This window comes from Elephas maximus, chromosome 8, assembly GCF_024166365.1.
Source record: "Elephas maximus indicus isolate mEleMax1 chromosome 8, mEleMax1 primary haplotype, whole genome shotgun sequence".
In the NCBI taxonomy this organism is placed as follows: domain Eukaryota; kingdom Metazoa; phylum Chordata; class Mammalia; order Proboscidea; family Elephantidae; genus Elephas; species Elephas maximus.
This window is the reverse complement of record NC_064826.1, coordinates 68,050,940-68,195,118: the sequence shown is the minus strand read 5'-3', so window position 1 is coordinate 68,195,118 and position 144,179 is coordinate 68,050,940.

Here is a 144,179-nt window from a genome sequence, read left to right as displayed (position 1 = left end):
TCTGATTCATAGTGACCCTCTAGTACAGAGTAGAACTGCTCCAAAGGGTTTCCAAGAAACAGCTGGTAGATTCAAACTGCAGACCTTTTGGTTAGCAGCCAAGCTCTTAACCACTGCACCACCAGGGCTCCTTTAATAATGATAGCAGATATTTACTGAGTGTTTAAAATATGAGCTTTAAATCCATCTGCCTTAAACCTCTGTTGACACTTGTGGTTGAGGTAGATACTATTATTATCACCATTCTGGTGAGGATGCTGAACTTTAGAGAGATTAAATAACTTGAAGGTATGTTTAAGTTCACACTGCTAATATCTGGCAGAACTGAGACTTGAACCCCAGTACATATGATACCAAAATCTACTTTAACTGTCACTCAAGGCTGTAAACTCCATGAGAGTGGAAAGCATGTCTGCTTCTGTTTTAGAATTATACACAGAGCTTTGTGCCTACTAGGCATTTGGTGACTATTTGTTGAATGAATGAAAAAAAATGAACTAAAAAAACTATTTCTTACATTTAATGTTAATCATGCTTATTCTCATTTGTTTTATCATGAGGGAAGAAGAATAATTTATAAATATTTTTTTGTTAGGGTGTGTGATATTAGCTTAAAACTTGGTTTAGTTTGTGATCTAGTTTTAATGCTGGTATTTAATTTCCCCCTAAGTAATTGCTCGACCACTAGAGTGAGCCGTCATAGATATTAGTGTTTTTATTAGTCTTGGAGTCTAGGATTCACGTAAACATAGCATAGCAATTTAAATTAAATTAAATGCTAGCTTTTTCTTTTACATGCTAATTGGCAAAGAAGAAAATCCTACACTTTGTTAGGAGTGAAAGAAAAAGAGCTTTATTGAGGAATAATACTGTCAAGTTGGGCAGCGCTAAGTAAAAATACAAAGCCCTCCACTGTTCAAGTGTAGAGAGGTGTTTATATACATAGAGAATGAAGGAAAGATAGGGGGTTAATGATTGATTATAGATAAGATCAGCTTCACCTTGAAGTACTTCGAAATGTAAAGGTCAGCCACTTAATCAGGAGGGAGTGAGTTACTACCTAGGTGAGTGGTGCCAGTCAGTTCAGTTATACATGATTGCAGTCATGAACACATCTTCCCTGGGAACAAATTATCTACGTCTTGACACGTTCTTCCCACGAACAAATGGCTTACATCCTGACCTTTTGCTTTGCTGGAATGCATGTCAATCCCATCTTTCTTATGTCTGACATAAGTGTCACCATTTTGAAACTTTTCCATTTGCATAAAAAATTAAATCTTTACTAAGTTGGCTATACATATATACTAAAGAAAACTGTCATTTAAAATATACAATATTAGGGAAGGTAAACAAAATTAAACAGTGATACAATTAGCTGTCTTTCTTATGCATCCATAACTATGACCAGTCACTGATGAACATAACGCTGGATTGTAGTTCTGCAGCCAGGCTTGACCCTGATTTCTGTACCCTGAGTCTAATGATCATTCAGAGTTTTCAGTGTGCTGCTTTGGAGCTTCTGGGGAACTTGGTAGATCTTACTCCATCACAAGATTGCCTCCCTGGAAATGAGCCCTAATTATCCTGCCTCTAGGAGTCTTAATAAGTCCTTTAGGTGCTGTCATTTCCGACTCTTAGTGAACCTATGTACAACAGAATGAAACACTGCTGGGTCCTGTGCCATCCTCACAATTATTGTTATGCTTGAGCCCAATGTTGCAACCACTGTGTCAAACCAACTTGTTGAGGGTCATTCTCTTTTTCTCTGACCCTCTGCTTTACCAAGCATCATGTCCTTCTCCAGGAACTGGTCCTTCCCGATAACATGTCCAAAGTATGTGCATCAAAATCTCGGTATCCGCGCCTCCAATGAGCATTCTGGCTGTACTTCTTTCGAGACAGACTTGTTCATTCTTCTGGCAGTCCATGGTATATTCAATATTCTTTGCCAACACCAGAATTCAAAGGCATCAATTCTTAGGCCTTCTTTATGCATTGTCCAGCTTTCACATGCATATGAGGTGATTAAAAACACCATGGCTTGAGTCAGGCACATCTTAGTTCTCAAGGTGACATCTTTGCTTTTTAACACTGTAAATCTCTTGCAGCAGATTTGCCCAGTGCAATGCACTGATTTCTTGACTGTTGCTCCATGAGAATTGATTGTGGATCCAAGTAAAATGAAATCCTTGACGACTTCAATCTTTTCTTCATTTATCATGATGTTGCTTATTGGTCCAGTTGTGAGGATTTTTCTTTTGTCTTCTTTATGTCGAGGTGTAATCCATACTAAAGGCTGTGATCTTTGACCTTCATCACTAAGGGCTTCAAGTCCTCTTTACTTTCAGCAAGCAAGGTTGTGTCATCTGCATAACACAGGTCATTAATGAGTCTTCCTCCAATCCTAATGCTGTGTTCTCCCTCATACAGTCCAGCTTCTTGAATTATTTGCTAAGCGTACAGATTGAATAGTGTGGTGAAAGGATACAACCCTGACACACACCTTTCCTGACTTTAAACCACAAAGTATCCCCTTGCTCTGTTCGTACAACTGCCTCTTGGTCTAAGTATAGGTTCCTCATGAGCACAATTAAGTGTTCTGGAATTCCCATTCTTTACAATGTTATGGTCCACACAGTTGAATACCTTTGCATAGTCAATAAAACATAGGTAATCATCTTTCTGGTATTCTCTATGTTTAGCCGTGATCCGTCTGACATCAGCAATGATATCCCTTGTTCCACGTCCTCTTCTGAATCCAGCTTGAATTTCTGGCAGTTCTCTGTCGATATGCTGTTGCAACTGCTTTTGAATGGTGTTCAGAATTTTACTTGTGTGTGATATTCATAATACTGTTTGGTAATTTCTGCATTCTGTTGGATCGCCTTTCTTTGGAATGGAAACAAATATGGAACTCTTCCAGTTAGTTAGCCAGGTAGCTGTCTTCCAAATTTCTTGGCATAGACAAGTGAGCACGTACAGGCTCTGCCTCTGTTTGTTGAAACATCTCAGTTGGTATTCTGTCAATTCCTGAAGGCTTGTTTTTCACCAGTGCTTTCAGTGCAGCTTGGATCTATTCCTTGATTGCCATCGGTTCTTGATCATGTGCTACCTCCTGAACTGGTTGAACACCCACCAATTCTTTTTGGTACAGTGACTCTTTGTATTCCTTCCATCTTCTTTTGATGCTTTCTGTGTGGTTTAGTATTTCCCCCTAAGAATCCTTCAGTATTGCAATTCAGGGTTTGAATTTTTCTTCAATTCTTTCAGCTTGAGAAATGCTGAGTGCGTTCTTCCCTTTCAGTTTTCTATCTCCAGGTCCTTGCACATTTTATTATAATACTTCCCTATGGCCAAGAAGAAAAGGAGGAAAATTTTGCAGCTGTTAGAATTCCTGGTTTTAATGAAAGCCTTGCTATTTTCTTTAATTTTTTTTTTTCCAGTTAGTACCTTTCTTGCCAGTCTACTTCAAAGTCTGAAGCAATCTTATTTTGCTTTACTTAGGTGTCTTTTGCAATAATAGTTACATAGACGTTTTACCTTTAATCACGGAAATTGAAAATCATGTTCCCCTTAATGATGATTCTATCAGGATTCCTATTTGGCATTAAACCTCCAGAAGATTCAACCGATTCCTGAAAGAATTCAAATTATAATCCAAGGCTATCAGGGTTGAAATTAAAGCACATGTAAACAGTATCCAATGCTTTAAAACAGCTATGCAGTGGTATCTTCACAGGTCTCTGTGAATACTTTTCTACATTATTAAATCACCCTGCATCCTTCTCCAGGCCACACAATCCTAGATTTTTGGCTTTTTTTCATAGGATTTAGTTCCTAATCCTTTCTCTGAAGCATCACTTGATTGCCATTTTCTCTAATAATTTGAAGACTCTAGAATAGAACATTTTATACCAGTCAAATAGAACCAATGTTTAATGCAATGGGAATTTTATTCTTTACAACTCCACAATTCTACTGATCCCAGATGAAGCTTACTAGAAAGATTCTCGTAAAAAACTTAAACAGGACCATAGCATTGTCATGTCTATATAAACTGAAATATAACCATTCTTTCTTCTTCTCTCCTGTTCTCCCCCCTTCCCTCCCCTGCATCTACCTTTTCATTCCCCTCCTGCCCCTCATTCCCTGCCATCCTAACCAGGGTCCCTGTGGTCCTGAGGGAGCACCAGGAGAGAGGGGCTTGCCCGGAGAAGGATTTCCAGGACCAAATGTAACAATGCCTGCTATAGTAGGAGAGAGCTTTGTCCTGCTTGCTCATGAATTAAAAATTTTAAAAATGTGTCCCAGCCAATTATCAGAAGTCAAGTATTTTTGAGACCATTTCTCCTTAACATGCAAATGCAGTAAAATTTGCAATTATAAGTAAGTTAACCAGTTATATAAATTTGCAATTATAAATAATTGACAAACTTCTACTTCATGTAATTACCATGTAGGAAATTAGAAAAATCTCTTAGTTTGTACTCATTAAAGCCACAGTGATAAATAGTATCTCCCTGTCCAGATATTAAGTTATTGAGTGTAGTTATGGTAAAGTTTCACTTCCAATTTTGTTTTGTGAAACAGATGAGAATCAAAGTCTTATAAACCAGTTTAGAACAGTATTGCCATCAATATAATAAGAAATGAAATTACGGTGGAAGGGGAAACTGGAATTTCCTATAAGGAGCAGAATGTTAGGAAAAGACCTACCTTTACCTGGCAATTGAGGATTTAAACTTTTCCACTGCTTCCCACATATAATTCCTGGAGCTAAAGTTTTTGTAGACCAAGGGTTGGCAAACTTTTACTGGAAAGGGCTAGATAGTAATTATTTTAGGCTTTGTGAGCCATATGGTATCTGTTGCAGCCACTCTGGTGTTGTAGCGTGAAAAAAATCAACAATACTTAAACAAATGCATGTAGCTGTGTCCCAGTATAACTTTATTTACAAAAAAAAAAAAAATGGTGGGCTGGATTTGGCTCATGGATCGTAGTTTGTTGACCCCTGGTCTAGACTGTTTACCTACAATCTATAACATATTTGCCAAAGATCACACAGGAGATGATTTTCCAAGAGACTTTGGCTGTACGAACAAAATTTCAGAGTAAGTAAATATAATTTTTGGAGCCCTTCTTCCTTCTTTTCTAAAGCATTTCCCTCAAACTCACACTAGCACATGAATACACACACTGCCCAGAGAACCACATGCTGCTTTCTAAGTGTCTCAGACATCCCACTTCAGCCGTTCAGTTAGGTTACTTAGATCTAACCTTCTCAGTATGGCCTCACATTCTAAAATTGCATCTTATTTCTTCTCAGCCTCCTCAACCATAATTAGTAGTCAGTTACCTCTGAGAAACCTCCTGAATATCAATTAGAGGAAAAGCAATTAGCCACAACAAATAATTCATACTAAGTTGTGAGTGACTGTTAGGTTAGTTTTTGAAAGAGACCCTTGTTAACTAATATAAATTTTAATTTGTCATAATAAATGGAAATAATATGCCCTTGACTAACCAAAAGAAACTGTTAGAAGACAGAATCCAGCAATATGGCATTATATTTCAGAAAGCTCTGCTATAAATTGTGTCCGATTTTTTTTCCAAAGAGCCAGAATTACTCCTTTTTTCTCTTCATAATTTGTGCTTTTTTTAATGATAAAGAAACAAACACATTCCAGGGCATGTTTTAGTGACAAAGTCACATATTTTGATATTATATAAAGCATGACATAGTGATACTCTCTTAATCATAACAACCCGAGAACATAGCACTGCACTCAATCTCATCAAAGACAGAACACATTACAGTTAATTCTGAGCTTTAACATCCTGTTAATCAGAATCCTTCATTCTCCAACCAGCTGGACCTATGGGAGTTTGCTGTATGTACCACTTGTTGCTGCTGTGCAATTATTATCAGGAATAAATGAGTAAATTATGGCTATTCAAAGATACATAGGTGTATTTTCTAATTTCCTAGGTTTCTTGCACATGTTCTTTGATTTTACTCTTGGTTTGAATAAGCTCATGAAATGAATGCCATTTTTGATTGATTACATGGCGATATGACTTCACTGACGTTGCATTGAGACCAGAGCTATTCATGTAGGTCGTGCTGCTACTGTAGAAGCATATCCAAGAGAGTTTTTCAGAGACTCTTCAAAACCTAAATTTTCAATGAAAGTTTATAAATTCAGATATGAACATTTAATAAGTAATCTAATTCTAAATCTAATTCTAGCAAGTATTAATTCACATTCTAATACAACACACAAATTTTAATTGTGTGATAGACCCAGTTTCAGCAATATTGAGGAAAAGGAGGATTGAGTCAGTTAGTTTTTATACATAATTAAGTAGCTTCCCTATGTCCAGATATTTCTGGTGAGATTGGGAATTGAGCTCTTTTCCAATTTCTATTATGCTACCTATGTATTCAGCTTAGACAGACTACTTCCTGTTTAAAAGTGTCGACTAAGTTTTTGAAATTTACAAATCTCAGAGTCAGTTAGAATTACCCATTTGCAGTAAACCATGAATTTGGATACCTGATTAAAAAAAAAAATCAATTTAAAGCACATTTCTTAGTAATTATAATGTAAACTTTTAAAATCCTGATTTTTATTAGCACACTGATATCCCTTCCATGTACTTTCAGGGTGAAAAATGTTCTGAAGGTCTAATTGGCGCACGAGGATTACAAAACCCGTCAATCAAAGGGGACAAGGCACTGCATATAGGGTATAAAAAAATCAATGAAAATATTTTTACCATTGCTCTTTATGTATGTACCTTTAGAATCATATGCAAAATAACAACAATGCCACACAGGTATCCAGTTGATTATAAATCCAGAGCATATGTGTCATGGATTGAAATTTTTCCCCCCAAAATATATGTCAACTTGGTTAGGCCAGGATTCCCAGTATTGTGTGGTTGTCCCCCATTTCATGATTTTCCTATGTGTTATAAATCATAATCTCTGCCTGTGGTTAATGAGGATTAGGGTGGGATGTGACATCATTGCTCAGGTCACATCCCTGATCCAATGTAAAGAGAGATTCCCTAGGGTGTGGCTTGCACCACCTTTTATCTTATAAGAGATAAAAGGAAAGGGAAGCAAGCAGAGAGTTGGGGACCTCATACTAACAAGAAGGCAGTGCCAGGAGCAGAACGTGTCCTTTGGACCTGAGTTTCCTGTGCAGAGAAGCTCCTACACCAAGGGAAGATGGATGACACAGACCTTCCTCCAGAGCCAACAGAGAGAGAAAGACTTCCCCTGGAGCTGACACACTGAATTTGGACTTGTAGCCTACTACACCGTGAAAGAATAAATTTCTCTTTGTTGAAGCCATCCTCTTGTGGTATTTCTGTTATAGCAGCACTAGATGACTAAGACAATATGCTCGGTATATTATTATGCAGAATAAATTATGATCTGGGAAATCCCACCTTATACATTTGTAGTAATGGCTCACTTATTTGGGTTCTGACTTCCAGTAACCTCAACCATCATCAAAGCAGCTTTAAAGCCTGACAATAGCAAAAAAGACCTTTTCTTAGTAAAGAAAATAGTTGTTACAAAACATACTGACATGACAGAAGCACAAATTTATCCATAGGCTCTCACTCGGAAATATTGCCTTAAAATGGGTTTAAAATAAGGGACCATTTTAAGAAAACTAGTGTTGAAGTCCTCCAGAAAGGACCAGCAGGAAGCCACCTATAGTTGAACAAAGTTGGGTTTATTGACTCATTCCAGTGAGTTAGATTATATACCATGCAGTGACTTAGTAAGAGAATGTAAGATAAAACTTTTCATAGAATTTGGGATTGTCTTAGGGGATTTGGAAGAAAATTCAAGGAAGCAGGAGTTGACTGTAGATTGGATGCAATGAGGGGTGGGGTTAATTTTATGATTGAATTTTTAAATTAATCTTACCTAATCCTTTTTTTTTAATCCATTGCCATCCAGTCAATTCCAACTCAGAGCAACCCTACAGGACAAAGTACAACTGTCCCATATGGTTTACAAGGAGCAGCTGGTGGATTCAGACTGCTGACCTTTTGGTTAACAGCCTGAGCTCTTAACCACTATGCCACCAGGGCCATGAACCTTACCTAGTAGGTGGGAAAAACGATGTCAGGCTTAAGTTGTAATTGTTAAAAATTTGCAGCCATATTCTCCAGGATAGGGGGATGTTGTTGTCCTTGTTAGCTGCTGTCAAGTTGGCATCCCAACTCATGATGACCCATGCACAAAGGAATGAAATGCAGCCTGGTCCTGCACCACCCCCATGATCGCTGCTGATAGGATGGACCTTTGTGATCCATAGGGTTTTCATTGCCTGATTTTTGGAAGTGGATGTCCAGGCCTTTCTTTCTAGTCTGTCTTAGTGTGGAAGCTGAAATCTGCTGAGCATCATAGCAAAACACAAGCCTCCACTGACAGATGGATTTTGGCTATGCATGTGGTGGCTGTCCATGAGCTGCAATGGTTGAGAATCGAACCTGGGCCTCCCACATGGAAGGCAAGCATTCTAACGCTGAACCACCAGTTCCCCATATAGGGTGATGTCTGATAGTGTTTTGAGTTTGGACAATGTTTCTTGTTTTTATCTGTACTCAGATGTGTTTATAGACTGGTCTTGCTTTTGTCTTGGTCATCAAGATCATAGAGTGGCCGCATCTCTCGTTGGTGTTCTGTGAAATTGTTTACATTCACCAGGAGAGCACCATAGCCTAGCTGCCAGTGCCAATTCATAGCCATGGTTCTTCTACCACTTGCTCTCATGCTCAACCATTCCAGTCACACTGTCTCCTCCATGTTTCTGGAACATACTAGGCATCGTCCTGGCACTGGCTATTTCCTCTGCCTGGAATGCTCTTCTTCCAGGTTTCTGCCTGATTCATTCCCTCTCATCAGTGAGGCCATCCCTGGCCACCTTATCAAAAATTGCAACTGCTTCCCTACTTCCCTGACTTACTTTTCTCCTTAGCACTCATTAAGTACTTATTCAACACACTCTGTATCTAACCTATTTCTCTTGTTTATTGTCTTCTGTTTCTTCCACTAGAATGCAAGCTCTTTGAGGATGGAGATTTTTGGCTGTTTTGGTCACAGTTGCTTCTCCAGTGTTTGGGACAGTTCTTGACGCATCATGAGCACTCAACAAATATTTGTTGGAAGACATGAAGAATGAATGAATGATATTTCTCTTCTAAGGGATATTATCACTTTGTTTGCCAGATTTCTTTCAGGCGAGGAGGTGGAGCCCTTTAATTCTGCTACATTTCCCTTAAATAATTTCTTAGTTTTTAAAATGCATTCTTAATAAGACTTGGAGGGAGAAGATATTTAAAAAGTTTAAAACATATTTTTTCAATTTCTTTTTCAAATCTTGGCTTTCTTGTATCCTATGAACTTTGTACTTTTATATATTTCTATTATGATCATAAGAGGAAATGTATCACTGTAACAACCACTCGGGAGTTTTTGGCTTTCATGAGAATAATTATTGATAAATATAAACTGATGCAAGTGCACACAAATTTAGACGTAAGTAGTAAAAATGTGATTCTTTATTGTAGGCAAATTTAAACTATAAACTGTTAAAAAAAATAACATTTTATAACTTTCTATCCCAAGGTTTTTACAGTAGTGTCCTTGGAGAACTTTTTTTTTTAATTAATCTTCTGTGATTAACACTTAAATTAAAAAAAAAAAAATTTTTTTTAACACTTAAATTACTTAAGCATAAATAGATGTTTCATTATAGTTCATTTATTATTTATAATACTCATAGATATTAAGAGAAAGAAATGGGCAGGAACCAGAAGTGTTGTGTTTACAAACCACTTCAAAAGTCTATTTTCTTATGTAAATTAAACATACCCTAGGTTGTTTGCCCAATTAATTTTCTTGGAGAACTTTTTTTCGTAGTGTATTTACACATGTATTTATACATGGGTGCCACAAACAGTTAAGCACCCAGCTACTAGGGAGAAGGTTGGTGGTTCGAACCCACTCAGAGCACCTTGAAAGATAGGCCTGGCGATCTGCTTCTGAAAGGCCACAGCCTTATGAACAGTTCTGCTTTGTACACGTGAGGTTTCCATGAGCCAGAATCGACTCAATGGCAACTAACAACAAATAGATGTTTTTAAACAAGCCTAACTCCAAATACCAAAGTATGAAATAATGAGGTTTTAATATATTGCTGTATTTCAGATTTATTTTCTATGCAGAGGGATTTAGAACCTGTGGGACGCCAGGAACCAGTGGAACTGGGAGTCAAGGTGATCAGGTAACCAATGCTGCATCTTTTCCTTTCAATATAGAACGTTTTAGGCAAATCCTTGTATTCACTGGAGACCAAACCAAACCAATTGCCACCAAGTCAATTCTGACTCATAGTGACTCTGTAGGACACAGTAGAACTGTCCCATGGAATTTCCAAGGAACGCCTGGTGGATTTGAACTGCCAACCTTTTGGTTAGCAGTCATAGCAATACACCACCAGGGCTTCCAGTCCTACAAATATCTATGAGTATATTTGACCATCAAGTTGCAATGTAAGTCCACAAGTGAATGTAGGGAAGGATAAGATGGTTTCATGAGAGGATTTTATTTTTTACAACGTCCAAGGACTTAAAGAATAGTGTTTGTGGTACTATGACTTTTAAAATTAAAACCTAATTAACAGAGGAAGACTTTTGAAGTAATATTTTATAATTCTCTTTGGGAGCAATAGTTTTTTTTTTAACCTGTTGGTCTCTGTGTGTTTTCTTCTTGGAGCTTTGTGGATGATTAAATCCCACTCTATTCAAATGCCAGTAGAGCAGTATTCCTTTTTAGCCACATACCGGAAACCCTGGTGGTGTAGCGGTTAAGAGTTATGGCTGCTAACCAAAAAAGGTCAGTAGTTTGAATCTACCAGGTGCTCCTTGAAAACCCCATGGGGCAGTTCTACTCTGTGCTATAGGGTTGCTATGAGTCAGAATCAACTTGAAGGCAGTGGGTTTGGTTTTTTGGGTTAGCCATGTACCAGGCGCAGTGGTTAAGCATTTGGCTGCTAACCAAAGGTCAGTGGTTCAAACGCACCAGCTGCTCCATGGGAGAGAGATGTGGCAGCCTGCTTCTATAAGGATTCTATAAGGATTTATAGCCTTGAAAACCCTGTGGGGCAGTTATACTCTGTCCTTATAGGGTCACTATGAGTTAAAATTGACTCGATGGCAATTGGTTTTTGGATTTAGCCATGCACCAACCTAAAAAAAGGTGTTAAACTTACAACAAAAACCAAAATCAGAAATACTACTTAATTTAAAGGGTACCCTTCCTGAATGGAAGCAAACCACAGATAGGGTTTATAAATGATACCTTGGCCCTCTTGGTCAGAAGAAAGAAAAATATCTGAGGATGTCTCTACATTCATGGCTGGAACTGCTTCCAAGCACTTCTTTCAATAACTTTTGGAAAAGCTGGGCGATTATGTTAGATCTAAGTAATGTGAGATAATAAAAACAGCACTATGCACTGTTGTTTACCATACACTTCTGTACATAATCTCATTTAATCAAAGGGAGCAAGAAATCTAGATTTGTGCTGAACATCTTCCTGAGTAGAAAATGACAAGTCAGTTTGATTAAAATTCATGATTAAGAATTAAATTATTCTGTTGCCTAGAAATAAACACTGCTACACTCATGTGTTTAGGTAGTGAGGGAAGGGAGGTATAAAAAAAAAAATAGAAAATTCCAAACAAATCTCATTGTTGACCTTAAATTTGAGTTCATTATAATCGTATACTAATTGATTAGTTCATTTGTTCTTAATTCAACCAATAGCAAAATTGGATATTATTCCTTTTTTCCAATTATCTGCCCCCTCCAGCATAGGTCCTAGTATAATAGCTGAGGAAGATGAAGGTGAAGGAGAAGTCAAGATAAACCTGTAAATAAATACTTAGATAGCAATTAAGAGCTGAATGTTTTGACTACTCAAGGATCATGTTTGACTGTGCCACCAGGGCATTTTCAAGCTTTGTAGTTTGTTTGCTGGTTTCAACAAGGCTGGTGTTCTAATACTAGAAGGCATCAAGTCCTGGGAATTATGGTGTTCCTGGTGCTGTTACCATCATGGGAGGTGAAAATGAGGATCAAAGAAAGCCAAATCTTCCTAGATGGGCTGTGAATTCTGACCTCCTGCCTGCAGCCTTTAGGCTGGTTCTTGCTGGAGATTGTTGTTCCTCAGCTTAAAAAAAAAAAAAAACAAAAAAAAAAACAACTTTTTAACTGCATTTTCTTGCTCCTTTCTTTTCCAAGAGAAAAAAATTCTCTTTTGAGATAGAAGTGACCATATAGAGCTGACCCCTAATGGATGGGACATTGAATGGAAAATATTATTTGTAAACCGTACTGAACAACAAAATAATTTGTTTACACCTTTGAGATAAATTATTTAAATTTTATTTAAATTTAACTTTTGGTTATGTAGTTACTCATTTTTCTTCTTATCTTTAACATCTTTATCCATTGAATTCCTGTTATATTTAGATTTCTCTATTGCTCATACAGAAGTTTCCTATTCATCTGCTTATAAGGGAACTTCTGTTTTTAGCAACCTGACCTGCAGATTTTTGTTATATATTTGGAGCCTTGGCCATTTCAAATCTTTTGTAAAATAAAATGGAATATAAATAACCACATCTACACACGGCTGCATTCCCTTGATTTTTTAATTCCCTGTCTCATTACATACTACTTGTGGATATCTGTAAAAGTCAGAAAGGATTCCTTCTCTTAACTGTTCAGTATTTTATAGTGTGGCAACCTTAAAAAAACCTTAGCTTTCCTAAATTGTTTGGGCCACTTGACCAACCAAAGAAAAGTGAATAAACTTTGTGATTTAAAAATGAACAAGCAGATGTATCATCTAACTAGAGAAAAAGGATAACATTTGTAATAAAATGATTATGTACCCATAACTGGAAACCCTGGTGGTGTAGCGGTTAAGTGCTACAGCTGCTAACCAAAATGTCAGCAGTTCGAACCCACCAGCCAGTCCTTGGAAACTCTATGGGGCGGTTCTACTCTGTCCTATAGGGTCACTATGAGTTGGAAACAATTTGAGTGCAATGTTTTTTGTTTTTTGGATATCTATAACTGTTATTTGAACAACCATGGCTTGTGAGATGTAAACAAAAGAGAATTTTAATTTTTTCTCTCATCATCCCTTTACATTTTTTTCAGTGTAGGCAGTTTTTTGTTTGACTGTTTTTTGTCACTAAAAAATTTCTAGCAGGCTTCAGGGTGCTTTTAGGTAATAGAAAGGTGTAGGGTCACTGTGGGAGTCCCTGGTTGGCTCAAGCAGTTCATCAGTGGGCTAGTAACCAAATACTGCCAGTTGGAACCCATTCCGAAGTGCCTCCGAAGAAAGGCCTGGTGATCTACTTCTGAAAGATCACAGCCACTGAAAACCCTATGACGTGCAGTGCTACTCCACATACGTGGAGTTGCCATGAGTTGGAATCTACTTAAAGGCAACTGGTTTGGTTTTTTGGTTAAGGTCACTCTACATTGCAAATCACAGTTTCAATTCTGTAATATAAATATCTAGTTACTAAAGTATGTGCCCTATAGTGTCAGTATGACTTGGAATCAATTGGTTTGACAGCAGTGGGTTTGGGTTTTAGATTCTACTTTTGCTGCTCTAGTCTCTTTCTGGAAACCCTGGTGGCATAGTGGTTAAAAGCTATGGCTGCTAACCAAAAGGTTGGCAGTTCAAATCCATCAGGTGCTCCTCGGAAACTCTACGGGACAGTTCTCCTCTGTCCTTTAGGGTCGCTATGAGTCAGAACTGACTTGATGGCAATGGGCTTTTTTTTTTTTTTTTTTTAAGTCAATGTGTTAATCTTCCTTTTAATCTTCATTCTTCTAGTAGGAGCTGCAGGGACAACCTGCAGGGGTTCAGGAAAGGGGGCATGTTTCTCATCCCTCGCAGGCTGCATCAGCCATGAGAGGAGGAGGGCATGAAGATTCTTTCTTGGTTGGTGCTATTGTCAGAGAGGAGCCCTGGTGGCACAGGGGTTAAGCGCTCGACTGCTAACCAAAAGGTTAGCAGTTTAAACCCACCAGCTGCTCTCTGGGAGAAAGATGTGACAGTCTGCTTCTGTAAAGACTACAGGTTTGGAAACTCTATGGGGCTGTTCTACTCTGTCCTGTAGGGTCGCTTTGAGTTGGAATCGACTTCATGGCAATGGGCTATTGTCAGATCTGTGGGCCCTCTAGCATGGCAGATATTTGAAGCTGATGCTCTTCCATGTGGGGCTCCCCCATTGGCCCCTCTGACTGCACCTTTTTGGACATGGGTGAAGGACTCTTCCTCCAGCTCCCTTTGCACTCAGCTTCTACTTTTCTGAAGGTTTATACTACACCTGAAAGTCCCTGAGTGGTGCAAATGGTTTATTCTCGGTGGCGTAGTGGCTAAGACTTGGCTGCTAACCAAAAGGTCGGCAGTTCGAATCCACTAGCCACTCCTTAGAAACCCTATGGGGCAGTTCTACTGTGTCCCGTAGGGTCTCTATGAGTTGGAATTGACTAGAAGGCAATGGGTTTGGATTTTGGTTTTACTGACCTAAAGGTTGGCAGTTCAAACCTAACAAGTGGTACCACAGAAGAAAGGTCTGGCGGTCTGCTTCTGTAAAGATTACAACCAAGAAAACCCTATGGAGCAGTTCTACCCTGTAACATATGGGGTTGTCAGGAGTCAGAATCTGCAGCTACAAGTTTTTTGTTTTTTTTCTAATTCTGCACCCACTCTCTCAGATAGAGTTCCATTACCCTGTCAGGTTCTCTTGGGCAGGATTCAAAAGAATTCCAGGATGTTTCTGTCTTACACCTAGAATACATCTGGTGCGCCGAAAAGTCTCACGTGGGCTTTGTGCTGACAAACTCTGGGTGTAGAGGCTGATCCCTCCCTAGCACTTTCTTGGCTACCAAGGCCATTTTAGTTTTCTCAGGCCTGAGTCAGGCACCAGTCCCAAGTGGCTTCACTGAAGTTCCCTTTTTAGACTACAGTGATGAGAGAGGCAACCCAAGCTCATTGTTATGGATTGAATTGTGTCCCCAGAAAATGTGTTGTAAATTGTAACACCTATACCTGTGGTTATAATCCCATTTAGGAATGGATTCTTTGTTATGTTAATGAGGCAGGATTAGTGTAGCATGTGTCTTAAATCAATCTCTTTTGAGATATAAAGGAGATTAAGCAAGCAAATGAGCAAGCAAAGACAGGGGAAGATAAATGCCATGCCACATGAAGATCACCAAGGAGCCAAGGAATAAAGACCTCCCCCAGAGCCGACAGAGAGAAAAACCCTTCCCCTAGAGCCTTTACCCTGAATTTGTGCTTCTAGCTGCCTAAACTGTGAGAAAATACATTTCTGTTACAGCAGTGCTAGATAACTAAGACACTCATCCCATTTGCTTCCAAGAAAATTCTTTATAAAAGTACTTTCTCCAAAGAAAAACTCTGTAAATCCTATCTCCTGCCCCCTTTTTATACTTGCAGTGTGGGTGAAAGACTCAAGAGCCATCCAACTGGTTCTTGTTAGAATATTCTTCATTGTGGCACCTGCAGGCTATCGCTTGTTAGAGCCCAGGTTAAACCTCCTGGTACATGTCTATTGATACTGCTAGGATATAGGTTTGTCTGCATGTTACAGAGATGGGAAATGGATTAACAGTATGGAATTTTATTTTTTTCTTGCTTAAACTCCAAGCTGGAGTGGCAGTCTTGTTCACCGGTGTCATGGGGAGCTCAGGCGTCTTGCTGTACCAAGGGTGCTTTCCTCATCTGCATGATCCAGGATAGCTTCTCGCCGTGCCTTTATTCCAGCCAGTGCAGAGAGGGAGAAGGAGAAAGAGAAGGCCTACCTCTTCCTTTAGCTTGAACAGAAATTGCACACAGCACTTCCATTCACATCCCACTGTCCAGAACCTGGTCCACATGGCCACGTATGGCTGCGGTAGGGACTGGGCAAAGTCATATTTATTCTAGGCAGCCATCCAGGCTAGGTAACATTTCTATTACTATGGAAGAAGGGGAGAATGCATATTATGGTTGGACTAGCAGCCTCTATCACTCCATCAAACAGATACTTATTGTGTATGAGTAGCCTATTATGGTGTGTGAACTAAACTTCCATTTCAGAGGAAGTAAAACTACTCTTACCACAAATCTCTTCTTAATTTCACTAACACTATTTCTTTTTATTTTAAATCCAAGGGAATCAAAAGTGACATTGGTCCACTTGGTTTGAAAGGGCTCCCAGGACAGGGATTGCTTGGTCCCAAAGTGATTTTCTAAATGAGAACAGAGTTGTTGTGTCTATAGTTTGGTTGCTGTTTTCTGGACAGTGGCCAGTGTGTTTGGAAAACAGCAGCTGAAATAAGTTAAAAAATCAGAGATCTCTACTTAATGTAAAATGTTACTGATCTTTATAAAAGATTAGGAAATGCAATATGTCTTTTTTAGACTTTAAGATGCTTTTACTTACATAATCTTTATTCACTATTTTTTGTTACTTTTACTTTTGAGACCCTATTCTATCAACTCAAACAGTAATATCAGTAGGTATTAGCGTCTGTATGCCTTTCTGAGAGAATTTTCACTCTATTTCACTCTCACTAGCACCTCCACGATAGGTCCAACTACTAAAACATTTGGCTAAAGATACGGAGTCAAAAATGACCTAAGAAATAAAATTTTTGTGTGGACTTGGGAATCAAATGGTCTCCTTCCTTGGAACTATTACCCCTCTGGGAAGAGGTATGGTACTTATTATTTAACTGTTGTCATTGTTAGTTGTTGAGTCGACTCTGACTCAAGGAGACCTTCTCTATAACAGAACGAAATAGTGCCCGGTTCTGTGCCATCCTCACAAATGTTGGTATGTTTGAAGCCATTGTTGCAGCTGTGATTTAACTAGCTGTCCTTAAAGTTACTCCAAAGAATCATTAACCATTGTTAAAAAAACATACTCCTCTAGAGCTGCGCATATGAGAAGCAGCTCAATAGAATACAGTTACCGTCTTTGTGATTTTTGATTTGGGGCTCACAATTGAAAGCTCCAGTTGTTCTCTCTGGTTATGTCGTTCTTGATCAGCAGTCACCATGGCTTCTTATGTCTCAGCTTCAGTTGTTCTGAAATATGACTGCCTGTCTTTTCTAGGTGTCTTCCACAGACAGGGTTTCCTTAAAATCAATATTGAATATGCTACATGGACAATATTTTAAGTCAGACCAGTCCATATGTTTATTTCCATATGTATCCTTATGGGTTATGCATTCCACATGTATATTTATTTTACAAATTTGGCGTTTTCACTTGAGGTGATTTCAGGTCAATAGAAAGAAGACTAATTTTGCGTGTGTGTATGTGTGTATAAAGCACATGAAACGTGAATGAATTAAACACATGAAATTTACTTTCCTCTCCCTTTGTTGTTATAAGACAGTTCTGAAGATCAAAGACAGGAATATATTATTTTTCTTTTGTTGATACATTGAAATACTCTTTCCTTACTAGGAAGAAGTTGACCAGATGGGACCTACAGGCCCTAGAAGACAGTTGGGAATTGGAGTCCAAAGGTAAGTAGGTTATGTTTTTCAGAGCATTTAGATCATTTACATAATATTATGTAAAGCTTAACTTACATCCAAATGCAATACAGATCACTCCTCCCAGAGGAGAAAAGTTATTCAGAAAAGTGTCTGATGCCCAACATAATTCTTATTGTTTAAAAAGAACCAAAAATCTTAGTTTATTTCATTGATTCTTGTTTGTTAATTTAAGCAATTTGTTTTTAACTGCTTTGTCATTGAGTAATTTTTGTATCAAAGTATTATTAGCTTCGTAAAACAACTTGAGGAGACTGCCCCTTTTTTCCTGTTTTTCAGAACCATTTGTATAAGATAGGAAAAATATCTTCCTTAAAGGTTTAAAGGTTTGGTAAAGACTGTAAAATCAACTAGGCCTGGGATCTTGGAGGGAGGGGAAGTTAAAGACTTTTAAATAGTGATTCAATTTATTTAATAGTATTAATTTATTGAGTTGTCCATTTTTTTAAAGTCGTTTATGCAATTTACACTTTTCTTGAAGATTGTCCATTTCATTAATATTTTCCAATATATTGCTTGAAATTATCACAGAAATTTTCTATGACTTTTAAAATATGTGATATCTATAATTATGTCTCCCTTTCATTCCTAACGCTGTCTGCGCCTTTTCTTTTTTACTGTTAATCATTCCTGCTAGAGGTTTATTTGTTTCTATTAATTTTTTAAATTGAAGTGTCACCTTTTAATTTTGTCGAACTTTTAATTTTTTGTTTTTTAAGTTTAATATTTTTTGCTCTTGTCTTTATTATTTTCTTCCACTTATTTTTAGGTTTACTGTGCTTTCTTTAAGAAAAAAGATTTTTTTTTTTAGTTGAGCATGATATTCAAGTGTTTTCAATATTTTTTGTTCTTGATGAATGTATATAAGGCTATAAATTTACCTCCAAATTCTACTTTAGAAACAATTTCCAAGTTATAGTAAGTAGTACTTTCACTGCTGTTTAATTCTAAATATTTTATTATATCCATTGTGATCTTCTCTTTAATACAATGAGTTATTTAGAAATGACTTTTAAGTTTCCAAATACTTTTTAAACTTTATTTTTCATTTATTTCTAAAGTAATTAAGTGTGCTAAAAACTGCTCTCCATAATTATAATTCCTTTAAATTTGTTTGTGAATTTATATTTGGCCAATTTTTAAAAAATTTCTTTTGTACTTGAAAGAAGTATATTCCTTACTTATTGGGTGCAGCTTTCTAGAGATACCTATTAGATTTTTTTTTTAAGTCTTCTATGTTCATAATAAATGTTCGATCCATCAGTTATTGATAGAGGCATGCGAAAATATTGCACCATGATTAGATTTTTAATTTGCTTTTCACAATTTCATTAAATTTTGATTTATATATTGTAAAATATATAAATTAGACCTCCTCTAACTTCACAATTTATATATTGTAAAATATGTAAGTTAGACCTCCTCTAACTTCACAAGGGGGGAGAATCAAGATCCACATCAGCCCAAGGCTGATTCCTATAAGGCAGAGGTCAGACATACCTCCTCTCTCCAACCTTCTTACCAATTCTGACACCAGCCACCCCGCCCATGGCGATCTCTAGTTCTCTGCTGGGTTTGATAATTCATTCCAATGGCGACATAGAACTCACAGACAATATTCTTGATCATAGGGTTTTTTAGGGAAGTAACAGGTTACAATTCAGGATTAGGAACAACTCAGAATGCAGTTCTTTGGTCAGGACAGCTTTTCAGCAGTGCCCATAGGCAGGCCTCTCCCTCAGTACCTGGGCCACTCAGCCTGGACTCTGTCCTGTTTGGTCAAGTGTTACAAAATTCTTCAGCTCCACCAATTAGTACTCAGAGGCACCCTATTCCACCCAGATGGCTCCTGCCTAAAGGAACTCAGCTCTCTTGCTCAGTGGGTTGGTATGCGCACTGTAACCACCTTGCTCTGTGGGCCGGGAAGCCTAACACTCTGTCTTGCACCAGTTTCCTGCTTCTGCTGCTGCTGTTTCTCTGCCACTGCTTCTCATTGTCTTGTGCTGTCTAAGGTGTTACAGCTCTCTCTCTCTGTCTCCTGGATCTAGGAGGTCCTCAGGGACCCTGGGTTCAAAAGACACACTCCACTCCTGGCTCTACTTTCTTGGTGGTAGTAAGGTCCCCCTCTGCTCTCAGATTGGCTCTTTTTTAAGCCTAATGGGATGGCAAAACTGACCAATCCCCTCGTTAGGATTCCATACACCTTATTTGCAGTGGTCCCACCCCTGCAGGGTTCCACACACCTTATTTGCATTATTAGTAAGCTGTCCAATCCCCTTGATGTGCCACAAGCACCTTATCTGTGTAGTCCCACCCAGTCACTGTGTGGGAGTCAGAAAGACTCTTGCTAGGAAGGTCATATTAAGTAATTATATTAGGTAATTCACCATACCACATATATTTTGAACTTATGTTAGTGCATACAAGTTCATGGTTTATATTTCTTCTTTGTTCATCATCTATTTTCTTGTGTGTAATATCCTTGTTTATCATGATCAATGCATTTTTGCCGTAAATGTTATTTGAACTGATAGCTGCCCCATTACAACAGGTTGCTTTTTGGATTAGGGCTTCCTTCATATAGCTTTTTTTCATATATATCTATTTGTCTATATATACCTAGGATTATAGTTCCCAAGAAGGCATACTTGAACAGGTAGTGATTTTTTTTTTTTAAACTTTTGATTTTTAAATAATTATAGACTCACAGGAAGTTGCAAAAATAGTATAAAGAATCTATGTACTCCTCTTCAAATTTCTCCAATGGTGACGTCTTATACAGCTGTAGTACAATGTTGAATTGACATCAGTACATTTATGTTTACTAGAGTACAAGTTTTATTCTGTTTGCACAATTTTTTTAAGTGTACATGCATTTGTATGTGTATGTGAGTATAATTCTATGCAATTTTATCTCTTGTACAGATTCATGTAACACTATCATGATCAAGATACATAGTGCTTTATCTCCACAAAAGAACTGTCTTGTGCTATCTTCTCTGTATTCACACCCACTCACACTCACCCTCTCCTCCCTCCCTGTCCCTGGGTACCTGCTAATCTGCTCTCCGTCTCTACAATTTTATCATTTCAAGAATGCTATAAAATAGATTCATACAGTATGTAGCCATCTGAGATTGACTTTTTTCAGTAGCGTAACGCACTTGAGGTTCATTTTCTCTTGTAAACAGGATATAGTTGGATTTTTTAAATCTGGTTTTTAAGTGTGTTTTAATAGGCAATCTTAGCTTATATTTACATTGATTATTGATATAGTTATGCTTGTTTTTACAATCCTGGTTATGTTTTCTGCATTTCTTTATTACTTTTTTTCATTTCTTCTTTCTGTTAGATTTGTTCCCTTTTTTCCTCTGCTTTTTGCGGAGACTGTGTTTTAAAAATACATACATAATTATGCATTTCCTAGCAATGCTTTAAATTATTCAGTATTTCTCACTTACACAAGGCTCTTATTGTTTTTAAACTACACATTGAACAAGTCCCTTTCTTGTTACTGTTTAGAGTTCTAATAAAACTTATTTATAAAAAACAAAAAATCAGTTCTTTAAAAAAAGGCTAAATGTGTTGACTAATTTTTAATCATTTTTTGTCTTAGTTACCTACTGCTGCTATAACAGAAATATCACAAATAGATGGCCTTAACAAACAGAAATTTATTTTCTCACAGTTTAGGAGGCTATAAGTCTGAATGCCATCATTACTCCATCCATGTCATTAAGGTCAACTCTAAGGAGGCAGCTCTTCCCCAGTCGTCTTTTGAGTGTCTTTCAACCTGGGGTGCTCATCTTCCAGCACTATATAAGACAATCTTCTGCTGCTATTCATAAGCTTTTCACTGGCTAATTCTTTTGAGAAGCTAACTGCAAGACCTTCATTTACTGATGTGGCACAACTCAAAATGAGAAGAAACAGCTGCAAACATCCATTAATAATCAGAACCTGGAATGTATAAAGTATGAATCTAGGAAAATTGGAAATCATCAAAAATGAAATGGAACACATAAGCATTGATATCCTAGGCATTAGTGAGCTGAAATGGACTGGTATTAGCCATTTTGAATTGGACAATCATATAGTCTCCTATGCCAGGAATGACAACTTGAACAGGAATGGTGTTGCATTCATCATCAAAAAGAACATTTCAAGATCTATCCTGAAGTACAATGCTGTCAGTGATAGAATAATATACATACACCTACAAGGAAGACCAGTTAATATGACTATTATTCAAATTTACATACAAGCCACTAAGGCCAAAGATGAAGAAACTGAAAATTTTATCAGCTGCTATAGTATGAAATTGATTGAACATGCAATCAGGATGCATTGATAATTACTGGTGATTGGAATGCGAAAGTCAGAAACAAAGGAGGATCGGTAGTTGGAAAATATGGCCTTGGTGATAGTAACAATGCCAGAGATTGAATGATAGAATTTTGCAAGACCAACAACTTCTTCATTGCAAATACTTTCTTTCACCAACATAAATGGTGACTATATACATGGATCTCGCCAGATGGAACACACAGGAATCAAATCGACTACATCTCTGGAAAGAGATGATGGAAAAGCTCAATATCATCAGTCAGAACAAGGCCAGGGGCCAACTGTGGAACAGACCATCAATTGCTCATATGCAAGTTCAAGCTGAAACTGAAGAAAATCAGGGCAAATCGATGAGAGCCAAAATATGACCTTGAGTATATCCCACCTGAATTTAGAGACCATCTGAAGAATAGATTTGATGCATTGAACACTAGTGACCGAAGACCAGACGAGTTGTGGAATGACATCGAGGACATAATACATGAAGAAAGCAAGAGGTCACTGAAGAGACAGGAGAGAAAGAAAAGACCAAGAAGGATGTCAGAGGAAATGCTGAAACTTGCTCATGAACGTCAAGCACCTAAGCAAAAGGAAGAATTGGGAGGCGGAGCCAAGATGGCGGACTAGGCAGACGCTACCTCGGATCCCTCTTACAACAAAGACACGGAAAAACAAGTGAATCGATCACATACATAACAATCTACGAACCCTGAACAACAAACACAGATTTAGAGACGGAGAACGAACTAATACGGGGAAGCAGCGATTGTTTCCAGAGCCTGGAGCCAGCATACCAGTCAGGTACGGCACAAGCACAGAGACCTGCTCCACCCCCCTGAACTAACCCCGGGAGGGGGACTAGCCGGTTCCACGGGCGGCGTGGGACGCAGCCGTTAGGAGAAGTCCCCGGGAGGCAGTGACTGATCTTGGAGCAGAAAGAGCAGCATCCGAGCCGGGGAACCGTCCCACAGGGATTCGGACTGCACGCAGGCGGCTTCATTAACATCTGAATAGCCTGAGCCAGAGGGAGAACTCTGATAGGGATCTGACTGCAGTTTTTTTTTAGCGGATTTTCTGGAAAAACTAGTTTCCCAGTGATGGCTCGGAGACAACAATCCATATCAAACCACTTAAAGAAGCAGACCGTGACAGCTTCTCCAACTCCCCAAACAAAAGAATCAAAATCTTTCCCAAATGAAGATACAATTTTGGAACTATCAGATACAGAATATAAAAAACTAATTTACAGAATGCTTAATGATATCACAAATGAAATTAGGATATCTGTAGAAAAAGCCAAGGAACACACTGATAAAACTGTTGAAGAACTCAAAAAGATTATTCAAGAACATACTGGAAAAATTAATAAGTTGCAAGAATCCATAGAGAGACAACATGTAGAAATCCAAAAGATTAACAATAAAATAACAGAATTAGACAACACACTAGGAAGTCAGAGGAGCAGACTCGAGCAATTAGAATGCAGCCTGGGACATCTGGAGGACCAGGGAATCAACACCAACATAGCTGAAAAAAAATCAGATAAAAGAATTAAAAAAAATGAAGAAACCCTAAGAATTATGTGGGACTCTATCAAGAAGGATAACCTGCGGGTGATTGGAGTTCCAGAACAGGGAGGGGGGACAGAAAACACAGAGAAAATAGTTGAAGAACTTCTGACAGAAAACTTCCCTGACATCATGAAAGACGAAAGGATATCTATCCAAGATGCTCATCGAACCCCATTTAAGATTGATCCAAAAAGAAAAACACCAAGACATATTATCATCAAACTCACCAAAACCAAAGATAAACAGAAAATTTTAAAAGCAGCCAGGGAGAAAAGAAAGGTTTCCTTCAAGGGAGAATCAATAAGAATATGTTCTGACTACTCAGCAGAAACCATGCAGGCAAGAAGGGAATGGGACGACATATACAGAACACTGAAGGAGAAAAACTGCCAACCAAGGATCATATATCCAGCAAAACTCTCTCTGAAATATGAAGGCGAAATTAAGATATTTACAGACAAACACAAGTTTAGAGAATTTGCAAAAACCAAACCAAAGCTACAAGAAATACTAAAGGATATTGTTTGGTCAGAGAACCAATAATATCAGATATCAGCACAACACAAGGTCACAAAACAGAACGTCCTGATATCAACTCAAATAGGGAAATCACAAAAACAAACAAATTAAGATTAATTAAAAAAAAAATACACATAATAGGGAATCATGGAAGTCAATAGGTAAAAGATCACAATAATCAAAAAGAGGGACTAAATACAGGAGGCATTGAACTGCCATATGGAGAGTGATACAAGGCGATATAGAACAATACAAGTTAGGTTTTTACTTAGAAAAATAGGGGTATATAATGAGGTAACCACAAAAAGGTATAACAACTCTATAACTCAAGACAAAAACCAAGAAAAACGTAACGACTCAACTAACATAAAGTCAAACACTATGAAAGTGAGGATCTCACAATTTACTAAGAAAAACGCCTCAGCACAAAAAAGTATGTGGAAAAATGAAATTGTCAACAACACACATAAAAAGGCATCAAAATGACAGCACTAAAAACTTATTTATCTATAATTACCCTGAATGTAAATGGACTAAATGCACCAATAAAGAGACAGAGAGTCACAGACTGGATAAAGAAACACGATCCATCTATATGCTGCCTTCAAGAGACACACCTTAGACTTAGAGACACAAACAAACTAAAACTCAAAGGATGGAAAAAAGTATATCAAGCAAACAATAAGCAAAAAAGAAGAGGAGTAGCAATATTAATTTCTGACAAAATAGACTTTAGACTTAAATCCACCACAAAGGATAAAGAAGGACACTATATAATGATAAAAGGGACAATTGATCAGGAAGACATAACCATATTAAATATTTACGCACCCAATGACAGGGCTGCAAGATATATAAATCAAATTTTAACAGAACTGAAAAGCGAGATAGATACCTCCACAATTATAGTAGGAGACTTCAACACACCCCTTTCGGAGAAGGACAGGACATCCAGTAAGAAGCTCAACAGAGACACGGAAGATCTAATTACAACAATCAACCAACTTGACCTCATTGACTTATACAGAACTCTCCACCCAACTGCTGCAAAATATACTTTTTTTTCTAGCGCACATGGAACATTCTCTAGAATAGACCACATATTAGGTCATAAAACAAACCTTTGCAGAGTCCAAAACATCGAAATATTACAAAGCATCTTCTCAGACCACAAGGCAATAAAACTAGAGATCAATAACAGAAGAACGAGGGAAAAGAAATCAAATACTTGGAAAATGAACAATACCCTCCTGAAAAAAGACTGGGTTATAGAAGACATCAAGGAGGGAATAAGGAAATTCATAGAAAGCAACGAGAATGAAAATACTTCCTATCAAAACCTCTGGGACACAGCAAAAGCAGTGCTCAGAGGTCAATTTATATCAATAAATGCACACATACAAAAAGAAGAAAGAGCCAAAATCAGAGAACTGTCCCTACAACTTGAACAAATAGAAAGTGAGCAACAAAAGAATCCATCAGGCACCAGAAGAAAACAAATAATAAAAATTAGAGCTGAACTAAATGAATTAGAGAACAGAAAAACAATTGAAAGAATTAACAAAGCCAAAAGCTGGTTCTTTGAAAAAATTAACAAAATTGATAAACCATTGGCTAGACTGACTAAAGAAATACAGGAAAGGAAACAAATAACCCGAATAAGAAATGAGAAGGACCACATCACAACAGAACCAAATGAAATTAAAAGAATCATTTCAGATTATCATGAAAAATTGTACTCTAACAAATTTGAAAACCTAGAAGAAATGGATGAATTCCTTGAAAAACACTACCTACCTAAACTAACACATTCAGAAGCAGAACAACTAAATAGACCCATAACAAAAAAAGAGATTGAAACGGTAATCAAAAAACTCCCAACAAAAAAAAGTCCTGGCCCGGACGGCTTCACTGCAGAGTTCTACCAAATTTTCAGAGAAGAGTTAACACCACTACTACTAAAGGTATTTCAAAGCATAGAAAATGACGGAATACTACCCAACTCATTCTATGAAGCCACCATCTCCCTGATACCAAAACCAGGTAAAGACATTACAAAAAAAGAAAATTATAGACCTATATCCCTCATGAACATTGATGCAAAAATCCTCAACAAAATTCTAGCCAATAGAATCCAACAACACATCAAAAAAATAATTCACCCTGATCAAGTGGGATTTATACCAGGTATGCAAGGCTGGTTTAATATCAGAAAAACCATTAATGTAATCCATCACATAAATAAAACAAAAGACAAAAACCACATGATCTTATCAATTGATGCAGAAAAGGCATTTGACAAAGTCCAACACCCATTTATGATAAAAACTCTTACCAAAATAGGAATTGAAGGAAAATTCCTCAACATAATAAAGGGCATCTATGCAAAGCCAACAGCCAATATCACTCTAAATGGAGAGAACCTGAAAGCATTTCCCTTGAGAACGGGAACCAGACAAGGATGCCCTTTATCACCGCTCTTATTCAACATCGTGTTGGAAGTCTTAGCCAGGGCAATCAGGCTAGACAAAGAAATAAAAGGTATTCGGATTGGCAAGGAAGAAGTAAAGTTATCACTATTTGCAGATGACATGATTATATACACAGAAAACCCTAAGGAATCCTCCAGAAAACTACTGAAACTAATAGAAGAGTTTGGCAGAGTCTCAGGTTATAAAATAAACATACAAAAATCACTTGGATTCCTCTACATCAACAAAAAGAACACCGAAGAGGAAATAACCAAATCAATACCATTCACGGTAGCCCCCAAGAAGATAAGATACTTAGGAATAAATCTTACCAAGGATGTAAAAGACCTATACAAAGAAAACTACAAAGCTCTACTACAAGAAATTCAAAAGGACATACTTAAGTGGAAAAACATACCTTGCTCATGGATAGGAAGACTTAACATAGTAAAAATGTCTATTCTACCAAAAGCCATCTATACATTTAACGCACTTCCGATCCAAATTCCAATGTCATATTTTAAGGGGATAGAGAAACAAATCACCAATTTCATATGGAAGGGAAAGAAGCCCCGGATAAGCAAAGCACTACTGAAAAAGAAGAAGAAAGTGGGAGGCCTCACCTTACCTGACTTCAGAACCTATTATACAGCCACAGTAGTCAAAACAGCCTGGTATTGGTACAACAACAGACACATAGACCAATGGAACAGAATTGAGAACCCAGACATAGATCCATCCACGTATGAGCAGCTGATATTTGACAAAGGACCAGTGTCAATTAACTGGGGAAAAGACAGCCTTTTTAACAAATGGTGCTGGCATAACTGGATATCCATTTGCAAAAAAATGAAACAGGACCCATACCTCACACCATGCACAAAAACTAACTCCAAGTGGATCAAAGACCTAAACATAAAGACTAAAACGATAAAGATCATGGAAGAAAAAATTGGGACAACCCTAGGAGCCCTAATACAAGGTATAAACAGAATACAAAACATTACAAAAAATGATGAAGAGAAACCCGATAACTGGGAGCTCCTAAAAATCAAACACCTATGCTCATCTAAAGACTTCACCAAAAGAGTAAAAAGACCACCTACAGATTGGGAAAGAATTTTCAGCTATGACATCTCCGACCAGCGCCTGATCTCTAAAATCTACATGATTCTGTCAAAACTCAACCACAAAAAGACAAACAACCCAATCAAGAAGTGGGCAAAGGATATGAACACACATTTCTCTAAAGAAGATATTCAGGCAGCCAACAGATACATGAGAAAATGCTCTCGATCATTAGCCATTAGAGAAATGCAAATTAAAACTACGATGAGATTCCACCTCACACCAGCAAGGCTGGCATTAATCCAAAAAACACAAAATAATAAATGTTGGAGAGGCTGCGGAGAGATTGGAACTCTCATACACTGCTGGTGGGAATGTAAAATGGTACAACCACTTTGGAAATCTATCTGGCGTTATCTTAAACAGTTAGAAATAGAACTACCATACAACCCAGAAATCCCACTCCTCGGAATATACCCTAGAGATACAAGAGCCTTCATACAAACAGATATATGCACACCCATGTTTATTGCAGCTCTGTTTACAATAGCAAAAAGCTGGAAGCAACCAAGGTGTCCATCAACGGATGAATGGGTAAATAAATTGTGGTATATTCACACAATGGAATACTACGCATCGATAAAGAACAGTGACGAATCTCTGAAACATTTTATAACATGGAGGAACCTGGAAGGCATTATGCTGAGCGAAATGAGTCAGAGGCAAAAGGACAAATATTGTATAAGACCACTATTATAAGATCTTGAGAAATAGTAAACCTGAGAAGAACACATACTTTTGTGGTTACGAGGGGGGGAGGGAGGGAGGGTGGGAGAGGGTTTTTTTATTGATTAATCAGTAGATAAGAACTGCTTTAGGTGAAGGGAAAGACAACACTCAATACATGGAAGGTCAGCTCAATTGGACTGGACCAAAAGCAAAGAAGTTTCCGGGATAAAATGAATGCTTCAAAGCTCAGCGGAGCAAGCGCGGGGGTCTGGGGAACATGGTTTGCAGGGACTTCTAAGTCAATTGGCAAAATAATTCTATTATGAAATCATTCTGCATCCCACTTTGAAATGTGGCGTCTGGGGTCTTAAATGCTAACAAGCAGCCATCTAAGATGCAGCAATTGGTCTCAACCCACCTGGAGCAAAGGAAAATGAAGAACACCAAGCCCACATGACAACTAAGAGCCCAAGAGACAGAAAGGGCCACATGAACCAGAGACCTACATCATCCTGAGACCAGAAGAACTAGTTGGTGCCCGGCCACAATCGATGACTGCCCTGACAGGGAGCTCAGCAGAGGACCCCTGAGGGAGCAGGAGAGCAGTGGGATGCAGACCCCAAATTCTCATAAGAAGACCAAACTTAATGGTCTGACTGAGACTGGAGGAATCCCGGCGGTCATGCTCTCCAGACCTTCTGTTGACACAGGACAGGAACCATCCCTGAAGACAACTCATCAGACATGAAAGGGACTGGTCAGCGGGTGGGAGAGAGACGCTGATGAAGAGTGAGCTAATTATATCAGGTGTACACTTGAGATTGTGTTGGCAACTCTTGTCTGGAGGGGGGATGGGAGGATAGAGAGAGAGGGAAGCCGGCAAAATTGTCAAGAAAGGAGAGACTGAAAGGGCTGACTCAAGACGGGGAGAGTAAGTGGGAGTAGGGAGTGAGATGTATGTAAACTTATATGTGACAGACTGATTGGATTTGTAAACGTTCACTTGAAGCTTAATAAAAGTTATTATAAAAAAAAAAAAAAAAGGAAGAATTGATGAAGTAAAAGAACTGAACAGAAGATTTCAAAGGGCGTCTTGGAAGACAAAGTAAAGTATTATAATGACATGTGCAAAGAGCTGGAGACAGAAAACCAAAAGGGAAGAACACGCTTGGTATTTCTCAAGCTGAAAGAACTGAAGAAAAAATTCAAGCCTTGAGTAGCAATAGTGAAGGATTCTATGGGAAAAATATTAAATGATGCAGGAAGCATCAAAAGAAGATGGAAGGAATACACAGAATCATTATACCAAAAGGAATTAGTTGACATTCAGCCATTTCAAGAGGTGGCATATGATCAGGAGCTGATGGTACTGAAGAAAGAGATCCAAGCTGCACTGAAGGCACTGGCAAAAAACAAGGCTCCAGGAATTGACGGAATATCAATTGAGATGTTTCAACAAACGGATGCAGCACTGGAGATGCTCACTCGTCTATGCCAAGAAATATGGAAGACAGCTTCCTGGACAACTAACTGGAAGAGATCCGTATTTACGCCTATTCCCAAGAAAGGTGATCCAACCGAATGTGGAAATTATAGAGCAATATCAATATCACACACAAGCAAAATTTTGCTGAAGATCATTCAAAAACAGCTGCAGCAGTATATTGACAGGGAACTGCCAGAAATTCAGGCCGGTTTCAGAAGAGGACATGGAACTAGGGATATCATTGCTGAAGACTCATTGACAGCCTGTGTTATGCAGATGACACAACCTTGATTGCTGAAAGTGAAAAGGACTTGAAGCACTTACTAATGAAGATCAGAGACCACAGTCTTCAGTATGGATTGCACCTCAACATAAAGAAAACAAAAATCCTCACAACTGGACCAATGATCAACATCATGATAAATGGAGAAAAGACTGAAGTTGTCAGGGATTTCATGTTACTTGGATCCACAATCAATATCTGTGGAAGCAGCAGTCAAGAAATCAAATGATGCATTGCATTGGGCAAATGTGCTGCAAAGAACCTCTTCTAAGTATTGAAAAGTAAAGATGTCACCTTGAACACTAAGGTGTGCCTGACCCAAGCCATGGTATTGTCAATCGCATCATATGCATGTGAAAGCAGGACAATGAATAAGGAAGACGGAAGAAGAATTGACGCCTTTGAATTGTGTTGTTGGTGAAGAATATTGAATACACCATTGACTGCCAAAAGAATGAAAAAAATCTGTCTTGGAAGAAGTACAACCAGAATGCTCCTTAGAAGCAAGGTTGGCGAGACTATGTCTTACATACTTTGGACATGTTGTCAGGAGGGATCAGTCCCTGGAGAGGGACATCATGCTTGGCAAAGTATAGGGTCAGTGGAAAAGAGGAAGACCCTCAACAAGGTGGATTGACACAGTGGCTGCAACAATAAGCTCAAGCATGACAAGGATTGTGAAGATGGCGCAGGTCTGAGTGGTCTTTCGTTCTGTTGTGCCTGGGGTCGCTGTGAGTCGGAACTGACTCGACGGCACCTAGCAACAACAACAGAGTCTGAATTCAGGGTGCCAGCTCTAGGGGAAGGCTTTCTCTTTCTGTCTCCTCTGGAGGAAGGTCCTTGTCTCTTCAGCTTCTGCTTCCTGATTCTTTGGAGATCTCCGTGTGTCTTAGCATCTATCTTACTCCATTTCTCCTCTGCTTGCTTGCTTGTTTAATCTCTTTTATATCTCAAAATAGATTGGCTCAGGACACACCCAACATTAATCCTGCCTCATTAACATAACAAAGACAACCCATTCCCAAATGGGATTATAAACACAGGCACAGAGGTCAGGACTTAAAGCACATATTTTGGGGGGATGTGATTCAATACATAACACCCGTGATTCTAGTATTACATGTCTTCCATCTGGGTTCACTTCTTTTCTTCCTGAAGATCATCATTTGTAGTTCCCTTAATGAAGACCTACAGGTAATCAACTCTGTTTTTGTAAGTCTAAAAATGCCTTTCCTTTTAGAATAATAATTTAGCTGAGTATTCTAGGTTGACAGTTACTTTTCTTCAGCACTTTAAAGGTTTTACTTGATTGGTTGGTAATAATAAATGCTAGCTGTTATTCTTATTAATTTTATTACAGAAAAGAATGATGAGGAATTTGCCTATGATAATGAAGTTAAATGGTCGAAATGGGATTTGAACTAGATTTATCTGACTCCAGGGTCTCTGTTGTTATTTTAATATGACTCTATAAAGCATATAATAAAGGGAAACCAATTGAAAAAAGCTGATTTTTCATAGATAAAATACTTATGAAAATATGTTTATTTAAGCCAAGTTAAAGAAAACTGCTAACTGGCTATTATTATGACATACAAATAGGAATTTTTGACGAAAAATAAAAACCAAAACCCACTGCTGTCAAGTCAATCCTGACTCACAGTGATCCAATAGGGCTTCTAAGGCTGTAAAACTCTACAAGAAGCAGACTGCCACATCTTTCTCCCACAGACCCACTGGTGGTTTTGAACTGCTGACCTTTCAGTTAGCAGTCCAATGCTTTACCCACTGTGTCAACGGGGCTGCATAAAAATAGGTGATGAATTAAAATATATATATATATACATTAAAAAGTTATGGATTTTTCATCTTATAAAATATATTTCACCAAAAGATTAAATTTAAATGTCCAGTGTTCCTAATAAATAAAAAGTCCTTTTATTTGCCAAATTTAATAGTGTAAGTATGTCTTTTAAATGCAGTAAATATACTTTTATGCTGTTTCAGAATGGTGTTTTCTCTGAACATTTTAAAAGACTTATCATTCCTAACCACAAATTAAATTGGAAGTAAGTAGAATTATTGACTATTAGACATGGAAACAATGTTAGGGGCTCAATTTTCCAATTCACTTATAATCTAAAACTGAGATCCAAGAGGTAACTAACCCAAGATTAAATAGTTTAATTACTGTTAATTATTAATCAAATTTCTCAGATCAGAGACTTTTTTAAAACACCATACCCAAATCCGTTGCTGTCGAGTTGATTCCAACTTATAGCAACACTATAAGATACATCCAATTGCAAGTACCTCAGAATGGAGGTGCATGGAATATAAAAGTCAGGGAAATGTAATCTTTCTTGATCCACTAGGGGGAGCCAGGCTTAATAGGACTCCCAGGGCAGCCAGGAGTACCAGGAGGAGATGGAACTACTGGGAAGAGGTAACATTATGTTTTTCATTATTACTGGAGTAAAAACTATTGAACCAAATTGATCTCTTGGTTCTTCAGGAACTCATATTAAGCCATCCAGAGAAATTTGGTCTCTTTAAGGGAAAACAAACAAAAAACAACAACAAAAAAAGCCCACAATTCTAAATTTCCCTTTTCACTTACCCCAGACAGAAAGAGCACCAATTCAAAGTCTGAGATAGTGTCTCAAGGCCTCTGTCTTCTCTCTGTGTTTTGGTAATGGCATTTTCCAGTGACCTGGTTCCTTCAGAATTCCTAGAAAGCACTTTCCCCCGCAGGAGAGCTTGTAAATGGGCTCAGGAAGTAAGACCATTGTAAAGATTTCCTGAGATATTTTGAGTTGACATTTGAAATACTAATTTTTCACTATAAGCAGTGAAAAACAGCGGATGGAAAAGCTGAAGGTCTCTCTTGTTAAAAAAGAAACTCGCCAAGTGTGAATGAAGAGCCAAAGGAAAATGAGCTTATTGCTTTGGAAACTGGCTGAGAAATTGGAAAAAACTCATGCTTTTTCAAGATATTTCAGATCCTCTGAGTGAAACTGGAGTGTGATGTTAATTTATTGAAGCTGGTAATTTCCAAATTAATTTTGAGCCTAGAGTGAAGGTCTGGTCTTGTTTTGAGGGTCTGAACCCAATCTACTGGGAATAAGAGGGGACAATGTGAATTTATACACACTGTCTAAAGGGGGGCAGTTAAGACATCAGTGTCATTTCCTCTAGGGAGAAGCTGGACTTCCAGGAGCAAGAGGCCCAGAAGGAGTGCCTGGAAAAGGACAACCTGGCCCCAAGGTATAGAATTGACACAGCATTGGGGGAAGCAGCTTGCCTTTTTCTGGGGCCAACTTTGGAAAAATTTGATTGTTATTCTTGCTATGTCAAATGTGTGTTTATATCAGGCTTAAAATCCTGGATACTGGCTTGTGAGCTTTTGGAAGACAGCAAGTGTGTATTATTCATTTTTACTTTCCTAACGTCTGTCACAATAGCTGGCATAGTGGAAGAGTTCAACACATGTTTTCTCAATAAGTGGTTAGACTGACATTTAAAAAACACATAGGAAAGAAAAAGAAGCCTGGAGATACATCACTGAGGCTTGAAAGACCATAAATTTTATCCCGTATTTGTAGAATTTCACAGAATAATAAGAATATCCCTTTTAAAATGTTACTGCAATTTCGCGAGTTAGAGCCGCCTGCTGCAAATAGCCAATTCTTGAGACGGGGTAGCAAGAGCTTTATTAGATATACTGGTATATGGAGACAGAGGGGAATGATCTCCTCCTAAAGTCCTCTGTCTCCCCAGACTACCGATAGGTTTGGGTTTTTAAGGAAAAAGGGGCCATAAGTTTTAGGGACTTGTGGAATGTGCGCTCTCTTTCTTCTGTTTGGTTTTGGTGGTCGTATCTCAAACATGTTGATCTCTTCCTGCCATTATCCCATCAGCTCAGGGGGTAGCTGGTGCCATCCTTCCTGTTATTTGACAGGCTTAGATCAGTATCACTTGTTTTCCACAGTCTTAGAGTAAACATTGGTTAACAATTAAACTTTTGGGGAGCTAACTTCAGGATCTTACTTGGAGGCAGGGATGGGCTAGGGGAGGGAAAGGAGAGAAAGAAGAAGGAAGAAAAATTGGCTTATGTACTGTTCAAGAAGATATGGCTGAGCAGCCTGTTTCAAAAATGCCCGTTTCACTTTCCCAATTGGCATAAATTTATTTTACATACTACAGAAATGCTAGTTGAGAACATCTTCATATGCCAAGATGAGACAATCCAAATTCGTCAATAAGACCAGTGGTGACATAACCTATAACCAAATGTTCCTGCAATTTTTCTGTATAGTCATCAATGCCCATATAACAATTCTGATAGAATATATGTAAGTAAAGTGAAAAACAGAGTTTGTATACTCATTCAAGTTCTATTTATAATTCTATTAAAATAATCATTGATACCTTAACAAGTCTGTATCTTATGAAAATATTGGTTAAAACTGAGTTCTTAATCTTAAAAAATCTTAAATGTGACAATATGAAATTTAAATATATTTGTAGAATTTCCAACGTTTTTATTTATTGAATCACCAGACCATAGGATCCTTCCCTCCCCCCTCAATGGAAAATAGTCAGTGTTGATAATTAGATTTGTGAGAATGAATCACCTCTGAGATAGAGAGCTGAGGTCTGAACCCAAGTTGTGAGGCAGGTGGAGAAAGGACATCCAAAGTATCAGTAAGATAAACAGACTTGTACCATGTTAAGGAAACCAAGGAGAAAGAGTTTCAAGATTAAAGTGATGAATGATGGCAAACGGCACCAGCAGAGCAGGGAGAATGTGCATTGGAAAGAGGGAGTACTGGATTTGTGGCTTTGAGTTACTTGCTAGTTTAAGGAAGGCTACTGGAGAAAAGTGGCAGGATTTATGCTACATCACATAGGCCAGGCATGCCATGGTTCAACGTTGGCATTTTTTACATCTAGTTGCATTATGGGGTGATTCAGGTCAGTAAGCTAAATTTGGAGGTGAATGGAAGAAAATAGATAGGTGTGGATGAGTTCTGTCACTATTGGCAAATTTCAGGAGATAGCATGTGATTGGGAACTGACGGTACTGGAGGAAGAAGGCCAAGCTGCACTGAAGGCATTGTTGAAAAACAAGGCTCCAGGAATTGACAGAATATCAACTGAGGTGTTTCAACAAAAGAATGCAGTGCTGGAAGTGCTCATTTGTCCACGCCAAGAAATTTGGAAGACAGCTCCCTGGCCAACCGCCTGGAAGAGATCCATATTTATGCTTATTCCAAAGAAAGGTGATCCAACCAAATACGGAAATTATTGAATAATATCACACGCAAGTAAAATTTTGCTGAAGACCATTCAAAAGTAGCTGCAGCAGTACATCCACAGAGAACTGCCAGAAATTCAAACCGGATTCAGAAGAGGATGTGGAACCAGGGATATCATTGCTGATGTAAGATGGATCCTGGCTGAAAGCAGAGAATACCAGAAAGATGTTTACCTGTGTTTTATTGACTATGCAAAGGCATTTGACTGTGTGGATCTTAACAAATTATGGATAATATTGCGAAGAATGGGAATTCCAGAACACTTAATTGTGCTTATGAGGAGCCTGTACATAGATCAACAGGGAGTCAGTCATTCAGACAGAACAAGGGGATATCACATGGTTTAAAGTCAGAAAAACTGCGTCAGGGTTGTATCCTTTCATTATATGTATTCTCTCTGTATGCTGAGCAAATAATCCGAGAAGCTGGACATATGAAGAAGAACGAGGCATCAGAATGAGAGGAAGACTCATTAACAACCTGCGTTAAGCAGATAACACCACCTTCCTTGCTGAAAGTGAAGAGGACTTGAAGCACTTACTGATGGAGATCAAAGACCACAGCCTTCAGTATGGATTACACCTCAACATAAAGAAAATGAAAATCCTCACAACTAGATCAATAAGCAACATCATGATAAACGGAAAAAGATTGAAGTTGTCAAGGATTTCATTTTACTTGGATCCACAATTTACATCAATGGAAGCAGCAGTTAAGAAATCAAACGATGCATTGGATTGGGCAAATCTGCTGCAAAAGACCTCTTTAAAGTGTTAAAAAGTAAAGCTGTCACCTTGAAGACTAAAGGTGCTCTTGACACAAGCCATGGTGTTTTCAGTGTCTCATATGCATGCAAAACTGGACAATGAATAAGGAAGACCAAAGAATTGTTGCCTTTAAATTGTGGTGTTGGTAAAGAATATTGACTATACCATGGACTGCCAAAAGAACAAACAGACCTGTCTTGGATGGAGTACAGCCAGAGTGCTCCTTTGAGGCAAAGATGGAGAGACTATCTCTCACATACTTTGACATGTTATCAGGAGAGATCAGTCCCTGGAAAAGGGCATCAAGTTTGGTGAAACAGAGGGTCAGCGAAAAAGAGGAAGACCCTCTATGTGGGTGGCTGCAACAATGCGCTCAAGCATATCAATGATTATGAGGATGATATTGGACCAGGCAGTGTTTCATTCTGTTGTACATAGGGTCACTGTGAGTCAGAAGCGACATGACGGCTCCTAACAACAAGCTTTTCACTACGTGTGTGTTACTGCTCTCCATTAATCTGTATCCAAACAACAACAAAAAAACCCAAACCCGTTGCGGTCGAATCAATTCTGAGTCATGGTAACCCTACAGGACAGAGTAGAACTGCCCCATACGGTTTCCAAGGAGTGGAGCTCCTGGTGGATTTGAACTGCTGACCTTTTGGTTAGCAGCTGTAGCTCTTAACCAGTACACCACCAGGGTTTCCTAGTCTGGATCATGGGGAGTTAATCATATCTCTGTAAATTCCACAGGCGGTCACCTCTTCTTGGTGGAGTGTCTGCATTGTTGATGACCTTAATATAGCCCAGTGATTCTGAAGGTGTGGTCCTTGGGTCAGCAGCATCAGCACCACCTGGGGACTTACCAGAAATGCAAATTCTCAGGCCCCAGCCCAGACCTACTAAATCAGAAACTCCAGGTGTAGGGCCCAGCAATGTTTTTAACTAGCTCTCCAGGTGACTCTGATGCACACTCCAATTTGGAAACCATGGTATAGTCATTTGTATCATAAATGTTCAAATGGCTTAACCAAAAACCCTAAGTAGTTACTCCTCTTTGAGCTGGGCACGCACCTGGATATAATGCCAGGCAACCGAGTCCTAGTTTAAGGATAGTTTTGTGATGCTGTGAGGCTTGTGGTTAAAGGTAACGAAATTCTTTTTGGGGATCACTGCCTTATACAATCATGCTGGGGAATATAGCCTGTACGCAGTTTCTAGCTCTGTCCCAGGTTACTGCTCAAATATCTTTCTATTTATAAGATTATTGATACCCTTGGGGGAAAGAATATACTCCTCACTGAGAAAGAAATGGGGCAGGATTTTGAAAATGTCTCATTTTATGTTTCAAAACTGAAATGGCGTGGAAGCTGAAAAAGCAGCATGAAAAAGCTCCTTTTTGAAACTGTTAATGTCTCTGAAACATCTGGTAATACACCAAGGATGCAAAATAACTGTAAATTTAAATAAAAGTTCCCAAAGAAAGATACTAAACTTAGATTAAATGAAAACATTAAATCATATTTAATAAATGGTGGAACGAGAGACAAGAACCTGAACAATCCTGCAATCTGCTGAAGAACATGGACAAACCCTGTACAACTGAGACATGCCTGGGCACATTGCTTTAATTGATATTAGTTGAGAATCTGGCTCTGATACTGCTTTTTAATAGTTTGGAGATGGTTGGTTAATACACTGTCTCTATTTTTATAATTTTCTGTCAGGGTCATGAAAGAAAGGGAGCAAAGGAAATGAAAGACAGAAGGGGTTTCCAGGGCCTGAAGGGCCAAAGGTATGTTTCTTATATTCTCATTATGCTTTGGGGGTGTTGTAATTATGTCTGATTTTAATCGAATATCTGATTCTACTACAAATTTGATTCCCTCTTTCCTTTCCAACAAATACAAAACTAAACCCGCAAATAAAAAAGCCTTTAGAAAACATACCATTCCCAGATAATAGTGGAATGGAATAAAATATGTACTCTTCCTTGGAATATTTATGGTTATAAGAGATAATATGTATGTCAGTCTTCTCTAATAAAAACTAAATATTCGGAAGCTGGCATAAAGCAAGAGCCAGAGGAGATACTAATTCTCCAACCACAATAAAAAGTCAGACTGAGAGGCAGCATAGTGATGATGAGGAGACGGCTTCAGAAGACAAGGGAGCAGGGTTCTCTTCCTGCTCCACCCTGGGGACCTTTTACAGCCAGTCGCTTTAGTTATAGAAAAAAGATAATATCTATTTCATGGGGTTGATGTGAAGACTCAGAGTTAATAAAGCACTTAGCATGGTTCCTGACACATAGCAAGTGTTCAATACATGGAGTTACTGAGAAGTATTCCCAGGAAAAAATCAATATTGGGAAATAGAAAGCAGAGGATGGATGTCCTGATAAACTGTCAAGAACAGGGTGGTGAGGAAGAAGTAAAGGACATTGTGAGACAAGTAATTAAGTACATGTCCTGACTTAGCAGAAGAGAATATTGAGGTCATTTGAATGTGTCAGGGACTGCAGACTGAAGTGAGTTCATGCCTCGAGGAAAATGCTAATTATAAGAAAGAGACAAGGGGTCTGTTTAAAGTCCAGATTATTAAAGAAAAAATAAAAAGATGGTACCAGCAATATAAATGAAGCGAAGTACCACCTGTAGACCAGTGATTCTTAAACTTCAGTCCAAGTGAAGCTTAGCGCAATCCCAGAGACCAGTGAACCAATTGCCATTGAGTTGATGCCAACTCGTGGTGACCCCATGTGTGTCAGAGTAGAACCGTGCCCCACAGACTTTTTAAATGAGTGATTTTTTAGAAGTAGATCACCAGGCCTTTCTTCCAAGACACTTCTGAGTAGACCGGAGCCTCCAACCTTTTGGTTAGCAGTTGAGTGTGTTAACCATTTGCACCACGCAGGAACTCCTCCATCCCAGAGATCTTGATTCAGTAGGTGAGTGAGTTATAGGAAGCTGCATTAAAAAAAAAAAAAAGTGTCCTCTAATGCAGTAGTTCAAGAAGCACATTATGAGAAATATCACTTTATAAGAAATGTATTACTGTCAATAGGTCCCTGAGTGGGACAGTTTGTGCTAGACTGTGAACCTAAAGGTTGGTGGTGTGAACCCACCCAGAACAGGCAAGAATTGACCTGGCAGTCAGCTTCCATTAAGATTAAAAAAACCAAAACCAAACCCATTGCTGTTGAGCCAATTCCAATTCATAGCAGCTCTATAGGACAGAGTAGAACTGCCCCATAGAATTTCCCAGGAGCTGCTGGTAGACTTGAACTGCCAGTCTTAACCTCTGTGCCACTGAGGCTCCTCCATTAAGATTATAGCCTAAGAAAACCCTAGTAGCAGTTCTATTCTGTAACACATGGGGTTGCCATGAGTTGGGGGCTGACTGGATGGCAATTAACAACATTAGTATTAATAACAGTAATTCTTTGTCTTAGTTACTCTTATTCAGAATGAATACTTCCCTATGTTTTGAAATAGAGCTGTTTCGTTAGATGAAGAATTGGCATATTTTAAAGCATAATCATGCTTAGCGACACAGGATCTTTAAGAGAATTGTGTACTTTCTAAAATACTTTTTATATTTTAAAAGTAATTAGCCTCTTAAAAAAAGAGAAAAGATTAAACCTAGAATCCAAATTTCACTTACCCATGCTTTTAGTGAAGAACTTTAACAGGTTAATGTTTTGTTCCTTTGTCATAAGGTTGTGTAGGCTGCGTATCTGTTGCCAGAATCCTTGCTATGTCATGGTCCATTGCCTTGTAGGTTTGATTTAAGGATTGACACGTACATGTCTTGGCATTAACTGGGCCACAGCAGGCCATTATGGTCAGCCTGTCAGAGGTCATGGTGGATAATCAACACAGTAGGAGACCTCTCAGCTGTGCAGATGAGTGGGGCTCAAGCAGGAATCATTACTGGTGAATCTGATGGATGGGGTCCCTCTGGAGGAAGCAGGCTATCAAGTGAGCAGCTCATGCTGTTTGAGTTTTCAGAGGTCATGCATCAGGCAGAAGTGGGGTTAATCAATAATCAGATCCTAGAGAGTCAGGTTGAAACAAAACATAGAAACAGTCCATCTCTAGGGCAAGAGTTGGCAGAAGTTTTTGTGAGGGACCAGACAGTAAATATTTTAGGCATTGCAGGTCAAGAGGCAAAATTGAGGATAATATGTAGGTACTTATATAGCAACCATTTAAAAACATAAATACTATTCTTAACCTGCAACTGTGTAAAAGCAGGTGGCAGGCTGGATTTGGCCTGAGGACCATAGTTTGCCTACCCCTGCTCTAGAGCAGTGGAGCCCTGGTGGTGCAGTTGTTAAGAGCTCAGGCTGCTAACCAAAAGGTTTGGCAGTTTGAATCCACCAGTTGCTCCTCGGAAGCCCTATGGGGCAGTTCTACTCTGTCCTATAGGGTTGCTATGGGTTGGAATTGACTCCGTGGTGATGGGTTGGTTGTTGGTTGACTCTAGAGCAGTAGTTTCCAAACTGTTTTGATTGTAAACCCCTATCAGTGAAAAGAAAAGAAAAAAAGACCACACTCTGGTATAGGAGTCTTTATTTTTTAATTATACTTTTTACACATATAGTATCCCACTAATACATATATTAGTTACAAATTTTTGTAACTAAAATTATTTATAAAATTTACATAAATAATTAAAATTTAAAAGGATGAGATAAAAATACATAAAGAAGTACTAATATTTTCTTCAGTGAGTCACTTTGAGCATGTCATGGGATGTGTGTACTCCCTTTTGATGGCAATTACTTTGAGACACTGTTTTTCAGAGGTCTGGTACTCACATAAGAACCACTATGGGTGCTTCATAAAAATTCATACTCCTGGGCTCCAGACTCTAGAGCCACTAAATCACAATCTCTGGGGCTGAAACCCAGGAATCTGCAATTTATCGAACTCCTCTGATGACTCCCCTATTCCCTAAATTTTAAGGATCACCTTTCTAGATCCAGGTGGGACTGAGAAATTGCCATATTGCTCCAGACTGAGTCTTTATTAAGACTCAATCTTGAGATACAAAGAAAAAAAATGGAGAAATGTTTAAATTTTTCTATTCAAAATTTTATTTTTACCATAAGCTCTGTACTTCCACAAAAAAATGTGAAATAACATACAATGGGAGAGTAATATACCATGGGCCATTAAAATAAAACAGTAAAGGAAAAGTGGTTATAAACTAGAAGGTAGAAGTTGAACGTTACTTACCTACCAAGTATATTCAGATTTATGCTTGTCCTAGTGGAAGCACTGGACTAACGCTCCAATAGAAATTAAAACAAAAATTTTATTGAAGGAATAATTTCATTCCATGGGATGGAGAACATGTGGCATTCAAACAGAGGAAGAAAGGGAAATTTACAAGGGTTGGTTAAGATACAAACTTTCTTTACATCAATTTCTAGCCTAACACAAATGTTATTCCTGACACAATTTGACTAAGGCAATATTTCTAAAGTGAGACATAAACATTCTTGATGTAGAGGTTTAGTGATGACTTGCAGGCGAAGTCAACTTAATTGGAGACCTCGAAATGTAAATTGGACCATTAGTTAGGAAAGAATGAAGATTAAATCAGCTCTAAATCTAAAACCTTTTGAATGCAAACATTGCCCATCCAGCTAAGGGGGAGTAAGATAGGGATTCATTTGGTGAATTCCTTTAAAGCAGGTAAGATAAAAGGTTTATTTATATAAGTTAAAGCCTGAATTTCTGCACTCTTCATGTTACTGACAGTCAGGACTTTCATAGCTGTGATCTGCCTCCTTATTTTAAAAAACTTAGTTTCTATTTTTTTTTTTTTTAGTTTCTATTTAGTTACCATTTACAAAACCAAGAGCTAGCAGATTGCAGTGAAAAATCCCATTGAGGGAAAATTAATTTGGGAGTCAAGGATAAGGCTTGAGATATACCTGTTTTGGCTATGAAGTTATTTACAGGTTCTAATTTCATTTAATATTATTGGTAAGGCACCTTCTGTGAGGCCAGCTGCATAAACATTCTTAACAGGCACCAGGCAAATCTTCATCTAGGTTAGGAAATTCTGGCTCCTCCCTTCTTTGTTTTAGGCAATAAAACTTTGACAGAAGGCTGAATGGTTTCTTAGAAGAGTAGGAATGAAAATCTTAGTTTAATTCAGAATAAAGTTTTAAATTTAGGTCTGAAGTCACCTAATTCAGATATGCTAGTACCTCAGATTCTAAAATTCTAATACACATGCTGAAGATAATTGTGACAAGTGAACAAATTTTTTCTCTCTGAACTTCCTGGCAGACAACACAAAAGGGACTTACCATGAATTGCATAATTTTAATTAGCTAGTAAAAGATGCACAAGAGATAAACATTTCCTAGCATTCAAGAATTAATTGAATTATCATTTATTTAAAGGTGCTGAAATCTTCATGGTTGGTAAATTTAGCAGTTATTTAACAAAGATGCTCAAGTATTTTCACAGTGGTCTTTGAAATACGCAGAAGTCATGATACCAATTTTAAATTTTGCAAAAACATTCCTATCATTTTTCTAATACAATCCCCATATATGGTTTCCCTGCTTGAAATGTAATGAGCATTTTGCTCTTTTTTTTAGGGTGAGCTAGGCATTATGGACCCTTTTGGAATGCCTAGACCATGAATTCCTGGACCACCTGGGTCAAAGGTATACATTATTGGTAATATTTTTTTCTTTTTCTTGGATATTTGGCAGTTGGAGAAAAAGTATATTTCATGATACTGGTGAACTAAAATTTTAGCTTTAAAAGAGCCAGAAGAGAGAGACTCCCGGCCAAGATGGCTGACTAGGTAGACGCTACCTCGGATCCCTCTTGCAACAAAGACTCGGAAAAACAAGTGAATCGATCACATACATGACAATCTACGAACCCTGAACAACAAACACAGATTTAAAGAGTGGACCTGAGTGACAGAGATGGAGAACGAACAACTACGGGGAAGCAGCGACTGTTTTCAGAGCCTGGAGCCAGCGTCCCAGTCAGGTAACCTTGGCGCCGGGCTTAGGTCCGGGCCCAGGGGAGCTGAACTCAAAAATCTTGTGAAGGCGCAAACAAGGGGCGCGGCCCTACCCCCCTGAACTGACCCTGGGAGGGGGCCCAGCTGGTCCGTGCGGGCAGCATGGCCACGTGGCTCGTGGGAGGAGAAGTCCCTGGGAGGCAGTGACTGGTTTTGGAGCTGGGAGTGCAGCGTCCCAGCCGGGAAACCTTGGCGCCGGGCTTTGGACTGGGCACAGGAGAGCTGAACGCGGCATCCGGTCACTGCGCAAACATAGGGCGCAGCCCTACTCCCCTGAACTAACCCCAGGAGGGGGCCCAGCCGGTCCGCGGAGGCCGCGCGGTGATGCGGCTGGCGGGACAAGAAGTCCCCGGGAGGCGGTGACTGGTTTTGGAGCCGGGAGTGCAGCGTCCCAGCAGGGGAACCTTGACGTTGGGCTTTGGACTGGCACAGGAGGATCTGACCATGGCTTCAGCGGGCCAGACCCTCGGGGACAATCTCCGCACAGCCAGCACTCATAGGCGACACTCCCCTGGGGAATCTCAGATAAAATAGTCATCCCAAGCAAGATAAGCAACTTTGGCTATACTCCGGGGTGCTACTCTCTGCTGTTTTTCTGAGCCCTCCCCTCCCCTTCCCAGGCGGCTTCATTAACATTGGAATTTCCTGAGCCAGAGGGAGAACGGCTCCGGCTCCGCGGCTTTGCTTCCCCCCCTTTTTTTTTTTTGGTCTTTTCCTAACCCATTCTTCCGGCCTGAGAGAAGCAACCACAAAAAACCCAGGGACCAAAAATCCTTCCCTAATTGGACTAAAAACACAGAACCAGCTACAGCCAAGCATATATGATCCAAATCTCGGACTTTCATCCTTACAGGGAACAAGGTGGCTGTTATAATGCAAAGGCAGTTCTGATAGGGATCTGACTGCATTTTTTTTTTAGCGGATTTACTGGAAAAACAAGTTTCCCAGGTCTGATATCTCTGCTTATTCAACAGAGCCCTAACTGATCCACAAGAGGGAACGGAGGGCTGAAGCTCCCCCCAGACCACCTAGCCTCTTGCCTTAGGGGTCTAAGGAGGGTGACACCTACCAATCAGCAGAGGTACTTGCATTGAGGGCCTAAGGTACAGCTGCAGAGCCCTCCCACCAAGGTGCTATAGGAATAGAGACACACCTACCTCACTGACACTTGGGGGAAGCCTGTCAGCATCCTGCCCCCCCTGGAGTGTGAACCCCAGCTGCTAATAGAATCTGGTGCACACAACTATCACCACTACTTCTCGAGGTGGATAGGTGTTAGGGTGCAGCACACACTTGATGACCCAAAATTCAGATTCTACTCAAGAATAGTGAATAGACTCAGGCATATATATCTGGCAACAGCCCAAACCAGCTGGTAATAGGTCATAAGTAAGTCAAGGGCTACAAAAAACAAGACAGCACAATCTACTAGCCCGTCTACGTATATTGAAAGAAAACAAAACAAGATAAGACACAGTGAGCAAATATAGAATAAATCACTACTATATCTTTTTTTTTTTTATGGGGCTCGGAGACAGCAGTCGATATCAAACCACATAAAGAAGCAGACCATGACAGCTTCTACAACCCCCCAAACAAAAGAATCAAAATCTTTCCCAAATGAAGATACAATCCTGGAATTATCAGATACAGAATATAAAAAACTAATTTACAGAATGCTTCAAGACATCAGGGATGACCTCAGAAATGAAATTAGGCAAACTGCAGAAAAAGCCAAGGAACACACTGATAAAACTGTTGAAGAACTCAAAAACATTATTCAAGAACATACTGGAAAAATTAATAAGTTGCAAGAATCCATAGAGAGACAGCATGTAGAAATCCAAAAGATTAACAATAAAATTACAGAATTAGACAACACAATAGGAAGTCAGAGGAGCAGACTTGAGCAATTAGAATGCAGACTGGGAAATCTGGAGGACCAGGGCATTAACACCAACATAGCTGAAAAAAAATCAGATTAAAGAATTTGAAAAAATGAAGAAACCCTAAGAATCATGTGGGACTCTATCAAGAAGGATAACTTGCGTGTGATTGGAGTCCCAGAACAGGGAGAGAGGACAGAAAACACAGAGAAAATAGTTGAAGATCTGCTGACAGAAAACTTCCCTGACATCATGAAAGATGAAAGGATATCTATCCAAGATGCTCATCGAACCCCATTTAAGATTGATACAAAAATAAAAACACCAAGACATATTATCATCAAACTCACCAAAACCAAAGATAAAGAGAAAATTTTAAAAGCAGCCAGGGAGAAAAGAAAGGTCTCCTTCAAGGGAGAATCAATAAGAATAAGTTCAGACTACTCAGCAGAAACCATGCAGGCAAGAAGGGAATGGGACAACATATACAGAGCACTGAAGGAGAAAAACTGCCAGCCAAGGATCATATATCCAACAAAACTCTCTCTGAAATATGAAGGCGAAATTAAGATATTTACAGATAAACACAAGCTTAGAGAATTTGCAAAAACCAAACCAAAGCTACAAGAAATACTAAAGGAAATTGTTTGGTCAGAAAACCAATAATATCAGATACCAGCACAACACAAGGTCACAGAACAGAACATCCTGATATCAACTCAAATAGGGAAATCACAAAAACAAATTAAGATTAATTAAAAAAAAAATGCTCAAAACAGGGAATTATTGAAGTCAATATGTAAAAGATCACAATAATCAAAAAGAGGGACTGAATACAGGTGGCATAGAACTGCCATATGGAGAGGGATACAAGGTGATATAGGACAATACAAGTTAGGTTTTTACTTAGAAAAATAGGGGTAAATATTAAGGTAACCACAAAGAGATATAACAACTCTGTAACTCAAAATAAAAGCCAAGAAAAACGTAACGACTCAACAAACATAAAGTCAAATACTATGAAAATGAGGATCTCACAATTTACAAAGAAAAAAGTCTCAGCACAAAAAAATAAGTGGAAAAATGAAATTGTCAACAACACACATAAAAAGGCATCAAAATGATAACACTAAACACTTATTTATCTATAATTACGATGAATGTAAATGGACTAAATGCACCAATAAAGAGACAGAGAGTCTCGGACTGGATAAAGAAACACGATCCGTCTATATGCTGCCTACAAGAGACACACCTTAGACTTACAGACACAAAGAAACTAAAACTCAAAGGATGGAAAAAAATATATCAAGCAAACAATAAGCAAAAAAGAAGAGGAGTAGCAATATTAATTTCTGACAAAATAGACTTTAAACTTAAATCCACCACAAAGGATAAAGAAGGACACTACATAATGATAAAAGGGACAATTGATCAGGAAGATATAACCATATTAAATATTTATGCACCCAATGACAGGGCTGCAAGATACATAAATCAAATTTTAACAGAACTGAAAAGTGAGATAGACACCTCCACAATTATAGTAGGAGACTTCAACACACCACTTTCGGAGAAGGACAGGACATCCAGTAAGAAGCTCAATAGAGACACGGAAGACCTACTTACAACAATCAACCAACTTGACCTCATTGACTTATACAGAACTCTCCACCCAACTGCTGCAAAGTATACTTTTTTTCCTAGCGCACATGGAACATTCTCTTAGAATAGACCACATATTAGGTCATAAAACAAACCTTTGCAGAATCCAAAACATCGAAATATTACAAAGCATCTTCTCAGACCACAAGGCAATAAAAGTGGAAATCAATAACAGAAAAATTGGGGAAAAGAAATCAAATACTTGGAAATTGAACAAGACCCTCCTGAAAAAAGACTGGGTTATAGAAGACATTAAGGAGGGAATAAGGAAATTCATAGAATGCAACGAGAATGAAAATACTTCCTATCAAAACCTCTGGGACACAGCAAAAGCAGTGCTCAGAGGCCAATTTATATCAATAAATGCACACATACAAAAAGAAGAAAGAGCCAAAATCAGAGAACTGTCCCTACAACTTGAACAAATAGAAAGTGAGCAACAAAAGAACCCATCAGGCACCAGAAGAAAACAAATAATAAAAATTAGAGCTGAACTAAATGAATTAGAGAACAGAAAAACAATCGAAAGAATTAACAAAGCCAAAAGCTGGTTCTTTGAAAAAATTAACAAAATTGATAAACCATTGGCTAGACTGACTAAAGAAATACAGGAAAGGAAACAAATAACCCGAATAAGAAACAAGAAGGGCCACATCACAACAGACCCAACTGAAATTAAAAGAATCATATCAGATTATTATGAAAAATTGTACTCTAACAAATTTGAAAACCTAGAAGAAATGGATGAATTCCTGGAAAAACACTACCTATCTAAACTAACACAATCAGAAGTAGAACAACTAAATAGACCCATAACAAAAAAAGAGATTGAAACGGTAATCAAAAAACTCCCAACAAAAAAAAGCCCTGGCCCGGATGGTTATACTGCAGAGTTCTACCAAACTTTCAGAGAAGAGATAACACCACTACTACTAAATGTATTTCAAAGCATAGAAAATGACGGAATACTACCCAACTCATTCTATGAAGCCACCATCTCCCTGATACCAAAACCAGGTAAACACATCAAAAAAAAGAAAATTACAGACCTGTATCCCTCATGAACATAGATGCAAAAATCCTCAACAAAATTCTAGCCAATAGAATTCAACAACATATCAAAAAAATAATTCACCATGACCAAGTGGGATTTATACCAGGTATGCAAGGCTGGTTAATATTAGAAAAACCATTAATGTAATCCACCATATAAATAAAACAAAATACAAAAACCACAGGATCTTATCAATTGATGCAGAAAAGGTATTTGACAAAGTCCAACACCCATTTATGATAAAAACTCTGACCAAAATAGAAATTGAAGGAAAATTCCTCAATATAATAAAGGGCATCTATGCAAAGCCAACAGCCAACATCACTCTAAATGGAGAGAGCCTGAAAGCATTTCCCTTGAGAACGGGAACCAGACAAGGATGCCCTTTATCACTGCTCTTATTCAACATCGTACTTGAAGTCCTAGCCAGGGCAGTTAGGCTAGACAAAGAAATAAAGGGCATCCAATTGGCAAAGAGGAAGTAAAATTATCTCTATTTGCAGATGACATGATCTTATACACAGAAAACCCTAAGGCATCCTCCAGAAAACTACGGAAACTAATAGAAGAGTTTGGCAGAGTCTCAGGTTATAAGATAAACATACAAAAATCACTTGGATTCCTCTACATCAACAAAAAGAACATCGAAGAGGAAATCACCAAATCAATACCATTCACAGTAGCCCCCAAGAAGATAAAATACTTAGGAATAAATCTTACCAAGGATGTAAAAGACCTATACAAAGAAAACTACAAAGCTCTACTACAAGAAATTCAAAAGGACATACTTAAGGGGAAAAACGTACCTTGCTCATGGATAGGAAGACTTAACATAGTAAAAATGTCTATTCTACCAAAAGCCGTCTATACATACAATGCACTTCTGATCCAAATTCCAATGTCATTTTTTAATGTGATAGAGAAACAAATCACCAACTTCATATGGAAGGGAAAGAAGCCTCGGATAAGCAAAGCATTACTGAAAAAGAAAAAGAAAGTGGGAGGCCTCACTCTACCTGATTTCAGAACCTCTTATACAGCCACAGTACTCAAAACAGCCTGGTACTGGTACAACAACAGGCACATAGACCAGTGGAACAGAATTGAGAACCCAGATATAAATCCATCCACATATGAGCAGCTGATATTTGACAAAGGCCCAGTGTCAGTTAATTGGGGAAAAGATAGTCTTTTTAACAAATGGTGCTGGCATAACTGGATATCCATTTGCAAAAAAATGAAACAGGACCCATACCTCACACCAAGCACAAAAACTAGCTCCAAGTGGATCAAAGACCTAAACATAAAGACTAAAACGATAAAGATCATGGAAGAAAAATTAGGGTCAACCTTAGGAGCCCTAATACAAGGCATAAACAGAATACAAAACATTACCAAAAATGACGAAGAGAAACCAGATAACTGGGAGCTCCTAAAAATCAAACACCTATGCTCATCTAAAGACTTCACCAAAAGAGTAAAAAGACCACCTACAGACTGGGAAAGAATTTTCAGCTATGACATCTCCGACCAGCGCCTGATCTCTAAAATCTATATGATTCTGTCAAAACTCAACCGCAAAAAGACAAACAACCCGATGAAGAAGTGGGCAAAGGATATGAACACGCACTTCACTAAAGAAGACATTCAGGCAGCTAACAGATATATGAGAAAATGCTCTCGATCATTAGCCATTAGCGAAATGCAAATTAAAACTACGATGAGATTCCATCTCACTCCAACAAGGCTGGCAGTAATCCAAAAAACACAAAATAATAAATGTTGGAGAGGCTGCGGAGAGATTGGAACTCTTATACACTGCTGGTGGGAATGTAAAATGGTACAACCACTTTGGAAATCTATCTGGCGTTATCTTAAACAGTTAGAAATAGAACTACCATACAACCCAGAAATCCCACTCCTCGGAATATACCCTAGAGAAATAAGAGCCTTCACACAAACAGATATATGCACACCCATGTTTATTGCAGCTTTGTTTACAATAGCAAAAAGCTGGAAGCAACCAAGGTGTCCATCAACGGATGAATGGTTAAATAAATTGTGGTGTATTCACACAATGGAATACTACGCATTGATAAAGAACAGTGACAAATCTCTGAAACATTTCATAACATGGAGGAACCTGGAAGGCATTATGCTGAGCGAAATTAATCAGAGGCAAAAGGACAAATATTGTATAAGACCACTATTATAAGATCTTGAGAAATAGTATAAACTGAGAAGAACGCATACTTTTGTGGTTACGAGGGGGGGAGGGAGGGAGGGTGGGAGAGGGTTTTTTACTGATTAATTAGTAGATAAGAACTGCTTTAGGTGAAGGAAAGCACAATACTCAATACATGGAAGGTCAGCTCAACTGGACTGGACCAAAAGCAAAGAAGTTTCCGGGATAAAATGAGTGCTTCAAAGGTCAGCGGAACAAGGGCAGGGGTTTGGGGACCATGGTTTAAGGGGACTTCTAAGTCAATTGGCAAAATAATTCTCTTATGAAAACATCCTGCATCCCACTTTGAAATGTGGCGTCTGGGGTCTTAAATGCTAACAAGCGGCCATCTAAGATGCATCAATTGGTCTCAACCCACTTGGAGCAAAGGAGAATGAAGAACACCAAGGTCACACGACAACTAAGAGCCCAAGAGACAGAAAGGGCCACCTGAACCAGAGACGTACATCATCCTGAGACCAGAAGATCTAGTTGGTGCCCGTCCACAACCGATGACTGCCCTAACAGGGAGCACAACAGAGAACCCCTGAGGGAGCAGGAGATCAGTGGGATGCAGACCCCAAATTCTCATAAAAAGACCATACTTAATGATCTGACTGAGACTAGAGGAATCCCAGCGGTCATGGTCCCCAAACCTTCTGTTGGCACAGGACAGGAACCATTCCCGAAGACAATTCATCAGACTTGAAAGGGACTGGTCAGCAGGTAGGAGAGAGATGCTGATGAAGAGTGAGCTAATTATATCAGATGGACACTTGAGACTGTGTTGTCATCTCCTGTCTGGAGGGGGGATGGGAGGATAGAGAGAGTTCGAAGCTGGCAAAATTGTCACGAAAGGAGAGACTGGAAGGGCTGACTCATTGGGGGAGAGCAAGTGGGAGTACGAAGTAAGGTGTATGTAAACTTATATGTGACAGTCTGACTTGATTTGTAAACGTTCACTTGAAGCTCAATAAAAGTTAAAAAAAAAAAAAGAGCCAGAAGAAATTATCTAGTTCAATCCTGGTATTTCACAGATAAGCCAACTAAAGGGCAAAGGCAGAATTAAGACTAGAAGCTAAGATCTTCTGCAAATTAAAATTTCTGCCCTAATTTCTGTTGCATAAGAGAGACACTTTAAAGTGAATCACTCTGCAAAACTTTTTCTTGAATCTAATGTAGAAAGGTCAAGTGGTAAAATTCCATCTGTAAAAATATTGTGAGGAGGCCAAAATAAAGAATCTACCCTTCCCCCGTTAACATTAGAAGTAACATGCTTACTGAAATTTTTGCCGGAAAGAGAATGAAGATCTCTAGGAAAAAAATCTTTGTAAACTGTGTTTTAACATTATGCAACCTTACTTCCCATCCCCCATGAGTGCTGGAGGTTAAATAATGCTGGAGGTTAAATAATAATAATAGCTGCTGGTAATTTGTAATAGGCTTGGAACCGAGAAATAAAAACTGAAAAGTGAATTTTGATTCCAATTTTCTTTTTCTCTCACCTTAGCCAGAGAGCAGTTACTGCTTTGTTATTGGCCTTTCCCTGTGTAAAAATGAAAAGTAATGGGTATCTTAATTTTATGTGAGTTCCACAAGTGAATGTTTAGAATTTTAGCCTTAAACTTAGTTGGAATAGCATAATAAGTTGCTTCAGAGAGAGAAGTGACCAATTCTCTGTAGTTGGGGATATACAAAAATACACCTCTCCAGAAGCCTGTATTTTTGCTCTCTGTCATACGACTTTTATGGAATCACCTTAGATCTTGTTGTTGATGATGATGATGATAAATAGAGTATTCACTTTTGACAAGTAGCCACATGTTTTCTGAAGAAAAACTACTGTCTTAGATTTAATAAGGAAAAAAATAGCTGTTGAATTTATGATTTTCAAAATAAATTTAACTTTTTTATTGCTCCAAAGGTATTCAATTTTTCTTTCTTCCTTTTTTAAAATTTTAATTAATCATTCATTCATAGGCGTAGAATTAGGAATAGTTTTTGCAGTTGGACTTTGGGCAACTTTTGGACTTGGAATAATGGCAGCTCGATCTCTGCATTTGCTCACATGTAAGCGAAGCACATGAGAGTCTTGCATGTAAGGAAAGTAAATGAGAGTTCTGTTCCCTTTACCAACCTCAGGAAACAAAGATTTGCTTTTTTGAGAGTTTTCTCCCAATGTAAGAAACCATACATACATGAACTACTCTTTATCAAAATAAAGACCCTTGTGAAAATTGTTACAGTAACAGATTGAAATGTGTAAAACGAAATATTATGACTTTTAAATATAAGTGTAATGGACTTATACTTGATAAATATTTTCCTAAAAGAATTTTTCTCATTTTTCTTTTCCTCTCCATTTTATTTAGCCATCGATTTCTTTAATTTCCATTTGGAGGAGAGTCATGTATCTAAGAAAACTCCATTGTCCAAAAGAGCAACAATCATCCCTCTTCCCCTCTACAAAGGAAGCTAAATGTTGCTATTAAAAGTTTTCAATGTCGAATTTATCATTGTAAAGCAACATTTATAACTTTTTCGCCAGGTTCCAAGATATGAACAATAAACTTTCTATGTCCTGTCCCTTCATAACTTAATTTTTAAAAATTAACCTGATTTTATTTTTATTTGGGCTTATTTATTCCCCATGTAATTTGGGCCCCATTGATCAAAACAATAGATTTAGAGGTGGAGCCAACATGGGTCTATAGACATAAGCATCATGCCATTCCTCTGCAGTAAAGACCCTAAGAGCTAAGTAAAACAGGTACAAACATCAATCCTGGAACCCGAAGCATCAAATGAAGGGATGAAGAACTTGATCAAGCATCAAATAGAATAAGAAACTGACAGAGAATGGAGAATGAGGAGAGCTATGGAGTGGAGGTCCCCTACCAGCTAATGTGGCATGGATTCACCATCTTGGTCTGCAGCCACCAAGGACTGTGGACAGGGAGTACTGGAACCCAACTTCACAGAGTTCCCAACAGGAGACAGAGTACCCAGTAGCCGGGGATACATACTTTCCCACCGGCTATTCTTCTTCCCTGTATGAGGCCTCTGCTGTTTTCTGGGCCATGGTTGCTTGGCCAGAAAGACACCAGCTTACTGCTGCCTGGATTCACCATCTTGGACCCCAGCCACTGAAGACTGCAGACATGGAATATGGGAAGGCAACTTCAGAGAGCTCCCAAAAGGAGACAGCGCACCAGCAATATATGCTTTCATAACCCCTATCCTTCCCTGTACATGGCCTCTGCTGCTTTCCAATGGGCCATGGTCACTAGGCCAGAGAGATACCAGCTCACTGCCACCCGAATTTGCTTGGACCTCAGCCATCAAAGATCGCGGACAGAGAGTACAGACAGGCAACTTTAAGGAGCTCCCAACAGGGGACAGAGCACCAGGGATACATGCTTTTTTACCACCTACCCTTCTTCCCTCTAGGGCCTCCACCGCTTTCCAATAAGCCACAGTCACTTGGCTGGAAGGACAACAGGTCACTGCTGCCTGGTCTGCCCCACCCCCACTGGCCAGCCCCTTCAGTGCCATTTGTTTTTTTTTTGGCTTTTTTTTGTTGCTTCTCTCTCTCTCCCTTCCTTTCTTCCTTTCCCTTTTCCTCCCCAGCTAATCCACTTGCCATCCCCTCCCCCTGTTGACGGGCTGTGACTTTTTGGTTTGTTTGCTTTGTTCTATTTTTTCTGTTTCTTCTGTCTGTCTCCTTTTCTTTCCCCCACCCACCCAGGCCTACGTACCACCCCACCCCTTCTTGAGGGGCTGTGTTGCACCACTCAGCTGGAGAGTCATTCTGTGTGCCTCCCCGGGTTGTGCCATTGTTGCTGGCTGACTCCCTCTGTGCCATATTATTTACTTATTTGTTTTTGGTTTGTTTTTTTCTTTTTTTGCTGTTTCTTCTCTCTCTCCCTTCTTTCCTTTCTCCCTCCGACCTAACCCCGTGTGGCACCTCCCCTCTCTTGGCAGGCTGTGCTGTACCACCTGGCTGGAAAGCCTCTGGCACACTGCCTCCCTGGGTCTGCATGCCCCCACAGGCCAGTTCACTAAGTGCCATATTTTTTTATTTTTCTTTATCTTGTCCCTTCTCTCTTTTTCTTTTCCCTCTCACCTAGTCCCTGCATGGCCTCCACCCCTTCCTGACAGGACAGGAAGGCTTCAGAAAGCAACAAAAATAAAACACCAAATGACCTCCTGGTAGAAGCAAATGTACTGGAACTACCTGATAGGGAATTCAAAACTCTCATATTCAGGGTTCTCCAAGAGATGAAGGACAATACAGACAAAAATAAGGAAAAAATAGATAAAATCATGGAAAATACAGACAAAAATCAGGGAAAACAGACAAAGCAATGGAAGAATTCAGGAAAATAATACAAGTACAAAATTTCAAAGTAAATAGAAATCATACAAAAACAGCAGTTAGAAGTTCAAAAGCTAAACAGCAAGATTTCAGAAATGGACAGTGCAGTAGAAGGTTTTAGGAGCAAACTTGAAACAATGGAAGACAGGATCAGTGAAATTGAAGACAAATCCGTGGGTGCCACTTTATTTGAGGAAAAATCAGAGAAAAGAATGAAGAAAAATGAATATACCCTGAGAACAATGTGGGATACAATCAAATGCAAAAATTTGTTTATGATCAGAGTTCCAGAATAGGATGAGAAAAAGGAAAACACAGAGAGGATCATTGAAAATTTGCTGACAGAAAACTTTCCTAATATCATGAAAGATGAAAAGCTGACCATCCAAGATGCTCAACAAACCCTACAAAGGATAGACCCCGAAAGAAAATCACCAAGAAATATGATAATCACACTCACTGAAACCAAGAATAAAGAACCCTGAGAGCAGTTCGAGAAAAACGAAAAGTCACATACAAAGGGAAACAATAAGACTAAGTTCTGATTACTTGGCAGAAACCATGCAAGCAAGAAGGCAATGGAATGACATATATAAAACCTTTGAAAGATAAAACTGCCAATCAAGAATAATATATCCTGCAAAACTCTCACTCAAATATGATGAGGAAATTTTAGGCTATTTCCAGATAAACAGAAATTAAGGGAATATGTAAAAAACCAAACCACATTATATAAGAAGTATTAAAGGGAGTCCTCCAGTTAGAGAACCAACAACATCAGTCAATGACCTGAATCTAGGACACAGACAGCATCAGCCAGATGCCAACCTAGGCAGGGAATGAGAGAGGTTAATCTGTAAATGACAATAATGTCAAAATAAAAGAGGGAATAAATGGTGTAGGTATAGAACTTCCAATTGGAGAGGAAAGCAAGGTGATAGCACATAATAAAAAACTAGTTTAAATTTAGGAATATAGGGGTAAATTTCAAGGCAACCACAAAGAAATTTAACAAACCTACTCACCAAAATAAAAAAGAAAAATATAAAGTCTCAGTAAAACAAAATCTACAAAAACAAAAGAAATAAAAAAAAATCCACAAATAAAAGGAATTCGGCGCAGAAGAGTAAGAGGAACAAAGAAAATATCAGCACCACAAAAAAGCACTACTAAATGACAGCAATAAACTCATACCTATTACCTGTTAGTAATCACACTGAACATAAATTGCTTAAATGCACCCATAAAGAGACAGAAGTGACAGAATGGATTAAAAAAGCAGGACCCATGAATATGCCATCTACAAGAGACACACCTTAGTACCAAAGACATGAATGTATTAAAAATCAAAGGATGGAAAAAAATATATCAAGCAAACAGCAACCAAAAAAGAGCAAGAATAGCAATGCTAATCTCAGATAAAAATAGACTTTAAAACAAAACCCACCATAAAAACAAGGAAGGACATTATATAATGATTAAAACAACAATCCACCATGAGGACATAACCATAATAAGTATCTATGTACTCAATGACAGGGCTCCAAAATACATAAACCCTAACAGCACTGAAAAGAGAAACTGACAGTTCTACAATAATAGTAGGAGACTTCAACACACGACTCTTGGTAAAGGACAGAACATCTAGAAGAAAACTCAACAAAGATACAGAAGATCTAAAAGCCACAATCAACCAACTTGACCTCATAGACATATATAGAACATTCCACCCAACGGCAGCAAAGTACACATTCTTTTCCAACGCACATGGAATGTTCTCCAAAATAGACCACATCTTAGGCCACAAAGCAACCCTCGGCAAAATCCAAAACACTGAGATAATACAAAGTATCTTCTCTGATCACAATGCCATAAATTCATAACAGGAAGAGCAAGGAAAAGATATCAAATACATGGAAACTAAATAACACCCTGCTTAAAAACCACTGGGTAATAGAAGAAATCAAAGATGGACTCAAAATATTCCTAGAATCAAATGAGAATGAAAACACATCATACCAAAACTACAAAACACCACTTCAGGAAACCAAATGAGACCTACATAAATGGAAAAACATACCATGCTCATGGATAGGTAGACTCAGCATTGTGCAATGTCAATTCTACCCAAAAAAAAAAAAAGCATTTTACAAATACAATGTAATCCTGATCAAGTACCAACAGCATTCTTTAATGAGATGGAAAAAGTAATCATTAACTTTATACAGAAAGGAAAGAGGCCCCAGATAAGTAAGGCACTATTGAAGAAAAAGAATAAAGTAGAAGGACTCACACTACCTGACCTCGGAACCTACTCTACAGCTACGGTAGTCAAAACGGCCTGGTACTGGTACAACAACATTGAACAGAATGGAACAAAATTGAGAACCCAGTTGTAAATCCATCCACTTACAGTCTTCTGACCTTAGACAGAGGCCCAAAGTCCATTAAATGGTGTTGGCAAAACTGGACGGCCATCTGTAAAAAAATGAAACAAGACCCATACCTCACACCATACACAAAAACTAATTCAAAATGGATCAAAGACCTAGATATAAAAGCAAAAACTAAAAAGATCATAGGAAAAAAAAAATAGGGTCAACACTAGAGGCCTTAATACATAAATAGGATACAAACCATAACTAATAATACACAAACACCAGAAGATAAGCTAGATAACTGGGATCTTCTAAAGATTAAACACTTATGCTCTTCCAAAGACTTCACCAAAAGAGTAAAAAGAGAACCTACAGACTGGGAAAAAATTTTTGGCTATGACAAACCCAACAAAGATCTAATCTCTAAAATTTATACGAAAATCCAACACCTCTACAACAAAAAGACAAATAATCCAATCAAATAATGGGCAAAGGATATGAACAGACACTTCACAAAAGAAGACATTCAGGAGGCTAACAGACACGTAAGAAAATGCTCATGATCACTAGCCACTAGAGAAATGCAAATCAAAACTACAATGAGATATCATCTCACCCTGACATTACTGTTGTTAGGTACATGGAGTTGGTTCTGACTCATAGTGACCCTATGCACAGCGGAACGAAACACTGTCTGGTCCTGCATCATGCTCACAATTGTTGCTATGCTTGACCTCGTTGTTGCAGCCACTGTGCCAATCCATCTCGTTGAGGGTCTTCCTTTTGTTTTGCTGACCCTCTACTGAGGGTAACATTACTGGCACAAATTGAAAAAAAAAACAGAAAATAACAAATGTTGGAGAGGCTGCGAAGAGATTGGAACTCTTATACACTGCTGGTGGGAATATAAAATGGTACAACAATTTTGGAAAATGATACGGCACTTCCTTAAAAAGCTAGAAGTAGAAATACCATATGATCCAGCAATCGCACTCCTAGGAATATATCCTAGAGAAATAAAGCTATCATAGGAATAGACATATGCACACTCATGTTCATTGCAGCATTATTCACAATAGCAAAAGATGGAAACAACTTCAGTACCCATCAACGATGAATGGATAAACAAACTATGGTACATATACACAATGGAATACTACACAATAAAGAACAACGATGAATCCGTGAAACATCTCACAACATGGATGAATCTGGAGGGGATTATGCTGAGTGAAATAAGTCAATCACAAAAGGACAAATACTGTATGAGACCACTCATAAAAACTCCTGAAAAAGTTTACACACAGAAAAAACCACCTTTCTTTTTTAACTGTGCTTTAAGTGAAAGTTTACAATTCAAGTCAGTTTCTTATACACAAACTTATACACACATTGTTATGTGACCGCATTTGCTCTCCCTACAATGTGACAGCACACTCCTTCTCTCCACCCTATATTTTCCATGTCCATTCAACCAGCCTCTGTCCCTCTTGGCCTTCTCATCTCACCTCCAGACAGAAGCTGCCCACAAAGGCTTATGTGTCTACTTGAGCTAAGAAGCACACTCCTCACCACTATCATTTTATGTCTTATAGTCCAGTCTAATCTTTCTCTGAAGAGTTGGCTTCAAGAATGGTTTTAGTTTGGGGCTAACAGAGAGTCCAGGGCCGTGACCTCTGGGGTCCCTTCAGTCTGAGTCAGACAATTAAGCCTGGTCTTCTTACTAGAATTTGAGGTCCACATCTCCCTTTTCTCCTGCTCCATCAGGGATTCTCTGTTGTGTTCCCTGTCAGGGCAGTCACTGGTGGTAGCCAGGCCCCATCTAGTTCTTCCGATCTCAGGCAGATGGAGTCTCTGGTTTATGTGGCCCTTTCTTTCTCTTGGGCTCATACTTTCCTTGTGTCTTTGGTGTTCTTCACTCTCCTTTGTTCCAGATGGGCTGAGACAAATTGATGCATTTTAGATGGCCGCTTGCTAGCTCTTAAGACCTCAGACACCGTTCACCAAAGTGGAATGCAGAACGTTTTCTTAATACACTTTGTTATGCCATTTGACATAGATATCCCCTGAAACCATGGTCCCCAGACTCCTGCCCCTGCTACTCTGTCTCTCGAAGTGTTTGGTTGTATTCAGAAAACTTCTTAGCTTTTGACTTCCCCTGTATTCGGTGTTGTCCTTCCCTTCACCTAAAGTAATTCTTGCCTACTACCTAATTAGTGAATACTCCTCACCCTCCCTCCCTCCCTTGTAACTGTCAAGGAATGTTTTCTTCAGTATTTGAACCTTTTCTTGAGTTCTTATAATAGTGATCTCATAAAATATTTGTCCTTTCGTGACTAATTTCACTCAGCATAATGCCTTCCAGATTGCTCCATGTTGTGAGATGTTTCACGTATTCATCATTGTTCTTTATTGTTGTGTACTATTCCATTGTGTGAATATACCATAATTTGTTTATCCAGTCATCCATTGATGAGCACCTTGGCTGTAGAAAAAATAATCTTTGATGGTTACTAGAGACGGGAAGGGTGGGGAGGGAAAAACACTAAATAGACAATAGATAAGTGGTAACTTTGGTGAAGGGCAAGACAGTATACAATACTGGGGAAGTCAGCACAACTTGACCAAGGCAAGGTCATGGAAGCATCATAGACACATCCAAACTCCCTGAGGGATCAAATTACTGGGCTGAGGGCTGGGGACTATGGTCTCGGGGGACATCTAGCTCAACTGGCACAATATAGTTTATAAAAAAAATGTTCTACATCCTACTTTGGTGAGTAGCGTCTATGATACTCCACTGGTCTTACCCTGTCTGGAACAAGGAAGAATAAAGAAAACCAAAGACACAAGGGAAACATTTGTCCAAAGGACAAATTGGACCACAACTATCATAGCCTCTACGAGACTGAGTCTAGCACAACTAGCTGGTGCCTGGCTACCACCACTGACTGCTCTGACAGGAGTCACAGTAGAGGGTCCCAGACAGAACTGGAGAAAAATGTAGAACAAAATTCTAACTCACACACAGAAAAAAAACAAAAACCAGATTTACTGGTCTGACAGAGACTGAAGAAACCCCGAGAATATGGCCCCCAGGCACTCTTTTAGCTCAGTTATGAAGTTACTCCTGAGATTTACCCTTTAGCCAAAGATTAGACAGAGCCGTAAAACAAAAGGAGACTAAAGGGACACACCAGCCCAGCGGCAAGGACTAGAAGGCAGGAGGAGACAGGAAAGCTGGTAATAGGGAACCCAAGGTCAAGAAGGGGAGAGTATTGACATGTTGTAGGGTTCCCAGCCAATGTCACAAAACAGTATGTGTATTAATTGTTTAATGAGAAACTAATTTGCTCTGTAAAGCTTCACCTAAATTATAATGAAAAAAAAAAAGAAATCTCAGGGCAAGGCCCTTTGTGGAGGATAAAAAAAAAAAAAAGATTTAACGTAATAGGTAGCATACAGTTATCTTACTCACACTCAATTAAAATTTTGCTGTATATTCTTTTCTAGTCTTCTTGCACCTATTCTTACTAAATTTTCCCATTTTTATAGTTCTCCCTGATTTAGGATGCACTAAAAATTTGTAACTTTTAAAATTAAAATATCAGCAACAAGCCATTTCTAAATCCAATGGAAACCCTCGTGGCATAGTGGTTAAGTGCTACGGCTGCTAACCAAAGGGTAGGCAGTTCAAATCCACCAGGCACTCCTTGGAAACTCTATGGGGCAGTTCTACTCTGTTCTACAGGGTCCCTATGAGTCAGAATTGACTCAACGGCAACAGGTTTGTTTTTTTTTTGGCTTATGAAGTGTGAATTCTTATAGACGACTTTTTAAGGGTTCATATATATTCTCTACATTCATTCATTCATTCCATACTTCCCACTTATCCAACTCAAGTGGATAAGACTTATGAAGAGATAATGTGTGATAGGATTTCCTTCTAAAATTTTTCAAAACATTCCTTTGTGCTTATCAAATCCTATATTGCTATATTGAGTCGGTGCTTTGCTTAAATTTTTTAGGTGTTTCATAGTTTAGTCTCATGCTGTCACTTTCTGTTGGAATTTACCTATAGTACGTACCCAAGGTCCCCAGGGACCACCAGGTGCTCCAGGACTCAAAGGTGACGGCTATCCTGGTGTGGCTCTAAGTATGGACCTGAGTTCATTCGTTCGTTTGTACTTTCATTCCTTCCTTCTTTCCCTCCCTCCCTCCCTCCCTTCTTCCCTCCTGCCTTTCTCCATCCAACACAAGAACATTCACTCTCTACTTTACTATATCATCTTAGGGACCTCAAGTATTACCAGGACCCCCTGGACCAATGGGTTTACATGGCATGCAAGACGCTGGAACAAAGGTAAGATTTTAAAGTAGGCAACATGCTAACTTCTAAATATGTACCTACTAGGTAAGTGACTTTAAAAAACAAAACAAAACAAAAACCAAACCCGTTGCAATTGAGTTGATTCCAGCTAATTTAATAAAGGTAAAGTTTTTCATTAGACACAGTAGAAGAGTAGAGGGGTCTGAAACAATTGACAAAGTTATTTTTTATCCTCTATGCACTGGGTTTTCTATGTACTTCCTGGGGAACTGGCACTGATTTGAACATTTAGATTCCTTTTGTGGCTTTTCCACTACTTTCCCGACAGCAACTCCCATGCTCCTTTGCTCTTTCCTTTCCCTTTACCCAGATCAAGCTTTGATTCTGAGCCCTCCCTTCTTCTCTCTCCATACTCTTTCCCTGGGTGCTCCCATCCTGTCCTGTGGCTTTAACTCCCATCTGCATGCCAGTGGCTTCCAGATTTCTATCTTTTGGCCAGACTTCTCCTTCCCTTGAGCCCCAGACTCATACATCTAGTTTTGTTTTGTTTTTTTTTACCTTATATCTCCTCTTGGGTTTCTCACAGACATCTCAAACCTGACATACTCAAACTAGAACCCTTGATCTCACCGCATAAACCTGTAAATGGCACTACCATCCACACCTTGCTCAAGCAAGAAAACCTAAGAGCCATCCTAGGTTCCTCCTTTTTCTCTCCTCTCTCCATGTCTAATCTGTCAGTAAATCCTATTAGTCTACCTTCAAATGTATCTTGACTCTCACTCCTTTTCTCCTTCTGCTTCCACCAGGGCAGACTACCACCATCTCTTGCCTGGGCTATTAAAATAACCCCTTCATTGGTCTTGCCTTTTCCACCTCTAGTCTTCTATAGCCTGACAGAGTAGTCTTTTAAAACCATAAATCAGATCATGTCCCTTTCCTTATAAAAATACTCTGATGGCTTCCCTTCACACTTAGAACAAATTCCAGCCACTTTCCATGGTTGAGGCCCTTCATGATTGGACAAGAGCTCACCTCCCCCTTTCCCCTGCTGCCCACCTTTAGCCACACTGACTCCCCTATTCCATCTCATTTCTGCTTCAGGGTGTTGGCCCTGCAACATAGCTCATTCCGTTTGTATGTGTGGGTTTCAGTAAAACCTTATTTACAGAAATAAGCAGTAGGGCAGAGTTTGCAACTGCTGCCAAGCCCAAGGACTCATTACCTCTCATATTCTTAACTGGTCTCCATGTGGCCTTTCTGCAGTCTATTTTCCACAATGCAGCCCAAAGGGTCTTTCAAAAACATATAGTATGAGCATGGCTTATTCTTAAGGCCTCAGCTCAAATCTCACCTCCCTTACCATCCAGATAAAAAACAGTCTTCTCTTCCCCTTCTCCTCCCTCCCCCATCATGTTACCCTGTATAGTGCTACATAGCACATCCAGTTTCTGAAATCATCTGACTTATTTCTTGCTCTGTGTATTCTACTAGATTATAAGTTTTCCTGAAGGTAGGTTCTTTTGCTGTCATGTTCACTGCTGAATTTCTAGTTCCTAGAACCAGAAGTAGACCTGGCACCCAATAGGAGCTCTGTAACATCTATCGAATGAATAGATAATGAACGAATGACCAACATCACCTTAAAGAGAGAATTTTCTCTTAGACTTAGATCTGTTCTCTTGTTTTTTCAAAAGCTTCCAGGTCATTAGAGAGAGAAGATGTTTTTGTGCTCTTTGCCAACTTCCTGTCTTGATTCTTTGGTCTCTCCCAGAGCATTTCGTGGTGAAGACACCTTGATAACTACTTCCCTGCAGTGGAGCAGGGGCCCTTTTGCTCTCTCCCAGGTAGAATGAAAGATTGGAGACCCATGATGCTGAATAGTGGCTGCAACAATGGGCTCAAGCATAATAACGATGGTGCAGGTACTGGGCAGTGTTTCATTGCGTTGTACATAGAGTTACTATGAATCAGAACTGACCTGATGCCACCTAACAACAACAACAACAGGAGGTCTTGCTACTGGCTTTGTCTCTCAGGGTAATTGTGAAAGTTAAGTGAGAGAAGATGTGTCTGAAAGTGCCGTGTAAACTGAAAAGAAGGCACAAACCTGAGTGCTTTTGTCAAGGTTGTGGGTTGGTCTGACTCAGGACTGAATCAGATTCTCTAATACATCTGGGTAGTGTCATATAAACCATAATGATTTTGGTTATAAAATATTCTTTTTTGTTTAAGATACAGTACCTGTCAAAATATTAAAACAAAAAAATTGGAAATGGAAAATGAATAAGTAAATATCATTATTTTCTGCCCTGTTTCAAACATTGGTAGAAATTTTTGTTATTGCATTGAATATTCCCTTAGTTACAGATATAAAAGGCTATTCCTATTTAAAATAAGTCATGAAATGTGTTAAATACGTATTGGAATGTGTTTGCATTGCATTGGAAAATGATCATTTACATTTTCAGAGTAGATTATTATATATATTTTTAAAATAAGTATATATCATATTAAGGAGCAGCCCTTGGCTGCTAAGTGACAGGTCTGCAGTTTGAACCCACCAGTGGCTCCATAGGAGAAAAGGCTTGGTGATCTGCTCCTGTAAAGACTTCAGCCTAGGAAACCTTATGGGGGTTAGTTCTACTCTGTCATACAGGGTCACTGTGAGTTGGCATCAATACAGTAACAAGTACATCATATTATACTGTTACATTACTGCTTTATTTAGCAATAATAATAAAGACAGGCACTTAGGCACAGATAAAAAACATTTTAAATTTTATCCTTATGAATATTCCACAATTGCAGGTTATTTAAGATACAGGTTACAAAATTTGCTAAATGATTTTGTATACTGTTTCCTTCCAAAAGTCTCTTGTATTACTTTCAAATACATTCTAGGGGGGAAAGTCAAGATAAAAGGTGTTCCTTGTAAAATTTCATTCTGCCTGTTTTTTTTTTTTTTTTCTTTTTTGAAAGAGCCAACATATTGCCAGAAGATGTGAGTTAAGTGAAACTCACATTGTCTTTGTAGGCTCACAAAGGCAGCTGGTGAAAGCAGCAGCCTGCAGCTAGCCTCTGGCTGCAGAGAGAGGGCAGGGAAAGAGAGCATTAAGCTAGGACTTATCTCCATCTGGAAACCCTGGTGGTGTAGTGGTTAAGAGCTATGGCTGCTAACCAAAAGGTCAAAAGTTCAAACCTACCAGGAGCTCCTTGGAAACTCTGTCGGATAGTTCTACTTTGCCCTGTAGGGTCACTATGCGATGGCAACAGGTTTGTTTTTTATGTGTGTGTGTGTCTCTATCTGCCCACCTCTTTCTCAGCTGTCTTTTCCTTCTCTTTGCCTCTTGCCGGTGAGATAGAACCCCCACAGTGCGGTATTCTTTACCTGGCTTCCTTCCCTGCCCTGTTGTATTGCAAAATCGTTCCCTTTACTGTACTGGGCTCCCTGCCCCCCCTCCCCCCCACTGCCTCAGTTTTGCATTTGAATCCTGCTTTTGCTTGGAGGTTATATATAAACCCCATTGCACCTGGGTAGTATGATTAAGAATGTTGCTGATGTAACTGTATGAACTCTCTACTTGTAAACCCCTTTAAAAGTAACCTGCCTGCCCACCCTTAGCAAGTGATCTTGGCAGCAGTAAGCATTGACCGACTCCATTTCTTTGTACAATGAAATAAAGGTGCCTTCCTTGTTCTCCCACCTTTGTCTCTCATTTATTGGCCAATAGGAGTCATGCGGAGAAAGAGTCACGTGGATGCTGAGAAGATGTGTTATCTAGGGTATCTCCAACACTGGAAGATGTTAAGAGTGTGAGCTGGTCATTCTAGAATCAAAGGAACTTGGATCATAAACTTGAACATAAGAGAAATTCTAAAGGTGAAGAAAAAAAAAAAAAAAAAACAACCCAGTGCCCTCGAGTCGATTGTGACTCATAGCGACCCTATAGGACAGAGTAGAACTTCCCCATAGAGTTTCCAAGGAGCGCCTGATTCGAACTGCTGACCCTTTGGTTAGCAGTCGTAGCACTTAACCACTACACCACCAGGGTTTCCAAAGGTGAAGAACAGCTTTTAAATGGCTTTCTAAATTGTCTCTCCTCTTTTATAGAGGCCTTAACATCTCTATGTGACCTTTTTTCTTAGCACCGCTTTTGAATGGATGCACACACACACACACGGATAGAAACTGATAAAGAAAGGGAAATATTTTGTAAAGTCAATAATCATACCAACAATCATGAAGATGGCTCAGGACTGGGCAACATTTAGTTGTTATACATAGGGTCACCATGAGTCAGAGCAAACTCAATGGCAACTGACAACAATGTCAGTTAAATTTGTCCCTCTGACTTGGTAAAGAGGAGGTCAGATTCTCAAAATACTGAAGCTATCAGTGGTAGCAAAGGTACAGGACCCAAATATGTACAAAATTCCTCTCCTTCCATTCTGAGTTAAAATGACAGAAAAATCCTAAGTATGTGAGAATGTATGTGTGTATGTGTGTGTGAAGTTGTACAGACATATATAACCTGATGTATTTCATTTAAACTCTGTGTAGTCACTTTAAAATCTTGGCCTTAGGGCACTGACTTGCAAAACAAATGTGTTTTGAAATAAGGAAACCATTAAGCTTGACTATTAATTTATAGTGGGTTTTTGTGATATTTAGTTAAGGTCACATGTGTTTAGCATATGACAAAGACATTAAAATCAAAGCTTCTATGTTTCAAAACATATAAAAAGCAGCCCCTGACATTTAGGACCCTTGTGGTGCTCAATGGCTTTTTTCCAAGTGGAAACATTCTATATGACGTCAGTGTTTATAGTCCTCCTATATACGATTACCTTGAGTGTAATTCAAAATTTGCCGGGGCATCTAGAGATTTCTAAAATTCCTGTAAAAACTACAGCTTCCAAGGGGATAGTAGATACAGTTTTTTTTTTTTTTTTTAAATCCACTTTTCCAGCAAGCTGGGAAGAGGAACTGACAATTTAAGTCTCTTGCTGAGTGGAGCTTTATCTGACTCCTGGACTCAAACTCCTGGCTAGTTGATGAAGAAAGCGAGCTCAGGAATCCTGCCTAGCACTGTATGCCCTTCTTCACTGGAACCCCTCTAGAGACCAGGAGGATGCCTTGTGACTCCAGGACAATCATTATGTAAATCTCATCTCCCTTTGAGAAGCTGCAGATAGCTCTTGGTTTCTGCATTTTCATCTCCAAAAATGCACTAGGCACAGGTAGCTCAAGGGCTGATTCCCTGGAGTCCCTGAGGGTGAGAGTTCCTTCCTGGCTACAAAGAAGAGGAATACAAAGGGAGGCTCTCTTGAGTTTTTTTAAGGGCGCTTGCATCTGCTTTGCACCTCTGTTAGCTCTTTCGGCTCCCCTTTAGTGGGTTGGCTTTCTGCAGGAAAAGCTCTGGCTTTTCTTAGAGCCTTGGAACAGTTGAATTTAGGCCAAACCTTGCACAGAGGAAATCTGACCTTTTGGGGCCCTTTGGGGGGGGGGTGGAGGGGTGGGGGGAGAAAAAACCAGACAAAAACAAAAACCTCCCCAAATCAAATTCATTGCTGTTGAATTGATTCTGCTTCATAGCGACCCTATAGGACAGAGTAGAACTGCCCCATAGGGTTTCTAGAAGCGGCTAATAGATTCGAACTGCTGACCTTTGGGTTTGCAGCCCAATGCTTGGGGCCCTCAAGGGGTCTCTTAACCTCCAAATGGTTGGAATAGTCTGTGGCAGAAAGGACTTATTGGATCGTTAATGTTGTTGTTGTTGTTATTGATTATTATACACTACCTATGTATTTCCAGATATCACAGAAGGTTGAGCTGCCTTATTTTATAGATAAGGAAATCAAGGACCAGATAGGTTGCACAACATAATGTGATATTTGTGTTTGTGTATGAGATGGAATCTATGAATATGGATGAATGAATGAATGAATGACTAAATAGACGAATAAATCAGAGTGGAAGGAATGACTTGCTTCAATGCTGTCCATCTTCTGACACAGTTTAGTGTACAGTTGGATTGTTTCTCTTTCTATTCTAGTTTTTCCATTGTCAAAACTTAAATTTTTATGTAAGCATTAAAGAGAGGTATAAACTGCAAACCTAAAAACGTTAAACTTTTTTCAAAAAAACTTTAAATGTTTGAATATTGTAAATGCATACTTTACTTGACAAAAGTGGCCCATAGTCATAAATTAAAATGCAAGTCTATGTGGAATTCCACCGAGTATCGTTATTCTGAAAATGTTTCCAGCATCTGAATTGCCTCTCTGTTCTCTGAGATAGCTCACATATGTGCACACCAACAGGCAGGCAGTGGGGGAACAGAGGCCTGATTCACACAGAGATGCATTAGGAGTTTGTGGATTTCATCAGCGGACAGGGACTACACAAGGACCTCCATTTTGAACACTGCCTGACATGGAGGGCCAGCCTAGGATACAGGACTTAACGACAATGAAGTTCAAGATTCCCTAGTGGAGATGAACAAACCCACCTCCTCATAATATGACTACAGAATTCCTACAGGCAGGACATCAGCTCCAATAGAGCAAATTAGAGACAGAGTCATATAAAGTTTGAATGCTGGGCAGTATGACCCTCAAGCCTCAGAAAATGTCACATTTAAGACCAGGGAAACTAGACTGGGTGGCTTCAAAGTTATCTCCAGTTCAGTTCTACTCATGACAATGTTTTTTTCATATGCTAAATACATGTGACCTTAACTAAGTATCACAAAAGTTAAAATTAAAAAAAAATTATCTGACCTCTGAGAATTAATATAGGTTAATATTGAATCTGAAATCAGAGCAAAGCTCCCAGTCTATCCTATCACTTCTAATATTGCTTTCATCTCTCTTGGTTGTTTTCCTAGCTCTGTATCTCTCTCCCCAGGAGCTCAGGCATACCTTCCCTTTAGCCCTGGAGACATAAACTAAATCTGCTTAAGAAGGCACTGTCCATGTCACCACCAACACATTTTCATTTCTAATCATGCAGGCTGGAAGAAATTTCCCCCAGTGAAAAATTACATTGAATAACAGTACAAGAGAGCCTGCTCTTCTCTCTGTCATTAGGGGCAGTTTCAAGGTTTCTAACTCAGCTAAATAAGAACGTCTCTTCCTATCCAATGAGATTCTTAGTATGCAGCAATCATTTGCTCATCCTGGATGAGTTGGTTTTGAAAAAAGGAAGAAACAATAACAAATTCCCTCAAATTCTAAAAAAGCAAGTTTTTAAATTATCATGGACTATGAGATACTGCTATTTTAGGGGGTTAATATTAAAGTTCTAGGAGAGAAATTGATTTGAAGAATTAAAATTATTTGAAATATTTTGAAATTCAAAGCTGGAAAAAATACCTAAAATGAATGCTACAGAAATTTGAGTACTTTGTTTTTTAGCATCTTCTAATAAGCATTTAAAAAAATTTTTTTTTTTTTTTTTTTAATAAGCATGTCCTCATCCCATGATAGTAGTTGTGGTAGTTGTAACTGTCTGCCTGTTCACATTAAAGAGTGCCAGTGAGGACTGATGGTGTGATATGCCAACGACCAGTCAGTGATCAATGCACATTGTCAATGTCTGGGAAGGTTGTCTGTCCATAGCTTAGAATAAGGCCCCTAACGTTTCCATTGACATTCTGGCAATCTCAAGTGAGACATTCAAGAGCTACATATGCTCATTACATAATTCATTCTGGAGTGGTGCTTATGTTTGTGGTAGGTGGAGCCTTAGTAGTTATATATTAATTTTATTTAAAAGCCAGAAAGAAATATTAAGCAGCTGCTGATCATCACTTTGACTTGTACTTTATTTTAAAACCCAGTCATTCCTTGGCTTAATCATTTAGAATTCTCAGAGTACCATTCCTTGCAAAATTCTTAAAAGGCTGATTCTTTCCATAGTGAATTCAATCTGCTTTTTATTGTCCCCAAAGTAGAAAAGCATGAAATCACTTTTAGAACCACTGTAACCTGCTTCAACGGTCCTCTCAAAGAGTGGTGGAGACTTAATTGGCACAAAGGGAGAGCTAGTGATTAAAGCTTTATTAATATGTGTGTAAAGAGCCCTAGTGGCACGATGGGTAAGTGTTTACCTGCTAACCGAAAGTCTGGAGGTTTGAAACTACCCAGCACCTCTGCAGGAGAATGACCTGGCGATCTACTCGCTCAAAGATTATAGCCAAAAAAACCCTCAGTTTTACTCTGTTACACAGGCTTGCTTGCTATGCGTCAAAATTGACTGGATGGCACCTGACAACAACATGTGTGTGGGGGGGGGGGGGGGCGGGGGAGGAGATAATCTAATGGGCTGTTTTTTCTCTAAGACAATTATCTTCTCAAATATTGTATTTAAGTCTTACAGATGTATAAAGTTTAATAGGTTGTTTCCTTCTCACTGCTTCACCTTGAAACTTCTGCCATTTACTAGCAGTGTATCCTCAGAAAGGCATTTAATCTTCCTGAGACTTAGTGCCCTCATTTGTGGTTTGGGATAAAATTACCTATTTCACAGGGCTGTTCTGAGGAATAAATGAAATAATGTATATAAAACACTTTTTATGAATCCTAGCAACTAAAATAGAGTATGCATTACTCTGCCAAGTCAAGTACATTTTGGAGTGGTTGAGAAGAGAGAGTAGGAATTCGTGTAGACCAGTTGAAACATTGGGGTAAACCACCAAACTGAGGAATGGTAATGAGGGGAGAAAGATGGAAAGAGAAGCCTTATTTAGCTGGGTACTTGCACAGCTCACGTGGGTATCTTAGGAATCTTACAATGCAGGATGATGTTTTCTTTCTTCTTGAGAAAGTGCTATTGACTCAACATAGGTAATGACTTTCACAGCCAGAGCCATGACTTTTGCATCAAATGGCAGCTGGAAGAAAGTATATGGAGAAGTTAATGTCTTACCTATAGTTCTGGCCAACACTGAGATGTGAGATGGACTCTGGAGTCAGACTTGGCTTTGAATTGCTTCAGGCTGGGTGGTCTTTGACAAGCCACATGTCCTCTGAATGGAGTAAGTTGATGTTGCTAAGATCAAATAAAATAATGAATGAAAAGTACTTCCCACATAATTAAATAAATGTTAATTATTTGTTCTATTATTAATTATAATAGTTTTAATATTAACCAATGCAATGATTATTACGGACAAAATGAATGAATGTGATAGTGTGATTGCTTTTTTTTTTTTAAGTGAAGCGTTCAATGAATGATTACAAGGTCTATCACAAAATTATGTGTGTTTTTAAAGGAGTTAAGATTAACCACTTTACAAGGCTAGGTAACACCTTTCCTGAATTTTTTGTTAAGACCACGTATACAAGTACTGCAGATAGTCCTAACCTTGGTCATTTCCTATGACAATAAAGGGAGTATTTCTCATTTAGGACCCCTTTTGTGGACCAAGAGGAAGCAGTAGGCAATCTACATTGTTAATTATTATTTTTTTTTTTTTTTTGAGGTGTGGAGGCTGGCGTGTAGGGGAAGGGCTTATGCTATGGTCTTATGAAATTGATGGATGTAGTTACAAATGGCAACTCTGGAATCTGCTTTCAGGCCTGTTCATTATCTCCTGATACAAGGGCTCCCTCTACAGGTTCTAACAACCCTCAGATCCTGTGTGGGAAGCTAGGTCCTGCAAGTGCCTGTTGTTATTCCTTTTATTTGTGAATGTGACTCTATCCACCCAAAACAACTTCACATCTGAAAATATCATGGTTAATCATACTTCTTAGGTACTGATGGTGCTGCTTTGTTGCAGAACAGCATAATCAAGTGGCAAAGTAAGCTGTGACCACAGCCCTCTTGCTCACATTCACAAGATGTTGTGTCCTAGCATGGGCACATGGCCCCATAGAACAACAGAAGACACAATGCATTTTCAAAGACCCCTTCCTAGTAAAGAGACATTATCTCTGTGGATTCACCTAGCTCATTAAGTGCCTGGTATCCCTATCTATTGAAAGTATGGCACATTCCCATTGACGAATAACCCCAATACCACATTGTAAACCCATTCTAAGATCTGCAGAATATGTTGATAAGACATAATTCGAAACCTATCAGATTCATAAAAGCATCAGTATATATCAGATTATATTCACATAGAAAGAAAGAAACAAACGATTGTTTTCCCAAATTAAACACAGCCATATATCAACAATTATACAGAAAAGGATGAATAATTTGTTCGAGGTAAACACTGCAGTACCATAGATGACATAGGATCACACTCTTAAAGCTCATTGGCCAAGGCTGAAGGATACAAAGAGCAATAAGGTGTCCACAGGGTCAGCTGTGCTATTGCATTTAGCCTTCAGACACTCCTCAGTGGAGAGAGTTAGGGGGAACTGAGAGAGAGGACATGAAAGAGAAATTAGTGGCAATATAGAGCATTGTCAGGCTGGCCTTAAGTAAACTTCCAACGTATTTCAAGAGTTTTACCCACTTGCTTTCCCATCTGGGGTGTGTGTGTGTGTGTGTGTGTGTGTGTGTTAAACCCCCAAAAAACTCCAGTGCCGTCGAGTCGATTCCGACTCATAGCAACCCTATCGGACAGAGTAGAACTGCCCCATAGAGTTTCCAAGGAGCGCCTGGCGGATTCGAACTGCTGACCTCTTGCTTAGCAGCCATAGCACTTAACCGCTATGCCACATGACTAATATTAGTTGAGAAGGAGGTTTTAATTAAAATCATCACAAGAGAAATATCACAAATTAAATAGTAGGGTGCCAAATTATTTCTTAAAAGAAACATAATTTTATAAAAAGAGAACTCCCCTTCTGCCTTCTCTCTGTATTCATAATTTAAAAAAAAAATTATGTAACATTTGGTACATGCCAAGTACGTACAAAATCAGGTAAGTTTTACTAATGATGTTGAATCTACCTGTGTGCCCCTCTCCTAACCCCATCTTTCCATCTTTTAAATCTTGTATTCTTATGAAGGGTCAGCATCACAGTAACATTTCCTCACTGGTGAGATTTTTGTGGGGTATGATTTGTGGTTTTTTATGTTATTAAAAACATTTTATTATGGAAACTATTAAGCATATGCAAAAGTAGAAAGAATAATATAAGGAACTCCCTATCAATCACATTTCTTTGACAATTTCAACATGTCATCAATCTTGTTTTGTTTCTATCCCACCATTCCTTACCCAATTGTTTTGAAGCAAATTCCAGATATCACCATATAGAGCTTTAGTATTTGTATCCAAATATAAGAACTCCTTTTTTTAAAGCTCATAACTATAGTACATTATCATACCTAAAAATATTACCAATAATTCCTTAATATCATCAAATATCCAATGTTCGAATTTCCCATAGAGTTACTACAGTTGGCTTGTTTGAATCAGGATCCAAACAATGTCTACACATTGCATTTAATCACGATTTCTCTTAAATCTCTTTTAATCAAAGGTCATGCCTCCCTTGTTTTTTCCTTGCAATTTATTTTTTGATGGGTTATTTGTCTATGAGAATTTTTTGATTGCATACACATGGTGTTGTTTAATACCTTTCTCCATCTTCTGTATCTTTTATAAACTGGGAGTTAGATCTAGAGACTTGTTCAGGTTCAGGTTCACTTGTTTTGGCCAGAATAGTTCATTGGTGGGTTGTATACTTCTCACTGCATCCCATCAGAGGCATGTAGTATCTAGCTGGATCCTTCTCGTCTCTTCATTTCATCATACAAGGACAGAAGTGAACAGAAACACAAGAATGGGATCCATCATATCCAGGGTAAGATTAGGGGTGTTGGGGCAAAGAAGACAATCATTTTTGATAAAACATATAATGATTCTGGGTGAAATAAATTTAGCTATTTTACCTATGTTCTTTTTTTTTTTTTTTCTTTTTTGAAAGGTGTCAAAATGTTTGGAAGGGGAAAGACATGTCTCTGTTAAGAAGTAGCAACTGTGTCAATCAGTCAGGTGTACGTGGAGGCCTCACATGGTGAAATTACAGACATCCCTGTTAGAAGTACTTCAGAGGTACTCAAGAAAGAAGAGCTAGCTAGTTCGTGTTCTCTACTTGGGAATTCTTGATGGGACCACCAACAGTTGCCATTAAGTCAGCTCTGACTCATGGTGCCCCCATGTGTGTCAGAGTAGAACCACGCTCCATAGGGTTTTCAGTGGCTGAGCTTTTGGAAGTAAATCTCAGGGTCTTTCTTCTGATGCTCCTCTGGGTGGGCTTGAACCTCTAACCTGTTGGTTAACAGCTGAGTGCATTAACCATTGATGCCACCCAGGGATTCCTCTTGATGGCAGGAGTGATCATTTAAGCTGGGAGAAACTCGGAGTCACTCACAGTTGGGAGTCAGTAAGAGAGAGGTGTTAAAGAGATAATGAGTACCTGTATTCTCAAAAGCAGCTAAGTACTAGATGGAATCGGATGGAGACAGGAGACCAAAATCATAAAAGTGGCCTATAAGCAAAGAGAAACACCTAATTATGAAAGTATAGATTAAAAGAATTAAGTCAGTAAGAAAGTATGGTTCTTAAGCACTTTCCACTTCTTTTAAAGCCTAGTTTTATCTGGCGGTATTTTAGAGTTTGGAAGTAAAAAGTAAAGTTAATTAAAGGATAGGCCGTTTCTCTAGATAAACAACTTCAACATTTCTTATAATCCATGATTTTTGCATTGTTGAATGTCACAAGCTCTTATGCTAGTAATGGGACAAAGGGCAAAACAGGACCTACAACAAAGAGCTTGGGAGATCTGGGTTCAAAGCCTGGCCCCGACTCTTTTTTTTCTTTCTAACTTTATTGGGGCATATTTGATACATAATAGAATTAATCCATTTCTAGTGTATAATTCAATGATGTTTTAGTAAATTTACCAAGCTGTGCAACCATCACCATAAATCAATCTTAGAACATTTTCATCTCCACAGTAAGTTCCCTCATGCTCATTTACAGTTAATCCCCTTTCCTATTCCTGGCTCAGGAAACCACTAATCTGCTTTCTGTCTCCATACCAAAAAAAAAAAAAAAAAAAAAAAAAACCAACCCATTGCTGTCTAGTCAATACCAATTCATAGCGACCTCATAGGACAGAGTAGAACTGCCCCATACGGTTTCCAAGGAGCACCTGGTGGATTCAAATTGCTGACCTTTTGGTTAGCAGACATAGCTTTTAACCACTACACCACCAGGGTTTCCAGAGCTTTGCCTTTTCTGGACATTTCATGTGCAGATTTTGGAATAAATGGAATCATACAATATGTGGCATCTTGTGTCTGGCTTCTTTCATTGAGCAAAATGCTTTTGGTGTTTATCCATGTTGTAGCATGTACCCATAGTTTGTTCCTTTTTGTTGCTGAATAGCATTCCATTTGTATACATACCACGTTTTGTCTATCCATTCATCAGTTGACGGTCATTTAGGTTGTCTCCAATTTTTGCCTATTATGAATAATGCTACTAAAAATATTTGCGTGCAAGTCTTTGTGTGGATATCTGCTTTAATTCCTCTTGGGTATATTCCTAGAAGCGAAATTGCTGGATCACATGGTAAATTTATGCCAAACATTTGAAGAAACCGTCAAACTGTTTTCCAAAGTGGTGGCACCGACAAACAGGATTCCTGTTTCTCTACATTCTCCTGGCCCTACCTCTTAATAGCTGTGCAGCCTTGGGCAAACTTCAGTTTCCTTCTTAGTAAAACAGGTGGGATGGGTAACTAACATTAACCAAAAACCTACTCTGTGCTAGAGACTGTGTCAGGAGCACTCCTGTGCCTTATCTCACTTCATTCTCACCTCCTTGAGATATAGTCATAGTTTTCTACAGACCTGATAAATTCACCAAGGTTCGGAGAAGTTAGGTAAATTACTCATCATTGTAATGTGAGATTATTATGAATACTAAATTATACCAAATAATATATATGAACGTGCCTAGGTGGTTAATAAAGAGATCTTTATTTTTCTGGGAACCCTGGTGGTATAGTGGTTAATTGCTACAGCTGCTGACTAAAAGGTTGGCAGTTTGAATCCACCAGGCGCTTCTTGGAAACTGTATGGGGCAGTTCTACTCTGTCCTATAGGGTGGCTCTGAGTCACAATTTACTTGACGGTAATGTTTTTTTTTTTTTTTAATGGGTTTATTTCTCTGCTTTGTCCCAACATCCACATCTCAGGCAGGTCTAATCACAGGGCTTGATCTCCCTTCATTAAGTTCCACCACTCTTCTGGTGATAGTTGTCTGCTATGAAATTGTCTTGCTTTGGGGAAACTGAAATACCTTTAAACAACTTACCTTGCACTCCCAATCACTCTAGTGGCAGAAATATCATAGAGCCAGTCCCTAACCCAAGCAACATATTCTTTGTTGCATTAAATAATAAAAGTAACCTAGTTTTTTTTTTTTTTTAGGATGTGGTTATACCTCTTAATGGTTGCTTTTTATTCTAGCCTCTCCTTGCTTCCTCTTCTAGCTCTTCTCTCTTTTTTAGATGAATTTTATAAGCATGGTAATTACTTTTCCAAATTCCAGAGATGGAAGTTTTGAATATATATATGTATATATCAAGGTGACCAAGAAGTTTATTGAGTTGATTGATTTGAAATGGACCCATATCAAATGGTTTGAAGGTTGTGTTAATGGCGATAAGAAATGAAAGCAAAGGGAGATTACACAGAGTGTTCAGTGTAGGGAAGTAATACTGTAGAAAGGGGGTCAATTGAAGGGTTTTTGGATTTTAAAATATGTTTTTGAAAAGAGATTTAATATGAAATATATGACAAAGTTTAAAAAACCTGTAACTTGTCATTTATTGTGTCTTTTCTGGGAGAGTGGGTGTCAGAGGCTCTCCAGGCCCCTCTAAGCCTCTGGGACTAGGAACCCAAGGGCCAAAGGCGAGTCCTCAGGTCTGTCCTGTTTGAGGGTCAGGCCAATTATTTTCCCCAAAAGAAATTAGAAAATTGATCTTTTGTAAAAAAAATAAATAAATAAAAGTTGCGAAGTGTTTAAAATATTGCCAGGCTTCTTAGAGGCTCTGCCATCCTTGAGAAGCATATCTTTACTTTGGCTAGAGGTGCCTGGCCCATCAGCTGGTCACCAGCTAATGTATCTGTTGTGCCACATGTGTGTCCTCCATTCTGTCATCAGTGCAAGGGTCTAGTTTTATTCTCCCCATAGAAGGTAAGAAGAACTTCCTTTGTGCCCTCTGCCCTCATTTTTATTTCTCCTCCTTTTTCCACCTTCAATTTGGTGATTATTCATCCTTTTAGTCTTTGTATCTAGTGTTTCTCAAAGAGGGCAAACATTTTTCAACGTCTGGAGACATTTTTGATTGTCAAGACTGGAATAGTGGTGTTACTGACATCTATTGGGTGGAGGCCAGGGATGCTGCTAAACATCCTACAACATGCAGGACAGCCTCCTAGAACAAAACTATCCAAATCAAAATATCAGTAATGCTGAGGCTGATGAACTGTTTTAATTGCTCATTCACTCATTCAGCAACTTTTTTTTTAATTTTGTTTGAAAATAAAGATGTATCAGGCATGATCATAGGGAGAACAGGTGTCAATGAGCCACCCTCACAAATTCTAGTCTCAAATTGGTTTATTTACACCCAAATTCACAGAAGTGAGTTAAGACCCCATTACCAGAGAGGAAAGGCTTAATGAGTCAAAGATTTTACTGAGGGCCCAAGAATTACCAAGATTCTCAGTTTATCTTTTTGTTTTGCTCTATCAACTCCATGTTGGTAGTAGGCTATCTTTTAACCTTGTAGATCACTTTAGGTAGATGCAGATCCCCTTAAAATGTTAGTAGTTGTCACTGGGTGATGGGAAGATGGGTGTATTTTATTTTATTTTTTATTGTCATCTTTATTTCTGCGTTTTGTTTTTTTTTCAATGAGCAGGTGTTCCTCTTATAATAATAAAGGAAAAAAAAGTAAGTTTTTTCCGTATAGGAAAGAAAAAAAGACTGACTTACATAGTTACTTACATTAATTGGCATTTTGCAAAGCTTATTTCATCAAATGTTTAATTCAGGAACTTCTGGGTTAAGCAAAGTTAAACTAATTTCTCTATAGTGGGATGTTTTAGAGCCTTTAAAATATAATTGTGCATTGGGAATCTCAACGAGGAAGCACATACTGTAATGTAGAATCTTATATGACCACAGAAGTCTTTCTTCAAGAAACCTGTGGTCAGGTAGTGTTATAAAGAACACATATAGGGAAATGCTGCCCCTGCTTGTTGCCTCCTTTACCTGTTTTCTTAAAAATTCTAACACCAATTAACATCAATACCTACTAAATCTTTAACCTTAACCCTAGTGAATTGGCATAAACTTTGCTACTGAAACAGAGCAATATAGTAAAGGCTACATTAGAACTATGTGTCAGTGGCGTTCAGGTTTGGTGCTGGGCAGCCTTAGTGTTCAGCAGCTAAAAAAAAAAGGGAAAACAGTTGCTATGGAGTTGACTCCAACTCATGGCAACCTTGTGTGCGCCAGAGTAGAACTGTGCTCCATAGGGTTTTCAAAGGCTGATTTTCCAGAAGTAGATTGCCGGGCCTTTCTTCCAAGGCACCCCTGAGTAGACTTGAACCATTGACCTTTTAGTTAGCAGCTGACTGCATTAACTATTTGCAGTACTCAGGGACTCCTAGAGGATCCCAAGCTGACCAGGCTCCCAAGAGTCCACTTCTGCCTATACCGAGCAGCTCTGCCTCACTTATTTATTTTATTGTGCTTTAGGTGAAAGTTTATAACTCAAGTTAATTTCTCATACAAAAATTTATACACATATTGTTATGTGACATTAGTTGCAATCCCTAAAATATGACAGCACACTTTTCCTTTCTACCCCAGTTTCTTGTGTCCATTCAGTCAGTTCCTATCCCTTCCTGCCTTCTTATCCTGCATCCAAACAGGAGCTGCCGATTTGGTCTCATGTATCTGCTTGAACTAAGAAGCACACTCTTCACAAGTATTATTTTATGTTTTACAGTCCAGTCTAATCTTTGTCTGAAGAGTGGGCTTCGGGAATGGTTTTAATTCTGGGTTAACAGAGTGTCTGGGGGCCGTGGCTTTGGGGGTCCCTCCAGTCTCAGTCAGACCATTAAGTCTGGTCTTTTTATGTGAGTTTGAGTTCTGCTTTGCACTTTTCTCCTGCTCCGTCAGGGACTCTCTGTTGTGTTCTCTGTCAGGGCGGTTATTGATGGTAGCCAGGCACCATCTAGTTCTTCTGGTCTCAGGCTGATAGAGGCTCTGGTTTATGTGGCCCTTTTGTCTCTTGGGCTAATATTTTCCTTGTGTCTTTGGTATTCTTCATTTTCCTTTGCTCCAAGTGGGTTGGGACAAGCTGATGCATCTTAGATGGCTGCTTATAAGCTTTTAAGACCCCAGACACCACTCACCAAAGTGGGTTGCAGAACGTTTTCTGCAATTGACCTAGATGTCCCCTGAAACCATGGTCCCCAGACCCCAGCCCCAGCTACTCCGTCCCTCAAAGTGTTTGGTTGTATTCAGGAAACTTCCATGCTTTTACATTAGTCCAGTTGTGCTGAATTCCCCTGTATCATGTGCTGTCCTTCCTTTCACCAAAGATGATTCTTGTCTACTATCTAGTTGGTGAATTCCCCTCTCCCTCCCTCCCCACCCTTGTAACCATTAAAGAATGTTTTCTTCTGTGTTTAAACATTTTCTTGAATTCTTATAATAGTGATCTCACACGATATTTTTCTTTTTGCGACTGACTAATTTCACTCAGCATAATGCCTTCCAGATTCATCCATGTTGTGAGATGTTTCACGGATTTATCATTATTCCTTATCCTTGCATAGTATTCCATTGTGTATATGTACCATAATTTGTTTATCCATTTGTCTGTTGATGGGCACCTAGGTTGTTTCCATCTTTTTGCTATTGTGAACAGTGCTGCCATGAACATGGGTGCCTCGCTTCTTTAGATTTGTGTTATATGTATGATTTTGTATGCAAAGGGGATTCTGTGGCTTAAAAATACTTGAAAAACCTGCTTTATATAAAATATGAAATAGCTTATGGGGAATCAGGGGTGAAGTCCTGATCAGGCTGAACTAAGAAAGAGGCTGCAAGTAGTAATATTTATGTGGTTTCTTCCTAAATCCTCTTAAGCTCCCTTTTTGATTTCTCCCCATCTTCTAACAGGGTGACATTGGGCAGAATGCCTTGCCTGGGTCTCCTGGCCCCCCTGGCTATGGCTCACAAGGAATTAAAGTAAGTGATGTGGATATGCTAGAATCACCTCTCAATTCACTGGGGTGATGGGGAGAATACAAAATATAAAATGGATTTAATTTAAGCTTAGCAGTTAAAATTGCATCCAATATTTAGAGACATCATCCAGAAGCGTAAAAATGATGCAAGTACAACGTTTTCACAAACACTAAACAGTACATATATTGCTTGATGAAAAATTTAACTGTTAAATGGTTTGTTATTCTTGCTGGTTTCTGAGCTGAAGGGGGCATTTATGTCCAGCTGCAAATTCTCTCTTACCTTCTTCAGCTATAGCTTCCTCCGTAGCCCCAGCTATAGCTTCCTCCGTAGCCCAGGGTTTCCTAATCCTAGCTCAAGATGCAATCACCTCGGGATCTTTTAAATACTACTGATGTTTAGTCTTGTCCCAGGTGAATGAAATCTGAATCTCTAGGGTAGAGCGTGGGTACTGTAGTTTTAAAAGCTCTCGAGGTGATTCCCATGAGCAGTCAAGGTGAATGCCACTGCTCTAAGCCCTGAATCTGTGTTACTGGAATTCACAGCCAGCTGCATTCTGCTTTCACAGCCTCTCCAGCAAGGTGGGACTTCCACAGTCTCCCACGTCTCATTAGACAAAATTCAGCATCTAAAAGGTATCATGTAATTTCAAGCAATTCCCTCTTCTAAGATGTTGATTTTTTTTTTTTTTTTTTTTTATTGGCTCACTATCATTCTCTCTCTCTCTTTTCCCTTCAAAATAAGCTGTCTTTTATTGTCTTTGCCATGGTTAAGCTTCGAAGCTGAGTAACTCACCCCAGGATAATTATGATTGACTCTCAAAAAGCAGAAACGTTCAAAATAAGCTCCTTTTGAAATAGCAGAACTTCTTAGTAAGTAGGAAACAGTAGTAGCTTAAGATAATAAATATGAAAATCCTGTGTTGAAATTACACCGCCCACTCCTGTGTAGAGGGAAGGAGCTTAGTCAAGAGCAGAACTACTTAAATCTGTGTTAAGCCTCCCATTCTGTCACCAAAAATCTAGGGCTTCCTCGTCAGGCATTTTGTAAAAACAGTTGTGTATCTGTCAGCTTGACATCCAAGCGAAGGCCAGTTAACATGTTGCCGATAGAATATGGGCACTAAAAAATACAGCACAAATCTGTTTCCTTAGAAACATCATTCTCAGAGTTAATATTTCAGTTGTATGGCTAAAAGAGGATATTGCGCTACACATGGTTTTGCAAGAGTTTGCTTAAGCAGTGAACCCAGGTTAGACTGCCAGTCTTGTCATCAATATGAGCTCAATTCAGCTGTGCTGTTTCAGTTCACGCCCTCTTTAAATCTAGTGCCAGTTTTCTGTCCTCTATTGTCTGGGAAATACTTCCTTACTCACACAGGAACACCTTGGGTGTGTTTAATTAATCCTCACCAGCTGTGACTCTCCTGGTTTCCCTGCGAGTCTTTCTATGCCCTTCAGGTTATGCCGTGTACAAACTCCATCCTGAGTGAAACTAGGTCGGAAAGCCTCCAACCACAGGAAAGAACCAAAATTAAAACTGCCACATATCCAGTCCTATCTGAAATGAGATAAGCTTTTCTTCCACAGAGAGCTGTGGCCTGATACAGCTTGGCAGTGAGCCTTGACGGAGGCTGACTCATAAAACCTCTCTAGAAATATTGGGTTACCTGGCATCCTGCTGACAGCAGGGCACAAGCATTTCCCTCAGGACTCCCACCTCATTTTCCTGACCCTTAGTTGTATCATCACTGCAAATGTGAGGGAATGGAAAAATCACGTTGTCTGTCTTCCTCCTAAGTCATTTTAAGACTACATAATCAGTGACATTTCATTTCTTATATTTATTTATTGACTTATTCCCCCCCCCCTTTCTAAAAACCATTTGAATCAGTGAAAATAGCTTCTGTTGGTATGCCTGCTTAGTAGGCTCTGATGGAAGCCCTTCTTGCTGTTAACCTTTAACCCTGGGGCCCAAACTGGGCTGTGTGTTCCTTACCCCGTCCATGGGGAAAATAAGGGCTTGGGCTGGCATTGTGGAAGTGACCTGCTCTAGCATTCACCTAGCTTTGTTACTGGAATATTGACTCATTAGGTATTTATTTATTCAAACAACCAACCAATACTGACTGAATACCTCCTATGGCAGGTGAATAAGCTAAGGGCTGGGATAAAGTGATGAGTGAAAAGAGCCATGAACGTAGCCCTCATGGAGTTTATAGGATATAAAATAATCATACTTTGCATTACAGAGAATATGGGACGGGGGGCAGGGGAAGGTTGCTGGAATTAAGTGGAGCCACAGGACTGAGCAGGGCCCTTCCAGGGTCCCGTAGGCCAGAGCAGTGAATTTCATCTTAATCCTAAGAGCGAGTGGAAGTCAGAGAAGGGTGGCACAATCAGGTGGGTATTTAGAAAAGACTCACTCTGGTTGCCATCTGTAGAATGGATGGGGGTGCTCCCCTTCCCATGCCACTGTGTATTCTTCTGATGCTCCATGTGGAAGAGCATAATCCACAGGGAAACTCCTCCACCTGCCTTCCTGGGGCTCCGGGCCCACCCACTATGGCAGCCCTGGTCCTGGGCAATCCCGAGAGCATGGCTGGCTCACCCCTTGTGCATCATGGCAGTCCCTGCAGTAGTCCTGTGGCCCAGCTGGCTCTGCACTGCTCCAGCTCCTCCAGAGGCCTCAGTCCTTTTTCTCAACAACAAATTGATCAGATGAAGATGGGACTGTGGCTTTTTGGCGCCAATGTGGCTTTGGTCTTTCAGGTTCACAGCTCCTAGGCCAGGTTTTTGATGCCATGGTCTTACCCCACCATGAGCCTCTAGACATACCAGCAATCCCCCAGATTATGCCTGGAGGGAGAAGGGAAGGACATGGGTCTTAAGAGATTATTTGATATGCCTACCACCCCTTGAGGGGCTAGCCCCATAGCAATCAGGAGGAATGTAATGAGTGGGTGGGCCATCCAGGTTCAAAAGCCAAGTGTGGGGACTGACAGAAATTGTCTCTCCCCACTCTGCATACCTACTCAGGTTGTTCCAGTCTCCCTTTTTGCATCTTTGTTCAAGTCAGTTCCAGGACCTCAGTCCTTTCTGACATACCCTTAGTACTTTTTCTCAGAGGAACAGAAAGACCCTCTGGTGGGCTTCCTTGACTTTAAGGAGTTCCTGAGGTATATTTGTGAACTGGGTTCTACTATAATCCTTGCTACACATAAACTCTTTATTCACTAAAAGAATTAACTTCCATGCTACTGCCTGTAGTTCTTCGGGCCTGAACGGGATTGATCCAACTCTCGCTGAGGGTACTTTTCATGTAGTTAAGCTGTAGCCTCAGTGATGTTAGTGGAACCTGGTGAACACTATCGTTGTTAGTTGCCGTTGTCTGCCTCTGACTCATGGTGACCCCATGCACAATGGTATCTAACTGTTTTGATTCATAGCATTTTCATTTTTGGAAGTAGTTTGCCAGTTCTTTCTTCCTCGCTGACTTAGTCTGGAAGCTCTACTGAAACCTGTTCAGCATCATAGCAACATGCAAGCCTCTACTGACAGATAAGTGGTGGTAGTGCTTGAGCTGCATTGGCTGGGAATTGAACCCAGGTCTCTGGCATGGAAGGTGAGGATTCCACCACTGAACCACCACTGCCCCCTGGTAAACACTACCCAGGAGAAATTCCAGTGTCCCCAGGGCTGACCAACAGTAATTACCACTGTGGTCACACTGTCACAAAACTAACAGATCACCCTCCATGACATCTGGGGCTTGGAAATGGAGGGAAACTCAGTCAGCCTGACCTCTTCCCTCTAGCTACATTCTGAAATCAGTGGTGTAATGGAAAAAGAAGGGGCTTTGGAGTCGTTGAGACATTGGCCTGAATCCTGGCTCAGATTCCTTTTAGCTGTATAACCTTGGGCATACCATTTATCTTTGTTGAGCCTTAACTTATTCATCTTTACAATGGGGATAATGAAGTCTGTTTTAGAAGGTGTTGTGAAAATAACATTGTATAAAATGCCTAGTACATAGTGGTGGGTACTCCACCAGAGCTTAGGCTAAGTAGTTAACAGGTTTGAATCATGGCTTCTCCACTTCCTGAATATCACAACTCTGTGCCTCTGTTTTTACATATGAGTAGTAGGAACTTTTTTTTTTTTTTAGTAGGGATGATAACAGCATTATTTCCTAGAGTTGTTGTGAGGAATAAATAAAATTAAATGAAGTGATATGTGCAACACATTTAACACAGGGCTCCACATATAGTCAGATATGCAGCAAATGTTTGTAATTATTTGCATTATTATTCCTTGCTACTTCCTTGCCCTTTCTGCTAGTCCCCCTCTTTTTTTTATTGCACCTTAGATGGTTTACAGATCAAACTAGCTCCTCATTAAGTAATTAGTACATATATTGTTTTGTGACATTGGTTGCCAACCACACAACATGTCAACACTTTCCCTTTCTCAACCTTGAGTTCCCTATTACCAGCTTTCCTGTCTCCTCCTGCCTTCTCTGCTCTTGCCCCTGAGCATTTTATTTTATGGGCCTGTCTCATCTTTGGATGAAGTGTGAACCTCAAGAGTGACTTCGTAACTGAGCTAAAAGGGTGCCCAGGGGCCATACTCTAAGGGTTTTTCCAGTCCCTGTCAGGCCAGTAAATCTGGTCTTTTTTTGTGAGTTAGAATTTTGTTCTACATTTTTCTCAAGCTCTGTCTGGAACCCTCTATTATGATCCCTGTCAGAGCAGTCAGTGGTGGTAGCCAGGCACCATCTAGTTGTACTGCACTCAGTCTGGTGGTGGCTGTGGTAGTCGCGGTCCATTAGTCCTTTAGGCTAATCTTTTCCTTGTGTCTTTGGTTTTCTTCTTTCTCCCTTGCTTCAGAAGGGGTGAGACCAGTGAAGTGTCTTCGATGGCCACTCACAAGCTTTTAAGACCCCAGGTGCTACTCACCAAAGTAGAATGTAGAAAATTTTCTTTATAAACTATGTTATGCAAATTGAGCTAGATATTCCCTGAGACCATGGTTCCCACAGTCCTTAGCCCAGTAATTCAGTCCCTCAGGGATTTGGATGTGTCTATGGAGCTTTCACGACCTTGCCTTGGACAAGTTGTGCTGGCATCCCTGGTAGTGTATACTGCCTTACCCTTCACCAAAGTTACCACTTATCTATTGTCTAGTTAGTGTTTTTCCATCCCCATCACTCCCCTCCCTGTTAACCATCAAATATTGTTTCTCTTTGTGTGTAAACATTTCCATGAGTTTTTATAGTAGTGGTCTCATACAGTGTTTGTCCTTTTGTGATTGCCTTATTTCACTCTCTGCTAGTCCCTTTTGCATATTCCAGGAACATTCTGGAACACTAGAATTCTGACATTCAAGTGAGTTAATGTTCTTAAACATAATATATTGGTTGCATTAGTTAATGTGGGCCAAGCTGCAGTACCAAATAGACCCTAAAATGTGTAATGACTCAAACACAATAGAATACAATGTGTATGTTCCTGGTTGTGAGCGATTTTCTTCCATACAGAATTTCAGACAATCTGACTTTCCACATGTTTCCTCTATCTCCTGGGCAGAAACGGAGACTGTGTAAGAATCACACCTGCTTCTTAAAAGTCATTTCTGCCCACATTTCATTGGTAAGAACTAGTCTCATTGCTCTGTTTAATTGCAAAGGAGACTGGGAAAGGTAATCTAGCTGTGTGCCCAGGAAGAAGAGGAACCAGAGGTTTGGTGAACAGCTGGCAATTGCTGCTTGTCATGGATTGAATTATGTCCCCCCAAAAATGTTTGTATCAATTTGGCTGAACCATGATTCCTGGTATTGTGCGATTTTCCTATATGCTGTAAATCCTGCCTCTATGATGTAAATAAAGGAGGATGGGCAATGGTTGCATTAGTGAGGCAGGACTCAGTTTACAAGATTGGATTGTGTCTTGAGGCAATCTCTTGAGATATAAAAGAGAGAAGTGAGCAGAGAGACAGGGGGACCTCATACCACCAAGAAAGCAGTGCCAGGAGCAGAGCACATCCTTTGGACCCGGGCTCCCTGCATAGAGAAGCTCCTAGTTCGGGGGAAGGTTGATGAGAAGGCCAACAGAGAGAGAGAGAAAGCCTTGCCCTGAAGCTGATGCCCTGAATTTGGATTTTAGCCTACTTTACTGTGAGGAAATAAACTCCTCTCTGTTACAGCCATCCGCTTATAGTATTTCTGTTATAGCAGCACTAGGTGACTAAGACACTACTATGTATAATTTAATCTCTTTCCAGGAAAGACGGAAAATTTAGTTATTAGTTGCTCCGAAGTATGTTGACGCTTCCATAATTAATGTTATTAATCTGAATCTTTGTCCTGGTGGTTTAGCCTGATTGCTGAAGTCAGAATGCCCCACAAGATATGGAGACATTTATACATCTATTGTCTGACAACGAAGAAGACAATAAAAACAAGGGTGGTCTCCACGGCAGCTTCCAGAGTAGGCCTTCACTCTCCTCATACTGTGAGGACTGAGCTCAGCCTCATCATTAGTTGTATCCTGTACTGAAAAGAAAACTGAGAACTTTGATATGTTCTTACTTATTTCAAGCAGCGTCAGGAATACCAGTGAATGATTTAGAAATAGTCTAAGTAGGCAGGCTGAGTACTAGCCAAATAGTTAGAGGAGGCATGGGGTTCACTGGGACCATAAAAGGAATAGGAAATGCACGCTCAGGTCTATGGGGAAGCGAGGGCAAGAGAGTGAGGAACACCGGAAACTTTGTAGGAGCACTGTGGTTCAAAGCCTGGGGAGAGCAGGGCAGGGCACTGGGGAAGGGGCAAGGCTGGCATGAAGAATCAGATTTCAGGAGATAAAGATGAGTCCAGAGATTAGGCTCTGGGGAATAGGGAAGAACTGGGTCCTATAGGATTACTTGGGTTGCCAGTAGCATTTGAGACAACCAGGGGCATGATGGTGGGCGGGTCAGCCCAACTTGCACAGTCAAGCATGCAGACTGCCAGAAAATGGCTTCTCCTGTGAAAGCTCTCTGATTTAGGAATTCAGGATGGAACCTAGAGCTTTGTAAGATTATTAGCTCAGTGTTTAAGGTTAACTTCACTTCTTAGGTAGATCTCATTTTGTTTGTTTTAATAGTGCTTAAATAACTGTTTTCATAAACTCCCCAAACTCTTTTAACTCTATCAGGTATTTTGGGACCTCTTATGCCTTTTACCAGAAAAAATAAGAATGAAAGAATGTTGTGGAAATCTCACACAGAGTCTGCCAGCCTTCTGTTTGGCTTCCTCTTGCGGCCTAATTGTTTTGAAAGTGTTTCCAGAACCTGATTGTCTAGATTTGTGGCTAGAGTGGACCTATTACAGTATGGGAAGCTGCCATCCTTATAGGCCAAACAGAAGTGATTTATTCATTGGAATATAATTGACTTAAGGGGCAAAAAGAGTCCCACTTACAAAAAGGTCAGGCATGGGCTTGATAGATACTAAGTTGCCAATACCTATAGAGGGGTTAAGAAGTACTGATCTTAGGAAGTTTTATGTCCATGTGTTGGTCATGGTCAAGTTAAAAAGGAAAATTGATAGGATTTGCTCTTCTAAACTCCTAGCCATGCTTGGGGTTACTATTACCAAGGGAGGTTTCTAAATATATATATATATATAGACAGAGAGAGAGACAGAGACAGAGAAAGAAACAGAGCACATATGCCCTGATGGTGTAGTAGTTAAAAGCTACAGCTGCTAACCAAAAGGTCAGCAGTTCGAATCCACCAACCAATCCTTGGAAACCCTATGGGGCCGTTTTACTCTGTCTTACAGGGTTGCTGTAAGTCGGAATTGACTTGATGGCAACGGGTTTTTTTTTTTTTTTTTGATATATATATACACACCACACACACATACATACACATGCACATGTTGTTGTTGTGTGCCATGGTATCAGTTTTGATTTGTAGCAACCCTACAGGACAGAGTAGAACCGTCCCATAGGGTTTCCAAGGCTGTAATCTTTACAGACCAGATCCCTAGGTCTTTTCTCCCTCAGAGCAGCTGGTAGGTTCAATCCACAGACCTTTCGGTTAGCAGCTGAGTACTTAACCGTTGCACCACCAAGACTCCTTACACACATACACATTTATGTATTTATATACATCTGTTTCCCTCACGTGTCTGTCAGTTTGTTGTACTGTGGGGGCTTGCATGTTGCTGTGATGCTAGAAGCTATGCCACTGGTATTCAGATACCAGCAGGGTCACCCATGGAGGACAGGTTTCAGCTGAGCTTCCAGACTAAGACGGACTAGGAAGAAGGGCCCGGCAGTCTACTTCTGAAAAGCATTAGCCAGTGAAAACCTTATGAATAGCAGTGGAACATTGTCTGATATAGTTCTGGAAGATGAGCCCCCCAGGTTGGAAGGCACTCAGAAGATGACTGGGGAAGAGCTGCCTCCTCAAAGTAGAGTCGACCTTAATGACGTGGATGAAGGAAAGCTTTCAGGACCTTCATTTGCTGATGTGGCACAACTCAAAATGAGAAGAAACAGCTATAAACATCCATTAATAATTGGAACCTGGAATATACGAAGTATGAATCTAGGAAAATTGGAAATCATCAAAAATGAAAAGGAATGCATAAACATCAATATCCTAGGCATTAGTGAGCTGAAATGGACTGGTATTGGCCATTTTGAATCAGACAATCATATAGTCTACTATGCTGGGAATGACAACTTGAAGAGGAATGGTGTTGCATTCATCGTCGAAAAGAACATTTCAAGATGTATCCTGAAGTACAGCACTGTCAGTGATAGGATAATATCCATATACCCACAAGGAAGACCAGTTAATATGACTATTATTCAAATTTATGCACCAAACACTAGGGCCGAAGATGAAGAAATAGAAGATTTTTATCTGCTGCTGCAGTCTGAAATTGATTGAATATGCAATCAAAGTATGTTGATAATTACAGGCAATGGGAATGCGAAAGTTGGAAACAAAGAAGAAGGATCAGTAGTTGGAAAATATGGCCTTGGTGATAGAAACAATGCTGGAGATGGTGATAGAAACAATGCTGGAAATTGAACGATAGAATTTTGCAAGACCAACAACTTCTTCATTGCAAATACCTTCTTTCACCAACATAAATGACGACTATACACATGGACCTCACCAGATGGAACACACAAAAATCAAATTGACTACATCTATGGAAAGAGACAATGGAAAAGCTCAATATCATCAGTCAGAACAAGGCCAGGGGCCTACTATGGAACAGACCATCAATTGCTCATATGCAAGTACAAGCTGAAACAGAAGAAAATCAGAGCAAGTCCACGAGAGCCAAAATATGACCGTGAGTACCTCCCACCTGAATTTAGAGACCATCTGAAGAATAGATTTGACACATTGAACTCTAGTGACCAAAAACCAGACGAGTTGTGGAATGACATCAAGGACCTCATCCATGGAGAAAGCAAGAGGTCATTGAAAAGACAGGAAAGAAAGAAAAGACCAAGATGGATGTCAGAGGAGACTCTGAAACTTGCTCTTGAGTGTCAAGCAGCTAAAGCAAAAGGAAGAGTTGATGAAGTAAAAGAACTGAACAGAAGATTTCAAAAGGCAGTTTGAGAAGACAAAGTAAAGTATTATAATGACATGTGCAAAAAGCCGGAGATGGAAAAGCAAAAGGGAAGAACATGCTCGGTATTTCTCAAGCTGAAAGAACTGAATCAAAAATTCAAGCCTCGAGTTGCAATAGTGAAGGGTTCCGTGGGGAAAATATTAAATGATGCAGGAATCAGCAAAAGAAGATGGAAGGAATACACCAGTCATTATACCATTATACCAAAAAGAATTAGCCAATGTTCAACCATTTCAAGAGGTGGCATATGATCAGGAACGGATGGTACTGAAGGAAGAAGTCCAAGCTGCTCTGAAGGCATTGGCAAAAAACAAGGCTCCAGGAATTGATGGAATATCAATTGAGATGTTTCAACAAACAGATGCAGCGCTGGAGGTGCTCACTCGTCTATGCCAAGAAATATGGAAGACAGCTTCCTGGCCAACTGACTGGAAGACATCCATATTTATGCCTATTCCCAAGAAAGGTGATCCAACCGAATGTGGAAATTATAGAACAATATCATTAATGTCACATGCAAGCAAAATTTTGCTGAAGATCATACAACAATGGCTGTAGTGGTATATCGACAGGGAACTGCCAGAAATTCAGGCCGGTTTCAGAAGAGTACGTGGAACCAGGGATATCATTGCTGATGTCAGATGGATCCTGGCTGAAAGCAGAGAATACCAGAAGGATGTTAACCTGTGTTTTATTGACTATGCAAAGGCATTTGACTGTGTGGATCTTAACAAACTATGGTAACATTGCAAAGAATGGGAATTCCAGAACACTTAATTGTGCTCATGAGAAACCTTTACATAGATCAAGAAGCAGTTTTTCAGACAGAACAAGGGGTACTGATTGGTTTAAAGTCAGGAAAGGTGTGCATCAGGGTTGTTTTCTTTCACCATACCTATTCAATCTGTATGGTGAGCAAATAATCCAAGAAGCTGGACTATATGAAGAAGAACGGGCATCAGGATTGGAGGAAGACTCATTAAAAACCTGCGTTATGCAGATGACACAACCTTGCTTGCTGAAAGTGAAGAGGACTTGAAGAACTTACTAATGAAGATCAAAGACACACAGCCTTCAGTATGGATTATACCTCAACATAAAGAAAACAAAAATCCTCACAACTGGACCAATGAGCAACATCATGATAAACGCAGAAAAGACTGAAGTTGTCAAGGATTTCATTTTACTTGGATCCACAATCAACAGCCATGGAAGCAGCAGTCAAGAAATCAAAAGGCTCATTGCATTGGGTAAATCTGCTGCAAAGGACCTTTTCAAAGTGTTGAAGAGCAAAGATGTCACCCTGAAGACTAAGGTGCGCCTGATCCAAGCCATGATATTTTCAATCGCATCATATGCATGTGAAAGCTGGACAGTGAATAAGAGAAGACCGAAGAAGAATTGACGCCTTTGAATTGTGGTGTTGGCGAAGAATACTGAATATACCATGGACTGCCGAAAGAACGAACAAATCTGTCTTAGAAGTACAGCCAGAATGCTCCTTAGGAGCAAGGATGGCGAGACTGCGTCTTACGTACTTTGCACATGTTGTCAAGAGGGATCAGTCCCTGAAGGACATCATGCCTGGAAGAGTACAATAGGGTCAGCAGAAAAGAGGAAGACCCTCAACGAGGTGGATTGACACAGTGGCTGCAACAATGAGCTCAAGCATAACAACGATTGTAAGGATGGCTCAGGACCAGGCAGTGTTTCGTTCTGTTGTGCATAGGGTCGCTATGAGTCAGAACCGACTTGAGGGCACCTAACAACAACAACATACATCTATTTCTATTTTGTGTATATTTACATATATTTATGTATAGTATCGTGATGTTCTGTTGTTTGGACTTGAAATTTTCTTTCCCCCTTCTGACCACAAACAAATACCAACAGCAACAAAAACTGTACACAAAACCTCTTGATAATAGTACAATCACTCAATTCACCTTGACCGTACCTGAAAAACTAAATTGAAATTGTAGGTAACATAGCTAATAGCGTAGCGTAGATTATGTGTACGTGCTCATGCCAGAAAACATCTTTGAATTAACTTCTGGTAATTGTCTTTTATTGTAATTTTCAAATTCCCACAATGGTTAAACTTTTAAATAGTTAGGTGTTTGGGACTTAGACGTGCTAAAATGCCTGTGGCAGAGGAGGTCTATGGCTAAAAACTGATCCTGGTAATCAAAGTCCACAGACCTAGTTTCGGACATTTCATACTTTTATAAGTTTTTATATTTTTTAAACCAAATTGAGAACAATTGTATGGGTTAAAAAAACAAAATTAAAAGTGGTAAGCCCACAATGTCCTCTGTATAGGTTCTTTTACAGGTCAGGGAATGTTTGACTCTAACACGGTTGCTCTGAGACTATTTGCATTTCTCACTGGCACAGGCTTTCTTTACCTTCTGGGCCAAGTGGCTTTCATACCTCCAAGCCAGTTAGGGAAAAGGATAAAAACTGAGACTACGATAGGGTGCTTTCCTCTATCTACCTTATTATTAAATTTCCCCCTTTTAATAGCCAATGCCTCAATTCAGAATTGGAATGAAAACTTAAGCTCTCAAGTTTGAGTTTAATAATTGCCATTGAGTCAATTCCAACTCATGGGGCTCGAATCAGTGTTACCAACTTATATTTATTGTCTGTTTACCAAGAAGAAGGCCCTGTGTAATTGCTAGTGATGGTCATGGAAGTTTGCTTCACTTCTGCCACACTCTTACACTGCCACAAATTTACAAGGAAAACACATTCGTAAATAGTTTTTTCCAAGTAAATATTGTACCAAATAAATTCCCAAGTTTACTATGGTTTCCCAACTCCAAAAGAAAAGTCAAAATGACTAATGACTTGGTAATAAAGATAGATGTTGTCCAATGCCATGAGCTGAATATTAAAAAAAAAAAAAAAAGGTTTAGTATCACTCCAAAGGTTAGAAAGTTATATGAAATATTTTATTTGAGTAGTTATATACTAAAACTACTCATTACACTCTAACAGTACATAATTTATAACTGTGGTAAACATTTTGCTTTCTCCTTCTTCCTTCTTTCCTTTCCTCCCTCCCACCCACTCATACCTATCTGATATATAAAAATATAAATACTATACATTTATTCCTTTTAACCCTTTTAACATATAGTCCAGAAACAGCCAAGCAGAGGATAAATTTCTCTTAGCAGCTGCTACTCTCTTTATAGCCCAGAAATTTCATTGTTGAAAATTTATAAAAGACATTTGTCTTCCTCCCACCCATTGCTGTTTGGTCAGAAGTAAGTTGCTATTATATATTTTTCTAGGAGTCCCTGGATGGTACAAACAGTTAAGCACTCAATTACTAGCCAAAAGGTTGGTGACTTGGACCGACCCAGAGGCGTCTTGGAAGACAAGCCTGGCACTCTGCTTCCAAAAGGTCACAGCCTTGAAAACATTATGGACCAGTTCTATTCTGCATACATGGGGTTGTCATAAGTTGGAATCAACTCGATGGCAATTAACAACAACAACATACACTTTTCTCCTTCTCCTTTCAGCAAGATAAGGAGTACCTTTACTACGCAGAGCTTTGAGCTCCTGAAGACAGGTAGGGCCACATTATATTCTCTAAATTGCGTGTATTATCTCACTCAAGCCTCATCACCCTATGAGGTAGCCCCTAGGAAACTAAGGCACAGAGATATTAAGTAACATCCCAAGGTCAGTCAGGTAGGAAATGTTTAAGGCAAGATTTGAACCTGGGAATTCTGATGTCAGAGCCCATGCTTATAGCTGCTTTCCTACATAGCCTCCTTGGAGTAAACATAGGTCAGAATTTCAAGTCAGGGTAGATGTCAGAGACAGGAAACCCATCAGTTTGAGGCTTTAAAAAGTGTCACTCAAAATGTTTGTGTCTTGAAATTAAATGATGGTACTTCCTTCCAGATGTGAGAAAATATGTAGTGAGATCCTTTTTCCTGATAATCTAAAAAAATTTTTTTTAAAGAGGTATAAAAACAATTGGTCTTACGCAAGTACAAATTCTGTCAGAAGTCACAAGTTGGTCTTAGTGACCTTTGAAATCAGTTCTAGGCTTAACTAGGAGTTACAACAGGATCTGGACTGGCATGTGTAGCCGCCCTGCGTGAGATTAACCATCATGCCCATCACATATTTAAACGCTTATCAGGTCCTTTCCGGTTTGGCTGTTTGAAGACACCCCCTTTTGTCCTATAAGCCTCTGACAAGTCAATAAGTAGCCAGCTGGTCTATAATCTGATTGCTCTTAAAACATCTGTCCTAAGAAAACCGAATTGAAGGAGAAGAGCAAAGAGTATTGAAACAGAGAAAAACAGAGGCAGAAAAAATTGCCTCTGAGACAGAAAGAAGGAATTAAGAAGGAAAAAGGAGGAAGGGAAGTAAAAGAAAAAGAATAGGAAATCAGTTGTGACCATTTTTATTAGGATGCTATATTTAATAATGGTTTGGCCTTAAAATCTTTTATTATCTGAAATTAAGGTATGACTGTCTTTTGATTAAATTTAATGATGGTCTCTTTCTATCCTTCTACTTCAGCCTTTTTGTATCCTTTTATGTCACACATATATTTAGATGTTTTTAATCCGATTTGACAATATTTTTCTTTTGCTAGGAGCGTTTTGTTCATTTATGTTTAATATAATTAGTGAAATAACTTTGTTTATTCTGCCATCTAATTTGACCTATTTGTTCTATGTCTCAAGGAGCGCTGGTGGTGCAGTGTTAGACACTCGGCTACTAACCAAAAGGTCAGTGGTTTGAACCCACAAGCTGCTCTGCAGGAGAAAGATGTGTCAATCTGAAACCATGGTCTTGGGGAACATCTAGCTCAATTGGCATAACATAGTTTATAAAGAAAATGTTCTGCATTCTACTTTGGTGAGTAGTGTCTGGGGTCTTAAAAGACGGTGAGCAGCTATTTATACTCCACTGCTCTCACCCCTTCAGGAGCAAGGAAGAATGAAGAAAAAAAATACAAGGGGGAAATAAGTCCAAAGGACTAATGGACCACATCTACCATGGCCTCCACCAGACTGAGTCCAACTAGATGGTGCCCAGCTACCACCACTGACCGCTCTGACAGGGATCACAATAGAGGGTCCTGGACAGAGCTGGAGAAAAATGTAGCATAAAATTCTAACTCAAAAAGAAAGACTAGACTTACTGGCTTGACAGAGACTGGAGAAACCCTGAGAGTATGGCCCCTGGACACCCTTTCAGCTCAATAATTAAGTCACTCCTGAGGTTCACCCTTCAGCCAAAGATTGCACAGGCCCATAAAACAAAACAACTAAAGGGGTACACCAACCCAGCGGCAAGGACTAGAAGGCAGGAGGGAACAGGAAAGCTGGTAATAGGAAACCCAAGCTTGTGAAGGGAGAATGTTGACATCGTGGGGTTGTTAACCAATGTCATAAAACAATGAATACTAACTGTTTAATGAGAAACCAGTTTGTCTGTAAACCTTTACCCAAAGTATAATAAAAAAATAAAACAAAAAAAAGGTGTGTCAGTCTGCTCCTGTAAGATTACAGCCTTGTAAACCCTATCAGGCAGTTCTACTCTGTCCTATAGGGTAGCTATAAGTTGGAATCAACTTGATGGTAATTTTTTCTTTTTTTAGTTCTGTGTTTCATTTTTTCTCCTTTCTTCCCTTTTTAGAAATAAATTAATGTAAAATAATAGTTATTAATTTTCCATGTGCTCATTTAGTAATTATGTTCTTTCTAATTTTTTCAATAGTTACTCTTTAAATTAAAGTATTTATATTGCCTTATGAAAATCTAGGAAACCCTGGTGGCATAGTGGTTGAGAGCTACGGCTGCCAACCAAAAGATTGACAGTTCAAATCCTTCAGGTGCTCTTTGGAAGCCCTATGGGGCAGTTCTACTCTGTCCTGTGGGGTCGCTATGAGTCGGAATTGACTTGATGACAATGGGTATCTCCTCAAAGACTGCCTCAACCCAGCCTCTCTCTCCCTTTCCCTCTGGAACTCCAACTAGTTAAACCTTTTCATTCTTTCCTCTCTATATATCTTGTTCTTTCATATTTTCAATTTTATTGTCTCTCTGAGGGTCATTACGGCTGCTTTTTTCTAGTATATTTTGTAGTTCACTAAATATTTCTTTGGCTGTGTCTAATCTGTTGTTTACCAATCCATTGAATTTTTAACTTCAATTGTATTTTTATTTCTAGAAATTTTATCTTATTTATATTTTTAAATCCACATGGTCATTCTGTATAGTTACAGATTATTCTTTTAGAAAAAGAATCACATCACTTTCTTTATTAAAAAGTCTCTAAAGTCTTTCTATAATATTTAATAATAATATCTGGTCATAACACGAATATTGCTCACCTCTCTGACTTTATCTTGCATCCTTTGTCACCTCATTAAATACAGTGCAGGCACACTGGCTTTCTTCCTGTTGCTCAGAAACAAGATCAGTCCTTCTGTAAGGCCTCTGCCCTCATTGTTTCTTCTAGCTTGGTGTTTGACATTGCTGGTTTCTTCTCATCATTTAAGTCTTAGCTGAGATGTCATCTCCTTAGACCATCCCTGATTGTACCACCCCATCTCTACCCCAATCTCTGTCGTTCTATCATATCTGAAAAAAAACCAAACCTGTTGCCGTCGAGTCAATTCTGACTCATAGCAACCCTATAGGATGGAGTAGAACTGCCCTGTAGGATTTCCAAGGAGCACCTGGTGGATTCGAACTACCAACCTTTTGGTTAACAGCCAAACTCTTAACCACTATGCCACCAGGTTTTCCCATCCTATCACTTTATCCTCCTTTTCTGTTTCCATAGCACTGTCACCATGTGACAATATCTGCTTATTTGTTTACTTGTTTATTATCTGTCTTCTCCCCATTAAAAAAAAAAAAGCTCCATGAGAGCAGGAACTTTGTATTTTCCTTTGTCCATCTGTAATTTCCTAGCATCTAGCAGAGTGTCTGGCATATAGTAGGCATTTAATAAATCTTGGTTGGATGAATGAATGAAATAATGAATAATTGAATAAATGCATGGAGGTTACTTGGTAAGTGATGACAAGAGTCAACTAATATCAACAACGAGCTCTGTCATCACCCACCATGAACCTCCATGCAAGTACATTCTTTTTTTTTTCTCATTCAAAAATTTAAACAAATTGTTTTGTGGCATTGGTTATAATCCCGGCATTGCGTCAGCACTCTCCCCCCCACAACCTTTTCCATCTTGGTTCCCTGAGTATATTTGTCCGGTTTTCCTGTCCCTTCCTGCCTTCTTGTCTTTGCTTTTGGGCAGGTGTTGCTCATTTGGTCTCGTAAACTTGATTGACCTAAGAAGCACATTCCTCACCTGTGTTATTGTTTCTTTTATAGGCCTTACTTTTGGCTGAAAGATGGACTTCAGGAGTGGCTTAGTTCTGAGTTAGCAAGGTGTTCTGGTGCCATAGTCTCAGAGGTTCCTGCAGTCTCTGTCAGACCAGTTAGTGTGGTCTTTGTGTGTGCGTGTGTGTGTGTGTTAATTTGAATTTTGTTCTTCGTTTTTCTCTTGCTCTGCCCAGGGCCCTTTATTGTGACCCCTGTCAGAGGGTCAGTGGTGGTAGCTGGGTACTATCTATTTCTTCTGCAAGTTCATTCTTGATTGATTGGATCTAAGTCCTACTTTTAAAGACATATAAATAGATGAAAGAGCTAAAGGGAGGAAACTTAACCTATCATTGTCTTTCACTAGACCAGCCTTTCATAACGTAATGTTACACTCTCAATGGTCCTCTTAGGTTAATAATTGAATTAGAAATAAATAAGAGACCCACTGCTATCCAGTTGCTAGATTTCACAACTTTATGGATTTACCAGGAAGTTTCACCTTTGGAAATTGACAGATTTTCTTGTAAGTTCATATTTGTAAAGATTACATTTAAATAGTAGTACTAACACATTCATTATCAATTCTTATTTATCGGCATAAAGGCAGTGAGTTTTTAATAAGGCTTTTTTGGCATATACAATTATGTCTTTAAATAGTGACTCTTAAATTTCAAAGCAGAAAATAGATTTTTAATCCATGAGAGTACTAGTATTTTCAAAGTTTTCCAACTGTCTTCTGTTGGTTTTGAAAAATGAAATTTGTTGAGTAAATAGTTCCCATTGTGATTATTATGCCACTTTGAGAAAGAAATAAATCTTTCACAGACCTCAATCTGTCCTTCCTTCTTAAGTTGCACAACTGGTGATTTTCCTAAAGTAAACCATCATATTTGCTATGCTTTCCTGACTTTCCTAACTTACATGATAGTGTACACACACCTTTACCAGGGTTGTGAAATGAGTAATGCTAACATATGCCCTTTGAATAGCATCTGCTTTTGTGTTATATATAAGGAAAATAAATTTATATACAGGTCTTTAAATTAGATCTTCCTTGTGCCCAAAATGAAAAATACTAACTCCAATATTCAGCCCTGGCTAGTTGTACAAATTTTTATTTCAGTTATTCATTCAATAAATATTTATTGAGCATATGTAAATGTGATGGGCTCTCTTCTAAGTTCTTGGGGTATATTATAAGCTAAAAGACAAAGATTCCTGCCTTTATGGAGGTTGTATCCTATTGGCAATAGACTATTCTCCATCAACTCACCTTTAGTAAAAAAGATCAATAAACTACAAGTCTACATAGTCTAGTTTCCTAAACATTTTCAATAATCAATTGGAGATTGCATTCTATTGCTGTCTATTGGCAAACAAATTTACGTAATAATAAGTTATACAGTATGTTGGGGGGCCAGTGGTGGTTCATTGGTAGAATTCCCACCTTCATGTGGAAGGCCCAGGTTCAATTCTTGGCCAGTGCACCTCAGGCACAGCCACCGTCTGTCTGTCAGTAGGGACTCGTGTGTTGCTATGCTGCCGAACAGGTTGCAGTAGCGCTTCCTTCCAGACTAAGATGGACTAGGAAGAAAGGCTTGGCAATTACTTCTGAAAATCAGCCAAAAAAACCCCTATGGAACACAATAGTCACATCCACAACCAACATGGGGATGGTACAGGACTGGGCAGTGTTTCGTTCCATTGTGCATAGGGTCACATGAGTCAGCTAACATCACCAACAACAATAAGCTGGAAAGTGCTATGGCGAAAAAAAAAAAAAAAAAGAGAGAGAGAGAGAACAGAGCAAGGGGGTTGGAGGGGTGTGATGTAGTTTCAAGTAGGATGGCCAGGGAAGACCTTGTGAGAAGATAATGTTTAAACAGAGACCTGAGGGGATGAGGGAGGGAACCAAGTGTTGGGGAAAGAGCATCCCAGGCAGAAGGAAAGGCCAGTGCAAAGGCCCTTTGGTGTTGGTAGGGTGCCTGCATGTCCAAAGAAGGGCAAAGAGACCGGTGTGGCTGGACCGTGGTGAGTAAGGGGGAGAGTGGCTGGTAATTAGGTCAGGGAGGTAACAGATCACAGGCAGCCTATAGACCCTTATAAGGACTTTAACTTTTCTGTCAGAATGAAGTGGGGAGCCATTTGTCAAATTTTGATGGGAGGGGTGATATGATTTGACTGACTTTTTTGAAATAATTACTGTGACCCCTGGGTTGAGAATAGCCTCTAGTAGAGCCAGAATTGAGTTAGGGAGGCTATCGAAGGAATCCAGGCAATTACAAATGGCTTTTTCTTTTTTCTTTTTTTTTAATTGTACTTTTTTTCCAATTGTTTTCCAATTTATTTTTATTTTTTATAAAATTTTTATTGTGCTTTAAATGAAAGTTTACAAATCAGGTCAGTCTGTCACACAAAAACTTATGTACACCTTGCTACGTACTTCCAATTACTCTCCCCACAAATGAGATGGCCCCTCCCTCCCTCCACCCTCTTTTCGTGTCCATTTTGCCAGCTTCTAACCCCCTCTACCCTCTCATCTCCCCTCCAGGGAGGAGATGCCAACATAGTCTCAAGTGTCCACCTGATCCAGGAAGCTCACTCCTCACCAGCATCCCTCTCCAACCCATTGTCCAGTCCAATCCATGTCTGAAGACTTGGCTTTGGGAATGGTTCCTGTCCTGGGCCAACAGAAGATCTGGGAGCCATGACCACTGGGGTCCTTCTAGTCTCAGCCAGACCATTAAGTCTGGTCTTTTTATCAGAATTTGGGGTCTGCATCCCACTGCTCTCCTCTCCCTCAGGGGTTCTCTGTAGTGCTCCCTGTCGGGGCAATCATTGGTTGTAGCCGGGCACCATCTAGTTCTTCTGGTCTCAGGCTGATGTAGTCTGTGGTTTATGTGGCCCTTTTGTCTCTTGGGCTCGTAATTACCTTGTGTCCTTGATGTTCTTCATTCTCCTTTGATCCAGGTGCGCTGAGACCAATTGATGAATCTTAGACGGCCGCTTGTTAGCGTTTAAGACCCCAGATGCAACTCAACAAAGTGGGATGCAGAATGTTTTCTTAATAGATTTTATTATGCCAATTGACTTAGATGTCTCCTGAAACCATGGTCCCCAAACTCCTGCCCCTGCTACGCTGCCCTTTGAAGCATTCAGTTTATTCAGGAAACTTCTTTGCTTTTGGTTTAGTCCAGTTGTGCTGACCTCGCCTGTATTATGTGTTGCCTTTCCCATCACCTAAAGTAGTTCTTTATCTACTATCTAGTTAGTGAATTCCCCTCTCCCTCCCTCCCTGCCTCCTCCCTCTCATAACCATCCAGTAATATTTTGTTCTCTGTTTAAACTATTTCTTGAGTTCTTATAATAGTGGTCTTATACAATATTTGTCCTTTTGCAACTGACTAATTTCACTCAGCATAATGCCTTCCAGATTCCTCCATGTTATGAAATGTTTCACAGATTCCTTACTGTTCTTTATCGATGTGTAGTATTCCATTGTGTGAATATACCATAATTTATCCATTCATCCGTTGATGGACACCTTGGTTGCTTCCAGCTTTTTGCTATTGTAAACAGTGCTGCAATAAACATGGGTGTGCATATATCTGTTCTTGTAAAGGCTCTTATTTCTCCAGGATATATTCCAAGGAGTGGGGTTGCTGGATTGTATGGTAGGTTCTATTTCTAGCTCTTTAAGGAAGTGCTAAATCGATTTCCAAAGTGGTTGTACCATTTTACATTCCCACCAGTAATGTATAAGTGTTCCAATCTCTCCACAACCTCTTCAACATTTATTATTTTGTGTTTTTTGGATTAATGCCAGCCTTGTTGAAGTGGGATGAAATCTCACTGCAATTTTGATTTGCATTTCTCTAATGGCTAATGATCGTGAGTATTTCCTCATGTATCTGTTAGCTTCCTGAATGTCTTCTTTAGTGAAGTGTCTGTTCATATCTTTGGCCCATTTTTTAATTGGGTTATTTGTCTTTTTGTAGTTGAGGTTTTGCAGTATCATGTAGATTTTAGAGATTAGGGGCTGATCAGTCCGTAGGTAATCTTTTTACTCTTTTGGTGAAGTCTTTGGATGAGCATAGGTGTTTGATTTTTTGAAGCTCCCAGTTACCTAGTTTTTCTTTTGCATTGTTAGTAATGTTTTCTACACTGCTAATGCCATGTATTAAGGCTCCTAATGTTGTTCCTATTTTTTCTTCCATGATCTTTAATATTTTAGATTTTATATTTAGGTCTTTGATCCATTTTGAGTTAGTTTTTGTGCATGGAGTGAGGTATGGGTCTTGTTTCATTTTTTTGCAGATGTATATCCAGTTATGCCAGCAACATTTGTTAAAAAGACTGTCTTTTCCCCATTTAACTGTTTTGGGGCCTTTGTCAAATATCATCTGCTCATATGTAGATGGATTTATGTCTGGATTCTCAATTCTGTTCTATTGGTCTATGTATCTGTTGTACCAGTACCAGGCTATTTTGACTACTGTGGCAGTATAATAGGTTCTAAAATCACGTAGAGTAAGGCCTCCAACTTTGTTCTTCTTTTTCAGCAATGCTTTACTTATCCAGGGCCTCTTCCCCTTCCATATGAAGTTGGTGATTTGTTTCTCCATCTCATTAAAAAATGTCCTTGGAATTTGGATTGGAATTGCATGAAATCTATAGATGGCTTTTGGTAGAACGGACATTTTTATAATGTTAAGTCTTCCTATCCATGAGGAAGGTATGTTTTTCCACTTATGTAGGTCTCTTTTGGTTTCTTGCAGAAGTGTTTTATAGTTTTCTTTGTATAAGTCTTTTACATCTCTGGTAAGATTTATTCCTAAGTATTTTATCTTCTTGGGGGCTACGGTGAATGGCATTGATTTGGTGATTTCCTCTTCGATGTTCCTTTTGTTGGTGTAGAGGAATCCAACTGATTTTTGTATGTTTATCTTGTATCCCAATACTCTGCTGAACTCTTCTATTAGTTTCAGTAGTTTTCTGGAGGATTCCTTAGGGTTTCCTGTGTATAAGATCATGTCATCTGCAAATAGAGGTACTTTTACTTCTTCCTTGCCAGTCTGGATGCCCTCTATTTCTTTATCTTGCCTAATTGCTCTGGCTAGGACCTCCAGCACAATGTTGAATAAGAGTGGTGATAAAGGGCATCCTTGTCTGGTTCCTGAACTCAAGGGGAATGCTTTCAGGCTCTCTCCACTTAGGATGATGTTGGTTATTGGCTGTGTATAAATGCCCTTTACTATGTTGAGGAATTTTCCTTCTGTTCCTATTTTGCTGAGAGTTTTTCTCATGAATCAGTGTCGAACTTTGTCAAATGCCTTTTCTTCATCAATTGATAAAATCATGTGATTCTTGTCTTTTGTTTTATTTATATGAATAAAAAAAATTTTTTTTTTTTTGATTACATTAATTGTTTTTCTAATGTTGAACCATCCCTGCATACCTGGTATGAACCCCACTTGGTCATGGTGAATTATTTTTTTTGATATGTTGTTGAATTCTATTGGCTAGAATTTTGTTGAGGATTTTTGCATCTGTGTTCATGAGGGATATAGGTCTCTAATTTTCTTTTCTTGTGGTGTCTTTACCTGGTTTTAGTATCAGGGATATGCTGGCTTCATAGAATGAGTTTGGGAGTGTTCCGTCCTTTTCTACGCTCTGAAATACCTTTAGTAGTAGTGGTGTTAACTCTTCTCTAAAAGTTTAGTAGAACTCTGCAGTGAAGCCCTCAGGGCCAGGGCTTTTTTTTTGTTGGGAGTGTTTTGATTACCTTTTCAATCTCTTCTTTTGTTATGGGTCTATTTAGTTGTTCTACCTCTGTTTGTGTTAGTTTAGGTAGGTAGTGTGTTTCTAGGAATTCATCCATTTCTTCTAGGTTTTCAAATTTTTTAGAGTACAGTTTTTCATAGTAATCTGATATGATTCTTTTAATTTCAGTTGGGTCTATTGTAATATCGCCCATCTCATTTCTTATTCAGGTTATTTCTTTCCTCTCCTGTTTTTCTTTTGTCAGGCTGCCTAACGGTTTATCAATTTTGTTGATTCTTTTTCAAGGAACCAGATTTTGGTCTTGTTAATTCTACCTACTGTTTTTCTGTTTTCTATTTCATTTATTTCTGCTCTAATTTTTGTTATTTGTTTTCTTCTGGTGCCTGAGGGTTTCTTTTGTTGCTCTCTTTCCATTTGTTCAAGTTGTAGGGATAATTCTTTAATTTTGGCCCTTTCTTCTTTTTGTATGTGTTCATTTATTGATATAAATTGACCTCTGAGCACTGCTTTCACTGTATCCCAAATATTCTGATAGGAAGTGTTTTCATTCTCATTGGATTTTATGAATTTCTTTATTCCATCCTTAATGTCTTCTATAATCCTGTCTTTTTTGAGCAGAGCATTGTTCAGTTTCCAAGTGTTTGATTTCTTTTCCCTGCTTTTCCTGTTATTAATTTCCACTTTCATGGCCTTATGGTCAGAGAAGATGCTTTGTAATATTTCAGTGTTTTGGATTCTGCTAAGGCTTGCTTTATGACCTAATGTGTGATCTATTCTAGAGAATGTTCCCTGTGCACTAGAAAAGAAAGTATATTTGGCTGCTGTTGGGTGGAGTGTTCTGTATGTAACTATGAGGTCAAGTTGGTTGATTGTGGCATGTAGATCTTCCGTATCTTTATTGAGCATCTTTCTGTATGTCCCGTCCTTTACCGAAAATGGTGTGTTGAAGTCTCCTACTATTATTGTGGAGCTGTCTATCTCACTTTTCAATGCTGATGAGTTTGTTTTATGTATCTTGCAGCCCTGTCATTGGGTGCATAAATATTTAATATGGTTATATCTTCTCAGTATATTGTCCATTTAATCATTATATGGTGTCCTTCCTTATCCTTTACAACGGATTTAACTTTAAAGTCTCTTTTGTCAGAAATTAATATTGCCACTCCTGCTCTTTTTTGATTGTTGTTTGCTTGATATATTTTTTTTCCGTCCTTTGAGTTTTAGTTTGTTTGTGTCTTTAAGGCTAAAGTGTGTCTCTTGTAGGCAGCGTACAGATGGATCGTGTTTTTTAATCCATTCTGCCACTCTCTGTCTCTTTATTGGTGTGTTTAGTCCGTTTATATTCAGCGTAACTATGGATAGGTATGAATTTAGTGCTGTCATTTCGATGTCTTTTTTTGTGTGTTGTTGACAGTTTTTTCTCCCTTAATTTTATGTGTTGAGTATATTATCTTTATGTATTGTCCTTTCCTCATATTTGTTGTTGTTGATTTTGTTTCTGCTGAGTCTCTATTTTTTTCTTTTCTTTTGATGAGTAGGATAGTTTGTCTCCTTTGTGGTTACCTTGTTACTTACCGCTATTTTTCTAAATTTAAACCTAATGATTATTTCTTTGTATCGCCTTGTCTTCCTCTCCACATGGACGATCTATGACTACATTTCTTAGTCCCTCTTTATTGTTTTAATGTTGTCTTATATAATAACATTGCTCTTGCCCTGTTTTGAGCTTTTTTTTAAATCTGGATTTATTTTTTTGATTTCCGTGTCTGGGATGACTTCTGATTGCTCTGCCCAGTGTTCTACTCTTGGGTTGATACCTGATATTATTGATTTTCTAACAAAAAAAAAAAAATTTTTTTTGTGACTCACTTTATTATTTCTTGCAGTTTTGGTTTGGTTTTTACAAATTCCCTAAACTTCTGTTTATCTGGAAATGTCCTAATTTCACCTTCATATTTGAGAGACAGTTTTGCTAGATATATGATTCTTGGCTGGCAATTTTTTTCCTTCAGTTTTTTGTATAAGTCATCCCATTGCCTTCTTGCCTGCATGGTTTCTGCCAAGTCGTCTGAGTTTATTCTTACTGGTTCTCCTTTGTAGGTGACTTTTTGTTTATCCCTAGCTGCTCTTAAAATTCTCTCTTTATTTTTGGTTTTGGTAAGTTTGATTATAATACGTCTTGGTGACTTTCTTTTAACATCTACCTTATGTGGATTTCGGTGAACATCTTGGATAGATATCTTCTCATCTTTTATGATATCAGGGAAATTTCCTGCCAACAAATCTTCAGCAATTCTCTCTGTATTTTCCGTTATCCCTCCCTGTTCTGGTACTCCAATCACTCGTAGGTTATGTCTCTTGATAGAGTCCCACATGATTCTTAAGGTTTCTTTGTTTTTTTAATTCTTTTATCTGATTTTTCTTCAAATGTGTTAGTGCCAAGTGCTTTATCTTCTAGTTCAGAAATTCTGCCTTCCATTTGCTCAAATCTGCTTCTCTGACTTTCTATTGAGTTGTCTAATTCTGTAATTTTATTGTTAATCTTCTGAATTTCTGATTGCTGTCTGTCTATGGATTTTTTGAGCTTATTAAATTTTTCATTGTGTTCCTGAATAATCTTTTTAATTTCTTCAATTGCTTTATCTGTTTATTCCTCAGCTTGTTCTGCGTATTGCCTCATTTCCTTCCTGAATGTCTTGAAGGGTTCTGTATATTAATCTTTTGTGTTCTGCCTCTGGTAATTCCAGGAATGCACTTTCATCTGGAAGATCCCTGGATTCTTTGTTTTGAGAGCTTGTTGAGGTGATCATGGTCTGTTTCTTTATGTGACTTGATATTGACTGTTGTCTCTGAGCCATCTATAAGTTATTATATTAGTTTATTTTATGTTCACTTACTGTTTCATAGCTTCTTGCTTTGTTTTGTTTTGATATTCCGAAATGGGTTGCTTGAGTGAGCTAGCTTGATTATTTTCACCTTTGGAGCTCTGACATCCTGTCCCCAGATGGCTAGAGCTGTTATCAGGTATATCAGTCTAGGAGTCCATTCACTTTTGTTGTATGAATTCAGCTCAGGTGTCCAGGTAGCTGATCATCAAGTGTTTGGTGCAGGTTCTGTCCTACAGTCTTAGAGGGGCAGGGTTTATAGGTGTAGGTACCTGTATCTGGTTACAGCAGGGGTTCACAGTCTGAACAAGGCAGGGGACTGAGGAGCATCCCCCACATGTCTCTGAGGAAAGAATGTCCCTGTTCCCTAGAGTGTACAGGTGGGTGGGTTCTGCAGATGGTCCCCAGGTACCCAGTGTTTTTGGTTGTAAGGACTGGGAGGTACCAGTTGTCCTTGGACCCCTGTCTCGGGTGGCTGGGTCACCTGAGTGGAGCTACCAGTCCTTAGGCCCCTGATGTGGGTTGGTGAAGACCCTGTTTAATAGGCAAAGCAATGTCAAACACCCACCTCTCTGCCGCATAGCTGAAACAGTTGGAGTCTGCCAACAAGGGCCTATTTTCCTGAAATAGGCCCATACAGGACCGTGCAGATGGGAAATGTACTCAAAGTCCATGGACTGTTTATGCCTGGAAAGGAGGCACTTCTGTCCTGAACTCCCCCAGTTAGTGGAGCCAGCAAATTATCTTTTCCTGTAATTGCAAATTTATTCCTTCACCAAGGCCAGGAGGATGGCTCTATGCACTCAGCAAGGCCTATCTCAGGCCCAGGGAATTCAGCTGCTGAAGCTGGCTTGGAAGTGGGGGTGGGGGCAGGGGAATGCAGTAAAATATAGGCAAGTACTTAGCTTTTGCCTAAAGCGCCATTCTTCTCTGGTTCTGGAGCTGTGAGCAGGCTGTGTGGCTGGCTGCTTCTCCCTGAGGAAACTGCAGCCAAACGCTAGTACCAGCCCACTGCCACTGCTCCCAGGAATGGTGCCTGAGGACTCCCCGTGATTCAGGTCCGGTAACTCCTCTCTGCTTCTGAACTGTCTCTTCCTCCCCCTGCCCCACAGTTCATTTTCTAAACTTGTCTTCGATGTTCAGGACTCCTACCTTGTCATAAATATACTCATTTCACTTGTTTTTTTTTGGGTCTTTGTTGTACGAGGGCTCGCAGAAGCGTCTATCTATTCCACCATCTTGGCTCCACCTCCTTAATTGTACTTTAGATGAAGGTTTACAGCACAAATTAGTTTCTCCTTAAACAATGAACGTATTGTTTTGTGACATTGGTTGCAAACCCTGGACATGTCAACACTATCCCCTTCTTGACCTTGGGCTCCCTGTTATGAGCTTTCCTATGCCCTCCTGCCTTCTTGTCCTTGCCTCTGGGCTGGTGTGCTCATTTAGTCTCATTTCGTTTTATGGACCTGTCTAACCTTTGGCTGAAGGGTAAACCTCAGGAGTGACTTCAGTACTGAGTTAAAAGGGTATGCAAGGGTCATACCCTCGGGGTCTACAGTCTCTGCCAGGCCATCAAGTCTGGTCTTTTTTTTTTTTTTTTTGGTGAGTTAGAACTTTGTTCTACATATTTCTCCAGCTCTGTCTGGGACCCTGTATCATGATCCCTGTGAGAGCAGTTTGTGGTGGTAGCTGGGCACCATCTAGTTGTGCTAGACTCAGTCTGGTGAAGGCTGTGGTACGTGTGTCCATTAGTCTTTTGGACTAATCTTTCCCTTGTGTCTTTGGTTTTCTTCATTATTCATTTCTCCAGGTGGGGTGAGACCAGTGGAGTATCTTAGATGGCTACTCATAAGTTTTTAAGACCCTAGATGCTACTCACCAAAGTAGAATGTAGAATATTTTCTTTATAAAATATGTTATTCCAGTTGAGCTAGATGTCTCCCAAGACCATGGTCCCCAGCCCTCAGCCCAGTAATTTGACCTTTCAGGGAGTTTGGATGTGTCTATGAAGCTTCCGTGACCTTGCCTTGGACAAGTTATGCTGGCTTCCCCAGTACTGTGTACTCTTTTACCCTTCACCAAAGTTGCTACTTATCTGTTGTCTAGTTAGTGTTTTTCCCTGCCCACGCCTGTGCTCCCTAGTAACGATCAAAGATTATTTTCTTTTGTGTAAACCTTTTCATGAGTTTTCATAATAGTGGTCTCATACAGTATTTGTCCATTTGTAATTGACTGATTTCCCTCAGCATAATGCCTTCCAGATTCATCCATGTTGTGAGATGTTTCACAGATTCATTATTGTTCTTTATTGTTGTGTAGTATTCCGTTGTGTGTATGTACCTTAGTTTGTTTATCTATTCCTGTTGACGGGAAGTTAAGTTGTTTCTGTTTTTTGCTATTGTGAATAATGCTACAGTGAACATAGGTATGCATATGTCTATTTATGTGTTGGCTCTTATTTCTCTAGGGTATATTCCTAGGTGTGGGATTGCTGATCATATGGTATTTCTGTTTCTAGCTTTTTAAGGAAGCGTCATATTGTTTTCCAAAATGGTTATACCATTTTGCATTCCCACCAGCAGTGCATAAGAGTTCCAAGCTCCCTGTAGCCTCTTCAACATTTGTTATTTTCTGGTTTTTTGCTTCATGCCAGTAATGTCAGAGTTATCTCATTGTAGTTTTGATTTGCATTTCTCTAATGGCTAGTGATTGAGAGCATTTCCTCATGTGTCTGTTAGCCTCCTGAATGTCTTCTTTGGTGAAGTGTCTGTTCATATCCTTTGCCCATTTTTTAATTGGATTATTTGTCTTTTTGTCGTAGAGTTGTTTGATTTGCCTATAGATTTAAGAGATTAGCCCTTTGTCGGGTTTGCCATAGCCAATTTTTTTCCCTAATCTGTAGGTTCTCTTTTTATTCTTCTGGTGAAGTCTTTTGATGACCATAAGTATTTAATTTTTAAGAAGATCCCAGTTATCTAGCTTATCTTCTGGTATTTGTGTATTGTTAGTTATCGCGTATATGCTATTTATGCTGTGTATTACGGACAAATGGCATTTTAAAATCAAAGTTTTATAATCTAGTTCATATAAATTTAACTCCCTAGGAATGGATTTATATATAATGGCCTATATCAGAAAGCAGAAACTTGTAATAGAAAACATTCCACGATGACAAAATCAAAGCCAGATATATAAATCTGATTCCAGTTCTACTGACTGAATTTTAGGCTGTTGAACCACATTGAACTATATTTTATATATCGACAGTGGCATAAAAACAAAAAAATCCTAACCCTAGATACTTATTTCCATTATGCACCTAGGAAGAACAAAATTTGAATTCCTGCTTTCTCTTCTCCTTCTAGGATTATTACACACTTTGGCATTATAGGTAAAATTATGGGGCTAAGTATATACCACTCATCTTTACCTGATGTCCCCACCAAAGTCCAGTAAAAGAGGTGTCTGTCTTTTATTGGCCATTAAAAAATGTCCTGAGCTGTATCTCTGAAGAAATTAAACCCTAAATCATAGCAGAGACTTGGGTGTGACTATCGTATTATCCAAAATCCATTTTATTATTTGATTTTTTAAATGTACTTATCTATCAAGAAAGTAATCATAAAGAGTTTTAAAGTACATACCCAAAGAAATCAGCAAGGCCTGATGTGATTTGATTGCCCCATGCTCAAGTCTTCTCAACCCCTCAAGTCTTAAAGCTTCAGTCATACTGAATGTCTTTTCGTTCCTTGAGAAAGCTGTTTCTTTTGCTTGGAGAGCCCCCTTCCCCTCCCTCTACCCCACCCTAGCCCCCCTACACACACACACAAACACCATACACATACACACACACACACACCTTTCAATAAGCTCACTCTTACTCATAGAGCAGGGCTCATGTTAGATAACATTTCCTCAGAAACCTTCACTGTCTTCTTAAGTCTAGGTTCCCTTGTGTTTCCACGGTGCACTGGATAACCCACATCATAGCACTTTCATACAGTAAGTGCTCATTTTCTTATCTAACCCACTAGGATGTGAGATAGCAGATGTCTTGTTTACCTTTTTTTTTTTTTGGCAAAGTGAATGCTGTTTTATTACTCACAGAAAGCAGACAGTAAACAACAGAAACAGTTCCATAGTGAGCTGGTCCACTGTAGGCTTGGAAGGCTGTCTGGGCAGGATGGAAACTACTCTATGAATGTCCCACTTTGTACCATAGGAGAAGGACCCTCTCAAAGGGGACATGCTCACCCTTCCCAAAAACTGATGTTAACTCTTATGTCACTGGGCAGGTGCATTGTGGTTCAGGTGTCATCAGGTGCACCACAGTTCAGGTGCCAGGTTCTTTCTCTCTGCATTCCTCTTGGCTGGCTCTGTTCGCATCACTGACTGGCCCAGCTCCCATTCAGAAGCCTTGGGACAGCCCTGAGCCGGCCTTAGCTCTGGGATGGCATTACCACAGCTCTCGAAGTAGAACTATTCTTTAGGTAACACCTGTGCAGGGTGCCCCAAGTCTTGCAAATGGTCCCCTGCATCAGGCTCACTCACTCAAGCTCTGTGGCTGCAGTGAGTGGCTCCCTGCATGAGGTGCCGCCGAAACCCTCTGGGACTGTTCCTGCCTGTGCAGGATGCTGTGGGCTTGCAGGGCCTGCCTCTGGGCCTCTTGCTTCTGAGCGTTACAGCTCTCAGCTGTGGTTTCTGCAGCTGCCTGAGTCATGGTCTTCTCTGTTTCTGGTGATTTGCAGTGGAACACTAATGACCAAAGACCAGGTGAGTTGTGGAATGACATCAAGGACAGGAAGAAAGCAAGAGGTCATTAAAAATATAGGAAAGAAAGAAAAGACCAAAGTGAATGTCAGAAGAGACTCTGAAACTTTCTCTTGAATGCTGAGTAGCTAAAGTACATGGAAAAAATCATGAAGTAGAAGAGCTGAACAGGAGCTTTCATAGTACAGCTCCAGAAGACAAAGTATTACAACGACATGTGCAAAGACCTAGAGTGAGAAAACCAAAAGGAAAGAACACATCAGGCATTACTCAAGCTGCAAGAACTGAAGAAAATAATCAAGTCTTGAGTCACAATACTGAAGGGTTCTACGGGGAAAATATTAAACAATGCAGAAAGCATTAGAAGATGGAATACACAGAGTCAGTATACCAAAAAAAATTTGGTTGCTGTTCAACCATTTCAGGAGGTGGCATATGATCAGGAACTGATGGTACTGAAGGAGGAGGTCCAAGCTGAGCTCCAGGAATTGAAGGACTACCTATTGAGATGTTTCAACAAACGAGTGCAGCGCTGGAAGTGCTCACTCATCTATGCCAAGAAATCGGGAATACAGTCACGTGGCCAACTGACTGGAAGAAACCCATATTTATGTGTATTTGAAAGAAACGTGATCCAACTGAAGCAGAATTATTGAGCAATATCATTAATATCACACCAAGTAAAATTTTGCTGAATATCATTCAAAGATCACTGCAGCAGTGCATCAACAGGGAACTGCCAGAAATTCAAGCTAGATTCAGAAGAGGGCATGGAACCAGGGATATCATTGCGGATTTCAGATGGTCCTGGGCTGAAAGCAGAGAATACCAGAAAGATGTTTACCTGTGTTTTATTGACTATGCAAAGGCATTCGACTGTCTGGATCATAACAAATTATGGTTAACATTGCCAAGAATGGGAATTCCAGAACACTTAATTTGCTCATGACGTAGATAATTTGCTCTGTACATAGATCAAGAGGCAAAACAAGGGGATACTGCTTGATTTAATGTCAGGAAAGTGTGCATCAGGTTTGTATCCTTTCACCATACTTATTCAATCTATATGCTGAGCAAATAATACAAGAAGCTGGATTATGTGAAGAAGAACAGGGCATCAGGTTTGGACAAAGACTCGTTAACAACCTGTGATATGCAGATGACACAGCCTTGCTTGCTGATAGTAAGAAGGACTTGTAGCACTTACTGATGAAGATCAAAGACCACAGCCTTCAGTAAGGATCACACCTCAACATAAGGAAAACAAAAATCCTCGCAGCTGAACCAATAAGCAACACCATGATAAATGGAGAAAATATTGAAGTCACATACTATGGACAGGTTATTTTTGTGTTGTTAATTACTTGTAGAGAATAAACAGTTTATAGAGTGGTACTGTTTTTGAGTATTTATAATCCTTTTGGGCAGATGATAAAACTATGGGAATAATACATAGGCTTTGTTTCCTATAATCCACATCCCAAGTACAAGAATTTAAAAGCAATATGTTTCCATTATGGCTTTTTGATGTCAGCATCAGTGATACCTCAAGAATGTCTCCATGGGAGGGGCAGCAATTTGGGAGTCAGGATGGCTGGGGGCCTGACCTGAGAGCCAAGGTGGCAGAGCAAACACTCTGGTTAAAGTGGGGTGGAGGTCATTGGTGTATAAAGCATACAAACCAAAACCAAATCAGTTGTCAGGGAGTTGACTCTGACTCATTGTGATTCATGGTGATGGCATATGTGGCAGAGCAGAACAGTGCTTCATAGCTTTTTTTTTAAATATATTTTTTAACTATTTTGTTGTTATTGAGAATATACACAGTAAAATATACATCAATTCAACAGTTTCTATGTGTACAATTCAGTGACATTGATTATATTCTTTGAGCTATATAACCAACTATTCTCCTGCTCCATGGGGTTTTCAAGGGCTGATTTTTTTTTTTTTGTATCACCAATATACGTGGTATAAAGTATGGGTGATCCTCCACTGAGTCTGCTGTTGGGCGCACCACACAAGTTAACAGGCCTCACCAAGCCTAATAACAGGAAATAACTTGGGTCCGCGGGAAGATCTGGCTGGATGACACATTGGAATATTGTTTTTGATATAAATATAATACCTAATACACAATCTAAACAAATTTTCCTTTCCCCAGAATCGTGTTGTGATAATATAAGGTAAACATCATTTTTTACTAACTTTCATGCCTGAAAGTATGATAGTCAAGACTTTTTGACTGACATTCATTCTGATAGTTGCAGTCTGCTACCTTCTGCTTAGTATAAAGCTGTCTGCTGTACTTTTCTGTTGTTGATCTTAGTAGATACCAGATTCTCAGCATGTGTGTCTCAGTATTTTTGAGGTCTATGAATACTGAGGCTAGTAAACTATTATTAGAATCTTTCCTTTGGCCACATACCTAAGACCTTATGGCTTATGTATTTCAGTCCACGTGGAATTTCTAGGTTTATGTCTCATGAATATTGTTTGGATTTTATTTTTTCTTTATGGCCCCTACCCCAGGGGATTTGGACAAGAGACGTGAATAGTACCAGCTTTAGGAAGAAGCAGTTACGTTTGTTGAGATGATACAGTGCTGGGCAGGGATGGATTACCCAATAAGTAAGGTACACTTTGCTCTGACGATGGGAAGGCCGGAAAGATTTGTTTATTTATTTAACAACCTTATTGAGACATAATTCACATGCTGTACAATTCACCCACTCAAAGTGAATTTTAGTATGTTCTTAGAGTTGTTCAACGCTCACCACAATCTAATTTTAGGACATTTCATTCCCTCAGAAAGAAACCTTATACCCATTAGCAGCCTCTCCCCATTCCCTCCGCACCAAACCCACTCCTTTTAGATGGATGTAAGCTGAAATCAAAGACATGGGTTAAGAAGCTATTGCAACAATTTAGGCCAAAGCTGATACCAGCCTGAAACAGGGCAAGGATAGAGATGTTGATTCTGAACCACTGTCAGTAGTGACTCATGGCCCTCTCCCAACAGTCTCCAATTACACTGCAAAGGCAAAGTGATACATTAAATAGCTTTTCCCTTGGTGTGAAATATTATTTTTCACCATTGCTTTCTCCCCTGAAGGGAGAAGCAGTCACAGAAAAGCATCACTCCCCGAAGAACTGCCCTTGCCTAGAACAGCTTGCCTGCAAAAGTCAAAGCCAGCCTGGCACTGCCCATGGCCTCTTCATTTTAGTGTCACGTTTTTCATTTTCTGATACTTGGAGCCAAATTATCACTTTGATAATTTAATGCAAAATGCTGTGTTGTAGTCTGTTCTGCTAAAAGTGGGAACAACGATAACATTGTTATCTGTATTCGTTTCCTATTGCTGGTGTAAAGAATTACCACAACTTTGGTGGCTTAAAACAACATAAACTTATTTTCTTACAGTCCTAGAGGTCATAAACCTGAAATGAATCTTATGAGGCTAAAATCAAGGTGTCAGCAGGGCCATGCTCCCTCCCTGAGGTATCAGGAGAGAATATGTTTACTTGTCTTTTCCAATAACTAGAGCTGCATTCCTTGTCTCACGGCTCCTTCATCCACTTTCAAAGCCAGCAACATAGCATCTTCTCTTTCTAACTCTACTTCTCTTTACTTCCGTCACATGAAATTCTTCTTTTCTGTCAAGTCTACCTGTGCGTCTCTTTTATAAGGATACTTGTGGTGGTATTTGGGCCCACCAGATAATCCAGGATCATCTGCCCATGTGAAGATCTTAACTTAATCACATCTTCAAAGGCCCTTGCTCTGAAGTGACATTTACAGGTTCCAGGGATGAGAACCTAGATAGCTTCAGGGACTATTAGTCAGCCCGTCAGAGTATCAAATCAGCATGAAGGAGGCCGTGCCCTTTTCACTGCTTTTGGGTCCATTCTTGTCTATTAATGAACTGATATAATGGAAAAGGAAAAAGTAATTAGAAAAGCATAAAACATATCATGGAATTCTATCATTCAGCAAACGTATACTCAGGGGTTGGATACCATGAGCTAAGAGTCCATTTCCTGCTGCTGTGGTAGTGACTGTGGTGGTGGCTGTGTCTGCATAGGTCAGCAGTTCGTGCTGTTCTTGCACCCTGGCAGTATTGCTGAAGTGGCCTGTGCAGTCAGCAGAAAGGTTCTTAAACGTGTCTCGGTGGTGTTTTAACTTGTAAATCCCCAATCTGCTTTATTCAGATATCAGAGGCCTGAGCACAGAAGCTATGAAGTTGTCCTGGGCACAGTTCTAGAATCCAGGCTCAACAACCTAGTTTTAAACCCTCCTTTGGTTGACTCACCTAACTAATTTCTGCAGGCACTTTCCATATAGCCCTGCTTTGTCTCCAAACATTGATCCCCAAATTTTACCATGAAATTTGCCTTATACTAACCCCAGAGGCACTTTGGTACCCGTGGAGGATTTGTGAGACTGAACAAGTCAGAGTTTAGGGTGCATGGTCTCTAGGTAACTTCTATCAAAAAGAAGGCCTATCCCCACATCACATCTCCTTGGGTTAGCTTAGTATGATATGAAATAGGCCCCTCAGGATGTGGAAAGACAAATAAGACAAAGTACCTCCACTTGGAGAGTTTATAATAAGTTGGATAGATACAATATGAGCATCCAAACCTGTTATGACATTTAACATACACTATGAAGTGCATAAGTGCAGGTTGATGTGGGAGATGTTACTCTCGGTTGTGGTGAAAGCAGATCAGGGAAGGCTTCTTGTATGTGTTTGGTGGGCTGGGACTTGCCCACAGATTGGAAGGGAATATTCAGAGAACACAGAGAAGGTCAGAACCCAAAGAGGATCCCATGCCTGGGAGACCAAGTGTTGGAAGGGGGGAGCCAAGAGAAACATCAGATATGGTTGAGTAGGTTTTCTGCATTTGATGGATTTTATTCTAAAATGACTGAATTTTAGATGCTGGCAAGTGGAAAGATCTAGAAAGCAGATATAAAGTTAGGCCTGGAGCTTGCAGAAAAGGGTGAGATTGGGGGTTAGAGAAATTGGGGATTATCCCCACAGGGTTACTGCTAAAGCCGTAGATGTGGGCAAGATTGCTAAGGACAACAGGATGGTACAAGTAAGAGACCATAGCAGACACGTACCTTGAGGGTCAGGGAGCACCAACAAGGCATCGGAATATTCAACTGCAGACTAACCAAGCAAACAAAACACTAGAAACCCAGGAGGGAAACCAAGACTCTGAACCATGCAGATGGCCAGCAAAGGGAGCGTTCCAGAGTTACGTTTATCATTTGTGGTTTAACTATATTCGAATACCATGTAAGATATTAATGAAAATTAGCAGGTTTCACAGAAGGCTGTTCAGGCAGGAGGGCAGGATAAGTTAACAATGTAGATAACTGGGTCAGGATGTGGAAAGACAAATAAGACAAAGTACCTCTACTTAGGGAGTTTATAGTAAGTTGGATAGATACAATATGAGCATCCAAATCTGTTATGACGTTTAACATACGCTATGTGAAGCCACGATGCCCTTTGCGTTAGCAACTGTCCATGTATTTAATTCTGTTATTCAAACTTAGAGCAATTTTATTATTAGAAACCAGGCTAAATTCTGAGAATTAGACAGGAAATCCTAAAAGTGAGCACATGTATCCATGAAGCAACTGTACAGCCCAGTTCAGTGAATTGACTTCCCGAGATTATTTGTAAACATTCATTTGCTACTTGTTCAGTCACTTTATCATCTGCTAATGCTTATAAATAGAAAAATGGAAACAAGTACTATAAATTTAAGAAAAATGTTTGGGGGAAAGTATCTTTAAATTGAAAACAGTTGGCTATCACTGTTAGGGGCTAAGCCAAACCATTTTGGAAATTTACAGTTTGCCAGATTTTTTTTTTTTTTTTTATGTCTTTTAGTAACCTCTGATGATTAGAAGTTGGTAGAAGTGCCTGCCCCATTGGACACGATGGGACTAGTTCGCTATTTGTATGAAAATCAAATATGATGAAGCCTTGTCGTCGTTCCATTAACTCTTTCATGCATACTGGTGAATTTAATGACCACTCACATTTTCCACCCCTGGAGGTTTATTAGTAGGCATTTGAGCCACTTTATTGTGTTCTAGCATCCGTGGTGGATGCTCGTGCAACTGCCTAAAAAACAAGGAAATTGGCCTATAGCACATTTGAGTGTTGAGAGCCATTCCCATGAGGAGATGCTTCCTGGAGGAGTGATTGTGTGAAAATTTTGTGTCTTTGGGCTTCTATACAGTGAGATAAGGCTTGCCAGTATGTTTACTGTTTGGGTTAACTGGCATTTGGAAATATGAGTTATTTTGGGGGTGAAAACAGTTTGTGATGTACTTCCTGGGCCATGGGGCAGATAGGTACCGTGTGTGATATGCTTCATGGGGCATGGGACCAATATGGCCCGCTTGCTTTAGCCACCTCTCAGATGACATCTTTTATAAAGTGCTTGCCTCCCTGATGACATTTTTTATGCACTTCCTGGGCCAAGGTACTGAAATGTACTGCGTTTGTGATATATTTCATGGAACATGGTACCAATATGCCCCACTTGCAATTGACACCCCATTTTTTCAAATAATAAACTGCAAATAATGATTCAGCATCCATTCCATTAGTGAAAAAACATGGCATCACCAAAAATTCCAAAAAAATTTAAAGCCCATTATGATGGTATCCTGACCAGGTACAGATGAGTCAGGGCTACACTCCAGCGAATAACTTGCCAGATAAGTAGTAACCTGCTTATTGATTCTATTCCTAACATAAGGGCATGCTTTAGGGAATAGGCATTAGGCTGTCTTAGTCTCCAATGCAAAATGTTAAGATATTAACATGGGGCATTGTTAGAGGAATTTAATTTCACAAAGGAACAGGATTTTAAGAAATGGGAAGTTATCAATTATCAGGCTAGAGATGGGAAAATTGCTTGGTTTTTACTCTATGGAAGATAGTACTGGATGGCATAAGTATAGCCATTGTTTGCAGGAACTGTCAGCTTTGCATTTGGGAGAATTACTGTGCAAAGCATTGCTGTAAAATCAGATACAATCCCAGGTGACATGGCATAATGGCAAAAACCTCAATTTTATCATTTATATACTTGCTCCCAGGGTCATTATAAAAATTAAATAAGCACATGTCTACCTCTATTATTCCACCCCAGTCCTCAGCATATATAAAAAAAAACAATAGGTACACAATAAACGGCAGCTGCTAGTTATACCAGGAGATTATAGCGATCAGAACTTCAGGGAGAAGGAAATAAATGCCCAAATGCCTGGCCATTGTTGTACTACTGGTCAGTGGGTAAGCACCTTCTCTTGACATGTACAATTATATGTATTACGTAGGCCACCAGGAAAATATCACATTCCTTCTAAAGTGAGCTGGGTGTGCCCATGAAGAAAAATAAAATAATCCCTTTCAATAAAGAGTGGTTCCTGGATTCCAGACCAAATACTAGATGACTAAAAGAATCTTTCTTTTTTCTTATTCAAGCAGGTCAGGGTGTCTTGCTAACTCTACCATTTACCTACTAATCAACATCTTAATACAGTACTGGCTTCTTTATTCAAACTGGCAGAAGACCCATTTGAATAATGCTTTCACTTCCAATTTTCAAAATTTACAACTCCCCTGGTTCCCAATTAGCAATACTTTAATCACCATCAAAAAGAAGGAAAAGGCAAACAGGAAGAGAGGCAAAGAGAATATAACGATAAATTTACTTACTCTAAGAAGATTTGGGGGCCACAAAGTGATAGGATGGGTTTAGACTTTTAATATGATGATGTGATTGAATCCCAGCAAAGAAAATTCTGTACAAACGTGAAACGTTTCCTCTTCCCAGTGTATAGAGCTTCTTCAGCAAGTGCTTTCAACCTACACTGGTCCAGTTGACCTATGACTGAATGTTAGCCAGAGGTTTCATTTGTTTTCAATACCTAGCCAGGCTTTTAAGATTTCTCAGACAGGACCATAAATCTTCATGGAGGAGAAACTCAAGCTTCTGGTTGAGCTGGAAATACTGGTGATTGGACACCTTTCATAATTATTTACTTTAGCCATTTTTCTTTTACCAAGATATACAAAGTGACTAGGAAGAAAGCAGCTCAACAGTAAAATAAAGAGCATATGATGATGAAATGGTGAAGTGGTTTCACTGAATTGAACCTGGCTTCAAGGTCCCATTCAGATTCTGTAGTTGGGATATTTTTGTTTCTTTTTTTCTGTCACCTTTCACATTTCAGTCTAGAGCAACGGGCAAGTGCTGAAATTTCAAAACAACTTTCTCTTTCCCTCGATAATGGAACTCCGAGTACCCCTTCCTAAATGTGAAATAAGCATCTCTTAGAAATAAGTATCTGTCATAAATTTTGCTTACTGGTCCAGTCACGAGGAATTTTGTTTTCTTTATGTTGAGGTGTAATCCATACTGAAGGCTGCAGTCTTTGATCTCCATCAGTAAGTGCTTCCAGTCCTCTTCACTTTCAGCAAGCAAAGTTGTGTCATCTGCATATCACTGGTTGTTAATGAATCTACCTCCAATCCTGAGGCTCTGTTCTTCTTCATATAGTCCAGCTTCTCAGCTGACGTGGTGAAAGGATACAATCCTAAAGCACACCTTTTCTGATTTTAAACCACACAGTATCCCCTTGTTCTGTTCAAAAGACTGCCTCTTGGTCTATGTACAGGTTCCGTATGAACACAATTAAATGTTCTGGAATTCCCATTCTTCACAGTGTTATCCATAATTTGTTATGATTCTTACAGTCGAATGCCTTTGTGTAGTTGATAAAACTCAAGTAAACACCTTTCTGGTATTCAAAAATCCTTACACCTGGACCAATAAGCAACGTCATGATAAATGGACAAATATTGAAGTTGTCAAAGATTTCATTTTTCTTGGGTCAGAAATCAACACCCATGGAACCAGCAGTCAAGATCTGCTGCATCAGGCCCCTTTAAAGTGTAAAGAAGCAAAAACGACACTTTGATGACTAAGGTGTGCCTGACTCAAGCCGTGGTGTTTTCAGTCACCTCATATGCATGCAAACGCTAGACAATGAATAGTGAAGACCAAAAAAGAATTGATGCATTTGAATTATGCAGTTGGTGAAGAATATTGAACATACCATGGGCTTCCAGAAGAAAGAACGAATCCGTCTTGGAAGAAGTACGGCCAGAATGCTTCTTAGAAGTGAGGGTGGTGAGACTTTGTTAGCAGGAGGGACTAGTTCCTAGAGAAGGACATCATGCTTGGTAATAGGCCAGTGAAAGAGAGGAAGGCCCTCGACAAGATAGACTGGCACAGTGACAGGAACAATGGGGTCAAGTATAGCAACATTTACAAGGTTGGCACAGGACTGGGCAGTGTTAAGTTCTGTTGTACATGGGGTTGCTATGTGTTGGAACCAACTTGATGGCACTGAACAACAACAACAATAGTTGTAAATAATCATCTTATTATTTATGAGATACAGAAGGAACTTGGGAGGCATGATTATGTTTATCTCTATTTAGGTCTTTGTTTTTTTTCATCATATAGATCGTGTACATGTTGTAAGCTTTATACCTTAAATTCTTCGTGATCTTAAAAAAAAAAAAATCAAACCCAGTGCCATGATCTTAGTATGATGTAAAAGTTATTTTTGAAGTTTTCGATTCTGCTCATTTATTAAGGAGCCCTGGTGGCCCTGCTAACTGAAAGGTTGGCAGCTCGAACCCACTAGCCACTCTGCAGGAGAAAGATGTGACAGTCTGCTTCTGTAAGGATTTACAGCCTTGGAAACCCTATGGGACAGTTCTACTCCGCCCTTATAGGGCAATATGAGCCGGAATTGACTCCATGGAAGTGGGTTGTTTTTTGGTGTTTACTTGAATTGTCTATGTTATCTTGTATTCTATAAACTTCTAAACTTGTTAGTTCTAGTAGCTTTTGTGCAAATTATTTTGTATTTTCTACATAGACAATCATGTCATCTGTCAATAGAGACAGTTTTATTTCCTTTCCCACCTGGATGCCTTTTAGTTCTTTTTATTGCCTTATTGTACTTGCTAGAACTTCCAAAACATTGTTGAATATGTGCAAAGAGAGTAGACCTCCTTGCCTTGTTCCTGATCTAGTGGGGAAAATATTTAATCTTTAAACACTAAGTATGTTGTTAGATGTAGTTTTTTTTTTTGTAGATGCCTTTTATCAGGTTGAGGATAATCCCTTTTATTCCTAGTTTGCTGAGAGTTTTTCTCATAAATGGATATTGGACTTTATCAGAGACTTTTTTCCTGCATCTTTTGAGAGGATCATGTGGTTTTTTTTTTTTATCTTCATCTGTTACTTTGGTGAATTTTTTTGATTGATTTTCAAAAATTCAACCATCTTGCGTTCTTGGGATAAACTCCATTAAGTGATGGTGTATTTCACTTTTTACATATTGTTGAATTTAATTTGCTACTATTTTGTTAACAATTTTTGTGTCTGTATTTATGAGGAATATTGGTCTCTAGTTTTATTTTCTTATAATGTCTTTGTCTGGCTTTCATATCAGGGTAATGCTTTTCTCATAAAACGAGATTTAAAGCGTACCCTCTTATATTCTGGAGGAGTTTGTATTGCACTGGTATTATTTCTTCTTTAAATCTTCTATGTCTGGAATGTTTTTTGTTGGAAGACTTAATTACCAATTCAATTTCTTTCTTCTTTTTTATTGTGCTTTAGGTCAAAGTTTACAGAGCAAATTAGTTTCTCATTAAACAGTTAATACACAAATTGTTTTGTGACATTGGTTGCCAGCCCTGAAATGTGTCAACACTCTCCCCTTCTCTGCCCCAAGTTTCCTCTTTCCGTTTGTCCAGTTTTCCTGTCCCTTCCTGCCTTCTTGTCTTTACTTTTGGGCTGGTGTGCCCATTAGTCTCCTATGCATGAATAAAGCTACAAAGCATGCTCCTCAGGTGTGTTATTGTTGGCCCTACGGACCTGTCTAATCTGTGGCTGAAGGGCAATTCAATTTCGTTTTATACTATTTCTTCTTGGGGGAAGATTAGTAGTTTTTATCTTTCAAGGAATTTGTCCATTTCATCTCAGTTATTGAATTTATGGGCATAGAGTTGTTCTTAGTATTCCCTTAAAACCAAATACCAAACTGCTGCAATGGAGTTGATTCTGACTCAGTACCCCTTTAATGTCTATAGAGTTATGTAATGGCTCCTTTTTCATTTTTAGTGCATGTAATTTGTGTCTTTTTTTTTTTTCCTTCATCAGTCTGGCTAGATGTTTATCCATTTTAGTGATCTTTTAAAAAACAGCTTTTGGTTTCATTGATTTTTTTCCACTGTTTTTTATGTTCTCGATGCCATTGATTTCTGCCCTTATCTTTATTACATCCTTTCTTCTGCTGGCATTGCAGCAGCAATTTGTTTTTTTTATCTAGTTTGTTAAGGTAGAAGCTGAAGTGATTGACTTGAGACTTTATCCTTTTTGGATACAAGCATTTAAGGCTATAGATTTCTCTCTAAATTTTGATAAGGTGCATCTTCATTTTTATTCAATTCAAAATATTTTCTAACGAGGGGCATATCATATTTATGCCCATAAATGAGCATTCCCTTTTCTTCTCCTAGGGCTTTTGTGTGTGGGGTTGAGTCAGTGTAGTCAGGATTTGAACTGAATTTGAGTTCTATTGTTGCAGTGATTCCCCTCAGTGCACCACCAACTTCAAATTCCTCTAGCATTAACTTGTGTCAAGATGGGACTTGAGTTCCCAGAGAGTTTTTCTGTGTCTGCTATGAGGTTAGTATCAGCTTTAGGTCTTCCCTTTGTGCCATCCCTCAGAAGTCTCTGATGGGTCCTGTTCAGTTGTTCTACTCCTTCTCCATCTTTACCAGTTGCTATTGAGTTGATTCTGACTCATAGCAACCACATGTGTATCAGACTAGAACTGTGCTCCACAGTGTTTTCAATGGCTGAATTTATTTTTCAGATGTAGATTGCCAGGCCTTTCTTCTAGGGTGCCTCTGAGTAGACTCAAACTTCCAGCCTTTCAGTTAGCAGCGAGTGTGTTAGCCAGGGACTCCCCTCCATCTTTGGGAGACTTCTAATGATCTGGGCTGAGCATGGTTTCCTGACCCTTCCCAACCAGTAGGGGATCTTTAATGGTCTGAGCCCAGGACACATTCTGGTGGGTTTTATTTTGTTTCCTTCCCTCAGCTTCCATGGGTCATCAGTGTGTTGTAACGATAATAACTTTTGCTGCCTTTCCCCCAGCAGCTTAAGACTTTTGTTCCATATTTGAGATGAGGGAGAAAGATCTAAGTGGGCCTTCATGACTTTACTTGTGGACTGCTGCTTCCCTTCTGTAGGTTTGCCTCACAAGAGAAGCTTTCTTGGGAGTCTTGTCCTGCCCACAGTCTCTCTTTATTACCTGGTTACATTCGTGGAGAAGACCCCCGTGAGTGGATGTGAACTTGCCTTATGTCTATAGCTCCCAGGGGGTTCAGTCCTCTCATGCTAGCCACACTCAGCCGTTAACAATTTGTTAAAAATTTCAAATGAATTCTTCTTACCAGTGTGTATGACAGCTGGTGTCTACCCCAGGTAAGCAAGTGCTCATGTCCTGTCTCTTCTTGAAGGCACCTGTTTTTCCTTAGATTAGGGTTAGTTTGTTGCCTTGCAATCACAGCCTTATGATAGATTCAAGGAAAGCCGTGATTTCACTGATTAGTCATCATTTGTTGTTGTTGTTTTAAGAATGAAAGCAACATTCTTTCTAGCTTCCTACATTCTAAATGATCTCCATACACCCCACTCTGACTGGTGGGCCAAGTGACATTTTATGTCTCTTGGAATTAGTATTAGTTCAGAGCCAGTGTCCTATAATGAATAGTCACTCTTGTAAAAGGCCAGAGATCCCTTTGGGGAAGGCTGGGAGGAAGATCAATGGTATAAATTTTTGGCAGTGCAATGGGGTGCTTCCCCAAGAGTATCTAGCCTCCCCTTCACTCAAGGGGTTGTGGGTCTGTAAACTGGCTCGAGTCTGGGAATTGGCTGAGGGACTATGACTATCTCTTCTGGCAGCTCAAGTTAAACTGCCATTTGCTTGACCTAGAATTCTGCTACTTGTACAGATAAAGTAAATATTTGGTAGATTTCCTGTATATTTCACTCCTAGAACACGATTACTAAGTAGCCAATGCCATAAATCCATACCAGACTAGTGTGATTACTGCTTTGACTCCTGTCTATTACAGTAATTATGCCCACCTTGTCTTCATCGATTGAATGCCACCATTTGGCCCCCACCACCGTGGGGTCCAATCAGCCCCATTGGAGCTAGGTATCTTAATTCAGTTAAGGCAGTTCCCACTGTCAAATCTGACTTACATAAAATAGCAATCCCAGCAGTCTTCAAGGATTCTGGGGGTCCCTTCACAAATTTGTTCCTTACTGTTGTGTCCTCGGGGCACTCCATATGTGGGTCTGTGAGTCTAACATACCAGCTTCCCTAAGCCTTTGGATACCTTCTTCTATACTATACCAAGGCAGGTCTGGCATTTCAACTTGATTTAGTGTAGGCCACTGCTTAATCCATACTTCAGCAAACCAACCAAATAACTATTATATCCTTTTCTAACCTCTCAAGCTGAAACATTGAATGAAAGATCTGTACTTAGTGGGCCCATATCAGTAAACTCAGACTGATCCAACTTTATGTTCCTTGCATCCTTATCCCACACCCTTAATAGCCATTCCCACACATATTTCCCAGGAGTCTGTATATATTAGAAAATTTCAAGCAGTTCTTTTGGAGTGTAGCATATCTCCTCCTGGGTCACACTTTGTACTTTACCTTTTGGGGCTTGTTGGGACTTAAGCCTAGTTATAGATCTAGAAGCAAAAATAGGTAGTAGAGGTGGGTCCTGAGAACACTCAGCAATGTTCCCAAAGGGGATATTTCATGGTTTAAAATCAAGAAAGGTGTATGTCAGAGCTGTATCCTTTCACTGTACTTATTCATTCTGTATGCTGAGCAAATAATCCAGGAAGCTGGACTATATGAAGAAGAATGTGGCATCAAGATTGGAGGAAGACTCATTAACAACCTGTAATATGCAAGTGATACAACCTTGCTTGAGGAAAGCAAAGAGGACTTGAGGCACTTACTGATGAAGATAGAAGACTACAGCTTCAGTATGGATTACACATCAACATAAAATCCTCACAACTGGACCAATAAGCAACATCATGGTAAATGGAGAAAATATTGAAGTTGTTAAGGATTTTATTTTACTTCCATCCACAATCAATGCCCATGGAAGCAGCAATTAAGAAATTAAATGACATATTGCATTGGGCAAATCTGCTGCGAAAGACCTCTTTTGTTAAGGAGAAAAATGACATTTTGATGACTAAGATGCACTATATTCAATTGCTACATGAAACTTGGACTATGAAAAAGGCAGACTGAAGAAGAATTGATGTCTTTGAATTATGGTGTTGGCAAAGAATATTGAATATACCATAGACAGTCAAAAGAATGAACAAATCTGTCATGGAAGATGTACAGCCAGAATGCTCCTTAGAAGTGAGGATGGTGAAATTTTGTCCATGTACCTTGGACATGTTATCACAGGGACCAGTCCCTGGAGAAAGACATTATGCTTGGTAAAGCAGAGGGTCAACGAAAAGAGGAAGACCGTCAACGAGATGGGTTGACACAGTGGCTGCAACAATGGGCTCAATCATAGCAAGTATTGTAAGGATGGCATAGGACTGGGCAGTGTTTCATTCTATTGTACATAGGGCTCCTATGAGTCAGAACCATCTCAACGGCACCTAAGAACAACAACATACCCTAAGTGGAAGCCAGATGTCTATTTTACATTTTTTGATCAACTTTGAATTTGACATTTTTATTTCTCTACTGCACCTTACTGAAAAAAAAAAAGTTTTCATGGAAAGAAAAATCTGTTGGTTCCTTCATGACATAACAGCAACACAAAAGCTATTAAATATTCAAGTAATTGTGCATTGTCCTTAGAATTTCTCTCCAGAGAACAAGCAATGATATGAAAAATTAAAACTATCACATATTTAGCAAGACATATCTAAGAATGGCTGAGAAACTAAGCTTGAAATTTGGATTTAATTATACCTTCAGTTAGACAGGTTCTTTCCTGTAGTACTTCTGACCAGTGCTGAAATCATTGTCTGTCATTTTCCTGAAACTTGTAAAGAAAAAAATCTGATTGCATAGCATTGGGTAGCGTTAGCCTCTGCCAAGTTAAAGCAAGTGCTTGCTAAGGGCCTTTAACCAGATAGCTGGCTCTGAAAATTATAGGAAGTGTTCAAGGGTTTTGAAGGGAAACCGGTGATTAAAAAAACCCAAACAAACCATTTGCCTTTATTATAGGGAAACCCAGCTGTCTGAAGAAGTTACAGTGTTAACAATTATATGTAAAATATCTACATGAAGTAATACAAAATAAATTCCTGAACAGGGAGCTGATCCTAGGGTAGTAATTGGCTTCCCTGCAGTTTTTCCCTCAGGGCATGGCAATGAAACCAGAATAGCTTTCAACTTTGCTAGGAAATTCTGTAATTTCTTAGACGTAGCTAGTTAGTCATAAGCATTTATTGAGCATCTTCTGTATTAGCTACTGTAGGAATCTGAAAGGTTGTAAAATAAATAATTACTCTGAATAATTGTCAGAAAGGTCTCGAGTTGTTTCTGGACCTACTCTGTCTAAAGGCATAATTCCCAGTGATAATTCACCTTTGCACCACAGTCCCAGCTCCTTTGTTTTTCACAGTGTCCTGTTCTCTGGAAACCCTGGTGGTCTAGTGGTTAGGTGCTATGGCTGCTAACCAAAAGGTCGATCCTTGGAAACTCTATGGGGCAGTTCTACTTTGTCCCATAGAATCGCTATGAGTTGGAATCAACATGATGGCAACGGGGTTTTTTTTGTTCTTTGGGGTTGAGTCAAAGCCAACCATGGGCTTCCTGTCAGTGTTCCTCTCTGAGCATTTAATTTTCCTTACACCTCTTCAGGAACCCTTCTGATTCCCCACTCAGGGTCCATGGTCTCAAGCATCCCCCTGTCAACCTAAAGCTACCTTTCAGCCAGGTACCTGACTGAATGAAGATGTCCTCATACACCCCTACAAACAAACTAATTTACACCAAAGTTTCATTTACTAAGACAATTTTCTTAAGAGAATGCCTTTTTTATGATATCGTTTTTTTTTGTTTTTTACAAGAGTGATTGGTAGAATTTCAGGTATGTATTTCTCAAGGTTCTTCCTATCACTCTGTGGGCTGGCCATCCAGTCTGTAGGGAGACTCTTCTATCCTTCATATTCAGAGATGAAGCTGCGGATCCACTCCTAGTAGAGTATGTTTTTTGGTAAGTGTAATGAGGTTGGTCTGTATTATCCACACATTCCTGCTTATTCTTCCTCGTGATACCCATGCTAGGAGTGTATCATGGATTGAACTGTGTCCCCCGAAATTATCTGTCAACTTGACTAGGTCATGATTCCCAGTATTTTATGATTGTCTGCCATGTTGTCATCTGATGTGATTTCCTTGTGTGTTGTAAATCTTATCACTATGAGGTAATGAGATGGATTAGCCTCAGTTATATTGATGAGATCTACAAGATTAGTTTCTTAAACCAAACTTTTTTGAGATATAAAAAAGTGAAGTGAGCAGAGAGATAGGGACACCTCCTACCACCAAGAAAGCAGCACTGGGAGCAGAGCATGTCCTTTGGACCTGAGGTTCCTGTGCTGAGATGCTGCCAGACCAAAGAAAGACTGATGACAAGGACCTTCCTCCAGAGCTAACAGAGAGAGAGAAAGCCTTCCCCTGGAGCCAGTGCCCTGAATTTGAACTTCTAGCCTACTGGACTGTGAGAGAATAAACGTCTTTTTGTTAAAGCCATCCACTTGTGGTATTTCTGTTATAGCAGCACTAGATGACTAAGACAGAGTGCAATCTTTGGAAACAGAACAAATATTTCTTCTTTCCTTTTCCCTGAATTCCCAGCTTAGACATCGAGTGTTAATTAACTGCTTAGAACTTATTTAAATGATACTAATCCCTATCCAGGGTTCTGGGGCTCCCAACACCACCAGTTTTCCTAGTGACAAAATACTGTTATCTCTTGACTGTAAACTGAATCAAAAAAACCAATAATCCCTACCCACTCCTTTTCACCAACTAAGTAACTAATAGTGTTGTCTTTCGTCAGTGGTGAGTCTCCTTGGATGGGCTGAGATCCATCGCACTACACTGCATAAGCACTGACTGTGGGCCCACTATGCTGTGGCATTGTGTTTGACTCAAGGGATATCAAGGTGGAAAAGGAACTTGTACTGAGACCTCTACATTTGAATTGAGGAGGCAAGACCCGTAACCCTTTAGAAACACAAAGTGGCAGAGATGAAAAGGATCTTAAATTTCAGCCAATTCAATCCCCTATCGGGGGTAAGGGTGGATACAAGAGACAGAATTAAGTATTTCACTGCAACCAGACACTCTCTGTTTGTTTTGTTTGATTTTGCACTCTTCTGTATAAGATTTGTTTTTGTGAAAGGATTCTTTCCGAGGGATGTGTACAAGTATGCAAAGATATGTAAAAGACTATACACTGAAGTATTATTTGTAACTGAAAAAAGTTAGAAACAAAGTAAATGTCCCTTAACAGGATAATGGATAAAGTGTAGTCTAGCTATATCATGGAATATTATACGGTAGAAAAAATTAACAAACTAGAACAAGATATATTTCAAATATGTAATATTGAGATTTCCAAAAAAAAGATGCATAAATATATTATAAAATACATTTAAAGTTTTAAAATATTCAAAACAATATTATGTATTATTTTGGGGTATATATGGAAATGTGTATATATATATATTCATTTTCTATATATATAGTTAAAGCATAAAAACATGGATACAAATGATAAGTATCAATTTCAGATAGAGGTTTTCTCTCTCAGGGGAATGGGTTTGGGATGTGTACGTAGGGGTTTAGTTGTATCTGCAATATTTTCTTAATAGGGTGGTAGATAGGCAAGGATTTATCTTATACTATACAATTTTTATGTGTCTGAAATATTTTATTATGACAAATTTAAATAGAAAGTGTTCCGTTGATTTAAAAAAGCTTGAAAGCAAATGAGCTAGAAAACAGGCTCATGAGTACTGAGATTCCCCAAATTACAATTGCCTCCAAGTACACCTCTGTGCCTCCTTCTGGGAGTTACCTCATAGAGCCCATCATGCCTTCTGGAATAATGTCTCTCAGGCTTTAGCATGCTTATGGTAAAATGCATACTACTCCACACATATGCACACATATATCCACCCTTGATTATCATTTATTTGGTCTGAGGTTGGAGCTGGGATTCGGAATTTTTACCAAACATACCAAGGATTATAGCAAGGGTGTTCAGGATACCATTGAGAAACACTGGCAAAAGTAAGCAAATAAAACACCAGGAGTCCAGGGCCCTTCAAGCATCTGCCATAGACTCATTGCCAATAATGATCCAGAGTTAAGTCCGAACAGAGTATAGGATCCAAGTAGCACCAACACTGTGGGTTTGTATACACATAGGTGATTATTCCAATTTCATGCTCCATGTCATGAAAACAATTTAAACCTATGTGGCTGTTGGGGGCAAGAGATAATGTTAAGATATGGTTAGGACAATACAGGAGAGGTCAGCACAACTGGACTAAACCAAAAACAAAGAAGTTTCCTGAATAAACCGAATGCTTCAAAGGCCAGAGTAGCAGAGGCGGGGGCTTGGGGACCATGGTTTCAGGAGATGTCAAGGTCAATTGGCATAATAAAATCTATTAAGAAAACATTCTGCATCCCACTTTGTTGAGTTGCATCTGGGGTCTTAAGCACTAGCAAGCAGCCATCCAAGATGCATCAACTGGTCTCAGCCCACCTGGAGATAAGGAGAATGAAGAACACCAAAGACACAAGGTAGTTATGACCCCAAGAGACAGAAACAGACACATAAATCAGAGACTACATCAGCCTGAGACCAGAAGAACTAGATGGTACCCAGCTATAACCGCTGACTGCCCTGACAGGGAACACGACAGAGAATCCCTGATGGAGCAGGAGAACAGTGGGATGCAGATCTCGAATTTTCATAAAAAGACCAGACTTAATGGTCTGACTGAGACTAGAAGGACTCCGGAGGTCATGGTCCCCAGACCTTGTGTTAGCCCAAGACAGGAACCATTCCCGAAGCCAACTCTTCAGACAGGGATTGGACTGGACTATAAGATAGAAAATGATATTGGTGAGAAATGAGCTTCTTGGTTCAAGTAGACACATGAGACTATGTGGGCACCTCCTGTGTGGAGGGGAGATGAGAGGGCAGAGGGGGACAGATGCTGGCTGAATGGACATGGGGACTACAGGGTGGAGAGGGGGGAGTATGCTGTCTCACCAGGGGGAGAGCAACTAGGAGTACATATCAAGGTGTGTATAAATTTTTGTATGAAAGACTGACTTGATTTGTATACGTTCACTTAAAGCACAATAAAAGTTAAAAAAAAAAAAAGATATGGTGAGGAAAGTTGAAAACAAGTCATGAAATGAAAACATTTTGAGACACGGATACTGTTAGATCACCTAATGCCCACGGTCACACAGCTGGAAAATACTGGAGCTGCAATTTGAACTCCCAAAGTCTGAGTTATTAAGCTTCATAACTCAGCTGCATTTCAGATACGATATATTATATCCAACTTTTTGCCTCTGTGCAATTTTATTTTCTGCAGTAGAAGGATTAAATCAAATGGCCCAGTGCTGATTGTAAGAAGACATACCTTTTATGACTATAAGAAAAAAAATATTATAGCCATACAGTTAATATTATTACATTTTTCTTTTTTTCTTCTACAGAGAAGTTGCTAAACTTATTATTGAAATGTGCGGTAAGAGTTGATTATCAAGAGAAAACCACCACTTCAAAATATGAACCCCACTATGCACTGTTTTGGTTGAAAAAATGTGTTCCCCCAGAAGATGTATACTATATAGGTAGTGCGAAAGTTTGAAGCTCATTGGAAAAGTCAATTGGAGCCTGAAAGGAACCAATGAGAGTGGCTGTGAGAATACCAATTTAAGAAAAGAAAATCATCCTCCAGGCTAATTAAGAAGGATGTAGATACCGACCTTGTGTCTGTGGGCAGCTGGGCCTCCTGTAAGCACAGCACTGATTTGTATTCAGTGACATTTACCTGGGCTCTGGCTTGGGAAGAAAAACACAGCAAAGGAAATATGATTACAAGAACCCAACGGTATTTCAGTCCTGCCTAGTTGGTGATTATAATGTCTGTGCTTTTCCTGAAGCCAAGGTCTTTCTAAATTGAGTTTTCAGCACTATTTCTAGTGTTGCCTTCTACCCCAAAGCAGAAGGACACAGTCAGGAGTTCCTCGTGTTTTACAACTAGATCTAAATGCTTCCATGGCTAAACACTTTAGGTTTAAAATAGTTACCAGGAAGAGGAAGAAGAGAGATTAGCCAAAAGGCAAGAGATTGATAGAATGATGAAAGAAACTTTGGTGTTTAAAGTAGAAAGAGGCAGGAATGTAATTTTTCTTCTATACAGAGAACCCCAGAACTGGGTTGTCCCTCTAAAGACTTCTGCATGTTAGGAACCAGTCTGGGATCCCTTGTGGTGATAGGTAAATTTAGATATGACTGCTGGGTTCTAGAAGAGCTGTAAGAATATCACCAAGTTTCCTGATGATTTTCTGTGTTAGGGCTGTTAGGCAACATGAGGATATGAATAAACAAATGGAACGCTGATAATTCTTATTGCCTGGTGACTCTGGTGACTGCTTTGAATGGTAAACTCTTAAATACCAAAAAAAAAAAAAAAAAGTTGCCATCAAGTTGATTCCAACTCATGGTGACTTCATGTGTGTCAGAATAGAACTGGGCTCCATAAGATTTTCAATGGCTGTTACTTTGGAAGTAGATTACCAGGCCTTTCTTCCCAGTGCCTCTGGGTGGACTTGAACAGCCAACTTTTCAGTTAGCAGCCAAACAGTTTAACCATTTGCACCACTCAGGGACTTCAAACTCTAAATAGAAGTTGTTTATTGGCCGGCATTCTCTGTGATCAGACCGTTCCTAGCATGGATGGATTTTGCCCTCCCTTTAAAAAAAAAAAAAAAAAATTTTTTTTTTTTTTAACAACATAGGAGCCACCATAGCCATCACTGTGAGTGATATAAACTGGGGACATAAACTAGAGTAGCTAGGGAAAGCTATTCTTGTGCACAGTTATTAGCCCCAATTCTTCCCCACACTGAAAATTTTTCATCCCGTTACTTCACTTATTGGCCATGGCAATAAGGAAATCTCTATTTTCATATAAGGATATGGTTAAAGACTGAAATATCAACTTTCAGGTTCAGATTAAATACAAATGGTGGAGTGATAAAGAGCAAATCCAGCATAGTGGCTACCTCTTGGGGAGAGGCAACCCGTTGCCGTCGAGTCGATTCCGACTCATAGTGACACTATAGGACAGGATAGAACTGCCTCATAGAGTTTCCAAGGAGCGCCTGGAGGGTTTGAACTGCCAACCTGTAAAGTTAGTAGCCGTAGCACTTAACCACTACACCACCAGGGTTTTGGAGGGAATGTAATTAGGAAGACATACACGGGGCACATACTAACTTGTTTAAAAATATATATATTTTTTGATATGAATAATGGGTATGTGGATGTTTATTTTATCTACTGTAAAAAAATTTTTTTTTTCTAACGGGGTTTTGAAAAATATTTCTACAATGTATTATTTTTTAAAGAGTCAGGTATAGAAACCAGAAGGGAGACAGTTGTCAGCTTTTTCATACGCAGATAAAAGGTAAGTAATAATCCAGGTCTCATCTTCATCTTGTCCCTGTCTCCCCCTCCCCCCTTCAATTTGGTGCCAATCATTTGTGCTCTGAATTTCATCCCTGCAATGTTTCTATCTCAATGTTTGCCTTTAGACTGTGGTTGCAAATGCAGAGAGACTCCACTGGATCTGGTGTTTGTAATCGACAGCTCAGAAAGCATGGGGCTAAACAACTTCCAGATCATCCAAAATTTTGTGAAGACCCTTATCGACGAGGTTACTCTGGGTCCTGCCACCACCCACATAGACGTAATCAACTATAGCCATGAGGTGGAGGTGGTGGCTATTTTGACAGATTTACACAGCAAGAACGACTTGAAGCTGGCTGTGAACACCATGCGGTTTCTTGGGGAAGGTACGTACACAGCCACAGCTCTCTACATAGCCAACGACATGTTCCAGCATGCAAGGCCAGGTGTAAAGAAGGTGGCCTTGGTCATCACTGATGGGCAGACAGATGCCCAAGAGAAACATAACGTGACAAATGAGGTGAAGAGAGCCAATGAAAACAATGTGGAAATATTTGTGATTGGGGACATGAAGCAAAATGGCCCCAACTTTAACATAATGTACCAAGAAATGAAGCTAATTGCTACTGATCGAGACGTTGAGCACATTTATCTATTCAATGACTTCTTTACCCTGCAAGGTAGGGCTGTCTGCCACAGGGGGAAGGAAATTATATTGTCCTTCCAAGTACTTCATCACTGGCTTATCCAGACCAAAACTGGAAATCAGAAGCCTCATGAGACTTGTGCTCATGTTTACATTAAATTATAACACATACAATACAACAGAGAAGGCACAACATTTTGGTATTATCCAGTTTGTGTTTATTCATTCGTATAAATTGTAGGTTTTGGAGTTGTTTAAATGGGGTATCTATGGTCAAAGGACCTGGATGAAGAGAAAGAATAGGATTTGGGGATATTGCTAAAATCGCTTAATATTCAGAAGGTTACCTAAATAGAATAAAGGATGGAGCAAGCCAGCAGCAAAATAGAATACAACCATGTAATTAATATGAATTAAAAGGAAGATTTTGAGTGAAAAAAAGTTGTGAAATCTAAAAAAATGAAAAACACAAGTAATGGGGATTATTTAGAAGGCACATTCTAGTCTCTGCTTTTATGAAAACAGATAATGATGAGAAAGTAGGTTGATATCAGGAATTTATCTTAAAGAACAACCTTTGGATATTCATCTTACAGTCAATGCTAATCTCATGGGCTTCCCTACACTATACTTACCGTTTCACCTTAATAGATGTTTCCATCCCAAGACAGGGACTTATCTGTGACTAAACTGTGCTGATACTGTTTTACAATGAAACACATTCCAATTCTTAGGAACCTGATAGATAACTCATTTGGTCGGGGCCTACACTGGGCCAGCTTGTGAAGTAGGTGAATTTATGCTTAGTGTGGTTCCAGCCTTCGGCTTGGCTCTATCTTTCGTCCTCTGCCCACCTGAGAATGGGGCCTGGCACAGGTCCTTGATGCCTCATGCTGTTCCCTGCCTACTCTGGATGTCAGCATGCTGCCCTTACGGATAGGACACCCTGCTCAGAACCTTTCCCTTTTCTATTCCCCCTGCTGCCCCTGTCCTAGAACTTTCTAACCTAGGGTCTTCTAACCTGGGTTTATCTGATATATTCAGTCTCACTGGGCTGATAATGTGTTAGAGTGGCCAAAAGTATTACACTTTTCAGAAACAAGTTATATTCTAATAATTGAAGATCTTTATCATCTCATCCAAAGGAGTCAATAATTGGTTATAGCCAATGAGGGATATATTTTTGGATGGCAGGCCCTTTGCTATTTCTAAAACCAGAGGTAAATGCCAGTTCAACTTATTATGGGTAAGGAAGGCTAGCCCCTTACATATAATAGTTCACAGTTAAGTGACACTTTGGATAAGCAAGCATTTATTCTCATTGTGTTGCCTATTTGGGGCATTACATATTATCAAATTATTTTATGACCTCATACAGATGAAGTAAAATGCTTTAGAACTATTTCACCAGCAATTAATTTCAAGTGATAGGGAATTGGTCTTTAGATAGGTTTTGAGTAATGTGTCATTGCTTTTACTATCTCTTTTTTCTACTTTTCTTTTAAAAGATGCCTTGAAGAAAAAAATTGTTTGAAAAAATCTGTGAGGATTTTAGTTCCTTTCACATTTGCTGCCTTAGTCCATTACTGTTTCAACCTAGATTTGGAATGTTACAGGAAGAACTCAATGAATCCACCGTAGAACCTGCGAGGAAAAATTACTGAGTCAGTAAGTAACTGTTTTGTTTAATTTGAGAGCTGAAAATTGCATGTTCTGTCTGTTTTACATCAAAGACCATCTTTCTCTGTGCCCTTGAGAGTCAGCTCAGGTGTGTGTACGTTCAGGTTCTTTGGTCTAAAGGTTAGCATCTCATCTCCAGATTTCCAGTTCTGAAATAGCTCTGGAACCTGTGAGCATGAATTGGGGTTTTTTAAATTTTTCCATATTTTAAGTAATTATTTAGTAAACGTTGCCAATTATATTTTTGTATCATACCCCTGCCACTACCAAAGTAATCATGTACACTAAAACAGATTAACACTATGATATTTGAATTCACCCACTAACTGCACTTTGCAGATCTTCTCATACCAAGTTACAATTCTCCTTCATCCATCCATGCTTCCTCTTCCCACTTTGCACCCTCTCAAAGTTCGCCAAAGTACGCACACTCTCGACTTGACTTTCCCACACTCCAAGCCATACTCTAGCTCATTTGTCTTACCACTTCCAGTGCTTGGAGTGGGTACTGGAAAGGTTACATGCATATGGTGCCAGGGTGGATGTGTTGTTCCAGAGCTTCCCGTTTATACACAAGAGGGGCTACCTTCTGAATGTATTGAGACAAATTTGACTGTATAGCAAGCTTCTGCAAACTGACCCAAGCCTATTAGGGCATGGGCAAATTAGGTTCTTCAGGTGAAAATGAGGACCCTCTCCTAGTTACTGGTAAAAAAAAAAAAAAGAGGGCTAAAGTCTCTTCCCCACCAGGTTACAATTAAAGCAAGTCTCAGACGGATCTCTACTACACACATGGACATCCCCTAGCAAGCAGGCCCGGAGTAGTCATACCCTTCTTCTGTAAGCTCCATGAAGTCCCTTTGCTGTCCTTTGATGAAGACGTCATGGACATGAAAGATTCACCATGAGCAAGTACAACAATATTCTAGCACCAGGATTTGGCTAACTGTCTTGTTGGACTCAGGTCCTAAGAAACTTCTAGATCAGCAGTTGGACCCAGGACCATTCAGGAATCAAGCCTAGGATGCAATTCCTAAGGGCACAGACTACAAGACTCACTAGATTTTTACGCTCTGTTCAAAAAAGAACAGAAAGGGCTCTACCATATTTCTGTTTGATTAAATACTAACCAACTCTGAAATGTGTAGTTCCAATTAGATTAAGGGACTGCTCTCTGGACTTTTTTTCTCTGGACTATAGATTGAAATTAATGCGTACTTTCAAACCACATGTTCTATACAAGGAGCCAGCTAATTCTCTCTGAAAAGAACCATGTATTAAATATTTTCAGCGTTGCAGGCCATTTGTTCTCTGTTGCAGTTACTCAACTCTGATGCTGAAATGCAAAAGCAGCCGTAGACAATACATGAATGAGCATGGCTGTGTTCTGATAATACTTTATTTACAAAAACAGGCGAAGGCTCAGATTTGGTCCTCAGCGGTTCGCTGGCCCCTGGTTTATACTGAAGCATCTTAAAGTGTGCTTTTACATTTTGAAGTATTTAAAGTAATGTATATGGCCTATCTCCTGAACATTATATGGCCTATGTTCTGAACATGGAATACTATTGATGGGTCCCACCCCTAGTCAATCTAGTGCCCTTTTCTAAAATCTTCCTAAACAGGAGCAAGCTTAGATTTCATCCAGCAAGTGGCGTTTAACCCGAGCTCTCCTTATAACCACCGAATTACATTTTAGGTCTATCACCACCAATGTATTCCAATAGTACTTACCGATCATTTACTGCTCTGCTAGGTGGCAGCTCATAAGACACGGTTCCTGCCTTAGGGAGGGTCATGGTCTACCAGGGAGATGGGTAAGTACAAGATGTATTGAGAGCATACGGATGAGTAAAATTGGCAAAAATCAGCAGAACTATGGATGAGTAAGTTCAAGAAATGGTGCAGTTAATTTCAGGGGACAGCAATGGAAGACTTCACAGAGGAGATGGCTTTGAGCTGTTTTAAGAATATGTTAGGGCTTTTCTAGAGAAATGAAAGGGAAAAGATATTCCCAGCAGAGAGAACATGGGACCAAGGGGAATTCCAAAGAGGCATGGCTTTTCAAGAAACTAGAACACGTTCATTGTAACAATAGCCTAGGGAGTGTATGGCAGAATGGTGAAAGTTAAAGCCATACAATCTGAGGACCAATTTTAAATGGCTTCGTGTGCCCTGGTGGCATAGTGGTTAAGAGCTCAGCTGCTAACCAATATGTTGGCAGTTCAGCCCTGACAGGGAACACAACAGAGAACCCTGAGGGAGCAGGAGAGCAGTGGGATGCAGACCCCAAATTCTCATAAGACCAGACTTAATGGTCTGGCTGAGACTAGAAGGACCCCGGTGGTCATGGCCCCCAGACCTTCTGTTGGCCCAGGACAGGAACCATTCCTGAAGCCAACTCTTCATACATGGATTGGACTGGACAATGGGATGGAGAGGGATGCTGGTGAGAAGTGAGCTTCTTGGATCAGGTGGACACTTGAGACTATGTTGGCATCTCCTGCCTGGAGGGGAGATGAGAGGGCAGAGGGGGTTAGAAGCTGGTGAAAAGGACACGAAAAGAGAGAGTGGAGGGAGAGAGCAGGCTGTCTCATTAGGGGGAGAGTAACTGGGAGTGTGTAGCAAGGTGTATATGGGTTTTTGTGTGAGAGACTGACTTGATTTGTAAACTTTCACTTAAAGCACAATAAAAATTATTTTTTTTTTTTTAAAAAAAGGTTGGCAGTTCAAATCCACCAGCTGCTTCTTGGAAACCCTGTGGACAGTTCTACTCTGACCTGTTGGGTTGCTGTATGTTGGAATCAACTTGACAGCGACTTTTTTTTTTTATATATGTCAAGCTAAGGAGCTTGAACTTTATCCACAGATAGGCAGCCAGGAGACAGCAGAGGAGTTTTTAAGGCAAGGGTCTTACTTGTTTACAGGAGGAATAACTCTGTTAACAGTGTGTAAGATAAGTAGGAGAAGGAGGAAAGGAGACTGGAGGCTCAGAAACCAGGTAGATACAGTCCAGGTGAGAGATAATGAAATTCTAAACTAAAGCAGAGGCAGTAGGAATAAAAGGGGGCACAGTTTGGAAAACCATTTCTGGAGTAGAACTAACAGGATTTAGTCATTAAATAAGGAGCCCTGGTTGCACAATGGTTAAGCACTTGGCAGCTAACCAAAAGGTTGGTGGTTTGAACCCACCCTGTGGCTCTGCAGGAGAAAGACCTGACAATCTGCTCCCATAAAGATTGCAGCCAAGAAAACCCTGGGGGCAGTTCTATTCTGTTACATGGGGTCACTGTGAGTTAAAAATCAGATCGACTGCACCTAACAACAACAACAACAACAACAGTGATTGAATGGGTCAGAGGTTAGAGAGAGAGGGAGGTCTTAGGTGACTACTGGGTTTCTAGTTTGGAGACGGTTGGATTGAAACACCATTTAATGAGATAGAGAATATAGGCAGCCATCTGGGTTTTTTGAAGGAAGATAAGGAGTTTAGTTTGCACCATGTAAAGTGGAGGTGCACCTGACAGATAACACACAGAGAGAGGAACAGCCAGACCATATACCTCTGATACAAATGACCATGATCCAAGAAGTTTGGTGCTTTGAGAGACAAATGAAGTTAATAGATTATGACAGATAAAGCGTTTTAGTAGCTGGGGAGGAGAGGGCACAAAAAGAGTATATCCAAAATAGTTTGGATTTATAACACAGGAGCCACATGGAAGGGAAATGAGCATCAGCTAGGCCTCTCTAGTGGCCTCTGACCAAGCTAGTGGGAGCCTCTTGGGATGGATTGGAGTTAAGTCTTCTCATCCTGGCTGTCTTCACAAAAATTCCAAGGCAAGACTGAATTTTTAAACAAGAAATGTACCTGATAGATGTTTAGTTTGAATGGACATGTATGTATTTTATTCACATTTATATCTGTCATGTTACATATAATTCATAGACACATAAATACAAAAACATATATGTATGTCCGTGTATACTTTTATCTAATAAGTTCAATTACAGTATCCGTATATCTAAAATAAAGTAAATCTATGAAAACCTTTAGAGTCTCACATGGTTCCTGAGCAAATCAGATGGTTTCGCAGTCAATACTGTAAAACAAGTAAACGATGATCTCTGATGCCCCATTTTCACTTTTTGTGTCTCTATTTCTTTTCTCTTTTGTCCTTTCTATTACTCCCTTACGACGCCCATCTCTGTTCTTCCTTCTTCCTCCTCTTTCTACCAAAATATGTTCTTAGGGAAAAATCTGATATTCGTTATTTAGACTTTAGTGTGGAATCTAAGTCAATGCGTTTCCACCTCCAAGAAAGACTTACATTTTAAGCATTAATTCCAATTTCGGAATTAAATGTGGTCCTGATTAAGACTGACTAAACCTCTGGCAACAGGTATGTTGAGAAATTTGGAAAGCAGAAGGATCTCCCAGATTCTACTAAATTCGTAACACTTAGGCAATCCCCTGCTCTGTGGTTCTTACAGGCCAGTCTTGGAATGCTAAAAATGTACCCGCATTTTATGCTGTAACTTCTCCTAAAATCCTATGATAATTTCTTCTGGAATTTATCACATTTCACTTTGCTAATAATTATTTATGTACGTGACTTAAGTCTCCTAATAGATTTTAATTCCTTGAGGACATGATCTGTGTCTAATTAAACTTTGTGTCCCATTCATGCTCTAAAATACTGCTTTGTCTTGCACATAGTAGATGCTCAATAAATGCTTATTGACCAAATCAATGTTATACCAACTACTGGGCTAAAAAAGAAGTCTGAAGATTTTCTTCAATGAAATGTATCAGTTACACTGTTAAAAAAAGATTGTGTGCATAAAAAGTTCCTTATCTTTTATAGGTCTAAAAATGTTGACACTTCGTGTTCCTTTATTCTTTGGGGATTTGACCAGTTGGGTTAAAACTTCCAGGATAAAAACTGGAACAAGGCAATAAAATCAAGTAAACGTTTGGTCAAATCGACTGGTTATATCCAGTAATGGTCCATTAAGTAAATAAGCATCATCATTTTCCTGCATGAAGTCACTTTTTGTTATTCTAAGTGCATTAATTGAATAAGCTCACGTCAATGTACAGAGTGTTTATTCATTGGAGCTGGTTTCTTGTAGTAATATTCTAGTCATTTTTTTTCCCCTTGAAAGAGTAGAAGGGAAAGAAGCCCTATTTACCCATTTCCAAAGTTTCTTTTTGTATTGTGAAGAATTGTTCCCTAACTGCAAGTAATTCGCATAATTGGGAGCAAAGGAGACTTCTTTCTCTCTGTAGAAAGAAGGCTGTGGATTCCTGTGCAGAGTGATTCAAACCCAGTGGTCAAGACGGCCAAGCTAGTGTGGGAAAATCCCTCTGTGCAGCTCCTGTGTATCCAACCAGGAGGTGTGAATAAGGGGAGGAGGCGTAATGGAGGGAAGAGTGGGAGCTATGAGTCTCTCCTTCCCCTGATACCATCTTAAAAGAGTACAATGCTAGCCATCTAGGATAGGCCATCTAGGATGTAGGCTCCTCATGTCCATGAAGGAAATATATATTCTGTACCAGTGTAAATTACAGAAAACTAACATGGTGGGCAGACTTTGCCGGTTTTCCCACCTTCTCTTTGTCCATTCTTTCTTTAGTGAGAAACCTATCCACAGGCCCCATCTCACCTGCCGTATTTCTCCACTCCCATCATTATCACACAGCTGCTGAAGCATTTCCATATACATTTTCACTCTTACTGTCTCCTCAGTCTTTTACTCTGCCTTCCCTACAACTCTTACTCATTCTTATTCCATCTCAAGAACCACCTAAGGTCATTTCTGGAAGTGGGGCTGCACTGACAATTTTCTCAAATACTGGAGCCCTGGGCAGGTGGGAAGTGGATTAGAAGTGGATGTGTCCTTTCATCCAGAAATCTGACCCTGGGCTCCATCCTCAACTCCCACATGACATGTTCTCACATTCCACTGTACTCTGAGGCCTACTCCCTTCTGCCTCCTCAGACCAGGACTTTACTTCAGTGTTGCTCCCTTTTCCTCCAATATTTCTGACACTTCTCTAGAGTCAGGAAATATGCTTCAAATCCTCCCATCTAAAAATACCCCTAACCCTCACTTGATTCACAGGTCCCTCTTGCTACTAGCCTATCTCTCCCAATTATAAAATCAAATTATTCCGGTCCAGTCTCTGCTACCCCTTGCTCTCTGCTTCCTCATTTTCATTCACTTAGGAGTTCTCTGAAGTCAGGCTGCTACCTCCAACCTGCCACAGAAGCTGTCCTAGAAAAGGCATCAAACCAAATAAACCAAACCAGCTGCTGTTGAGCTGATTCCAGCTCATGGCGACCCCCTGTGTGTCAGAGTAGAGCTGTGCTCCACAGGGTTTTCAATGGCTGATTTTTCAGAAGTAGATCTCCAGGCCTTTTGTCCTAGGCACCTCTGGGTAGACTTGAACCACCAAGCTTTTGGTTAGCAGCAAGCGTGTTAAACATTTATGCTAACCAGGGACCAACAACCCCTTAATTGCCAAAATCCAATGGACAGTTTTATTATCACCTGATTTCTCTTTTGTTTATAGCACATGGCCATTCCTTTTTTGAAATTCTTTCCTTGATTCTGAGAGTTCCTTCATTTCTTGTTCTCCTGCCACCCTTCTGAGCATTCTTTATTAGTCAATTTTGGGGCTTCTGGCTCTACCTACCCCATAAATATTAAACTCTTATTTTTCTCAGAGCTGTACTTAGCCCGATCCTCTTCTCATTCCACATTCTCTCCCTAAGTTCCAGCATTAATCAGTGGAGGTAAAGCCAAAGCTCAAGGTGCTCCTGAAGGTCCTGAGTAACCTTAAAATGCAAATAAAAAACTTTAAATTTAAGACCCTGAGCGTGGGGAGATGTGGCATAAGGTGTGACTCCCTGGGAAGAGTCGATCAAGGAGGGCTCCTGAGGAATCAGACACCTGGAAGGCACTGGCTGTGGGGCCGGCTGGCAGTAGCTGAATCCCACAGCCAACTAGGAGAAATCTTGGCCTGCACTGCTGGAAAAATCCTAAGTCTTAACACATGGGCTAATGCTGATGATTATTAGCATTCATCCAGAGTAGACATGAGCTCAGATTTGAAGAGCTTGTCTGTAATATATCCAAGATTCTGAGTAATGAATTACGAGGAGATGTTTGGAAATAAGAAACCAAATGACCTTTTGGAATTGTATGGCGCCTGGTCAGTAATCCTCCTTGGCACGGACATTCTCGTTTCTTCAGATGCTGCACCAAACTCTGTTTTCTTCCCCTTAAGATCAGCTGTAAGGCTGAGAGGCCATGAGGACAACACATCTGCTTGTGTAGCTTCATGGAGCAGCGCTGCACCCCAGGTGTCGCCCCCTCCTGCACCCCTAGGACTTGTCTTCTGTGTCGTACTGTGGACAGCCCCTGCACGGAGTTGGCACCCTTCCTCCTCCAAGGCAGGCCCCTGAGGGAGGAGTAGAAATGTAACAGAACTGATAGGCAGGATTTTGCTTTTAAGTTTAAGATATGTAAAGAAGAACAGAAACAAACAAACAAAAAAACCCACTGCCGTCGAGTCAATCCTGACTCATAGCAACCCTATAGGACATGGTAGAGCTGCCCCATACGTAGAGTTCCCAAGGAGCACCTGGCGGATTCAAACTGCTGACCTCTTGGTTAGCAGCCGTAGTACTTAACCACTACTGCACCAGAAGAATGGAGAATATGTGTAACAAACATCAGGGTACCCACACCAGAATTCACCAATTCTTCTAAATTTATTCACTCTTTTTTGCTTCAATAAAGTTAAAGTCTTCACTTGTTTCCCTCTGGAGTCTCTTTTTCCTCTTCCTCCTCTCTCCAGAGGCAGCCATGATCATGAATTTGATGTGTATACTGCCAGTAGAGTATAGGCTGCTTAAATCCTAGATATTAGGGTTGGAAGGTATGTTAGGATCCAATCTTTTTTCTTTTCAAACGACAACATTGAAGCTTAGAAGAATTGAATAATCCAAAGTTGTCTTTATTTATTTGGCCTCCCTTCTGTTTTGCATAACCTTACGAAATTCAGTCCAAGGCTAGGTTTAACAGGATGATTCTAATTCATTCTGAATTTGTTCAGTGGCTACTATTTGCTTGTTCTGTGCTAGGGAGATGTAGAAATAAATAAACAAGTAAGAAAAAAAAAGGCAAAAAAAGAAGACAAAAGAAAAGAAAAATGTGGGCATGGTTTAACTTCTCAGGGAAGTGATATTTAAAAACGTGTGAAACAGGAAATGATACAAGATAGTAGAGGACTAAAGGTTAAATTTTATATGATCAAGGTAAAGTACATCAGAGTCAGAAGGGACCGTGCACAGCATGGATGGCTATAGTACTGACTGGGTTGTAAGGAACAACTTTTCCTGGGCCAGCATAGGAGGTCCCACTCTGAGAGGCAGAATGAAGAGGAAGAAGGCATGAAAGGGCTTGGCCAGGTGTGCTGGGCATAATCGTTATAAGCCTGTGGTGGGGACAGATTGTGGCAGGGCTGTGTAGATCACATGAAGACCTTTTCACCTATCAAACAGGTAATTATTTAATTTTTTAATAATAATATCTAGTAAATTGGTGATAGTTTAAGATGACACTCTCTAGTGAGAGTGCAAATTGGTAAAATTTTTTGGAAAAGAGTTTGTATTGAAAGTCTTAAATATATGTGTATCGTTTGTTCCAGCAATTGGCCATGTGGTTTATGACAGGGAAAAAGAAAATAAATGTCCAAAAAAAGTCATCTACATTATATATTTAAAAGAGTGCTATAGAGTCACAGTAAAAAATATGAAACTGTCATAAAATATTAAAATTAACAGTGTAGAAAACCAAATATACATTAATTTTTTTTGTTAAAAAAAGTATGTGTGCATAGAAAAAAGACTGGGAAAAAATATACCCAAAATATCAAGAATTATTATCTCTGGGAGGTAGAATTGCTTGTAATTTTGATCATCTCCTCCATAACGTACTTGCTTTTGTAATAAGAAAATTGTAAGCACTAGCCATTTTCCATTTGCTAAAATAATCTGAAATCTTGTACAGCCAAAGATTGAACAAAGTATTTCCATCCAGAAAAGAAATTAATTTTACTTGTTCTGGAACTTGAGGGATAATATTCTAAGTAGTCGAAATCCCAAACAATGATGTGATTGTGAAAAAAAGTACTCCTCCACTTAGAAGAGGTAAAGAATAATTTGTGAAGCCTTAGGACTTGAACAAGGTAAAGATTTAAAGGCTGAGCTAATTTAATGCCTTAAGAAAACCATGCCGCAGCAGTCAAGCCAGAACATCTCTTCGAAAGAACATTCTCACTAATTTCAAAGGAAATTCATTGCTGTTGGGTTGATTCTGACTCATGGCGACCCCATGTGTGTCAGAGTAGAACAGTGCTCCACAGGGTTTTCAGTGGCTGATTTTTCAGAAATAGATTGCCAGGACTTTCTTACAGGTACCTCTGGGTAGCCTCAAACCTCCAACCTTTGAGTTAGCAGCTGAGCTCGTTAACCATTTGCACCACTCAGGGAATGTAGCCCAATGTTAATTGGCTTTTATTTTTGATAAACTACTCATCAGCCAAACTTTTCTTTTAACTTGTTTCTTACTTAAAATGAAATATGTGCAAGTGAAAAAAGAAAAAAGCAGTGTTCCTTTCTTGAGACAAAGTATTTCTCAGATTTGGCCGCTAGCTTATCAAATGACTTTTGGCAAAATCATTTTCAGCTTTACATTTCCCCCCAATAGAAAATGAAGGGACTGAGAAAACTTTCCTCCAGCCTTATAAATTCTATAGTTCTATAACTGTAACAAAGTTGATGTTCAAATGTCATATGTGAACACAAGCCCGTTCTGAAAGAAAGAGGAATATTAAATGATCCACAGTTTTATTTCCATT